The sequence below is a fragment of the Lycium barbarum genome, chromosome 2 (genome assembly GCF_019175385.1).
Source record: "Lycium barbarum isolate Lr01 chromosome 2, ASM1917538v2, whole genome shotgun sequence".
NCBI classification, from domain to species: domain Eukaryota; kingdom Viridiplantae; phylum Streptophyta; class Magnoliopsida; order Solanales; family Solanaceae; genus Lycium; species Lycium barbarum.
In genome coordinates, this window is record NC_083338.1 from 148,166,235 (window position 1) to 148,309,759 (window position 143,525).

General features: G+C 35.6%; 11 protein-coding genes and 1 long non-coding RNA gene across 23 annotated transcripts; 3 read left to right on the forward strand and 9 right to left on the reverse strand.

Annotated features, from left to right (window-relative positions):
• The first annotated feature begins 850 nt into the window (after window positions 1-850).
• On the forward strand, window positions 851-9,626 carry LOC132627978 (lysophospholipid acyltransferase LPEAT1). Of its 2 annotated transcripts, XM_060343632.1 has the most exons (10): window positions 851-1,272; window positions 2,841-3,118; window positions 4,712-4,831; window positions 5,016-5,053; window positions 5,678-5,742; window positions 6,265-6,333; window positions 7,250-7,383; window positions 7,949-8,089; window positions 8,694-8,757; window positions 9,122-9,626. In XM_060343632.1, the coding sequence occupies exons 1-10, from the start codon at window positions 1,035-1,037 to the stop codon at window positions 9,139-9,141; spliced, it is 1,167 nt and encodes a 388-aa protein (XP_060199615.1). In that variant the 5' UTR covers window positions 851-1,034; the 3' UTR covers window positions 9,142-9,626. The 2 variants fall into 2 exon arrangements, with proteins under 2 accessions (XP_060199615.1, XP_060199614.1); XM_060343631.1 differs by lacking the exon at window positions 9,122-9,626 and having other exon boundaries at window positions 8,694-9,114.
• Window positions 9,627-11,131: 1,505 nt separating this feature from the next.
• On the reverse strand, window positions 11,132-16,679 carry LOC132627980 (deSI-like protein At4g17486). 2 transcript variants are annotated; one of them, XM_060343633.1, is made up of 4 exons: window positions 16,283-16,679; window positions 13,452-13,719; window positions 12,063-12,350; window positions 11,132-11,480 (listed from the first exon to the last, which is right to left on the reverse strand). In XM_060343633.1, exons 2-4 carry the CDS (start codon window positions 13,660-13,662, stop codon window positions 11,236-11,238), a joined length of 744 nt encoding a protein of 247 aa, XP_060199616.1. In that variant the 5' UTR covers window positions 13,663-13,719; window positions 16,283-16,679; the 3' UTR covers window positions 11,132-11,235. The 2 variants fall into 2 exon arrangements, with proteins under 2 accessions (XP_060199616.1, XP_060199617.1); XM_060343634.1 differs by lacking the exon at window positions 16,283-16,679 and adding an exon at window positions 15,302-15,552.
• Window positions 16,680-28,502: 11,823 nt separating this feature from the next.
• Window positions 28,503-41,031, reverse strand: LOC132627981 (J domain-containing protein required for chloroplast accumulation response 1). The gene is made up of 9 exons (XM_060343635.1): window positions 40,428-41,031; window positions 31,189-31,895; window positions 30,606-31,105; window positions 30,365-30,476; window positions 29,925-29,992; window positions 29,543-29,608; window positions 29,375-29,452; window positions 29,024-29,200; window positions 28,503-28,818 (listed from the first exon to the last, which is right to left on the reverse strand). The coding sequence occupies exons 1-9, from the start codon at window positions 40,775-40,777 to the stop codon at window positions 28,780-28,782; spliced, it is 2,097 nt and encodes a 698-aa protein (XP_060199618.1). The 5' UTR covers window positions 40,778-41,031; the 3' UTR covers window positions 28,503-28,779.
• A 1,820-nt stretch (window positions 41,032-42,851) lies between these two features.
• On the reverse strand, window positions 42,852-54,844 carry LOC132627982 (uncharacterized). Of its 5 annotated transcripts, none has more exons than XM_060343641.1 (15): window positions 54,596-54,844; window positions 52,374-52,473; window positions 52,155-52,296; window positions 51,922-52,050; window positions 51,476-51,514; window positions 51,293-51,385; window positions 51,089-51,205; window positions 50,405-50,500; window positions 49,786-49,899; window positions 49,082-49,135; window positions 47,590-47,637; window positions 46,616-46,766; window positions 45,704-45,869; window positions 43,810-43,879; window positions 42,852-43,523 (listed from the first exon to the last, which is right to left on the reverse strand). In XM_060343641.1, exons 3-15 carry the CDS (start codon window positions 52,215-52,217, stop codon window positions 43,266-43,268), a joined length of 1,398 nt encoding a protein of 465 aa, XP_060199624.1. In that variant the 5' UTR covers window positions 52,218-52,296; window positions 52,374-52,473; window positions 54,596-54,844; the 3' UTR covers window positions 42,852-43,265. The 5 variants fall into 5 exon arrangements, with proteins under 5 accessions (XP_060199624.1, XP_060199621.1, XP_060199622.1 ...); XM_060343638.1 differs by having other exon boundaries at window positions 51,922-52,055; window positions 54,596-54,843; XM_060343639.1 differs by having other exon boundaries at window positions 51,922-52,055; window positions 52,374-52,519; window positions 54,596-54,843.
• Window positions 54,845-61,373: 6,529 nt separating this feature from the next.
• On the forward strand, window positions 61,374-65,181 carry LOC132627983 (APO protein 4, mitochondrial). Of its 2 annotated transcripts, none has more exons than XM_060343642.1 (2): window positions 61,374-61,733; window positions 63,592-65,181. In XM_060343642.1, exons 1-2 carry the CDS (start codon window positions 61,462-61,464, stop codon window positions 64,304-64,306), a joined length of 987 nt encoding a protein of 328 aa, XP_060199625.1. In that variant the 5' UTR covers window positions 61,374-61,461; the 3' UTR covers window positions 64,307-65,181. The 2 variants fall into 2 exon arrangements, with proteins under 2 accessions (XP_060199625.1, XP_060199626.1); XM_060343643.1 differs by lacking the exon at window positions 61,374-61,733 and adding an exon at window positions 61,760-62,430.
• Window positions 65,182-67,980: 2,799 nt separating this feature from the next.
• Window positions 67,981-70,642, reverse strand: LOC132627984 (arabinosyltransferase RRA3-like). The gene is made up of 2 exons (XM_060343644.1): window positions 70,139-70,642; window positions 67,981-69,268 (listed from the first exon to the last, which is right to left on the reverse strand). The coding sequence occupies exons 1-2, from the start codon at window positions 70,307-70,309 to the stop codon at window positions 68,150-68,152; spliced, it is 1,290 nt and encodes a 429-aa protein (XP_060199627.1). The 5' UTR covers window positions 70,310-70,642; the 3' UTR covers window positions 67,981-68,149.
• Window positions 70,643-74,119: 3,477 nt separating this feature from the next.
• LOC132627985 (probable protein phosphatase 2C 55) lies at window positions 74,120-85,180 on the reverse strand. Of its 4 annotated transcripts, none has more exons than XM_060343646.1 (6): window positions 84,740-85,172; window positions 82,629-83,475; window positions 78,932-79,256; window positions 77,968-78,120; window positions 75,152-75,442; window positions 74,120-74,566 (listed from the first exon to the last, which is right to left on the reverse strand). In XM_060343646.1, the coding sequence occupies exons 2-6, from the start codon at window positions 83,357-83,359 to the stop codon at window positions 74,540-74,542; spliced, it is 1,527 nt and encodes a 508-aa protein (XP_060199629.1). In that variant the 5' UTR covers window positions 83,360-83,475; window positions 84,740-85,172; the 3' UTR covers window positions 74,120-74,539. The 4 variants fall into 4 exon arrangements, with proteins under 4 accessions (XP_060199629.1, XP_060199628.1, XP_060199630.1 ...); XM_060343645.1 differs by having other exon boundaries at window positions 82,629-83,472; window positions 84,740-85,171; XM_060343647.1 differs by lacking the exon at window positions 84,740-85,172 and adding an exon at window positions 84,525-84,697 and having other exon boundaries at window positions 82,629-83,472.
• Window positions 85,181-93,564: 8,384 nt separating this feature from the next.
• LOC132627988 (cytochrome P450 734A1-like) lies at window positions 93,565-100,184 on the reverse strand. The gene is made up of 4 exons (XM_060343651.1): window positions 99,519-100,184; window positions 95,249-95,493; window positions 94,753-95,101; window positions 93,565-94,080 (listed from the first exon to the last, which is right to left on the reverse strand). Exons 1-4 carry the CDS (start codon window positions 99,996-99,998, stop codon window positions 93,667-93,669), a joined length of 1,488 nt encoding a protein of 495 aa, XP_060199634.1. The 5' UTR covers window positions 99,999-100,184; the 3' UTR covers window positions 93,565-93,666.
• On the reverse strand, window positions 97,000-98,605 carry LOC132627989 (pentatricopeptide repeat-containing protein At1g62670, mitochondrial-like). Its single transcript, XM_060343652.1, has one exon. It carries the CDS (start codon window positions 98,603-98,605, stop codon window positions 97,832-97,834), a length of 774 nt encoding a protein of 257 aa, XP_060199635.1. The 3' UTR covers window positions 97,000-97,831.
• A 12,923-nt stretch (window positions 100,185-113,107) lies between the features above and the next one.
• LOC132627990 (zinc finger protein GAI-ASSOCIATED FACTOR 1-like) lies at window positions 113,108-116,687 on the reverse strand. Its single transcript, XM_060343653.1, has 4 exons — window positions 116,207-116,687; window positions 115,577-115,978; window positions 114,861-115,069; window positions 113,108-114,244 (listed from the first exon to the last, which is right to left on the reverse strand). The coding sequence occupies exons 1-4, from the start codon at window positions 116,314-116,316 to the stop codon at window positions 113,439-113,441; spliced, it is 1,527 nt and encodes a 508-aa protein (XP_060199636.1). The 5' UTR covers window positions 116,317-116,687; the 3' UTR covers window positions 113,108-113,438.
• A 6,312-nt stretch (window positions 116,688-122,999) lies between these two features.
• Window positions 123,000-125,958, forward strand: LOC132627991 (uncharacterized). The gene is made up of 3 exons (XR_009578019.1): window positions 123,000-123,639; window positions 124,557-124,607; window positions 125,720-125,958. It is a non-coding gene; the product is annotated as an uncharacterized LOC132627991 (long non-coding RNA).
• Window positions 125,959-130,202: 4,244 nt separating this feature from the next.
• On the reverse strand, window positions 130,203-136,936 carry LOC132627987 (cytochrome P450 734A1-like). 2 transcript variants are annotated; one of them, XM_060343649.1, is made up of 4 exons: window positions 136,219-136,936; window positions 131,901-132,145; window positions 131,405-131,753; window positions 130,203-130,732 (listed from the first exon to the last, which is right to left on the reverse strand). In XM_060343649.1, exons 1-4 carry the CDS (start codon window positions 136,696-136,698, stop codon window positions 130,319-130,321), a joined length of 1,488 nt encoding a protein of 495 aa, XP_060199632.1. In that variant the 5' UTR covers window positions 136,699-136,936; the 3' UTR covers window positions 130,203-130,318. The 2 variants fall into 2 exon arrangements, 1 of the variants encoding a protein (XP_060199632.1); XR_009578018.1 differs by lacking the exons at window positions 130,203-130,732; window positions 131,405-131,753; window positions 136,219-136,936 and adding an exon at window positions 133,311-136,164 and having other exon boundaries at window positions 132,009-132,145.
• Between the last annotated feature and the right edge of the window lie 6,589 nt (window positions 136,937-143,525).

A 143,525-nucleotide genomic window follows, 5' to 3' on the forward strand; every position in this document is an offset into this window, starting at 1 on the left:
GTCACACTCTTTAGTAATATCAATAGGAGGAGAAATGAGTTTATACACCGAAGCAGAAGAGAAGAGGCCATTAGAGGAAGACATATATTAAAGAATGACATAAACTTAAATATTTTTCTTCTCCTTTTTTCGTTGGGAAGAGTAGGTCGGAGAAATAGGTGTAAAAATGAATGAAGATTAAGAGAAGACAGTTGCCAAGATAAAAATTTATATACAAAACATACATGTATTGTTGCAAATGGTTAAAGTCAATCATTAGATTACATTTTCAATTTTATGCATTTTCCTTATCTTTGATTATATATCAACTTTTTATTTATCTATCCATTTGCCTTCACAGATAAAATATGAATTATGAAAGACCTAATCGACGTCCAAATTATATTTTTTTGGCAGCAAAACTGTTCCCCGAGGACCGATTGCCTTCACATTGACTATTTGAAGAAATAATTAGATAATTAATTCAAACATACCAATGAATAGTAATAATTACTAGTCAAACACAAGCTTGAATCGTGTTATTTTTTCAACACGAAGGAGAAATTATCGGAAAGATTAGGAGTGAAATTACGATTTTATTCCCATTCTCTCTCACCTCTATATGAAAATTATGATTTAGATACTTAAAGTATATCCGGTTCTTCTTTTTGAGACGGAGTTTTTGGCTAGAATTATAAAGTAAAAAAAAAAAATATGTCTCTAGGAGAAAAGAAGAAGAAAGAAATGACACAACATGAAAGAAAGGGGAAGTAATTGCAAATACTTTAAAGTTGTGGGACAGGATCTTTCTAACAACAAAGAAAGTGGAGAAGAAGTGCGATTAATTACAAACTTTTAATACTACTTTATTGGATTGCGTTCTCTTTACAGATTACAAAGTTGCCCAGATCTACACGAACAACAACACCTCTTTCCTTTTTCTGCAAACACATTACAACAACAAACAAGGGCTATTATTATTATTATTATCCAATAGATAGAAAAGATAAACACATTTAACTGTTGCTCAAAAATCAATCACCGGGTTTCGAAAGATGGAGTCCGAACTCCAGAAATTACCACCCGAAACTAACCAAACAACACGACCCGAATCCGATGATCGACCTCTTTTGAAACCCGACCCGACTAACCCTCAACTCCAAGTTCTTCAATCCCAGTCTTCTAGCCCTAGTATTGAAGAATTAGAGAAGAAATACGCTCCTTACGTAAGGCATGACGTGTATGGTATAATGGGTCGGGGCGAACTGCCATGGACCGAAAAGGTGCTTTTAGGTATGCGAAATTTACACTTTTAGCCCATGTTTTGAGTTGGGTTTAGCCCATATTTGTGCGTAAACACCTTTTGTATACAATTATATACTTTTATACAAGGTTGATATATTATGGGTAATGCATCACAGACCTTACCCTACCTTTCCGGTAGACACTCGGCACAATACTTATTGTATAAACTGAAAATATGGCTACGTGGCGTAATAATTTATGTTAGACTGTATATTTTTGAAAACTTAAATTACGCTATATGTCTAATGGGAGAAAATATTTACATGCTTTAGCCCATATTTTGAGTTTTTTTAACCCGATTTAGCCCTTATTTGTGTATAAACAACTTTTATACAAGTTTGATACATTATGTATAATGCTTTCCCTAGTTATAATGTTGTATACTTTCTCCGTCCCAAAATAAGTGTCACCTGAGCAAAAAACACGCCTGTTAAGAAATCAATAAATACAATGTGGATTTTACTTAAATACCCCTAATTATTAGATGTTTTTTGAGAATTGAGCAATTTTAAAGACGACAACTTCTTTAATGCTAAGGGCATAATTGGAAACACTTGCCAATTTTTATCTTAAATTGCTAAGGTGACATGATTTTGGACATATACTTTTTACTAAGGTGACTTACTTTGGACGGAGGGAGTAATACTTAGTAGGCGTTTGGCCATAACCCCCCCCCAAAAAAAAAAAAAAAAAAACACACTTTATTTGGAATTTTTGAAGTTGGAGCTGGAGTTGTTTTTGCAAATAATATTTGGTTGTTTGAATGTACTTTTTCTAAAAAACATGAAATATGATTTATACCCTCAATTTCTAAAACCTAGCAAAACCACCCAAAATAATTCATAAACATAACCAGTTGGTTGAGTTAGAACAAGCGATTACACAATTACATCAAAACAACTGGTACATTAGTGGAAACAACTTTTAGTAGAATGAAACTTCAAATTCACATACCACAATTCCTCCCCTGACTCATCAAGTCATCAACACCCCACCCCTCAAAAAAAAAAAAAAAAAAAAAAGAAAAAGAAAAAAAGAACCAAAGCCCCTTTGAAGATGAGGGAAGAAAACAAATTCTTTAATCAACTGATGCTATAAATTACCACTAATATATCGCCATTCATAAGGTTTGAGCACATTTGTTGCATATGCAAAGCTAGAAAGAGTGACACTGTACTATCCCCACCTTGCACTTGTACCCCATACAAAACTCAACGAGAACCTAAACAAATAGTTGTAAACACTACCAATACTAGAATAAACAGTGTTAAATTTAGGGTAAAATTTGAAAAAGGAAAAACAAAAGCAAGGGTAAAAACAGAAACTGAAAATAGTGAAAACAAGGTTTTCGTTGTTTTCCAAATTTCTAATATAACTTCAAGTTGTATTTGGAATTTTCATGGCCAAACACTAGTTTTAAAAAAAGTGAAAAAAAATTCCGGAAAAAAGTGAAAATTCTCATGGCCAAACAGGTCCTTATTGTATAAACTGAAAATATGGCTACGTGGTGTAATAATTTATGTTGGGCTGTTTGTTTTTTGAAATTTTCCCTTTAGGTATTGCACTGGTGACGTTGGTACCTATGAGAGTTGTTGGGGCAACGACTGTATTGGTGGTTTATTACTTGATTTGTAAGGTTTGTACAGCGTTTTCGGCACCGAATCGAGAGGAAGATGCAGAGCAAGAGGATTATGCACATACGGGTGGGTGGAGAAGGGCTGTGATGATGCAAAGTGGGATGTTTCTTTCAAGAGTAATGCTTTTCGTTTTTGGATTCTATTGGATAAATGAGACTTATCAGCCTATTGATCTTAATGGCAACAGAAATAATGAGGTATTAAATATTGCTGTTCAGCACTTTAGCTTTCAGGCTTAATATTCGAAGTAGTTTGTCTTGCCTTTCTGTCTGCACCCTCCGTCCCAAAATAAGTGTCACTTTAGCTCATTTCATGTCTATTAAGAAGTCAACAAATTCATTGCCTAGTTTACTAAATTACCCCTATGTATGTTGAGAATTGAACAATATTGAAAAAGAATATTTCTTTAATGTTTAGGGTATAGTTGGAAGTAGTTGCCAACTTTGGTCTTGACTTCCTATAGCGACATTTAATTTGGAACGATTTTTTTAAGCTAAAACGACACTTATTTACTCATTCATCTTCTTGTACTGGAAGAGGGAAGTCCAGGAGCTTACTTGCTAGTTTGTTTTTTGATTATTTGAATGCTATTTTTTCTTCTTCTGTTGATGATTGACAAAGAAGGGATTTTTACACAGTATAGCCGTCCACCAAAATAATAGCCGGGAAATGAGGAGGGGGTGGGGGTGAGGGTGGGGGCTTCCAAATGGAATGGATATTGATCCTTAAGGCGACCCCTACTAGTTTAAGGTTGGTATGTACTTATGTAGTTGTAGTAGTCTTTGTAGTTATTGAATGTTTATTTTTATTAATTCAATCTTGAGGCACATCACTTGGTAATTTTTTTTAACTACTATTTTAATTAAAAAAGGGGGAGGGAAATCCAAATGGATGGATATTGATTTATAAAGGCTACCCTACTAGTTTAAGGCTGGAATGTACTGATTCTGATTAAAAAAAAAAAAAAAGGAGAAGAAGAGAGGCTGGTATGTACTGATGTAGTTGTAGTAATTGAATGTTGATTGTTCTAATTCAATCTTGAGGCACGTCACTTAACTTGGGAATGCATCAGTTGTAACTACTTATTCCTACTTAAATCTTTCTTTTTCTCCAAACAAATGCAAAATTCTGGTATTTCTTTTGGTTGCCCAGACATTTGGGATGTGGTGTGTTGAGTGGAGGGAGGGTTGGATAGTCCTGCTGGGTAAGAACAGTGGAAGAATTACTAGGAAATCTCTATATTACCGATATGCAATTGGCTGCGATCGAAGAATAATTAGGAAAATAGGTAAACCAATAAACAATGGGATAATCTGACGCTTACTTTTGGTCGGAGTAATATAATTGAATCAATTAAAGAAGGAATACCTAGCAATTTTATATGAATAGGTGCCTTATACTGGTTCATAAAGTAATGATGCGCTGTAACCTAGTTTTCTGCTTTTACACACAAATCTATGGATGATTAGTATGGAAGCTTGGTTCATCTGATCTGTAGATTTGTGAATGAATATTCTTTTTAAATTTTCTTGTAACTAAAAGCAGTTGAACCGGTTAAAGAAGGAACTACTAGCAATTGTACATGATCAAGTACCTTATTCTGGTTCATAATTGAATGTAGTGTTATAATCTCATCTTATGCTTATACACACTTATCTATAGATGATTAATATGGAAGCTTGGTCTGTGGATTTGTGGAAATTTTTTCTTCTTAAATCATCTTTTAACTAATATTCTAGGTTGTTTACTGCTTTGACATGTGACGTGGTACGACTTTTTCTCTTTGCCAGAATGGATCAAAAGAGCAGGCTGAAGAACTTGAAAGACCAGGGGCTGTTGTGTCAAACCACATTTCGTACTTGGATATCCTGTATCACATGTCTTCCTCATTTCCTAGCTTTGTTGCTAAGGTCTGTGACTTCTTTTGCCATTGGATAAAATGTGATTGAGACACAACTATCTTTAGTTCGATAGACCCAGTTCTTTACTCTTGACTTTGCACATTTTTTTGAAACTGGTAACTGTAGTCTTGACCTTGCACACACTTCTTTGTAAATCTCCTAACCTTGGTCCTTTTTGCTTTTATTGCTGAAGAGATCAGTGGCTAAGCTTCCTCTGGTTGGTCTCATCAGGTCAGTTATAGTATTTGTTAATATATGAAATTTATTTATATTTATTAGTGGTTATTATATATTGAAGGGGAGCCTTGGCGTAACTGGTAAAGTTGCTGCCATGTGACCAGGAGGTCACGGGTTCGAGCTGTGGAAACAGCCTCTTGCAGAAATGCAAGGTAAGGGTGCATACAGTAGACCCTTGTGGTCCGGCCCTTCCCCAGATCCTGCGCATAGCGGGAGCTTGGTGCACCGGGCTGCCCTTTTTTATTATATATTCATTTATCCGCTTATATCAAATTGTGGGGAAAAAAGAGAGATTAAAGTAGAGTTGGAAAGAATGCGTGAATCAAATGTCTTACATCTAAGTCTTTCTTATTCACACTATTGAATGTACATCGATACATCTACTTGATGTGGAATACTTTTATACACTATTTACATATTACATCTAAGTATGATCTTTATTTACTTAATTCATAGTTATTTAACGCTCCTGTTAAATAATACATGAGTCTGATATATGAACTTTTCACATAGGCTCACATGAAAGATACATATGCTTGGTTTGAAATAGTTGATAGATCAGCACAAACTCCATATAATTGCTAGTGATTGTTGATTTTTTCTGTTTTGATTTTACAGCAAGTGCCTTGGTTGTGTCTATGTCCAGCGGGAAGCTAAATCACCTGATTTTAAAGGCGTCTCAGGTAATAAAGATATTGAACTAGATTTGGTACAACAATATAGCTCGTTTGTTTGAGGTATTAGAGAAATTTTTGAGGTATTAGAGAAATTGGTCTTGTCTAGAATTCTGCATCATTAATTTGACCTTTCATAAATTTAATAGTTCGTGACCGAATACGCAAATTATTGTCAATGACATATGATAATAAAATCATTGATCAATACTAGGTTAGATGAAAATGGCCATGGTTCAAGGTTATTTATTGTTCATCTACATCGATTTGCTTGAGTTGACTATTCACTTCCTCACTTAATATCTATTCTAGAATCAATGGGTGATGTATCTATGAAATATCCGAAATGTTTGGAGATGACTTTGGTTGAAAGATCTTTTCTTATGCACTATGATATCATGAGTGTTATTTTTAATTCTTGTCTAAGTCATACAGTAAATGCAGACATTTAGAATGATAATGCAGTTTTGCCTTACAATATGGAATGCAGCTTTAATTGACATCCTTAGGATTGAACTTGTAAACTTGCAGGTGTTGTAAATGAAAGGATTCGTGAAGCTCATCAGAGCAAATCGGCACCAATCATGCTGCTTTTTCCAGGTCAATGTTGCTTTTAGTGCGCCAATCCACTGACTTGTGTCTCACATTTTACTGCACATTTCTTCTAGCAATCTTTTGTCTATTTAACTCTGATCGATTCATAAATGAGTGATATTAGATATGGGGTTCTTTTTCATAGTGAAAGAGAGATGGATAACAACCACAACAGCATACCCAGTGTATTCTCACAAGTGGGGAAAGAGAGATGGATAGAGAGAGATAATTTGACTAAAATTTGTAAGTAAAGAAAACTAAAACGGTGCAAAATATTCATATAAAAATTACAAAGATTTATAAAAAAAAAAATTACAAATATTTACTTTTTTGGTTACTAAATTCAAACATTAATATTGTTACCTGCTTCACGAACTCTCCGTTAGTTATCAATTAGGCAGCCTTAATGGCCTTTTCTCTCGTGTGCTGGAATCATTGTCCAAGCCTTTCAAAAGTCAAATGTCTTATTAGATGAAGAAACCATTGTCCAGCATTTCGAGAACTCTCTGTCAGTCTCGAGTGAGGGTTTTTATGCTTCAAAGAATGAAATGAATCAGCGTTCATTATGATTCGGTTTATGGGGTTATAAAAAATGTAAGGGATAATAAAGTAAAACACTTGGTCAAACTTAAAGAGCTTTTACTTAAAAGTGCTTTTACATTGAAAAACCATAAGTTGGACGTGTGCCCAAAGCCCCAACTTATAACTTTTGTTTTGTTTCAGCTTAAAAACACTTGGCTTAAAAATACTTTTGGTATTTACCAAACACCAAAATAAACCAAAAAGTGGTTAAAAGCTTTAGTTTGATGACCATCTTTTAAGCTAAACCTAAACACACTTTAATTCATATCTTCGATTCCCTTGCAAAAATTGACTTTTGATGGTTTACTACAGTGTTGATCTGTTTTCGTTTTCCTTGTAGAGGGCACTACCACAAATGGTGATTTTCTCCTTCCATTCAAGAGTGGTGCATTTCTGTCCGGAGCTCCAGTGCAGCCTGTAATATTAAGTTATCCGTACCAGAGATTAAGTCCTGCTTGGGACTCGATATCTGGGGTAAGTATTTGGAGATCTGAAAATTGTTTGTTATTTTTGGGACACTCTGCGACATGGTAGTATTTCATCTTCAGCAGATGATTCAGTTGCATCATAATTTGCTCTGTAACATGCCCCCTCCTAACACCATGATTGTCTTTTGTGTTCATCTTAAAACATGTTATGTTGCTAGTTCTGGACGTCACAAGTATCATTTTCTTTCATTCAGTCATGTACCAATTGTTTTCTTGCCTTTGTGCAAATGAATCCTGAACTTTGTCGGACCTTGGTTTCGTGACCAAAAAATGGTCAAATGATAGATTCTTAAGATGAACTTTGTGGCACCAAGAAAGTCATTACAGCAAGTAAAATTCAGTATCCAATACCTGTATATTTGTTCTGATATATGAAGATACTGCTGATTGCACAAAAGTTCTTGTTGGGATATGCATATAATTATATGGTCAATTGGTTACAATTATGATGTTTCATAGTCATTAGTGATCAGTGTTATTGTTATATTAAGTCATGAATTTATATAAGACTGCTTCTTACTGTGAGGACAAAAATGCAATTCCTTTTGCAGGTTCGGCATGTGATTCTCCTTCTCTGTCAATTTGTAAATTACATGGAGGCAATCTGGTTACCTGTTTACTATCCCTCTCAGCAAGAAAAGGATGACCCCAGACTTTACGCTGAGAATGTTCGGAGGTTGATGGCTCATGAGGTATGTTTTGCGTGCAATTTTACCTTAATGACAGCTCAATCTTCATATTCGGAGAGTAAGAACATAAAGTAAATCTGGAGACCTGTTAGGAATATGATTTGCTAGTTTTATGCAAACCCCCCACCCCCAACGCGCACACACACACACACACTAACTATACTAACTAGAGGGACACACTTCCTTGAACCATTTTATAAGAATGAAATTTAACTCAATGCTTCCTGCTCATTAGATGTGATTTTGTAGAAACTAGGTTGTGGATAAATATCTCTGCAATCTGGAGATGTCAACCCATGTCCCCCATTGAGCTTATGTTGAACTTATCTTTTGTAGAGTTTAGCAAGTAGGAGTCCACCACAATTTAGGAAGTCACCCATTTTTTCTGAGCACTTATGTTTGTATTCATTTAGAAACTGGAGAGTTTAGTATCATGATTTCTGCACTGCAAACAACATGTGCTTATCTCTAGAAAGTAACAGTCTTTTCACATCCCCTTATGTTCTCCCAAGGCATGTAAAGTAAACAAGTGAAATTATTACAGGGTAATTTCAATCGTCTGTGTACTTATGTGCGGATGGATGATCTCATTCCTCTGTTCTTGCAGGGTAATTTAATACTCTCAGATATTGGTTTGGCAGAGAAGCGAGTATATCATGCTGCTCTCAATGGTAATAATAGCATGCCTACTGTTTTCCATCAGAAAGACGATTGATAATTTCATCGCCTGGGCACTGAAAAGATATCTAGTCCAAGTGCGATACTAGTTGTGTTGTTTCTGAATATAATGACAGTGCGGTTGTCCTCTCTATTTTCTAAAATAAGAAAACTCGGGTGTTTATCATACTTATGTATCTTCATGGTATCAAAAAGCATCTGTCTTTGTTGATATCCTGAGTGGACATTTGTTGTTCGAGTTTCCAGTTCGAGAGATTCTCTGTGTTGTATATCATGTGTTACATGGCAATTAGGCAATGTTTTAACAAGCATCTTGGACATTTGTTTATCTGAAGCATCTCTTTGGTGTTCCTGCAGGTTTGTTTTGTCAACAGTAATTCGGGTTCGCCATCTGTATATTCATTCTGTGATTCTATTATTTGCAAAAGTTATAGAAGATAACTTATCCAGATGAAGCATTCTTTGTGTCTATATCAATGAAAATGGACCTATGGACATCATTGTTTGGCCACAGCCAGTGGTTACATGCTCAAATATCTCTGTTCCTTATTCATTTACCTTCCATTTTGACAGACCCAAAAAGGTGAATTCAGCGTGGCAGCTAGTGCTGCTGGCTGGGTTGAATGTAATCCCCAAGATTAGGTTAGTCTCTCCCCTCCTCTTCTGGTATGTGAATAGATTCCCACTAATTTTCCTTGACGGTTGCTCCTGAGCTAGACGTAAAAGTTGCCTCTTCACCTGCTTCTTGGCTTTCAGGAGTTCTAAAGGTTCTTGTTCATTTTTGTTTTTTACTAATGTATTCAAAGATTAGAAATCAAGTATGTTGGAGGCATCAACGCTGCCTCAAATATCATTCCTCGCATCTTGAAGTGTTCATTTCTCTTTTCGTGTCTCTTTTTTGTATGCCTTTTATGCTACTGAAGATTGTTACTGGAGGGATAGACAGTTGGGCCGGGGGGGGGGGGGGGGGGGGGGTTGTTGCAGATGCCATGCCATTGGTGTTATCATTGCGTTTCCTTTTTGTATGCTGTTGAAGATTGTCATTCGAAAGAGGGGGTTGAGGGGGAGAGGACACAGATGCCATTGATGTTATCATTTTTGTAAATTTAGCCAAGTAATTCTTAGCGTCACATTTTTAATATATTTCTCCTTATGATGTTGAAACTATGACACAAGTGCGGTTCTGTGGGTGAGCAGTGCAAGAGTAACTGGCTGATTTCATTTGGGTTGTATGATTGAAGAGAATGAAAAAGTAACTTGAGATAAAGCACTGAACGTGTCGACAAGCAGTTGAATCGGCAAGTTCTTTTCAAACATAAGTCTCCCAGGAACTGTTTATGTTGTGTTGATTAGCAGAGTTTTTGGACTAATTAGATTTGGTTCATATTGTAATGAATGATAACCAGCATATAACGTTTTAATTTGGTGATTGACAAAGAAATAAGAAAGGCGAATAGTAAAACAAATATATGTAACATAATTACTCAAAAGTCGGTGCAATTTTGTCGCAGTATGTATCCACAGAATAATTCTTAATTACTTTCTTGAAATCGCACATATATTTGCATATAGCGTAAGCTAAAGGGGTCTCCTATTTACGTAAAATTAAGCAAAAGCGCCGCACGACCTCCGCCATCCATGATCAATATTGAAGTAGCATTTAGCCGAGGCTACTAGAAAGTTTGACACGGTAATACATGCTTTTATTGTCTGATTAACAAGTGAGAATTTGTTTTATCTTTGTCCAAAAACTTGTTTGGAGCCAACCTTTTGGGCCGGTCTCACACTTCGAAACACTGGGATGACGATCTTGCCCGATTACAATAAGCAACTTGAGATGCTCACACATATTTTTTGGTATACATTTATAAAGATAACGAAAAAGTCTTTTATGAGGACCAGTCTTGATCTTTTGAACTCACCTTTTCTTCTATTTAATTCTTTAAGAACATATAACGCAAGCCTAACAGCATAAACAATTATTAACAGCTTACAGTTGATATGGTAGTACAATTGCAACATTCCGCAGTAAAAAGTAATAGAAGCCTAAACTGTAAAAGAGCACAACTTCGTGTAACTGGATATCTTCATGTTGCAGAGACAAGGCATTTATAATATATCATCCCAGCATATCACTAGACTTGAATGCAGATATGCAGCTCCAAGGGATTGCTCATTTCTCAACATGTTGCATCTTCTAGTGGAACGCCGTCAAAAGTGGAGACTTTGACCGAATGAATAGGGATCAATTGATAGACGTTTCTCTTGAAGAGAAATCAGTGTTTCACCTCTCTATGGAGGCATGCTCGGATGATCAATCGATGGAGGCAGAAATTACTCAAAAGACAAGGGATCAAACAAGGCAGGGAAATTGCAATGCCATATTACAACTAGTATACCTTCTTAAAGAATGTTAATCTCATCATTTCTTAGTTTTCCAAAAATACATGGGGAGCCTCCATAAATTTTCTTTACTTTTTCTTTGAAGAGCGATTCGTGGATTTTCTCAACTCCAAAGAAGGTAAGCAGCCTTTGAGGGGTGACTGTAGAAATACTGAAGATGTCGATAACTTCTGCTGTCTTGTTGAAATTGAAGAGAGACAACTGAAAGCACTTCTCAGCCTTCTCTTCTCACTGACATATTCTGGGCCATTTGGTTCGTCTTCGACAGCAGCAACTTTTAAAGCATCAGGTAACATGCAGTTGAATGCTGAACCTATGTAGAGAAAATAACATAAGCATATCATACACAATACTCCTGCGTTTTATTTTATATCCCGGTATTCATTTGGGCACAGAGTTTAAGAGAAATAAGGCCTTTTGGCACATATTGAAAGAAGCGTTGGAACTTGTGGTTCATGCTATGATATACTTCTATAGATATAAAAGAATGCCATTAGAACGGAAGGTTGAGGTTAAAGATTTCTCGATAGTATGTTTGGCAAATCAATTTGAAAAACACTTACGCAATATTATAGCAATATTTTCTCCTTTGCCAAAGTTCCAAAAGTGTTTTTGGGGAAAAACTATTTTTTTTTAGCGTCTGAAAAACAGCCTCTGCTATTACTAAAGCACATATTTTTTTCCTAAAAGCTTGGCCAAATACCACCATCTCTAAAATAAGAACTTTTAAAAAAATAAGCACTTCTGACTTCTTAGAAGCTTGGCCAAACAGGCCATAAGAGAGGGGAAATGCGACATAAAATGGAACATAACTAGTTAATAAGCTTTTCTGAAAAAAGAGAACAAAGTTATCTTTCCAAGCTAATTCAGAAGAGGTGGAATGGCAAAGGGATACCTAATTTTGCAAGACGGTTCACCCATTTAGGAATCTTTTTCCCGGTCAGCTTGTAGCATATATCCTTGCAAAAATGGTTGCAGTTCTTCACAATCAAGTGATACGAGTCACCGTTATAGGCAGCAGCTTGATGTTCAATAAACTCTCTAACCTGATTCGGATCCAACTTTGTAGTACCAATAAATATTGACTTCCTAAACATAAATCCAGGACATTGCCGCGGTTCAACTTCAAAGACACCACTGGTTGGGTAATCATGAGCTCCAAATGCGTATTCTACACCATGAACTGGAGAAGTATATGTTACAGTAGTTGAAGTTCAAAAATATGAAGCATAGAAGATAGAGACTAATTATGGCAGCTGATCAACTCATAATTCTCTTTTTTCATGTTGAAGTTTCACTGATTAACTTTGAAAACTTTTTTGAAATAGCAAGTACAAGGCTTCTCCTTGAAATATGAACCATAATAATGTTCAAACTTCATTATTAGAGGCAAATGGGAGAGCTCCACTGAACTTCTAGAAATAAAAGAAGTTTGTTAAGGAAATGTGTAATTTATATCTGTAGAATATATTACTTATCAATCACTTGAAAACATCCCCGCAAAAAATATCACTTGAAAACATCCATTACTCATCACTATGCCTAGAGACAAAATAAAATCTACCCGCGTCCAAAGCCAAAAAAAGTCCTCCATTTAGTCTTATACACCAATTAAACATCCCACCATGAAACACACAAAACAGGAAGGGTCTGTTTGTAAAGCCACCTTGTAATTGGAACTTGGTGTAATTAAACATATTGTAGGTACCAAGAAATACTCTAGATGAAAAGAGGTGATTATTCTATTGACTAGGAAAATACTATAGCACCAAAACTGTAGAACCGAGAGGTGCCAAATTCTATAACACATCAAAAGTAAAAATCTACGAACAAACTTGATGCAAACCAAATATTTGCTAGACATGAAAATACAACGAATAAGCTCCAATGCATGCTCATATATATACCAATCAAATAGAGATTCGAATAGAATAAACAGCTTCTTAGTTCTAGTGAGATCACCAATACTAATTAAGACACTACATGGATATAACCTAAAGGCAAGTTTCAGATCCTGAATTTAAGCATCACAAACCTTTCTAATCTTATTATAGCTAAATGACATATACGACAGACAAACATATGATAATATGGTATATATAATCTTGTAGGTGCAATCCCCTCATTAAACAATCAGTAATATCCACGTATAAGATAGGAAAAGGATCCATATAGAACCATATATTTACAAGAAAAAGGATAATTTCCCTAGGTGCACTCTGACATAATTGACGGTGAATGGCTAAAACGAAGTAAAGAGGAAAAACTAAATAATGCCTCTTACCTTCAACACCAGAATGGAAGATACCAAAGCCAGCCCAGTAGACATAGTTATTCATAGGTGTCAAGTCATACACATTGAGACAAACTGGTGTCTCATCAGGATCAAAACGATCCGACTTCGTTTTGGGAAGCAAACAAAAATGTGCTGATGATTTGTTCTTCAGACGGAGGGGCGTGCACGATTTCCATCCTTCCTTTGAATTTAATGACATTTTCCTTTTACTATTGCAAAATAAGATTCACTCAAAGCCCACCAGCCTCTTGTACATCTGCATGAACAGAAAAGCATAAGTGAAACTTGCACCAGGTAAAGTTCAATAACACCAATGTCTCTATGTATCGACCAATGATATCAGTTAAATATAAGAAGCGCAAAGCAAAAGGGTAAATCACTGGAGCATGTTTTCCATCTAAAAGGACATATCATTCTGCTTCATATTTGAAGCATTATACATCAATTACAATTTGGATGCACTGAAGACAAAGAGAGGTGTCTAGATTTGTTACCCCCCAAGCTCGAGTTGACATACAGAACTTTGGATTATATACAAGTTTGTCCCAACTTTCTCTAGTAAGAACTAGTATATAATAATAATAATAATAATAATAATAATAATAATAATAATAAATACTATAATAGGTGTTTTTTTTTTTATGCTTCTATTGAGCCGAGGGTCTCTCGGAAACAGCCATCCTACCTTGGTAGGAGTAAGGTCTGCGTACATTATACCCTCCCCAGACCCCAAGATGTGGGATTTCACTGGGCTGTTGTTGTTGTTGTACTATAATAGGTGTTTTTCTGCAAAGTTCTGTCATGTGTGCTGCGTCAGTCCAAAACCAAGACCAACCCATTTGGGAAAAACTTTAGCCTTGTGCTTTCGAGAAATTTGCTTCCCTTACTTAAACTACTTTCAGAAAAAAATTCACCTTCAATAGAAAAAAGAGGGAAAGATAACGCTACATAATTGACCACTAAATTTAGCATGGTGAACACTGTATATTAACCTGGAATCTGTCTTCTGATTGATCTAATGCATTATATACGAAGCCAAAGGGTAAAAAAAACATGCTGGTAACGAAACTACAATATGCCAGCTATATCTAACTTCATTTCGTCCATCCAAAAAAACAAGTTGTATCGGCATGCCATTAAAATATGTGCATTATAACCAAGTCCTTTGGCAGCAACTTTTCTCCATCCAACTTCATGTCAGATCATTAAACCATTGCACTCGAGGTAACACATTACAACCTTTGGGCCATGCACGTTTTAATTCCTTAAAGCAGAGACATCACGAAATTGCGGACTCTTTTTGTGTATTAAAGTGGGGAATATATTTAGCTAACAGTCTGCTTTTACTAGTTGTGTTAGCAGGTCTATGATACAGCTTGATCCGTTGAGGATAATATATAAATATAGCTGTTGCCACCTGTCATTTTAACCACCTGCCTCTGTGACAGGGCCCTACTATGACTTCTTAATGGAACCTTGAATTGTTCAATTAACAAATGAATATCTCGCAACACAGGCAACTGAACTTTGAACAGTTGAGGAGGACTCTTTCATTTCCAAGAAAGTCAACTTTGTGGCATTAGTGGGAAGCAACTAATCCAGTATATAATCCTTCTTTTCTCATATTGCAGCTCTTTCTTGAAGGTGCTTTCAATTCAAAGCAGAATTGAAAGTTCAATTTGAATTAAGCTTATTTGTTAGATATTTGCTAATACACTACAGATATAGACAATCCAATTGTATGGTAGTACAAGTTTAATCAGACAACGACCATTCATTAACCATAACTAGCCTCCCTCAAACAAAACAAAAAAAGAAGAATACACATTGATAATTACCTTTAACTACATGATGGCAATTTTTACCAAAGTTGAAAAGCAGTAAATTGAGTTGACTATTCTTCTTCTTTGATGACTTGGTTTACTGGTGACTTTCTAGTCCAAAGCCAAGTGAAAAAAGGGCAAGAAAATAAATGACTGCTCAAAAAGGAAATCAGAAAGTAGTTTGACCAAAGTGTTTTTTACATGATCATTGAAAATATTGATATCATTAAAAAACCCCACATTTGGAAATTCAGATAGAAGAAGGGGTTGAGAGTTCGTAAGCCAAAAGAAAAGTTATGAAGTAAGCAGATCTCATAAAATTATAAATATCCCAAAATAACAAAAAATAAAAAATAAATTTCTGTCCTTTTTGGACAAGTAATCACCACCTAGCAAAGAAATAAACAGTTCACTGTTGAACATTAATTAAACAATTAAACTTCTCCCCCTTTTGACAAGTAATCACCACATAGCAAAGAAAATAAACCGTTCACTGTTCCTTCAAATAAAAAAAGAGCTAGTATTTTTTTACTCCTGAGATTAGATTCAGACATTAACAGTAAGCTTTTTGTCCTCCAAATATTTCATACAAATCCCAGTTCTGAAATGCTGCTTTCTAAAGTAAAGGCTAATAAAATTAAGGTAATAAACCCAACAAGGTGCAAATTTTAAGCACTTAGAAGAAAAAATGAAAAATTATGAGAGATTAACATCTTCAACTTGTAAAAAGACAAGTATATATATCAGATCTCACAGCAAGATTAAAACATTTGCAGTGAACAAAAAGATTCAACCAATTCTTGAACAAGAAAGTGCAGGTTCACAAACTATCAAAGTTGCCCAACAAAAAAAAAAAAAAAACTAAAATGTGGACAGAAAAGTTTGATAAAAATCCAAACTTTGCAGATAACAGGATTCAAAAGTCATTCATATTATTTACAGAAACATTAGAAGAAAAAAGAAGAGAAAGATGAAAATTTTGGATAAAAGACTTACGATTTTCCATTAGAAGAGAGACCAAAGACTCCAGCTTTGAGCTTTTCTTGAGCAATATACACAAGTAATCAACTATAATGCAATTAGTGGAATAGAAAAAGAAAAAAAAAACAGAGCAACCTTAATATGGGGCTAGTATTAGTCTGTCCATGAGTAATTGACACACATACATGTTTTTTTTTCTTTCTGACAATGACCACAGAGATATTACAACTGCAAAAAGCTCTGAAATCACGGGAATAATCTTGTTTGAACACAAGTAAAGTAAATTCTGCTTACTATTTAAGTACTAAAAGAAAGCAGAAAACAAAACAGAAGAGGAATTTTGAAGGGACCCCAGATTTTCAGAAATGAAACAGAAACTGACAAAAGAGAGAAAACACTCAGACACACACACTGTCTTTCTATCTCTCTCTTCTTTATTTTCATTAAGTAATTCTTATGGGATAATAACATTTTTAGTCCTTCAATTATTGATAAATGTTAAATTTGATTCATGTAATATATAATTTAATACATTGAACTCTTAAGTAATTGAAATGTGCGATTTTAGTCCCTCTATATAGGAAAAATATATTATTTCTAGAAGTATTCAACAACAACATACTCAGTGTAATTTTACAAGTGGGGTCTGAGAAGGTTATGGTGTACGCACACCTTACCTCTATTTTTTTGGGACAGAGAGATTGTTTCCGAAAGATTATCGGCTAAAAAAAAAGGAAAAGAAAAGAATTTGAAGCAGGTTGCAAGAAAAAAATATGACAACGAAATAACAAGAAGTATATGACCCTTGTTATATGAAGTATATGACCCTTAAATATGAAGTAACAATACAAGTATTCTTCTTTACGTATTTTTTTTTCTTGTAGTTTCTTGTCCTTTGATTTTTGTTTTTATTTACTCTCTCTCTTGTTCTTCGCTTAGCACACTGTTGTGTTGTAGTCACTGTTTTCTTTTTCCTATTTGACTTGCTTTGTTATTGCTTTATTCTGAGCCGAGAGTCTATCGAAAACAACCTCTCTACTCCCAAAGTAGGGATAAAGTCTGCGTATACTCTACCCTCCTCAGACCCTACTTGTGGAGTTATGCTAGATATGTTGTTGTTGTAATTAAATAGTAGTGAAATGATTAACAATTCAAGAAAGATTTGTACATATTCACTACTAAAGGGATCAATAGTGAATATTTTAAGTAATTAAAGGTTAAATGTGCGTAAACATATACTGTTAGAACTAAAATTGATATTTATTAATAACTGAGGGATCAAATACTATTATCCTTTATTATTGTGATCTTTAAAAGCTCAAATGGCTCCGAGAATAAAGTCTCTGTTTCTATTTTTATTCCTTCGCCGTGTATGTTACAGCTCTTGGAATAAAGTTAAAATCAGACAAGGAAAGTTACAATAGAGTAAATGACAAGCTAAAATTGATCCAAATTTCATGAAAAGACATGGGGAAATTTTTGCAAAGTAAAAGAAAAAGGTTGGCTGTATTTTGGTATACCTGTTTATAGGGTAATTTATCCTACAAATAATAATAATATCCTTCAAATAAGGTTTTCTTTCTAAAGGGTAAAAGTTCAAATTTGCCACTAATCCTAATTTGTTCAAATTTGCCACTAATCCTAATTTTATCATTCGTTAATAGTTGAGATTAAATCCATCATTCGCCTTGCCAAATTAGCTCACATATGCCCTTATACACCGACAAAGCAATAGTTGTTCCTAAATTATTTCTGTAAAATTTTGACCGGTTATACCTTTTTGAGATAATTATTTAATTAAAAACATCGTTTATCTTTCTTATAACTTATGGACCTTTTAGACCATGCTCTAATTTTTTATTTTTTTTTAATCATGAACATCTTATGAGAAGATGTTAGATCACCATTTAAAAATTTATAGACTTAGACGACCGTCTAAATAGTTGAGATTAAATCCATCATTCGCCTTGACAAATTAGCTCACATATGCCCTTATCCACCGACAAAGCAATAGTTGTTCCTAAATTATTTCTGTAAAATTTTGACCGGTTATACCTTTTTGAGATAATTATTTAATTAACGACATCGTTTATCTTTCTTATAACTTATGGACCTTTTAGACCATGCTCTAAAAGTTTTTTTTTTTTTTTTTTGCAACCTGAACATCTTATGAGAAGATGTTAGATCACCAATTCACCATTTAAAAATTTATAGACTTAGACGATAGTCTAGTGATTTGTCAATCTTAAAAACTATATTTACATATTTTGTGCCCTAAAAAGGCATTTGCTTCAATGAACCGTGAAATTCTAATACAATAATTAGCACTTGAGGACTACCACGTGCCAAAAAATTTACTTTACCTTTCGTTTTACCAACTCCTCTCCCTAAAGACGGATATAAGGAGCCGTTTGGACATGCTTTAAAATCAGGATGATTTGAAGTTGAAGTTTTGTTTAGACATGCAATTTGAATTTCTTAAATTGTATTTTTCATAGACGCAAAACCCCACAAGTTGTGAAAACCATCAAAAATTTCTCAATTCTTATGCAATCTTACCAATGAGCAAATCATAGTTCATAACAAAATTAATACGCTACTAGAGTCTAGAAGGCCTTTCTAAAAAATACAACATCAATTGATCCAACTTTAGTTCAATAAAAAGGAAAATTGAACATGAGTTCTAGAGTAACTACTCTATAATATAATCCTTCCACATGGCTGGTAAATGGTTGGTAAGTATGGTAAGTATAAATATACTACCAACTTGCAGATCTTTTTTAATATTTTATATAAATGATTGGTGTACATGGTTGGTAAATATATCTACCAACTACTGATTTTTTGTTACAAGATATAAACTTATGGGTCAGTGTTACATTTTGAAAAAATTGAAATCATGATTTGAAATCCCAGATCATACCATTTTGGAGATTTGAGATTTGATATCATGATATGAAGTTGAAGTTGAAATTTTATGCAAATTCCGTAGACAACCACTGATTTGAAATCATAATTTCATATCGCATGGCCAAACACCTACTAAAATTCTTTGAACATGGATGCACCACTAAAAAAAAAAAAAAAAAAAGAGCATTAAGTGAGAATGGTCTTTGTTCATCTACGTATAACTAAGCTTTCCACCAAGTGCACTAACCAACCTTTTTGGAACAGGGGTGACAATAACTAATATTAGATCAATTTTAGAAAATATGTACATTAAAAACCTAATTCTACGAAGAGACCATGAGTGTTGACACCCAATTTTGTCCCGCCTCTCCTCCGAAATACCTATTTACGCTTCTAATATTTTTGGAAAATAAAAAAAAAATATATATATATTATATTTTACTATAATTACTAGCCTCTTATCAATACCGGCGTTTCATTATTCTATTACAGTTACTAGCCATCATTATCATTATTATTATTATTATTATTATTATTATTATTATTATTAGTATTATTATTATTTATTACTATTATTATAATTCACAATTTTTTATCATTTCGACATTTTACCAGCTTACGCACACGCATCGCATTTATCTTTGCATAATTAAATAATAGTATTTATTTTACTGTGGATTTTCGAAATATTATTACACGGCTATTACAACGCCATTTTTTATCTGAGCATTAATGATTGCATATTTCATATTGAGCAATATTTTAACACAAGTTATTTAAACAGGCCTTTTATTTAAATTTAGAAGCCAAACTATTTCATGCACTCAGTCCGTATTTTTGATTTATCGGATCCCAAATCAACGCCCAATCAACTCATAAATATTTCTTGACCAGCCCATATTTTGATCCCAATTTTTTAGACCAGTCCGTGTTTTAATTCGCTATCCCATTCTTTTAATACCCGGTCCAAAAATTGACCCAGTCCACAAAAGGACTAGGTCCAGCCCATTTTCGTTCAAAATAAGGGAAACCCTAAAACGGTTTCCCTTCATTTCACTCTTCTCCTCCGCCGCGCACCCCTCCCTTTCTCTCCCTTTCCCTTTCTCCCTCTTCTCCGCTCCCCCCACTTGTTCCTGTTCCCCACCACCGCCGCCTACACCCGCTCCCACCTCCCTCTGTTCCCCACTTTCCCCTGTTCCCCGCTCCTCTCTCCTTTTTCTTCGACTCAAACGAGCCAAAACCCTATAAATGGTCGCGGCTTGAAATCGTTTAGAAGAGGTTGTGGAATCGCAGGAAATCCCCTAAGAATCACAGTTCTTGAACCCCAAAAACCCCCTATTTTATAGTTCTTTTTTTCGAATCACAGAATTCCCTGAAAATTAAGGTTCTGAAACAATTTTTTGAATCCCGAAAAGCTCTAAAATATGAGTCTTTTAGTCGCTTATAATTCCTAAAAATACGAGTTCTATTAGCAGTTTCGGTCTTGTTTTATCGTCAAATCAATTTTATTCTCGTTTACCTTGCTGCTGCTGCGAATCCGAGCATCGCAAACTCGGATTTGGCAGTGTTCGAGTGTAGATCGAAGATTCGAAGCCTCGCTTCGCTGCACCCGAAGAAGGTAACTTCTTCTCCTTAAGCCATTTTGCTTACAGTCAGGTCTACATATATGTCTACTCTGTTTGATGTTTTAGAGGAGCTCGTTTTAGTTTTGTTTGGGTACTGATTTTATTTTCTGTTTGTTATGTGTTTGTTAATATTTGTGATCGATGGTTAAAATTAATGGTTAGTTCAGCGTTGTTATGCAGTCTTAACATAACAAGTCTGTTTCCGTTCAGTTTAGTGTAATGTCGTTTGCTTAGCTGCTACTGTGTTATTATTTTAACATAGTCCAGTTTTCAGTTTGGTGTTAGTTTTGTCGTTGTGATTAGTCCTTAAGTATGTTATTGGCTCTTTTGTAAGTTTGGATGCTGTCTAGTATCCTATTTGAATGGTGTTCATGTTTAATTCATCTTAGTCATGTATCCTCACTCAATAAATTTAAATCATGTTTACTGGTCACTTTAACTTACAAAATAGTTTGATTAGTAGTAGCTTGAGTCATTGGCGCCTATATGAAACTCCTTTACTGTTAGCTATCCTCCATATTAGTATGATTCCTCTTTAGTTCAGTAAACCATGAGCCGGTCCAGCTGAATATTGATACCAGTACATTCATCCATTGGCATAGTTAAATAATTTCATGCTAATATAAATTATATATATGGTTGGCTTGCTATTTCTTAGAATGATGTTTGCTTTAGGCCAAGGTCAGTAACTTTTGTTTATCTTCCAGTTCTGGTGCGAGTCTGTTTTCTGTACTTAATCAGCTGTTTAGTTCAACTGTCGTTAGGATGCGCTCAAATGCTTATATGACGTAGTTTGTTGTTTCATCTGGTTGTTTGTTTGTTGTTAGTTTACCTCTGTTCTATTTTAGTTCAGTTTAAGACGTGTCGAATGTTTCTGATTAGTGTTTAATTTGTCTTATACTTCTAGTATGCCTGTTATAGTTTATTCATGCTTCATCCTATTTTCTAGAACTTGTTGTGGTTTCATGTTTGTACAATTGGACGAATGATTTAAGTATGAGACCGATTGGACATTGCTGATTGCTTATAGGTTCAATCATTTCAATTTGGTTTAGGCAGTTTGCTACTTTGACTAACTGTATGATAGTTTAAGTTAAGCATTGGTCTGTCTCTTGTTGCCATTGTTGTAATCCAAATCTAGTCAAGTTGTTAGCATGTGAGGCAACTCTAATGTGATTTAGTCCATGATTTATTGATAAGTCATAAGTTGGTGAAATATGTAGAAAATTTCTAGCCATTACATGCCTGTTGTAACTTTAATTGTATCTTCGGTTCATTATGTGCTTTTTCTTAACTTTTGTTTAAAACCTGAAATGATTCAATTTCGATGCTTGATTGCCTTACATATTCAACCAGTTAGTGTATAACATTTATGAAAACAGCTTTCTGTTCGAATTATGGGGATTTTCCGGTCTTCCTCTTGACTGCTCTCTGGATGGTTCAGCATGCTTTCTTCTATGGTTATTGACTTCATCTAGAATGTTGGTTTTACCTGAGGAAGGATGGAATTACATATATTCATTTTGTTGTGTGTTTCTTGATTTGAAGAAGTAGGAATAAGATAGTTTTCGACACCATATTTCATTCACATCAAATGGACCAATCAGACATCAAATGAATATTTGTGGCTTTATAAATATTGAAATTTTCTTTAAAATCAGTCCTGCTCCTTTAATACTGCGTTGGTGATTCCATTGAGATTAAAATAAGTGTTGAAGCTCTGAATAAGTGAAATATGCTTTAGCTCACTTAAATCCTACTGCTTGTCTTGTTGAGTTTAAAACTAGATACTGAACTACTTAGGACCCCCTTAAGTATTAACAAACAAGCATGAACTTGGTGACCATGCATCTGCCTGTATGCCTTAGTCGATCTTGTCCTATCTTGAACTGTGCAAGGCTGCTCATTTCATCCTGATCATGCTAACAGCGTCATTTTAGGTTAACATGAACACATTTTTTGCTCTTATCTGCGGAGAGTTTGCTGGTGCTTTCCTTCGTGAACTTGCCTATGTTTCCGACATTGGCTGTTTCGGTCTTGTGTGTTAAATACTTGCCATGTTTAAGTCAGGCAATTGTAACCCCGTATGAACATCTAGTCATATATGATTAAAGTTTCTTGAAACATACAACCTGCAGGTTCCATCACATGCGAATACATTTTTATTTCATCTTGGTTTCGAGTAACTATCTGTCAAAGGGATTTAGAATCCTGCCCTGCTCGTTGTGGTTGTATGTTCATGTGTGGTATTAAATGATTCACGAATCATTCATAATTTGCAAATCCCTGTTATTGCTACTGCTATGCAATCTGTACCTTAGCCTATTTTGTAATTAGTTTTAGATGAAGCTCACTGCCATTGTCACGCAGATTCTATGCTTTAACATACATATTTTGTAATTATTTTTTCGATGCTCCTTGCCATTGCTGCACAGTTTATAGGCTCATAATATGCAACATGTTATAATCGTAGAACATGTAGCTTGTCCTGTCCTGAAAATTGAAATTGCCATTTATTTTTAGGCCTACTGGTTCGGGTTTGTTTCCTTATTTCTTTAAGTTTCTCTTTCTTGCACACTATAAATTATATCATTGTTCTAATTCTTTCCTTTTTTCTTTTCTTTTGCATGACATCTGGGGTTGCGAGGAGTCTCAAATGAGACTCGATTCCGCCGCGAGATCAAACGATCTCATTGCTCCATTCCGTGTTCCCGGTCCATAGAATTCGGTTATAAATGATTGAGAAAGGCTGCTGCGTTTTAGCATATCCTATGTGTTTATTTAATTATGTTTGTAGACTATTATTTAGCTACTTTAGAATAATCAATTTAGTGGGGGTTAACTTGGGACGTTAGTTCATACAATAATGGAAATCTTTCTTTTTTAGTTCAGTTCACGAAATGTTTTAGTATATGTATAAAAATGGAAACGGATGGTAGCTTGAGATAATAAAAATGTCTTTTTTTTCTCACGAAGTGTTCTTACTATATTTTTTAATGGACATTATTCTATACAACCATATAAGCCTTTTAATGCATATTTTGAAAGAAAATTAGTGCTCAATGTTTTCGAAGCCTTCATTTTCGCAAAGTGCCTAAATTAATTAAGGAAGGTTTGTTCATAAAGTTGTTTTTTTTTTTTGCATTAGCTGTTTATCTATTTTATATAGCTATTCAACATATTTTTTTAGTTTGTTAAAATTAATACCCCACCTTTGGAGTTATTTCAAATATTTATAAAACATTGCATAAACTCACATTTTCTTTCACTCATATGCAAAATTTATTATATTTTTTCTATAAGTCTTATTTTAAATAGCACATTTTATCCAAAGCCTTAATAATATTTATAAGTATTATTTTTAAATGGCATTATTATATTTTCCTTTAAAACCTTAATAATATCCATAACCAATTTTCTTAAGATTTAAGCAATACATTTAATCTAAATTAATTAACCTAAGTTTGGTCGGATAACCGTAAGTTAACGGATTCTAAAGGATGTCTAACCCCTTCCCTTTAGGATAATATAGAGCCCTTACCTAGAATCACATTGGTTAAGCAGACTATTAAGGGAGGTTTAGTTTTAACTTTACCTTAATTAACATCTTGGTGTCCTAATTCACCGTTAAATTAATTAGGTGGCGACTCCTTAAAACAAAATAAATAGGAATCACCAATATGTTGTACTCCTTAATTTAACCCGATTAAAATGGGGTGTGACAATGAGTTCGCGTGCCCTATAATTAAAGGTATAAATTCGCCTCTGCCTCTCCCCCTCCCCTTCATCAAAACAATTGCTTTCTCGTGTTCAATACATTATTCTGTCTCAAACATTTTTTTTTTTAAAAAAGGTATTCGATGGTATGAAATAACGTCAATATTGTGCCTAAAGACCTCATAAGGGTATTTATGGAGCCAGTAGATTTAATATGAGTGTCATCTTATTATATACATACATTTTACAATAATTTAAAATGTAAAAAGCAGATCCAGTTATGTGTATTTCTAGTGGAAGAATGGAATTTATTATGACATGTACTAATAGATTGAATAAAATCTCAAAGAATTCGTGTTCAATGTGTTATTATATCTTATGGAGGTAATCATAACCATTTTTCCTTATATCATCAATAAAAGAATAGTACTTGTATATAGTTTTAAGGTACAATAACAGGTCTGTGGAACATATACTACATGTCCTAAATTTGTGCATTGCTATTGCCTACGGTATAAGAAATAAATAATAAAGAAACGTGCTACCTCGTAAGTGTATCCTTGGAAGAAGGTAGGTTGGGCATAGAGCAAGGGGCCATTTGTCTCAAGTAAGTGTTGGCCATTTGGCCTCTTCTAACAACCAATCCCTACTTACATTATTATTCACTTACAAAAGGAACTCTATTATGCAACTTGCGAAATAATACTACTTTTCTAAAACGTTTGGAGTTACAAATTTTAGGATAGCAAATGATTAAACCAGTGACAAAGTTGTCAATCACATACGTCATGTTGGTAACACGATGCATAAAGTCTGGTAATTGTCCAGTGCTAAAAGATAGGGAAAAATGCTTTATAAACTTAAAATGGAAGCTCCGTGAACGACTAAATAAAGTTTTACTGAGCATGATAAAATCAGTGACAACAGTTATGGTCGATTTTAGAAATTTAAGATACCTCACAAATGAATTTTACCAATTTGAATAGCAATAAATATCGATAGATATGTATTCAGAACTTACCATTTTTGAATTTTAGATCCATCACTATCCGCCTTTAGAACCTTGTAGACATATATATTTCAGAACTTAATATTTCTAAAAGTTTGTTGAGTCACTTTTAGAATCTTATTGGATAATCCTAAATTGGACATGACATAGACTTTATGACTTAGAATATGATACCTTATCACATTCGTGGGAGGCAACTATGAAGTTGATTTTTAAGGATATGAATTTTCTACTACTAGTTATTTATGCTTATCTTTTTTAGGTCACACCAAGGGTCCCAAATCCTTATTTTATTTTCTTGGAGTAGGAGTCGGGGTAGGGTGGGGGTGGGGGACCATATTATAGCCAATTCCAAAAGGAAATGATCTTTCCCAAGGAAAACTTAAATATTTCTGTATCATTAAGGATTAGTTTATTACAAGTACTAGTTCTTGCTCTACTACAATAATGAAAAGTCAATTTCATGAGTCTGGAGTCAAAATGACATATTTTTGTAGTCATTGACCCAAAATAGGCTGCCTTTTTTTTTTATACCACAATGGATATTTCGTTGGATAACCAACGAAATACCCAACAACACTGATCCTGTGCCTCACTGATAACTTGCATTTCGCTACAAGTGTAGCGAAATGCAACAAATTTTTTTATTTTTTTTTGCATTTCGTGAATCTTAGAACGAAATAGGTTTTTTTTTTTTTTTTTTTAATATTTCGTGAATTTGAACGAAACTGATTTAATTTTTTATTTTTATTTTGTATTTCGTGAATTAATTCACGAAATATAATTGATTTTTTTTTTTTTTTGCATTTCGTGAATCAATTCACGAAATATAACTGACTTTTTTTTTTTTTGTATTTCGTGAATAAAAAAACGAAATATGGAAAATATAATTTTTTTTTATTTCATCTAAAAACGAAATTGGAAAATATATATGATTTTTTTTTTATTTCGTTCATCTAAAAATGAAATTGGAATATATATATATATATATATATATATATATATAAAAAATTTTGCATTTCGTTGGTAGATCGGATAAAATATTTTTTTTATTTCGTTGATATACCAACGAAATAGGAAATTATAATTTTATTTTTTTTTGCATTTCGTGTATTAGAAAACGAAATAGGATAAAAAAAATTTGTATTTCGTTTATATAAAAAAATAGGAAAATAATTTTATTTTCATTTCATTTATATAAAAACGAAATAGGAATACATATATATATATATATATATATATATATATATATATATTTTATTTCATTCATATACCAATGAAATAGGATGAATATATATATATATATATATATATATATATATATATATATATATATATATATATATTGTATTTCATTTATATAAAAACGAAATAGGAAAATAATTTTTTTTTTCGTTTATATACCAACGAAATGTTTTGTTCCACGAAATGGAACAAAACATTTCGTTGGTATATAAACGAAAAAAAAAAATATTTTCCTATTTCGTTTTTATATAAATGAAATACAAAAAATATATATATATATATATTCATCCTATTTCATTGGTATATGAATGAAATAAAATATATATATATATATATATATGTATTCCTATTTCGTTTTTATATAAACGAAATGAAAATAAAATTATTTTCCTATTTTTTTATATAAACGAAATACAAAAATACAAAAAAAAAATTTATCCTATTTCGTTTTCTAATACACGAAATGCAAAAAAAAAAAAAATTATCCGATCTACCAACGAAATGCAAAAAACATTTATATATATATATATTCCAATTTCGTTTTTAGATGAACGAAATAAAAAAAAATCATATATATTTTCCAATTTCGTTTTTAGATGAAATAAAAAAAAATTATATTTTCCATATTTCGTTTTTTTATTCACGAAATACAAAAAAAAAAAAAAACAGTTATATTTCGTGAATTAATTCACGAAATGCAAAAAAAAAAAAAACAATTATATTTCGTGAATTAATTCACGAAATACAAAAAAAAAAAAATTAAATCAGTTTCGTTCAAATTCACGAAATATATAAAAAAAAAAAAAAAATTGTTGCATTTCGCTACACTTGTAGCGAAATGCAAGTTATCAGTGAGGCACAGGAACAGTGTTGTTGGGTATTTCGTTGGTTATCCAACGAAATACCCATTGTGGTATATAAAAAAAAGGCAGCCTATTTTGGGCTAATGGCTGCAAAAATATGTCATTTTGGCTCCGGACTCTCAATTTCATCATGCACATTTTACAAGATTGCCAGCTTTTTCATGAAGAAGTACAGCTGCTTTTGCCTCTTGTTTTAAAACCATCATTAAAATCTGGTATATCAAGTAGACAAAACCCAGCTTTGACATGCTTGTGCCTTATTTTTCAAGTTACTAATTCATTTTATGTGGACGGTTATTTGTATTTATCTTTCAGTTAACATAATTGTGTGAAAACAATGTATAGAAACTTAGAAAGTCCAACTTTTAATCTGAGCATCCCTATGAACCAGAAATTTCCTGCTCGCCTTTAGTTTCACTAACAAAGAAGTTGAGTGAGGATTCAGAGTTGTGTTGATGTTTCAGAAAATGATTTATAAGCCAATTAAATTCACAGTTCCCGATGAGCAACTGTTCCTTTCCCATTGAAATCTTTCTAACTAAGGCAGAAGGAGGGCTTTCCGGAAAGAGCAACTCGAAAATACTTTACTTCAATCCCAATATTGAAAGACGTGACTTCATGAGTGGATTTCGGGAATTACATCCACCCTTCCCCTTTTTGGTGTATGGCTTCAATCACAAGCTAGTCATTTTTTTTCAGTAGGACCCCTGAAAGCACATGCAGGATAAGCATATGTTTCTGGAGACGGTATAAAAGTGGCTCCGGTTCAGATAGATAACTCTCAACAAGAAAAAAGAGTAAGCTAGAACTAATCAAGATCAATTGGAAGCTAGAAGTCTATTGACAAAGTTCATGCCACGACGATCTATATGGAAGGGCAGTTTTGTATAATAAGGCTAGCTTCCTGCTGCCTACAAACAGTTTTGTAACAACTTTCACTAACTCATAACTGTGCTGTAGAAAAAAAGAATATATGGACTTTGATGAAAGTCTGTCTTCTATTTAAAAGTATAGAAAAAACCAGATTTTGGTATGTTGTATGGAGTGGATATATATATGAAATATTTGCCTGGTATGTACACAGATGAATAGAGTATTTTCGTGAACCGCGCCTCCTCGAATACCACATTGCATTTGTGAATGTTAAATAAGACCAACTGAGTTGAATTGATCCCAAGCTTCCTGCATCAAACCGACTTAGCACTTTTATGATTCAATAATATAAGCAAAAGGATTTAGGCTCATGAAACATGGGCTAATTTAATAGCATGGCCAAAGTAATAGTAGCATAATTATGAAGTATGGAACAATCATACACATAAATGTTTAAACTAGCGTGATTTTTTGAAAATTCTTACATGTAATATTCAACAAAATTATAAGGTACCTGCAGAATATCAAAAACTTTTTCTGCGATGTATTTCTGGTGAGCAGCAGCACCCTTTTGTTGGAGCTTATCCGGATGTATATAGAGTAACGCTCTCTGATATGCTCTTTTCACTTGATTTCCTTCAATTAAATCCACTAAGGCCACAGGCTTCCATCCGCTCTCTGGCCATAAAACCTGTTTAAAAATGATTGTGTTTCAAAAATTAGCAATCTCAACGTTAAGAAAGATACAATTCCTTTCCACGAATATAACAACAGAAACAAGATTTCTTAAAACTTCAAATTATCATCATCAACTAAATCTTCAACAGAAGCTGCTGGAATTGAGTAAAAGAGGAAACACTCTTACTAATTGTATGGTTGAGAGCAATGAGCGAATATTTCCTTTCCTCCCTTGTGACCATTGCTTAATTTTAGCATCTGAAGCCTATATTTTAATAGGAAACAATTACAACCACGTTACGGATGCTTGAATTCAACAGGGTTAGAGTGATACTGTCGAAAAGAAATAAATTACTTGGGTGTCCTCAGATTTGCCATTAGTTTGTGAAGCTTTGTCCGGATCTTCAAATAATTCTTCCACCTACGAAAAGGTAAACTACCTCATCAGTAACACAAATTTACAACAGAGGCATTCCACAAGTATGCTACCCTATTTGATCACTTGTAAACTTTAGTCGCAAAGATCTGAAGTCATATGACCTGACCTACTAAGGCATCAAACTGGTAACAAGTTGCAGACTCCAAAATTGGATTATTCTGTTTCCTCTAACATCCTTTTCCCTCTTATAATCCTTGCATTATTATTATTAGTTCTGGTTACCGGATAAAGTTCCAATGCCAGATTACATAAATGCTCGCGAATAGTCAATTAAAGAAACTTAGGAAAGAACTCATACCACATAATTTCCACCAAAGAGATCATCCATGCTTCCAAATGAGGCGTTTCGATCATCTCGTTTTGACTCTACAATACACACAAAAGTGTGAAATTTCTTTATGGTATAGAAATGAGCAAGCGGTGACGCTGTCAGTACCAACGACTCTGTAACATGTATCAGGGACACTGTGGAAATGAACTATTGAAATCGAAAAGAAAAAAAGAAGTAGAAGAATTTAACTACATTGAGAACAATAATAGGATTGGGATTCTCATGTCTCAACCAAGGTAGAAGCAGGTATGATAAGCAAAGGAACTGAATTGAGAACAATAATAGGATTGGGATTCTCAAGTATCAATCAAGGTAGAAGCAGGGATAAGATAAGTAAAGGAACTGAAACAAGGTCCATCATTCACTGAGTCATGATTCTTGTTTTGTACAAAATAAATATAACTAACCATTAGTTGATGGAGCAGCCTTTTGATCTGAATAATCTTTAGTCTGAGGAGTCGGTGTTTTCGTTTGGGAATATTTAGTTGTTTTCTCCTGCTTGTTGAGATTTTGGTCTACCTGCAAAAAGCAAAACTCAGAATCAGAAATTGTACAGATCACTACCAATGGGGCAGCGATGAACCATTGTTCCTGTGCCTTCCATGACTTGGGACCACAAAATGGAAGTCTAAGAGAGAAGTTTCGTACAGTAGGGGTTGCATCTTGCGCCTTGTCAATCGTGTGCGACTGAACTTTCTCATTTGCTTTTGGCATGCTGAAACTCTTTTCACTTTCAACTCCGCTATTGCTGCTAGCTTTCCATCTAAAGCTTGAACTTCGACTTTCACCTTCTTGAGGTGTTGAATGAAGCTCGTGGTTAAACATCTTTACAAAGTCCTGAACCTTTCCTTTAATTCCAGCTTTAGTTGAATTCTCGGTTGGTTTTAACGGTGAAATTTGTGGACTGCCTTTGTCTACTCCAGTATCTACTACAGTTTTTTTATCAAGACCTCTCTTCCCTTTTCTCTTAGCTTGTGGGTCTCTTTTTTGCATGTTATCGCTGACGTCAACATAGCTTTTCTTCAAAATTTTATCAACCTCATCAACAATTTTCTTCACTTCTTCACTGACTTTGAAATTTGATTTTGCTGCTTCCGTAGCTTTGACTGTGTTACTCTTCCTTTCTGTTTCTTGTGCCATAACGCCGCCTGCAAAGCAAAAAAGCATTTTTTGTGTAAGACAAACTACAAGTGTCCGTAGTTTCCAGGTTTCAAATTACTTTAGAAAGTACCTTGTTCCTCCGACTTGTTAACCAAAAATGCACGAAAAGGCTTCAACTCATCCTTTGTAGTTTCTTCCAAGTTACTTGGAATTTCTATCTGGATTCCGTCACCTAAACCTGTCTTCTGTCTGAATTGAGGTTCTTCTACTTCGCTTTTAGTTCTTAAGATAGTGTCATCTTTAACACTTTGAACGGATTTTGACTTTGCAGCGCCGAGAGTTTCCCCAACAATACCATTTGCCCTGTCACTGCTCTCCAGGTTCTTACTTCTCGTACTGAAGGGGTGAAAATTCGCATCCCTGGAGAAGTTGGTATTTTCTCTTAATGGAGAGCTGGCATCCACGTCATCATTATCTGTCCTTCCATTGAAGCTAGAACATCTTTCAAGTTTAATCTTCTCTTTAGACTTGAAATGCATCCCTCCTTTCAGTGGCACGAGTACGGGAACTCCTTTGCCTGCCCACTTGTATATGGAGAAATGAAATCGATATTCATTACTTGAATCTTCCATGCTTTCTATGTTCTTCTTCAGATTCCCTCCTATACCCAACTCATCGGATTCAGACATGTATCTTAAATCATCACCAATAACAGTACCTTCACGTGATAATAGACTTTGTCGATAAAATGTGGGAGCATCGTTTTTTTTGTGTGGACTATGACTTCCCGAAGCAAACGTGGGAAGATCTGTTGCTTTCGTTGACTTGGCAGGAAGGCTGGAGAGGAAACAAACACTTACAACCAATCTATGAAGCAACAATATAACAAATTGCACTAACACTCTATACAAAACACAACTACTACTACAACCAAAGGTAAAGAGAAGTAGAATTGACCGGTTTCCTTCATCAGCAAGAGACAGTAGATCAGTTGATATCATCACATAAAGTTCATCAAAACTGAAATTATTTACTTCGATATAGATCGAAACAAGTGCAGTAGACATGCAATTATATTGCGGTATAATATCTTTATATTATTTGATATTATTTGGTAGCATATTTGTAGGGAGATAATTACCATATATTAGTTAGTTTCCTTGTTTCACTAATTATCATATATTAGTTAGTTTCCTTGTTTCACTAGGATCTTAGTTTCCTTGTTTCACTAGGGTTCAAGATTGTATCCTATATATATTCTCTCTTGGTGAATGAATGGAACAAGTCAAGATTGTATAGTTTCTACATGGTATCAGGCCACACGTTTTTTTTTACTCTTCATCGTAAATTTCCATGGCCAGTGACGCCGTACCTCCTCCACCACCACCCAAAATTGAGTCTAATTTTCCCTATTTTCTCGGTCCTCAAAACCGACCCGGGGACTATATCACGCCTACTCGTTTCAAGGGCGCATCAAATAACGCTGCCGTCGGTCAGCACTTTACTTCCGAACAATGGAAGGCTATTACGGGATTTTTTGGTAATGCTACTGTGAGGACCCACAGCTGGGCGCTAACCATACTGTGAACCCCTGGGTACAGCTGGGCGCTAACCATACTGACCCCATGAACATGCGTACATACATACATACATGACATGCATACTCAGGTATTGTATGGGCAGGTGCCAACAGACAATTCGATATACGCTGCAGCGGCTGGTATCGAACCCGTGACCTCCCCCCTTTTGTTCTCCCAAAGGAGACGACTCTCACCAGTTGAGCTGCAGCGTATATCGAATTGTCTGTTGGCACCTGCCCATACAATACCTGAGTATGCATGTCATGTATGTATGTATGTACGCATGTTCATGGGGTCAGTATGGTTAGCGCCCAGCTGTACCCAGGGGTTCACAGTATGGTTAGCGCCCAGCTGTGGGTCCTCACAAAAAAGGCGACTTGTGTTTGAGGATCCGCAGGTGTAACCCATGCATGCTGCGGGTTGCCCTCCATGACTTGCTCATGTACACTGCATTATTGTAGGCAGGAAATCACACCATTTCGCTGCGTGCTACAGCACTTCGAACCCGTGACCTCAAGCTCTTTGTCTCTACGAGGGAGCGCCTCTTACCAGTTGAGCTGATTGTAACACCTCGTGCATTCGGGTTAAGATTTGTCTTATAAGATGGGGGTATAATGAACCCAATTTTAGTAGTGTATAAATGGTGTTTGAAACCCAATCAAGACATGAGAAGAGTCTTTGGGCAAAACAAAGTTGAAAACCACTCTACGGGGCATGTTTGCAAGTGAGTTTATAGATGGTCTTACTTCCAACGACCTTAACCCCATTATTAATTTGGAATTTGGGAAAACTTCCTTGATGAAAGTTGTATCCCTTTGAAATAGCTTTCCAACGGTATATTATGGGCCTCAAACGAACATCTTTGAAAAGAGTTATGCCCATTATACGACAGACTGTCCGAGCAGAAGAATTTTGACGGACCATTTGACGGTCCGTAAAACATTTTGACGGTCCGTAAAACATTTATACGGTCCGTCAAATGATCACAGAGAATGATATTTCGTTGGTCAGTTTTACGGTTCAATTTTACGGTCCGTAAAACAATTATACGGTCCGTAAAATTGACTCAGACCACCGTAAAATGAGCACAGAATGTCCAAATCACTGGAATGGTTTTACGGTAAGTTATACGGTCCGTAAAACCATTATACGGAACGTAAAACACATCGTAAAATGAGCACAGAATGTCCAAATCACTGGAATGGTTTTACGGTGAGTTATACGGTCCGTAAAACCATTATACGGAACGTAAAAATGGGCGTAGAATTGCCCGATGGGTCAGATTTTAAGATGTTAATAAGAGACCCAAACCCATTTTTTTTCATTCCCATTTCTCCTACACGACTCAAGGGTTCTATAGAGCCATCCAAACACTTCATATGCAAGAATCCAAGTGAAACAAAAGATCCACTTCATCAATCCACAAAACTAAGTGTGAGAAACACATCAAATCCATTCAAGTCAAGAAATTCCATGGAAGGTGGAACTAGGGTTTTGTTCAAGTGAAGCATTTCAACTCAAGGCTTATTCCTACAATAACTAAGGTAAGTTTTATGATGTTTCCTGATGATTAAAGTGTTGATAAGTTCTTGGGAGAATAGTAAATGGGTTTGATAAAGAGAATTATATGAACTATGCTAGGGTTTTTGGATTGTTGACTTGGGATTGTTGTATTCATATGGGTGATGAAGAATGATGTCAATTACATCTAATTGAGATTGTAGAATCAGCTAGAAGTAATAGAATGGGGATTGGGGGAAGAAAACACCATTAATGAAGGTTGTGGAGCTTCATGCCCACCAAGTGTTTGATAAAATGCTTAGATGAACAAAACATGGATATTGTTGCTAATATAGAGTCCCTATGACCTGTATTGCTATAGATTAAAGTTGAAGGGATTGAAGGACATTGTGATACACTCAAAAGCCGGAAGTTAAGGTATGTAGAACTTCCATCCACATGTGGGAATATCTACGTTCTTCCACATGATCCGTTTCTTAAAATCTATGAAGTTCAAATCCTAGGGCATTAAACCCAACATATTGGTAGCCCGTAATTACGTATGTATGTACATAAATTTTGTATCTATGTTCGTTATTGTATTCCTAACCTTCCATTACGGATATTAGGAATCCTAGCTTATTCCATGAATCATGAATTCTTTCTCATGTGTTCTCATTATGTTCATATGAAACGGTATGATTTTATTTTACAAGTTACAAGCATGTTTTCAAGTCAATTACAAATATATGATTATGAACTATTGTATTACTCATAAATCAAGAATATGTTTACAAGCTATTTCATGAAACCATATTTACAAGTTATTTCATGAAACCATGTTTACAAGTTATTTCGTGAAATCATGATTTCAAGACAAGTACAAGTTAATTCACGAAAGTCATGGGCTTCTTAGCCAACTATATTATTTTCATGTTCGGGAGTTGTATTAATACCGAGAAGGCTCAGATAGCCTGAAACTACGTATGCCAACGTAGGATAAGGATCGCTCCGCCCAGTTAGGACGATTCCTTCATATTTTCCCCATTGAGGGAATTTGGATCCATTCATGTCATGTTCATGTCTCGTGCCCCGGCAAGGTACGAGATGGCTTAGCTGATCGGGCAGAGATCAGACTCCACGTTTCTCCCCGTGGTGGTTCATGTCGGTATTACAGATCATTACAGATTATTACAGATCATTACAAATCATTACAGATTATTACAGATCATTACAGATTATTACAGATCATTACAGATTATTACAGATCATTACAGATCATTACAGATTATTACAGATCATTACAGATTATTACAGATTATTACAGATTATCTCATACTTACAGTACTCATGATTATGTTCAGTTCCAGTACTCAGTTTCAGTTTCAATTTCATGTTTATGTACTCATGCTCATGCTCATGTTCATGTCCACGTTTTCAGTTTCAGTTCTTATCATGTTATTCCATGTTCCATGTTGTTTCTTTCGGTTGCTTTACATACCAGTACATTCAATGTGCTGACGTCCCCTTTTATTGCCCGGGGGCCTGCATTTCACGATGCAGGTACTGATATACAGGACGACACAACTGCTCAGTAGGACCACATTTGTATCAGCTTATTGGTGAGCCCCATCTCATTCGGGGTTTAGTCAACTTTTATTTTATGATTAATTATGCATCTAAAGGTATGCTGGGGGCCTTGTCCCAGTAAGTATGTTTTTCAGTCAGACTCATGATAGAGGTTTCATAGACTAGACAAGTCAGTTATGTCATGTCAGACATTTGGAGACGTATAGTCATTTTGGCTCACTCATGTTTAAACAAGTATTTTATTAAGTATTATGACTTAACATGTTTTATAAAGGCTCATCATGCATTCACGTTATATTTCGCATATGTTATGTATCATGATGATTCAGCAAGCCATGTGGTTCGCTCGGTCACATGCAGTCAGGCACCGAGTGCCGTGTTACGTCCAGGCCATGGTTCGGGGCGTGACAGCTACAATTCCCGAAAATCGCTTGAATGGTAAGTTTGATGTTTTTTCTTGGATTATTGACACTGGTGCTACTCATCATGTTACCGGTGAGAAATCTTGGTTGTTTGATGTCCATACTGTTGATTGTCCTATTGGTTTGCCTAATGGTGAAAAGGTGTTTGCTTCTTTGGAAGGTTCTGTTCGACTGTCAGATAAAATCACCTTACATCATGTCCTTTATGTGCCTTATTTACGTTGCAACTTACTCTCCGTCCCCCAACTTACTGATAATTTACATACTATTGTCTCTTTTAATTCTTATATGTGTGCTATTCATGACCCACTGAAGGAGTTGATTGGAATGAGAGTTAGGAGGGACGGACTATACTATTTTAGCAAACCGGACGTGGTGCAACATGTGTCTACTGTCGTGGCAACGTCCGTATTGGAATCGTGGCATCGACGATTGGGCATCCTTCCGAGAGAGCAGTTAAGTTGCTTCCTTATGTCAGTAGTGATAAGAGTAGTTTAGCAAAGGATTGTGAAGTGTGTTTACGTGCTAAGCATCCTAGAGACAAATTTCCTTTAAGTGATAATAATGCATCTAGAATATTTGAGAAAATACATTGTGATTTGTGGGGCCCATATCGCCATGTTTCGTCGTGTGGAGCTCGTTATTTTTTAACAATTGTTGATGATTTTTCCTGAGCTGTTTGGATTTACTTGTTAGTTGATAAAACAGAAGTGTTTCCGATGTTTATGGCTTTTGTTGCTATGGTTGATCGACAATTTAATCAAACAATTAAAGTTGTACAAAGTGATGATGGTACAGAATTTAATTGTTTGATCGATTATTTTTCCGCCACTGGTATTTTGTTTCAAACCTCTTGTGTGGGTACTCCGCAACAGAATGGGAGGGTAGAGAGGAAGCATAAACATGTGTTGAATGTTGCGAGGGCTCTCAGATTTCAGGACAATTTGCCTATTTTTTTTTTTGGGTGAATGTGTTCTTGCTGCATCTCATCTCAAAAATTGTACCCCCACACCCAAATTGGAAAATAAAACACCTTTTGAAATTTTATTCAATAAACCTCCTTCTTTTGATGCTATTCGTACTTTTGGGTGTTTGTGCTTTGCTCATAATCAAAAAACTCAGGGTGAAAAATTTGCTAGTTGGAGCAGAAAGTGTTTGTTTGTGGGATATCCATTTGGTAAGAAGGGGTGGCGGTTGTTTGATCTTGATACGAAGGAATTTTTTGTCTCTCGTGATGTAAAGTTTGTGGAGGATGTGTTTCCTTTTGTTTGTCCGGAAGATGTTAATATTTCGTCTAGTTTTTTTTATGAGGGTGCTGAAATTGATCGTGATTTTATAGTGTACGGGGATGAATTAGGGGGCGAAGTTGATAGTTCGGAGGCTGCCGAGCAGCAACCGCAAACCACTGCCCAACAAGCGCCTGCTGGCAGCCAGGCCGAGCTGCAGCCAGCGGCCACTGTCCAGCCCGCTAGGAACCCAGTGCCAGCTGGCAGCAAGGCTAAGCGGCTGCCAACAGCCACTGCACAGCCCGCTGGGAACCCAACGCCCGCTGGCAGCGAGGGGGGGCAGCAACACCATACCCCAGTCACGAATGTGGAAGGTGGCTTGGGGCGTGGTTTTCGGGAGAAATTTCCCTCTGTTGTGCTTCGTGATTATGTGACACACTCAGTTTTTGCTAATAGTCCGCCCCCTACAACTCCTGTTACCAATCAATCCTCAGGTACTCCCTATCCTTTGGCACACTATATTAATTGTGATAATTTTTCTGTAAATTATCGTAAGTTTCTTGCAGCTATTATTTCGGGTAAGGATCCTAAGACCTTCAAAGAAGCCATGAAACACGAAGGTTGGAGACATTCAATGAAAGAAGAGATACATGCATTGGAAGACAATGGTACATGTACTTTGAAACATCTTCCTCCGGGTAAGAAAGCACTTGGTAATCAGTGGGTGTACAAGACCAAGTTTTTGTCAAATGGAGATGTGGAACGGCTCAAATCGCGCTTGGTTGTGTTGGGAAATCATCAACAAGCGGGGATTGACTACAATGAAACTTTTGCTCCGGTCGCCAAGATGACTACTGTTCGAGCCAGCCATTGCAGCATCCAAAAATTGGGAATTTCACCAAATGGATGTTCATAATGCCTTTTTACATGGTGACCTTGATGAGGAGGTGTATATGAAGCTCCCTCCCGGGTTTGAAAGTCCAGATCCTACGTTGGTGTATCGTTTGCGCAAATCGCTGTATAGGTTGAAACAGGCCCCTAGATGTTGGTTTGCAAAATTGGTAACTGCTTTGAAAGGGTACGGTTTCCTTCAATCTTATTCTGATTATTCTCTTTTTACATTTACTAAAGGGAATATTCAGATTAATAACTTGGTTTATGTTGATGATCTTATTATTTCTGGGAATGATTCCGCTGCACTTACAACTTTCAAAGCCTATTTGAGTGATTGTTTCAAAATGAAAGACCTTGGGTCTCTCAAATATTTTTTGGGTATTGAAGTAGCTCGCAGTTCATCAAGGTTGTTTTTGTGTCAACGCAAGTATACTCTTGATATTATCTCTGAAGCAGGATTGTTAGGTGCAAAGCCAAGTAGGTTCCCTATTGAGCAAAATCATAAACTTGGCCTTGCAAATGGAGATTTGTTGTCGGATCCGGAGGTCTACCGTAGATTAGTCGGGCGTTTGATTTATTTGGGGGTCACTCGACCGGACTTGGCATATTCTGTTCATATTTTGTCTCAATTCATGCAAGAACCCCGGATTGAACATTAGGAAGCGGCCTTACGAGTGGTCCGTTATTTGAAAGGCACACCAGGACAGGGTATTTTGTTACGTGCCGACAGTGAGTTGACTTTGCAGGGATGGTGTGATTCTGATTGGGCGGCTTGTCCGCTTACTCGTCGTTCGTTGACAGGTTGGCTAGTATTTCTAGGTCAATCTCCCATCTCTTGGAAGACAAAGAAGCAGCACACAGTTTCTAGATCTTCTGCAGAGGCTGAATATAGGTCCATGGCTGCGGTCACTTGTGAGTTGAAGTGGCTGAGAGGTTTATTGTTGAGTTTAGGTATACAACATCCCAAGGCGATCAAATTGTTTTGTGATAGTCAGTCCGCTTTGCACATCGCAAAAAATCCGGTTTTCCATGAACGAACAAAAGCACATTGAGGTAGATTGTCACTTTGTTCGTGATGCAATTAATGAAGGTTTGATTTCTCCGTCACACGTTTCAACATCTTCACAATTGGCAGACATTTTTACCAAAGCTCTCGGCAAAACTCAATTTGACTTCTTGCTTTCCAAGTTGGGCATTTTTTATTCCCATGCTCCAATTTGAGGGGGGATATTGCGGTATAATATCTTTATATTATTTGATATTATTTGTAGGGAGATAATTACCATATATTAGTTAGTTTCCTTGTTTCACTAATTACCATATATTAGTTAGTTTCCTTATTTCAGTAGGATCTTAGTTTCCTTGTTTCACTAGGGTTCAAGATTGTATCTTATATATATTCTCTTGGTGAATGAATGGAACAAGTCAAGATTGTATAGTTTCTACAAATTGACATAGACCATTGTTCACCACGGTACCCAAAAAAATGGACCGCTGAAGGAGTACATATTATTTTTATTGATTCAACATCAACTACATATTATCATTCTTTCCTTCTTTCTTTTTTTACAGTGTAAGGGCCAAGAACTGGTACTAAAAGTTCAGCCTTTTTTCCTTCTTTACCGGGACAGGAATTTGGGGATATCAAAATTACTACAAAGTCCAGAAAATAAATACTGCCAGCACATCTAACTGAGAGAACATATTCCATATGGAGATTAAGTTCTAACAGAAAAGAAAAAATATATACAGAAATTAAGTTCAAGTATACTATGTTTTTTACAATATCGGGTTAAGTTGACCTACAACAACATTAACTTTTCATAGCAAACTTGATACGATAACCTCAACTGTATAACCTACTATAACCTGTTGAATTGCATTGATAGTATAAAAGTTCATTACACTCAGTGGCGGAGCCTAAGTTAGAGTTACAAGTTCGGCAGAACCCTGTACCTTTGTCTCAGTCCTGTATCTGTATTAATAATTTCATTTAATATGTGTAAATAATCTATCCAGAACCCAGTAAAAAAACAAGGATTGTGATCCAGATAAACTAAAAATTCTAGCTCCGCCACTGGTTTCACTTTCTGTGTATATAACTTAGTGTATTAACTCACAAAACAAAAAGGCAAAAGAAAAAGGTACATAGAGTACCTGAATTGAGCTGGTAGTGAAGTACCAAAAGCTTCAACTTTTGGTGACAAAGGTCGAACAGGGCTTAAAACTCTGGAACTAGGATTTGAACTATAAGATTCATCAACTTTAAATATATCATCATAGAAATCATCGCCTTGGTTTCGCCTTGATCTGTTAGCATTTTCTCCCCCAAAAACTGGCTTTTCGTCAGACTCCATTGGGTCATTGAAACTGTGGCTCCTTCTTGATTCTTGTACTGAAAATCGCCTCGGGGGACCTCCGAAAACGTCGTTAAAATCCATCTCCATGTCACTGGATGAACTCTCAAATGATCTTTGAGGGCCATAATCAACTAAAACACTCTCCATGGAAAAAACTAATTCTACAATAAGTTCAAATACAAAAATGGCGGGAATTTGTTGTAACTCCAATTCTTTGGGAACCTTGGGTTCAATGCAAGAACATGTGTGGGATCCTAGAGAGAAACTAATGCATGTTCAGAGTGTACTTTTGTTTTTTGAATTCTAAGATTTTCACGAAAATGATGTGTTTTTTGTTAAAATGATTGAAATATTGGAAACTATGGAAATTATGTGGATGGAATATTTATGACCAGAACAAAAAACAGGTGGGGTAGGACGTTATGTGAATAGACTACATACCCAATACTAGTACGGATTAGTTTAAATTGAAGCCACACAGGATATACTGGTGAGATAATGTTATGGCTGTGAATAGTGGATAAGAGAAGACAATATTTGTTAAAAGACAAAAGGAGGAAGAATACTGGCCTCACTGACAATTCTATTTTTTCTTATTACTATATCTCTCTTTAAGAACTTAATATCTGGTGAGACAGAATTTAAGTGTTCTGGTTTTCAACTTTAGAGTGTGTTATTGAGTGATGGATTTTTAGGACCACTTATTAAACATGTGAAGCAAGTTTATGTGTTTTTGTTGTATTTACCGGCTGTCTTAAAACAATCCTACCTACTTTCATCTCTAGACCAGCTTACGAGCACTACAATTATTTCAAAATGCATCTTTCTATGTTCTGTAAATCTCTAATTCCAACATTCCATGTGACATGTTTAAGTTGACATTTTGGTTTAAAAGGCAGTTTCAGGGCTCGTCCCGGGGCGGGACACTGGCAAAACGCCCCGGGGCTCACGTGCGGGGCTTAGTTCTTGTGAGGCTTACTCCTCAAGCGCCCGACTGCACGCCCTAAACACGCCTAACGTCCAACGCTCGGGGCTCGCCTAACAGTTCTTACACAAATTATATGTTAAATTCCTTAATTAGAATCGTTGACCCTTATAATCCTTTAACAAATGAATGATACTTAATAATTTTTTCATCTATAGAAATAAGAACATTAGGTGTAACTCAAATAAGAAGTCGTAGTATTGCATATATTTGAGAACATCGTGACGGTGAATATCACTTTATATTTCTTTTAAAAATACATAACCGAATTGTACATTTTTACTTGTCATTGGTCTTTTGTCCTATGTATCAAAATTATCATATTTCATTATTTCGCTATTTGAAAGTAAATTTATTTTTATTCACGAAGGAGTTACGTTTTAATTATAACACTGAGATAAAATGAATAGTATGATAGCAATATTGTTTTAAGAAATTGTTTGATTTTTTCATTGTTTGAAAGTTAAGATATTATAGTTGATTTGCATTTCATAATAGCTATTATTTCATTGTATTGTTTATACTTGTAAAATTATATTATATATAATTACAAGTTGTAAGTGGCGTATAATGGATTGCTTTGATTAGTTATATATATATATATATATATATATATATCATTTATTTACATTTTTCTTTAATTTTTTTATATAATTTTACCTATTTAAAAGTATTTATTGCAATTATATTATTTTATGAAATACTAAAAATTAAATACCCATGGGGCTTACGCCTCGCTGAAGCATATGTAAAACGCACCGCCTTACGCCCCCGCCTTTTAAAACCCTGACCACACCTTTGGTTTAAGACTACGAGATACAAAAGTCTTCGTTATTTTTTAAAAAATTTCGTGCCTAGACAAACTAAGACAATTAAATTGAAACGAAGGGACTAGTATTTTTATCTCCACTGGGAGGGATCAAGTAAATATTTTAGCTTATAGCGAGTGCTTCAATTGTCGTTTAACTTCTCTCTAGCATTCAACCAATCAATCTATCTGCATCCATTTTGCCACGTAGCTATTGTTCTCCAAATGCTGGAATAGAAGTAGGGACAAATGCTATGTTGATAAGGTAATCAATAATGTATGACAACATAACAAGTTCAGACAGTAAAACCCTACCACTACCAGTATCTGACCCAACAGGACTGAACTAATGTTTAGGATAAACTGAAAGTGTAACTAATAAATATTCCCTTCAGTCCCGCTCTGTCAAAAACTCAGATGGTCCGTCCTTTTCATAGCCAAAGTTATCAATTCAGTACTTGAAACTAGGATCATCAATACTCTGAAGAATTATAAGTTCCAGCATGATTTGCTGATTCGAAAATGTAATAATCTCGAGACACCACAAAGTTTGAAACATCTCCAGGGGGATGTTACCTAAAAAATTGGCGTGAGTATCTTACAGAAAAATGATTAATGGCCCAACAAGAACTAAGAGGGATTCATCTTCCAAAAAAGGAATGGCGGTTGAATCTTGTATATTATCTAATGTCTCTTGACCTTCAATCTCATACTATACTATGGACAAAAACTTCTTATATGCAAAAGAGGAAAAATGGGATCCCATTAAGCCTTTCTGCCTGGTTTAAAGAAGGTTCAGTCAACCTCCTATGATGTTGGTAGGATCTATAACGTTCCATAGTCTATACACTGTGACCATTTGGGTCGAGTAATTTTTGTTCGTCAGTTGGCTTGTCAATCGTGGAGAGTTGAATATTTGGTTTAGAGTTCATTTTATTCCACTCATTCTCTACGCGGAAGAATGCCCACTGGAAACGACGGAAGATCTCAAGCGCGGTTATTGCAAACACAGTGAGATAATTGTGTCGGAGATGGGAAGAAAGCTTGTATGTCCATGTGCATCGCAGGATGAGGTTGGTTCCAATTACCCAAAAGTAGACCTGCAAGTTCCAAACAGTCAGAGAACTACGCCCTCAATACTTAACGATAAAGAAATTTTGTCAGAACTGCCAACTTAGAGACAATATCTATGCAGGATATTAAAATGTTGGTCAAAATAAAGGGACCACCAATAGAATCATCGAGTTCTCCCTTAACTTTTCTCTAGAGAACAAATGGCAATGTCTATAAATTGTATTACACAATAAACTGGTAAATTCACCAGCCAGTACAATGAACTTAGAAAGTTATGGAAGCAGTAGTGATGAGCAAAAGGCATAGGCTTACCCATTTCCGCCCGTATAACAAGTATGATAATGCATGTGGTCTGCTGAACTTGAATATCCGAGTGAAGCAACTAGCAGAAAGAAGAAGTATATTTGAGTAAACAGAAGTAACAAGAGAACAATCTCAGAAAGACTCATCTGATAAAAGACACTCCTGCACATTAACTGGTGGACAAGGGAAGTGGTATTGTGGCAGACAATTATAAAAGTGTGATTAAAGTAAAAAACATGGGAATTGATTCGTGCAATCCACTTCTTACACATCCACTCCAAGTCATTATTTTAACCATGACTGATTCACCCTTCCTCCTTTAACCCTTATATCTATCTCCTATAATATCTTTGTAACTGACAAATCCCCGAGGGCAAACTAGCACCAAGGTTTGAAACTCCGCAAACAATGAGCCTGCCCATTTATCCTTCTCCACTTAAATACCAGGTTTTTTGTTTCATGTGACGTGCGCCTAAACCACACATCGAACTGGGCTCTTACCACTGAACAAAGCCCTTGGGGCCCATCTTCTGTAGTTTCTTCTCCTCACCAATCCCTCACCATTTTCATTTCATGTGGAGTTTATGCTTAAAGGGTGATTCAATTAAGAAACAAAATACAGATCTGATACGAACTTTTTAGTTGTAGCACTCTTTTTCCTTTTGGTGGTGGAGGACTGGTTTTTTTTTTTTTTTTTTTTTGGGGGGGGGGGGGGGGGGGGGGTGTCAAGTGAAGCATTTGTTTTCTTCAAAATTTCTTGTTTGTTGGCAAAAGTAGCACACTTCTTTTTTTTTTTTTTTGATGAAGCAAAAGTAGCACACTTTTACACCTGTCATACTCAATAACATGCTGTAAAGTTCAACTCAACTTCAAAATTGTCATTCTCTCTTTGTTTCTCTTATGTACATATTAGTGGTACTACTTCCCAGATAATCAAACCCACAAATGTTGGAGCAGATGACTCATACCAAGTGTTGTAGCTGGGATTTGCACCTAGGATCTCTAGGTGGTTAGTCCCATGCCTCAACCAATCGGGCATCCCCTTGGAGACAACATTTTCATAGTCTTATAATCTTTATTCCAGTAGCTGTGTCAACTTTTTTTCGATAAGGTAGTATCTTTGTCATTTTTGCTTCAATTTTCTTGTTACAACTCTTGAAAACTGATTAGCCTTGACCCCTTATTTTATTGTCTGAGTTTGTGAATTGTATATGCTCCTAAAATTACTTACTTGAAGAATTCAATGAATAAAACATAGATTTCAAGATTTTATAATTTATTTACTCATTTACTATTTTGGGTTTATATAGTATTTTGTCTAGAATTATGAAAATAGAAAGAAAGGAGGCATCAAGAGAGATAGACTAAAAGTATTACTGTATTAGACACAGTGATAAGAGTAGAAAAGTGGAGTGTACCAATCGATTTCCAAAAGACTATGCAAAATAGTGCAGACTAGAGAAGCTTAAGAGTGATATAGTTTTTAAGAGACTACCCTATCAAATTTGTAGGAGTATGTTTAACACATTAATTTGTTGCTCACAACGTAATAAACATGTAATTTAAAATGTGGAAAGGTAGAGAAGTTTTTTTGAGGTAAAGGTAACTTTGGAAAGGTTGAGAAGTTGGTTGAAAGGATGTCACATCAATAAAAGGTGGTACTTTGTTAAATTAGTTTGACTTGTTAGAGGAAGAATTTTATCATTTAAGAACAATGTCAACATTAGGGCTGCTAAAATATAAAGCATGTCAGTTGAAACAGTTGGAAGACAGCAAAATCAAAGAAAAATATAGGACCAAATCAAAGTGTGACCTGGATGAAGAGTAACTGGGTGCGAAACAACTAAAGCATATTAGTGCCACATGCAGTCCGAAGAATTAGCATGACAAAGATGTCACTGACCTCAAGTCCCAATCTCTTGTCAGATCCCAATAGAATGAGTAGAGAGAGTTCACCACACCGGAAAGAAGCCATAAAGGACGATATATATTAACCCAGTTGTCAGGGAAGACGTGATACTTAAGGGCTGAGAGAAATATCACAGGTACTGCAGTCGAATATTTCAATGCTGAAATGAAATGTTAATGGCAATTAGCACTATTAAGTATTGACCCAATGTTAAGCTGAAACATGGAAAGGTAAAAAGCAAGTTGAAGAGAGAGTGAGAGCTTATGTGTAAAAATCACGCTTAACAAATGAAGAACTTGGAATGTCACTACTTTTCGTAGGGTCAACAATGAAATGGACTAACACTATAAATTATGTGAGACACTTCAGTCTTTTTCCTTTTAGGGAGCAAAAGATGTAAGCATAGAACAAAACCAAGACGATGAAGAACAGGATAAGTACAGCACTAAACTATTCATCATCCTCTCTTACTCCATTCTCCCAACAATGCTGTTCACAATGAATCAGCACAGATTTCTTCCAAGTCTTCAGGCTTTAATCTTCAAATCAGCACTAGAAATCCTACTACTATTTAAACCCTCGAGGCCAACCAGTTTCCAGAAAATGTCAGCCCACCAAATGAGCCTCAAAGCCAACAGGTATTCTTAGTTCCACAGCTAAATGAAGGCATGATCTCCCGACTTTCCTTCATCATCTCTTCGAGTTTTAATCATGGTTAAAAGACGGCTAAAATGCACTATCTATACAGAGAAAGTGTTCCTTTCAAAGTCAAGCGCCAATGAAATAATCTTAACGAGAAAATATAACTGAAAACCAATCGAAAATGAAGATGCTCGCTGCATTTACCAACAAAGCAACTCACGCTTTCTTAGCAACAAAAAGGCAAAAGAGAAGACAGGAATTTACCATTCAACAGGGTAGTCTTCTCTCTAGTATCCTTATATTGCCGAAGACATTGAAACAGACGGAAAAGATAAGGCAATACAAGAACAATGGGTATTGCAACAGCATGACTTCCACAAACAGAATCAGCTTCAAACCATGCAATGGTAGCAACCTGCTTATGTCATTCGTTATCTTTCAGGTAATAGAGCAAGCATTCACAAAAATCTACTAGTATGGGAAATTCTAAAAGATTCTCTATTACAGAGGCAATAGAGTATTAAAGAAAACAAGATCATATTAAGCGGAAATAATAATAATAATAATAATAATAATAATAATAATAATAATAATAATAATAATAATAATAATAATAATAACAACAATGCAGCTAAATCAACAAACTGAGCAAATTCCACTAATTTGACGGAGAAACAGAACAGAAGGATCAGCTTTGCATAGATGTCAATCCAACGATTCTGCTAGATTATTTACGAGCCCTAAAAGAACAATTATTTCTTGACTTGAGTGGAACATAACAAGAAGACAGTTGGTAACTTGGTCCACCAAATATTTCCTCAACTTCAGACTATAAACACTGCACAGATACTGATCTAAAGCTGCATTTTTTGTTGAATATCAAATATTTGTCCACTGATCATAATTTATACATAAATAGACAAGTGATGGGTGGACATAATTTTGCAGCAGGTGATGATGTTAAACGTGCATCATAGCTGGAACGACAGTGATTCAACTAAATGCAACACTTTTTTTTTTCAAAATCATAGATCCCCAACTCACACGGACCAATAGTGGTGTTTCCCCCTCGGTAACTAGAATACCGAACTTCATGTGAGGTGCAGGGTCTCTTCCACTAGACCAACCTCTCTTGTGATACCACTAAATGCAACTTGTATTATCAAAAAAAGAAAAATCTAGCAACGTTATGCAGTTATCTTATTCTCACCAAAAGGATAGGATAGAAAGGTACTAACCTGTCGATGAACCATTCTACAGACGGAACGCTCCAAATCTGAAAATACCTGCACAAAAGTATGAAAATATTGGGCATTGCCACACCAGGTGACAGAAGTTATACTTTAACACTCTCTACGTGAAGCTACAGCAATAGGTATCACACAAGCACGTGAAAATTGTACATCTACAAGGCTTTGATCGCCAAATGTGTAACTCCATAAAAGAATCAATACCAGGCTGTAAAATGGAATAGCTCATCTTTTTGTTTTTTGATAAGGTAAATGGAATAGATCATTTTTAACTCGCCTAAGTTTCATTTGGTGTACTTATGAGGTCCCTATTTGTATAGAGGATTGATCCCTTTTGTTGAGAAACGTTTTTTGGTGTAGGTTCTCTTCTTTTTGGTATACGGCTTGTACACGGGATTTCCCCTATTGTCAATAAAATTATTTACCTTATAAAAAGGAAAACTTGGCTAACCTAGTCAGACAAGTATATATGAGATTGATTTGACTGGACTCACAGCAGACAACTCATAAGAGCTTAAAGTTCAGCATCTAAAGGACAAACTAAATCTGAGAGCAATCACTCTGGGAATGGATCGTCAAACGGGGTTGTAACGGGTAACTTGGTCTAATGCTTTTCTTCTGGCTCAGCTGACGATACAAAGAACAAGGAGGTTCCAGGAGGACCAATTGTTTTGAGAAAGAATTCAGATGAGTATAAACCCATGTTAATGCTATGGGCAGATAATAAAGAATCACTTTAATCTCATAAGAAACTATTGCAAGAAGAGGATGAACTAAGATGACAGAAAGTTAGAGAAGCTGGCAACTTTTGAAAGCGGTAAAGGACCAAGTCTCAGCGCATTGAGATGAGAAAACTTCTTAGTTTCTTTCTTTACTTTTGGGGTTATTGTGGTTTACTCAAGAGTCAATACATTGAACCCAAAACTAGCAGAACCTAAAGTTAGATCAGTTCTCTGCTTCCATGACATGAAATTGACCTGCTCAGGCGGTAACATCTTCTCTAAGCAAAGCCGTCAAGATATTTCATGAGATATCAACCAAGAATTTTGCCCGTCTGCAACAATGATGGTCTAACCTGACCAATGCATTAATATGATGATAAATCTGAAGTCAGAAGTTTATGCAGCTTGGGATATGGTCCTATAGCGCTCCAGTAGGTAAAATCATCATGAAATATGGCTAAATAACAATTTCAGCTACTGAGTACAAATAAGAAAAATGAGGACATGTTTATGATTTCCAAATATATTTCTCCAAGCTAGTAATGAACTAATCCTAAGAGATAGATTGACATACTAGACTGTATCGAAAAGAAATGTGTGATAGAAAACAAAAAGAGATGCATAATCCTACTTATGAAACAAAATGGTTTAGTTGTAAATATGAACTACGCTATGTGTCACATTATATAAATATATACATGCACTAATGAGTTATGTGTCCTCTTTTCTTTTGGGGTCAAGAAGAAGAGGATGCATACCTTGGACATAGAAGTGAATATATCAGCCAGAAAGAAGTCAGCAAATGATATTGCCTGCATCCACAGCAAAAAGAAACAATTCAGGATGTCAGACAAATAATAATGTGAACCCCTCTACCGAAATTAGCATGACGTATTTAATTTTTTACATTAATTTCAGGAGTCCTTGTAAGCATGATCCACATGATGATTAGAATTTTGAATGTAAATGGTTAATAATCTAAAAGCTGCTTCACAATATTACAAAACCAACATGGAAATGCTCTGAGGCAGTAAATATACTTCGAAAAGTCAAAAAAGAACATACTTTAGGGAAGAAGGAATATTTCTTTCTGCCAAACCAACCAGATCTATATGGAATGATGGGCATTTGAGACAATGGAACTCTATTTAAAAGATACCCAGTTCTGCCAATATCAGCTATTACTAAAGTACTCAATTACTTCAAAATCCTAACTAAAATGCCAGCCAAAGTACATGAAAATTTGTAATAACCAAATAATCACCTATGTTGATATTAATGGTTTCAATTGAAAGAAAATGCCATAAATTATAGGAATAAGTAAATTACGTAAGTTTTTCAGGTAAAAATATTAGAGCTTCATATCATATTGATTTTGAAATTGAGTGATCAACAGGGCAATATTTATGTTTAAAAGTCAAAAGTATTTCTCAATGTAACCATTAGATTAAAACAAACTTACCTGGAATGGAAAAACTATCCGCCAAACAGTCCTTAAAAAAAAGTAGCGAGATGATAAATAGAATATATCAAATGGAAATATCAGAGCCATGGCAAAAGCAGCATATAAGAGCACCTGCAATGACATAAGATCCATAAGAATAATAGAAAAGAATTATCACATTTACAGGACTTTTGCGGCACCTGGCCGTTGAATTGAGTGATTACACTAAAGATCGGTGAGACTTTGTTACAACAATTGCCCCTAAAAATCAAAAGCATTTGGCACAGCAATAAAAGTGCAGAAATATAAAATTTCTGATGCCAAATCTTCTGGTTAACCAGAGAATTAGAAGTTTGAATCCTTAACAGGATAATACTTCTGCCTCAATGCAACTGCAAAACTTGAGCATTTTGTATGACAGTATGACCAAGCTGAAGAACTTGATTTTGAACTCTACCAAGCAAACAGAAGTTGGGCAGTCATTTTGAACCAAAAATGGTCCTCTTTCCTTTAGATAATTTGATCAGAAGCTTTTCCAGGAATCAAGAGTTCAAAACAACAGTTCAGATTGAATATGACTTAAATTGGATAAAGAAAAACCGTTAACAATTAAGTGGAAAAGAAGCATCTATTACACTGGTTGAGATGCAGCCAACGAAACTTCTCCATGTGAGTAGAGATAGAGATAGGCTGTCATGCTTGTCGGCACAATGATTGTCATCCAAGTTGCGCACTGCATTATCAAGGGACTTTTAATATATTTCTATCTGTACGAGGAAAACAAAAATCTAACAGACAGTTCAAAGAGAATGAAGGACGCAAATGTCATGCAATAGAGATTAGTTTCTCCTTCTACTTCTTTCCTTCAATCTGATAGGATGGAGGCAAGCATATTGCAGCACTCTCATCAATAATGCTGTCATTTAGACTCACGTACTATGGCTTATCAATATAAGTGACATGATGCATCGCATAAATACAGGAAGCTTTGTTTCATACATGACATGTGATCTGATATTTTAACCTTACTGCACTATTTCGAAAAATCTGTATAAAGTTCACTGAGAAACAGGCTTATATTGCCAAACCTTAATGCTCAAAGTTCCACAGTTAGCATATTGAGACAAAAGTAAGCCCAAATAACTTAGTTAACCATGCTTAAGAATGTAGTGTAAATCCACGTATTGCACTTTAAGTGACAAATGATGTTTTCCTAGAAAGTTTAATGAGCATATTAGACAAAAGCATTTAAGTCAAAAATGAGTTGGTTAATAGATGCATTAAGTTGCGAGACTATGGGCTCACGACAAGTGTAAGTTACCTTCCAGATCTCTCTGTGAGAGAGATGATTCAGATCAAGGTCAAAGATTTTAGCATAGTTGACATTAGCCTGCGCAAAAACCCATAGGTTTATGCCCCAAAACCAAACCATCATGGTCTGCAGCACCAAAACCAAATAAATGCAAATAAGAGGAATGTGGCAGAAACGACTATTGCATAAACTAGTACAATGATCTTCACTAACCACAAGAAGAAGAGGATTGTAATAAAGAAAAGCCTCATATAAGAATAGATCGCGAAGGTTTACGCTCATTCTCATGACTGAATCCCAGCTGATCTGCAAATTAAGAGAAAATACTCATTAAAGATAATACAAATATGTTCACACTGAACGAAGTACATAACCAAAAGAGTTGGTCATACTAACCTTGCAACAACTGACACCCCAAATGAGGAACAGAAGTACCTAAACACAATAACATGCTTACTAGGTTATAAGTTTTCATTATGTTGTATTGCAATTATAAATAATTTGTGTAAAAATTTGTGCTACAAATATATTGCTATTTCCTTTTTTCACTTTCATAGGCTCCAACACGGAGAATAATTTGTCAAACGTTTGTCTTATTCATGTCCAAAATTGCAAATCCAACATATAGACTTTTCGAACTAGGAATGATTGAATCCTATAACTTCAAACTGTCACAAACAAATATCGAACATGTAAAAAAAAAAAAAAAAAAAACTAAATTTAGATCAGTTTCAAACCATATTACAGATCTGAATAACTTAGGCCTGACCCTGGTCTCAAAATCCCAAACATAGCCTAAAGATCAAATGTTCATATACTGAAACTGTCATAAAAGATCACACCTTAAATCTCCATAAAAGAACAGGAGATGGCATTATGGCTGCGGTGCTCAATGGAGTGGTCATACCCTTCATATCATTGACCTCTATACTATGCAAAAGGGCTTCTTCAGGACTCCCTCCAAGCTCAACCTTACCTAGCAGATTACAACTATCAAGAGTCTATTTTGACATAACCACTGAACAAAATGGAGAGCAAACATCAGAAAGCACATTAAAGGAACAACTTTTCTTACCAGTATCAAAAACAACCTGTCGGCTTCCAGACCTCCGTAGATGTGGACTGTTGGCAGGAGCATCCACAAGACTCCCAAACATAGATGGAGGAAGCAGAGAAAATGAGTACGATAATTTAAACAACTAGGATCACCTTGCAACCTGCAAATACAATAAATCTAGCACTTTAAACACGAAAATAAATGGAAGACACATAAGGCCAACCAACAACAACATACCCGGTAGAATCCCACAATATGGGGTCTGGGGAGGGTAGAATGTACGCAGACCTTACCCCCACCTTGAAAGGTAGGGAGGCTGTTTCCGAAAGACCCTCGGCTCAAGAGAGAACAAGACAAGACAAAAAGGTCAGATAAGGACAAGCCTATCAAAAACAAAAGCGAGAAAGTCATGATAAAACAGTCTGGAAAGAAAGGAGCAGTAGCTACCATAGATAAATAAGATAATCGAAGTACAAGACCCAACAAATATAAGCCAAAATCAAAAGGCAATAAACGAATGAGCAAAACTACGACTATAAGGCCAACCAAAATATAAAATTCCAAAAGGCAAGGGGTGAAAAGAGGAAAGTTGGCAAGGGGATAAAAAGGTAAAACTCGTCAATTCGTGAAGAAAATTCACCAGATCATATGAATTGGACTTGAAACCCATCCCCCCTCCCTCCCCCCTCCAAAAAAAAAAGAATGGACTTCTGGAAGTCAATGTTCATTAAGCACTTCTCCTAGGAAAGTAGAAGCACAACTGCATGAAAAGAGAATTGTCTGTCTAAGTCCTGCTGGGTCATATGAGGTGTCTAACACCAACAAAACCAACTATGCTTTCACCAAATGTAGATGGAAAAATGATGCTCGTCCCGTTCACAGTGGATGAGCTACATCTCTCCCAGTGTCCAAATTGTTCCAGTACTTTGTACCCAGATTAGCTGAGTCTAGTCCTTTTTCATCAAAGGGCCATCTCAATGAATCATTTCTGTCCATCTGTGATGCTCTCTTACCCTATATACCCATCAAATGTAGCGAACTGTCTATCTCCCAATCCTCGACATTTCACCTGAGTTTAGTGCTCTAACCAGGGGCGGATCTAGGGGTGCCTGGCAAAAAGTTACATTGTATATGTAAGGAAATTTTTTAATCCTTTATGTAAATATATAGATTTTGAATCCCAGACAAGAGGTTGGTTCAGTGGTTTAAGGGACACCTTGAGGTTTCAAGTTCAAATCTCAGGCACTACATTTTTATTTTTCGAACCCCCTTAGTGACAATCCTGGATCTGCCACTGGCTCCAACTAGCTCCAACTACTATCAGTCCTCATTGAGCAATTGTGACCTCGGGATTTAAAGCTAAATTGAAGATACCGGTAACTCTCCTTCTGAGGTCGTATGTTAAAGTAAGACCAACCAATACTAGCAGGGACTAATTCAACTACTTGCTTACTTTTAGGATTTTTTTTCCTCCACTATGCTTGTAGATCGGACTCCTTTCTATCTATTTCAAATCCTTAGCCTTTCTATTAATTGGTTGGGGTGGAACCTTGCAACATAAGAGTTGACTCTTCCTTTCCTATGCTTTTAGTAGACAAAGACTCAGACTAATGAATATAGTAGCACTGCAAGGGTAGGAATATTCATAGTCCAAAATTGTAATACTAAAAGAAGAGTTTGACTTTATAATATACTTTAAGAGTTTCCGTGATCTTCTATTTGACCATCTCCGAGTTATAAATAGGGGTGTGTTCGGTATGGAGGAAAACACCGGAAAATGTTTTCCAATTTTCCCATGTTGAAATTTTTGAATAACATTTTCTTTAGGAAAACAAGTTCCTTAAAAATAAGGAAAATGACTTCTCCAGTGAAGTAGGGAAAACAAGTAGCATTCCACATTCATTGTGTCCTCCTCCCAACCCTCCAACACACGTCATCTTCACTCTCACCCCCATAGCCCCCATCCACCACCGCACCTACCATAGTTTGTCTAGATTATATACAAATGATTTTAGGATAAAAAAAAATTTACTTACATACCAGACACAAGAAAATAAGTAAGAAACCCACTAATTTTTCTTGGAAAATATTTCCGATGAAAAACATTTTCCTTCGTACCGAACGCACCATAGGAGTGTGCTCGGAATTCTGGCATTGACTTCTTATATTTTACTATAGACATGAGGAATCAGCTATATGAATCCTCTACAGTTCCTTATTACTTTCACTATTCTTAGCTGGCGTCAACATACGACACTCGCCTTCGTTTTCTTTTTATTTGATCAGTAAATAGCAGTTCAATTAATTGCTAGTAATTTGCAAACAATTAATATTCCTCCTTTATCCGGGCATAATAGAAACTAACTCTCCTAGATCCAAGAATGAATAAACAAACTCTTGAATCACACAACAATTAGCACGAAAAAAAAAATTGCTAAGGCACGCGAAAGTAAGCTTACCTTGATGAAAGACAAAAATGTAGGAGTGGATCTGATGAAATCGAGTGCCTATTGAGATTCACATGCAAATGTGAATTGCGTTCGAAGAGGAGAAAGAGAGAGAAAAAAAAAGAGCTGTCGTTAGGACAAGATCCGGATTGTGGGACGAACCAACAGTTGATAGACAAGTAAAGGGGATTTTGATTTTGGGGTGGGGTACGTTGTTAGGAAATTCTACTTCGGCGTTTTGAAACCCGCGCTACAGGCTACAGCCTACAAAATTTAGAATACTATTGAAATGCTTTTTTAGCAAAGCAAATACTATAGCAATTTTTTAACTAACCCAAAAAAAAAAAAAAAAAACAGATGGGTCAAGCCACCCAAAGCCCTCCACATGTCCGCTCCGTCAAACTAAGTGCAAATATAAAAGTTTACCGGCCGCGAGGGGTACGAATGACAAAAAAGTATAACGAGGGATTAAGTTCAACAATGAACCAAAGTAGAGGGGTATATTTGGCCCTTTTCCGCTTTTTAAATAAATGATGTAGAATAAATTAATTAAGATAAGTGTGTTAACCATGATTAAAATAATGAATATTTCTTCCTAAAAATTGACAATCCATCGCAATTATGGCAGCTGAATTAACGGTGCATTAATTAATCTTTTATTCATAAAACATTACTCTCGGTTCATTTTTATTTGTCCACGCCCTTTAAGAATTAAATAAATAAAGTATAGATTTTACCCTAATATCCATATTAATAGACTTGAAAACGAGTAATTAATATTGAGGTTTTTTAATCAATAATTTTTATTTGTTCATGAAAAAAAATATTTGAATGAATTAATCCTTAGAAATAACTTTATAGCTTTGCATCTAAAGAGGTTAAAAGAATGAATTTCGAAAAAGAAAATATATATGAATTTTAGTAAAAGTATTTATGATATTTTGTTAGGTTTTGGCTTTAGGCCACTGATTGTATTGAGTCGTCCTGTTATTTTCTAATTATTTAAGAGTAATTAGTGCTGGAAAACTTCAGACAAAAGTTTGCTCCTGCTCCTCCCTGCCTTCATGATAGAGTTCCATTCATGATTATTGAGCATTCTAATTATGATTTCACAAATTTAAATTGACACACGAAAAAACTAAACAATTACTAATGGAACAAAAAAAATTCTTAACTGGATTATTTCACTCATGATACATTTTTTGAACTCAAAAGTAATGTCTTGGAAGTTGAAACTCTATAATTATGTCATGGAGTTTGAACAAACCTTGCTATAAAAATTGCACTAGGAATTTTTGTTCTAAAAATTGAGCTGGAACTAGCGTTTCACTTGTAGATTTTTTTTTTGAACTTTAGCATATTGTGACGGAGTTTCACTTGTAAAAGATTTGAGCTCCAGCACACTACACTATAGTTTTTTCATATTTAAGGTAAGAATATTATCTAATATATATTTTTTGCGTTGAAAATGATTACATTTAAAATAGTTTTGAAATCGTAGCCAAAGATTAATGGGTCATTTGCACAATTACCCTTCAAAGGCATTGGTCTTTAATTTTTGGCCCTCAAATTAGCGGTCTTTAATTTTTACCCTTCCCCTAATACCATGAGGTTTGGGGTTCGAACCCCGACTCCGTCAAACAAAAAAAAATCGCAAGGTAGAGTTTCGTAGCAAAGTTAGGCCTCATCCAGAGTTTCATGCATGCAAAACTTTGCCTTGCGAATCCAAATCTTTGCCTTGTGAAATTCCTTCTTGTTTATTTTACTAAGCTGGGATTCGAACCTAGAACCTCAGAGTATTAGGCGAAGGATAAAAATGAAAGACCAGTGCCTTTGAAACTTTTCGTTCTATTTTGTGCTGGTTTTTAATTTTTGTCCCTCAAGATAAATAATTTTTTTGTGGAGTATAAGTTTATATTTTTTTATATCATAATATCTCATAAATTATGCTCCGTGCTCTTAAAGAATTTATAACCCGCTAGAAATAAGTTCAACTTTGGAGAACAAAAATTAAAGACCACCGTTTGAAGGCGAAACCGTACATTTCTTCAAAGGTGACTGTTTGCCAATTTCTCCCACTGGGCTCTCGCATACTTGTTAGGCCTACCATCTACAACTGGGCCTCTTTCCTCATACAAGCCCACATACGCTAAAGCTAGCTCGGTAAGCAGCTAAACTCATTCTACTCATTTTTGTTCTTTCGCGAATTGCCCTTTTTTGGGGGTGGTATTTAAATTTTGCCCATCATATTTGTGGTCTTTAAATTTTGCCCTTCGGCTAAAACCCATAGGTTCCGGGTTCGAACCCCCGCTCAGTCAAAAATTTTTAAAAAAATTGCAAAGCAGAGTTTAAATTTCGCTATGCCCCCTCCAGCAGACTTTTAGTCATGTTTAACTAAAAGTCTGCTGGAGGGGGCAGACTTTGCCTTGAAGCATATATACGTATTTTTTTTTTAACTTTTCAAGGTAAACTTTTAGTAATGCCTTAACTAAAAATGTGCCCCATAAAACATAATTAAAAGTATGCCCCATAAGGCGTAAGTTTTCCTTAAGGCATAACTAAAAATTTACCTTATAAGGCAAAGTTTAAATTTTGCTATGCCCCCTCTGGCAGACTTTTAGTTGTGTTTAACTAGAAGTCTGCCGGAGGGGGCAGACTTTTAGTTGTGTTTAACTAGAAGTCTGCCGGAGGGGGCAGACTTTTAGTTGTGTTTAACTAAAAGTATGCCCCCTCCGGCAGACTTTGCCTTGAAGCATATATATATATATATATATATTATTATTTTTTTTTTTACTGTCACACCCCAGTCCTAATAGGACATGATGGACACCCGACCCTTTACTTAGAGCCGAGCGAACCCGCTGGTTCTCATTATATTCATAATCTCACTGGACTCTTAAATCACGATATGAAATGCATAATGAAAGTTTTTCAAAAATATTCTTTTCGTCTTTCTCAAATCAAGTAAAATCTGTAATCATATGAAATTTGTAACATAATGCATAATGATACATCGGCTTGTAGAGCCGCTTGTAAGACTGACATGCTATACACGTGACTCTGTCTGCAAAGTCTCTAGCATAAGTAAATATACCATAACATAGACACTCTGACTCGGCAACACTCCGGAAGGAAATGGAGCTCGCCAATCCAGCTGGAACATCTTCTAGCCATATCCTCTACTCATTTGTATACACCTGCGTGGCATGAAACGCAGCGTCCACAAGAAGGGGCGTCAGTACGAATAATGTACTGAGTATGTAAGGCATGAGTAACAACATAACATAGATATGAAAAGTAACAAGGAATAAGAGAGATAACCTGTACATCTGGATGCCTCGTAAGGCGGATGTCATGCATGCTTAGCCTTTTAAAAAAAACATTTCAATACATATACATAGTAACATGCGGTCATTAAGGCGCGGTGTCATATATATAATATCATGCCCGGCCATTAAGGCTCAATGTTATCATCATTAGCCCGCGTCCGGGGCAATATCATAACATGCCCACTGCAGTGGTGTGCACATCTACGTGCCATGCCCGGCCGACTATAGCGCGGCGCGGTGTGAGAAAATACATACATATATATAAAGCATGTATGACAGCCCAATCAAAAGCCACAACTATATCGGAGTGACGTAAGGTCGGTAGCCTCCGATTGTATTATGGATCAATCATCATCGTTTATCTCACCTTGAAGGAACAAGGGTCATAAGGTGAGATTACCAACAATGAAGGAAACTAAGAAATTTCAAAGTAAGCTCAATCACCTCATAATAATATAAAGCTCATGTACATGAAAATCTTTATGAATAAAAATCATCTCATAATAACATGAAATCCGTATGCCTTGGAGCTTGGATAATTAAATCCCTCATAATCATCGTCATGGTTATCATAAAAAGAATTATTCATCTTTGCTGTCATAAAAACTTTAAGAGTCATGAATCTCTAACCTTCTTGGAAATGAAAATTTTTATGGAATTCATACATGATTTGGTAGGAAAAGAATCATGCCTTAGAGGCTCAATAACGTCATAAGAATCACGAAATTCGTGGACTTCTAGCATTTGTAAAACCAATAATATTATGAGTATGACACAAAGGTTTATAACGAAAGGATCATGCCTTTAGAAAGAAAGGGAGTAGCCTTAACATACCTGGAAGATAATTTCTCGACTTCCAACTTACTTCCTGTCGTGCAATTCACTGAAGATTATTCGTAGCCACGTAATCCACATATACAACCATTCATACTATTATTAGAATCATCATCATACGCTCGTCTCAAAACTTTAATTAAAATCTTTTTAGATTCTGTCGAAATTCGGGCAGCATCTCCCCTGTTTATATGCCTAGCCCAAAATCATAATATCAACAACCAATCAACAACAACAATACCAACATCATCAATACCATTATCCATACCAATATACTTCCTAAAACATCCCACACGATGTCTTCTAAATTTCTCAACTAACCAACTTGTGATACGACTATTTGAATACTTTATTTTCGTAAAGAGGCCGAAATTAATACCAACACATCAATAACAACATACTCTATATACTACAAGATAAATATATGTATTTTCATCCAAATTTCTCTTCAACCCTCAATTCATAAATCAACAACATCAACACAACACACCATAACCTCTATTCTTGAAATTATTCCTTAATTCATATTGATAAAGAAAGATATTCAACAATTCATACCTTATTTTTTATGAAGGTAGCAAACTCTTCACTATTTTCTTATTCCCAAGCCACTCCAACACCAAACGAAATTATATTCTTGACTACGCGTTACCCGGACCTCGATTGATATTCCGTAGCTTGAAATTTTGCTCAAAATCTTCAATTTTATGTGATGTAAGAGACCCTTTTGTGTGCTGAAAATTCTGGAACTTTTTGGATGATGAAAACGGGGGTTTGCCCCTTTTTATAAGGGCTGAGGCGGCGTCACTGTAGCTACAGTACTGTAGCAGTACCGTAGCAGTCATGTTTCTGCGTCGACAGCTCAGTGTGTAACGTCTATAATTCTCTACTTCGATGTCCTATCGACGAGCGGTTTGTTGCATTAGAAACTAGACTCGCCGAACTTCATTTTAGAATTTTGAAACACCTTAAAACTCCAAATATACATGGAAATATACCCCTCCAAAGTTGACTAGAAATCTGTCCAACATTTCTCAAATTTTCGTCGAACTTATTTTCTTCAATTTGCTTAACCTCGAAACCTTCCGAAACTCTTCATACATGATATTTATCATTTATTATACATGATAATGTCCATATTCTTGTGTTTCAAAATAGTCTTTCCTGATTACGACTTACGAGATCGTAATTCGTTCTTTACTTAAACAATATACTTAATAATGCCTCGTTCCTCATACTCCAAAGTTGTTTTACCTAGTCGTAACTCGACATACTTACATTCAAATTTAACCAGTGCTTCTCCGAGGTACGGGGTGTAACATTTACTTTTCAAGATAAACTTTTAGTTATGCCTTAACTAAAAAGTGTGCCCAAAGACATAACTAAAAGTATGCCCATAAGGCGGAACTTTTCCTTAAGGCATAACTTAAACTTTGCTTTATAAGGCAAAGTCTATGCCTTAAGAAAAGTTCTTGCCTTATGGGGCATAATTTTGTTATGCCTTAACTAAAATTTTGCCCCATAAGGCATAACTAAACTATGTCTTAGGAAAAATTCTGCCTTATGGGGCAGACTTTTAGTTACGCCGGATCCGGCGTAACTTTAGCTTTTCCTTAAAGATTGTATGCTGGATCCGGCATACACTCTCCCAGTCCCGCCTTGCGAAATTATTTTTTTATTTTATGCCTGAGCGGGGGTTCGAACCCAGAACTTCATGTATTCGCCCACCTTTCAAAGCAAAGAGCAAAACTTAAAGACCACAAATATGAGGGACAAAATTTAAAGACCACAAATTTGAAGGGCAAAATTTAAAGACCACCCCAAAAGAAGGGCAATCCGCGCAAAAAAATGTTCTTTACCGATGCCAAGAGATCTCAGGGGAAATCGCTGGGGTTATATGGACTTCTGTCCCTATTTTATGCTGGTCTTTAAATTTTGGCCTTAAAGATAAACATTTTTTCACGGACATATTTATATTCTTACATTATAATATTCCACAAGTTACCTATTTTATGCTGGTCTTTAAATTTTGTCCTTCAAGACAAACATTTTTTCGCGGACATATTTATATTTTTACATTATAATATTCCAGAAGTTATGGGATAATCTTTAATTTTTGTCCTTCAAATGGGCTGGTCTTTATTTTTTGCCTTTCAAACTCGAAACTCATACCTAACCAGGTATAAATTTTCATCCAATTTGCAGGATTGTCCTTGGCTGGGGATGGTCTTTAATTTTTGTCCCTCAAATTGGTGGTCTTTAACTTTTTCCCTTCGCTAAAATTCCCTTAGTTTTGGGTTCGAATCCTCACTCAGTCAAATTTTTTTTAAAAAATCGTAAGGTAGAATTTGAATTCGCAAGGCGTTAAGACAAATATTTGCCTTGCTATTTTTTTTTTTTTTACTAAACTGGAGTTCGAAGCCACAACCTCGGGATATTAGACGAAGGGAAAAAATTAAAGTCCACCCCAAATGGAGGTCAATCCGCGGAAAAAAATGTAAATTTTTTAAGAGCACGGGCAAAAGTTATGTAATATTATGATGCGAAAAAATTGTTTGCATTAAGGGACAAAGGACCAGCGCAAAATAGGGTCAAAAGTGCAAATGACTCATACCATCAACGAGTGGGCCTCTTTCCTTATACATACAAGCCCACAGACGCTAAGGCAGCTCAGTTAGCTAAGCTCATTCTCGTTCTCTCAGGTGTCAAATTGTGATGGCGTTGAGAAAAAACAGGCAACTATGGCAGCAAACGAGGATGTTTTTTAACAAAGGTACAATGGACTATTATTACAGGTTCTACAGTTCGAGACCAAAAGTAGATTTGAGGAAACTAAGGCCAATGATTCTTAAGAGAATTGAGAATCGGGCTAAAGATTATCCTGTTAAATCTATGGTTCCTGTTGCTGATGAGGTCCTTAAGGCTCGAACAATTCTTTACCATGGTGTTTCCGCTTTAATTCAACGTTTTCCCACTTGGGCATGCAAGTAATTTCATACCCCTTTTGCTCTGTTTGCTTAATTTAAGCTTATGTCTGGTGTTAAAGTTGTCATCTTTATTGGATCCTGTTGGTCATTTTAGATTTTGATTTTTGATGTGTTACTGTGCAAGCTTACAGGGGTTTTGGAGATGCCTTGGTTGGTGGGGCGGGGTAACTCACATGGGCACACTAATTTAACTATCTTTTTTTTTTTTTTTTTTTTTTGTGATAAGAATAATTGAACTGTCTGCTTATGAATGATATAATATGATATAGCCCGAGTATGTTGTGATGCATTAACGATTATGAAGCTTTATGAGTGTGGAAATTGAGCCAAGTAGTTTAAGAAAGCAACAATTATAGTCAGTTTTACCAAGTGGTTTAAGAAAGAAATAATTACTCATGATAGGTTTCTAGGAAGTTTATGTCGCTGGGGAAAGCAAAATAGTGAAAGAAATAATTACTCATGATAGGTTTCTAGGAAGTTTATGTCGCTGGGGAAAGCAAAATAGTGAAAGAAATGTGGGAACTTTTTCCATAGGAGGACAAGATTTTGCAATTGTCTCGTAAGTTCGACGTTTCCTATTTAATTTAAGAAAGAAATAATCTATGGTTCCTGTTGCCGAAGAATTCCTTAAGGCCCGAACAATATTTTACCATGGCGTTTCCGCTTTAATTCAACGTTTCCCCGCTTGGGCATGCAAGTAATTTCATCCCCTTTTGCTCATTTTTTTAATTTAAGCTTATTTCTGGTGTTAAAGTTGTTATCTTTATTGGATCCGATTGGTGATTTTAAATTTAGGGTAGTTTTTTGATGGGTTATTGTGCAAGCTTACTTACAGGGTTTTGGAGATGCCTTGGGCGGATCCTCACACGGGCTCACTAATTTAACTGTTTTTTTTAAAGGAATAATTGAACTGTTTGCTTATAAATGATACAATATGTATAGCTATGTATGTTTGGGCTGTATTGTAGATTTTGAAGCTTTTTGAGTGTGGAAATTGAGGCAAGTAGTTTAAAAGGCAACAATTGGCCATGATAGGTTTCCAAGAAATTTATGTGGCTGGAGATAGCAAAGTAGTGAAAGAAATGCGGGAACTTTGTCAATAGGAGGCCAATTTTCGCAAGTTTAAAGTTTTCTACTTAATTATAGTTCACTGTAGGCCTGTTTAGTGTAATCTTGTGCTCTTTTGTCATCAAATATACTAGTTATCTGAAGTTTGTATGGTGAAATATGAGTAGGGATGTATGCTAACTCGCTTGAATTGGATATATTGATGTTGAAGCAAAGAGGTGCTTCAAAATATTTTCAGTTTTTTGCCTTTGATAAATAACGAAAAGGGTGTTTCAGCCTTAAATAGGTACAAGATTAAGTGCAAGACACATGAAGATAGTGGAGATAAAGGCAAGAGAACAAGACAGCAAGAATTATAAAAGTAAAAAAGAAAAAAGGATTAAGTCAAAACAGCAAGAAGATGGTGAAGGCACTCAGCAAAGTGTAAAGATTTCTAGAACTGGAGATTTGCTTAAATCTGGGGCATGCCGCAAAATAGAGATGTCCCACTTTTTCTTCAGTATATTTTTCTAACAATATTAGCTTTCGATTGAGGCTTTTTTTTTTTTTGAATATTGCTCAAATAAGGTCAAGAATTAGAATTTATTTACAAGTAAGATCATCTATTGTGTTAATGCTTTTATTAGACTTGACTTGTTTTTTGGCCTGTTTTATGTGCAATTTCTAAGAAGCGATATCATCAGATACAATTGCTTTAGCCACAATATCTTCTTCTCTCAATGGTAATGAAAGAAAGTCGGTACCTGAACGAGACTTTTCTCTAACATCCAAAAGGGTTATTTTGTTGCAGATACTGTCCAGAAGTATATATTGGTGAGAATGGTCATCTAATACGAACTTGTCATGGTTACCGTCGGCGTGCCAAGAATCAGGCTCATGAGTGGATTAGAGGAAGCCTGAATGATATTCTAGTCCCAGTAGAGGCATTTCATTTGCGAACTATGTTTCAGAATGTTATCAATCACCAAGAAAGATTTGATTATGATCGCATTCCAGCAGTTGTTGAGCTGTGCTTGCAGGCAGGAGCTGTTCCAAGTGAAGAAATTGTATGTGGAAGTAGTTTACCCTCAAGTGTTTCTTTTCAAGCTGATTCTTTATCTGAAGATGATTTGATGTTGTTGGGAAGAGAAACCTTGAAGGCATGGGAAGCACTTAGATCTGGAGTGCAGAGGCTATTATTGGTTTATCCAGCAAAAGTCTGTGAACATTGCTCTGAAGTTCATATCGGACCTTCTGGGCATAAGGCTCGTCTTTGTGGCGTATTTAAGTTTGAAAGTTGGCGAGGAAGTCACTTTTGGAAGAAGGCAGAAGTGGATCATTTGGTTCCTCCAAAAATAGTATGGTACCGCCGACCCCAGGACCCTCCATTACTCCTGGATGACGGGCGGAACTATTATGGGCATGCTCCCGCTGTTGTTGATCTGTGTACTAAGGCTGGAGTTGTTGCTCCTTCCAAATACTTTTGCATGATGAAACTTGAAGGTCTATCGGCTCCGTCTCTGTGAAAGGATGATGGGATCTTCTCCTGCTTTTATTGGTGAATTTCACCCAACGACCAGAATGTGTCTAAATTGGGTGATTCTTCTGAAGTCGGACTACTTTTGTTCTTCGGTAACCCTAAAACTTTAATGGATATATACTGAAGATTGTTCTAGCACCAGATTATTTCATGAAGACAGGAATATCTTATAAATATTCACGGGAGGTTTATTCTATTATACTTGAGCAATTCTCATCGGCGGAGCATTATACTTTGGTTGACTAGCCACTTAAATCCGTCACTGGGTTCTTCAATATTCAAATAGGGGAAACCAAAATGTAATACAATGTGCAGATGGAAGAGAAAAAGCAGAAGAAAGTGTGATGTTTTCAGGATTTGAATTTTTATTCCTCATGGTCGCGTCGCCTTTGCTCAGACAATAGTTCTCATAGCGTAGATTCTGCATCTTCGGCACTTCTAGTAATTAAATATAATCTTTTTAAGAGCGAAAGCAGTTTCTAGCTGATTGTCTCACAGCAACTGTTCTTCAAGATAACTATTCTGTCTGCTTTTAGTCTATGGTGTTCTCAGCTATTACTCTTCTGCCTGCTTTAGTGGAATGAAGTGGTAATCTAAAAGTTGCTGGTGCATATGTATCGTGATATGTATAGCAGGTGGATTTGCAGTGAAATGGAAGTGGATTTCCATCTCCGTTTAGAAGTATCATTAGAGGTTTAAGTCGTCAAAGAAGTGTCCAACAAGTTGCGGTTCATAGACTTCATTACTGTAAAGTTTCTATTCATTTTGTAATAGATATTGTCAACCCATTGTTGTGGCATTTGAACTAATGTTTTGATACATATAGTAACTTCTGTGGCTATAATGCAATATCGATTGATATCTGTATCTGTATTTTATTAAGGTTGTTTTTCTCACACAAAGTTGTCTTTGCTCTTGATGACAATTGAAAATTTGGTGTCTTTTTAGTTAAATGAGCAGAGAAAACCTTTAAAGTGCTTCATTCTATTCGGGATCAGTAACTTTTTTGGCTGTCGATGGAATATTTGCCAAAACCACAAGGGTAGTTGGACAAGACCATGAACAAAACAAGATTTATGAAACCCAAACAACAAGATTTAATTATGATTTTTGACTGTAACGACAATTGTTAAAACACTTTTAACAGGTGGACGTGGAGATTAGTGGCTGGTTCCTGAGTTTTTGGACTCTAATATCAACATTTTCCCGATATTTCGTCTTGAAAGGGTCACATTTTGGTTGAACTTTCATAGCATAATTTCATTCACGCACGGTACGGTCATTTTGCAGCCAACTACAACACCATGAGTGTCTGGCAGTCTGGCATAACTCATTTGATATTTGTGATATGATTCTGGCCAACATTCATGCAAAGTTAAAAACGTAGACCAAATATAGTAACCAATTCAACAGTGTAACATGAAGAAGAAGATTAAAAAAATGATCCGCTTTGATTTTCATGACTTGAGTTTCTCACAAGTCACAACTATCCCATTATTTCAGGCAATGCAAATAGTAAGACTCTCAAGAATGTAGTTCCTGTGAAAACCTTCTTTATAATCCATGTAAATCACCCTCAGAAAAAGCACTCGTCACAAAAAGAAAAACAAGAACTCAACACAAACAAGAGGAAAAAATGCAGCTGGTGGTAGAGATTATGACAGGGACGATCTTTCATGTTACAGTAGGCGACAATGCAACAGTGCTAAATTTGAAGATAGCAATACAGGTTCAAGAAAACCTTCCCGGTGATCGCCTCATCCTGCTACTCAACAGAGATGTTGATCATCTCTTGTTGAATGATGATCACATACCCCTTAGCGAATATGGGGTCCAAGATGGCTCTCGTCTCCACGCGTTTTTTGAGCCCCTTGATGAAGCTGAAAAAGACGATGATGACGAACATACTGGTGATGACAAGGTCATGGATGAAGAAAGGACTGAGACTGAAACTGAGGAAGAAAATGATGGTAATAATAATGATGATGACAGTAACAGCTCCTCTCCTAAAAGTCCATCTGAAGAGACTTCTGTTGAATCACCAGAGTATGTTGATGTCTCAGATTAGTTCATATGAATGAACTCTGGCCTGCAGTATCCATTCTGCTTTATGCAGTCTTATGAAGTCTAGCATTACATCTTAACTTTTCTTTTTTCTTGTTATGTTAACTTAGAAACATGTATTGCGTATTCGGAAAACAGGCCTCCTATTGGTATCTCCTTTTTTCTAGTATTGTAATGAAATGATGCTGTTAATACTGCATATTTTGCTTCACTGTCCAGAAAATGTCTATGTGCCAGCCTAAAATGCATATGATAAGAGATCATCTTGGTTTAGTTGGAAAATCATTTTAAGTGAAAATGAATGCATTTTGTCCCTTCATAAATTGGACAACATTTAACAATATAATAGTAAAAATCTTTTGATGTTACAAAACATACTTAACAGAAAACATATATGAATGGGTAAATGAATTACTATTACTTAACACTTTGTCCGTATTTGATTTATAGTCAATTATCACGATACCTGTGGTATACATTAGCAACTATGCACTATATTAACAAGATCAACCAACATTTAAGTACCGATTTACCAAATACTAAACTTATTCAGGTAGAATACAGAATGATATCGCCTCCCTGAACTAAACTAGTAATTGTGTAAAAAACTTTATAATATCAGTATATATATCATAAATCCTCTTTGCCCAAAAAAAAAAAAAAAAGAATCATAAATCCTTATGAAATAAGTAATTGAAATGTTGATGTCACAGTACAGCTTTTGGTTGTCTGGTTGGTTAAACTATAACACGGCATGCACAGAGTCTAGAGCCCGTTTGGCTCAGCTTATAAGCCATTTTGTGCTTAAAATAAGCCAAAAAAAATAAATTGGGGTAGCCAAACATTGGCTTATAAGCTGCTTTTTTTAAGCCCATCCAAACAAGGCTCTAAGACAACATCATGTGTTGTCTATGACTGGATTAGCTTCTTCTATTTCCAACTTTAGCGTCGACTTGAATCGTTCACAAAGTAAACGATAAACTAAGGTCATATGAGAGTTGTTTACATAGTAATAACAACACCATCTTTCTTCTTGTACGGAGTAATACGAAAAGTGATTTATTATTAATACGGCAAATTGTTATCGCAGAATGCCAAAATGAGTAAGAAATGTACAGCTATCCAATAGATATCTAAAATAGTCTATACTAAGTTCTCCAGATGGAGTAACGAGAACGACCAACAAAGACTGTGCTATTAATGGTAATACAGTCATACATAAACACCTAGTTTGTAACTATTGTTCAAACAAATCCATGATGTCTCATGCCAAACATCAAGGGACAATTCCAGTTAGTCATGGCAAAGCGCAGGGTTGAAGCTGCCTCACAAACTCTAATGCTAAAGAAAGTCGAAATGCCTCAATACCTAAAACTAAATAATAGTCGTCGTCTAAAATATGTACATGCATCACAAAAGGAAAAATATCAACTAACAGCAGCTATATGGTTTTAAATGAGGAAGGTAACGAATCCATCTAATGGTCTTACTGTAATGCCCCTGCAACTCCAATCCTGTTGAGCTTCAGTAGCCACTCAAGAGAAAAGATGAACCAAAACACATAATATGAAAGCTACAGATTACCAAGCCACTAAATAAGAAAGGAACAAATCCCGTTCCGGGCAAAACTACTACTGTGGTAAAAAAGATACAAGTTCTGAATGTAGTTGATAAGAGGTCGGTATTACACATTGATCCAAAAGGGGGAATCAACTGAGCCTACCTGTATGAAAAGACAAATAGCAAGACAGAGAATATCGCTGGCCTATACTGAACCATCTGGGAATGCATCGAGAGCATCCTGCTTGCCATTGAGATAGTACTCAACAACTGCTTTCATTCTAGGAAACTTGTCCGGGTGATAGTTTACATGAACTACAACCGGTTTCAGCTTCTTCAGATTAGCGTCTTTTCTCACGGTCTTGAATAGGACCTTGCTATTCATGAACTGATAGATATCCATTGTTCTCCTGGAAGCATAAAGGCCAATATACCCAGGATGTGATGGAAAGGCCAATTCTTCATTGAAAACTGCCTGGTCCCATGAATTTGGCTGTTTAGTAAGCCGATCAGCAACCCGATCTAAGAGCTCAATTGAAGGAATAGTTGGGCGGATATAAAAGAACCCAGAATTATAAACCCATATCCTCATTGTATGTGCATATCGAGCCCAACCCATTGAAGGTTCATCAAAAACATCATTATAACCATAAGCCGTCATATTATTGTGACCATCTGACATTGACTCAACATCTGAATCCCGATATAAATGATCAAACGGATTTTGCAAATACACAATATCGACATCAGAAAGAAGGACACCATAACCAAGTTGCAAAAACTCCCTCAAAATTCGAAACTTCAACCCTGAGACAGCATGGTTGCCTCCACTTTTTCCAATAAAATCAACATTCTCATCAGGGTCTCTTTTATAAAGCGGGACATCATTTTCCTTGCAGAAATCCACTATTTCGTCATCCAAAGCCACAACCAGATAATTGGGAATACCCACTTTTTTAATACTGTTGAACCAAACCTCCAACATGGATTTCACATTTGAATTGGCAACTGCAACTATGACCTCTTTGTTAACTGCAATCTCTGATAAGAGCTTTGCTAATCTAGGGTTTACCGACTCGTCAGGCAAAACAGGAGGGGTAGTTCTTAAACTTTTGACAGTTCCAAAAGGCCCAGCTTTCTGAGGTTGACTCGACACCACCAGTTGTTGCTCCTGCGCACGACCGTTTCCTTGCTCAGCCACATGAAGTTTTTGATTTAGCTCTCTTACCTGCTTTTGCAATTCCGCATTCTTCTCAGACAACCTCCTATTTTCGGATTTCATCATGTTTACCTTCTCTGTGGATTCACAATTGGATGAGTCAACCTACGAATCGAATAAATTAATGAGCGATAAAAATAATTCAACATTGATTAAGCAGCATTCAAGCATTTAATATCAAGTCCAACATAACAACAATAACCATATTCAAGATTTGTCTTTTCATATAGCTATCTGATAAACACATGTACATCTAACAAATGATAAGAGCTGAATTCCTAACAGCACTCTAATCACTTCATATACACCAATCCCAATCATTTAAAGACAGAATAAAGAACTTAAGGAGCTATAAATAATTGTCAACATTGATCAAACAACATTCAAGCATTTAATATCAAGTCCAACATAACAACAATAACCATTATCAAGATTTGTCTTTTTATATATAAATGGGATATAGACATAATACATGCTATCTAACAAAAGATAAGAGCTGAACTGAATTCCTTACAGCATAAACCACTTCAAATAAATTACAACTACTTTAATGCAATTTAAAGACAGAGTTAAGAACTTACAACACTAAGAAACAACTATATTAATTAACTTAGATTACAGCATTTCAAGGGGAAAAAAAAATCACCAAAGCTCTTATTTAGTCTAATCACACAAATTTCTTTCATAACATATACGCCCTCCAACCCAACTTAATTGTCTTACTTTCCTTTTTTGTCTGTCCCAAAAAGATCGCTTCTTTAAGTTTTTTCAACTTCGAACATTCTAGATGGAAAGTTTAAGACCACAAGATTTCAAGAACTACCCACATCTTTAATTTAAGACCACAAGATTCAAAAGTATATATTTATTTCTTAAAACTCTGCGTCCGGTCAAACTAAGACACTTACATTGGAATGGAGGAAGTATAGAGAAGCAAAGCCAAAATAGCATTTATGTGTAAGTTTAAAGACTCACCTGAAGATTAGATTTAGAAAGAGGACGACTTTGAGGCTTTGGATCAGGAGAAAAGAATCCATTTGGATACAAGAAAGCAAACACACATCCCAAAAATACACCAATTGCAATTGCTCCAGCAATTCGAGATCCTCTTATAGATTGACCATATTTCTCCCTACGACCCGCCATTTTCTCTTTACTTTCAACACACAATATACCCTTTTTTTTTTATAGCATGGAGTAAAGATTACTCAAACTTGTTTTTTAAACAATAAAGAAAAAAGGCAACAAAAGAAATGGAGAAAATGGGTATCTTTTTAAAGCCCTAAAATGTAAAGAAAGTTTGGATCTTGGTGATCTATGATTATGGTAAGGAAATAAAAGTCTTTGTATGTATTGCTAGAAGTGAAAGAGTCGTCGGAAGAGGGCATCAGAGGTTGGTGGCACCGAAGTGGTTAGAATATTAATATTACAATGTGGGTTTCTATCCCGTGTTCGGCGGACCAGGGTGTCTGTAAATTGAACATGTTAAAGATGTTTATACAACATGTATATATCTGTGTATGTATAGAAGATTTTAACTGCCTCCTTTCCGTATTAGTTGTCAAAATTACTAAAAATACTTGTCCTAAAACTTATCATTTTACAAAATTAGGATGAATAATTATTTTTATTTCATTTACCCTTAATATTAAATGTTCTTCAAAATAATCAATATTATTAGAGTGCAGTTTATTGAAAACAGATAAATGTAAGCTCGTAACTATATAGTACTTTTTGATGATCTCTCAAGACATGCAAAAGTGAAATGTAAATATGGGACGGAGGGATGAACACTTAACCATAGTTAGTTAAAAGGCGTTCTTACATCGCTAAATCACTAAGTAATTTATATGACTTTGTTTAAATATTCGGGGCGAAAGTATCTATATTGATTTTTTTTTTAACTCAATCTTCCATATTGTTTTGGAGCCTGATTAATTTAAATTGATACCCAAAAACTCTAATCTGAAGTAAAGTATCGGAAACTTTTGATTAATAATGATGAGGTGCTTACCAACACATCACATGACTATTCTGCTTATTTTAGAGATTCTGCTAATTTTCACTAATCGCTACCTAGTTCCGTTGACTCTCTAATAAGTAATTGTAATGGAAAATTATTAAGTGATTAGCTAAATTTGGGGATTTAGTGAGGGATTTTGAATGTTTTAATATATTCTCTTCTTTTGTTGGGTGCAAATTAATTGATTTCCTTTGGCAATAAAATCTGAAACACTTGAGACGCATTAAAATCAGCATTTTCAACTTGAAATAATATTTCGCTCAATGGTCAAATTTTAAACCCTTTCATGGATTTGACTTCTCTTCATTTTCTATTTTTCCATTTTTTCAAATTCTTATTTGAATAGGTGACACATATGTCTCATTTAAAAATAATGACATATATTAAACAACTAAAGCAAAGGTGTTAACCATGATTAAAATAATAAATATTTCCATATGTTTCTCCCAAAAAAAATGGCAATCCCTCACAATTATGGCAGCTGACTTAACGATGCATTAATTAATTCTTTTATTAACAAAAGATCTAGCAATTAATTCCTCCAAATTTAAAGCTTATATTTAAACATTGTCTTTGTCTGCCTTCTTCTTTTTAAATGATTGAACTAGGAAAAATCAATGCTAATCATTCAGGAAACACCTCTAATTATACAAATTGAACAAATTACTTATTAATTTCAATAAATTTGACTTCATCCTGGGGAGTTTGTTCTTGTTTTTGCTCTAAATATGTTCACTTTGTCAACAACTGAATAGAAGTTTTAAATTTGAAGGGGGTGATTGCGGATATTCTGTTATTATTAAGAGACTAATTAATGCATTAACAATTTAGTTACCCAATTATAGGATTGCAATTTTTATGGGAGAAGCATAAGAAAATATTCATGATTTTAATCATGGTTAAGACCCTTATTTTAGTAAATTTAATCTATAACATTCATTTTAAAATGAGATATGTGTCACCCAAGTGAGAACCTGTGAAATGGAGAGGAGCCAAAACGAAATCTCTGCCAATTTTCAACTTGTTAATACTGCCTTAGGAAGTGTTTGCAACACTTTTGAGTTAAAGTTGACTAAAAAAATTATAGTTAACGTTGTTGTTGGACTCATACAGTAATACTTCACTCGGGAAAAACAGTTCGTGAAAATGAAGAATTGTAGAAGTAAACAATTACTACTACTTTACGTAGATTACACCTTCAAACTGATATTAAACTTAAATTTCAAACATTGACACTTTCTTTCAATTTAATATTACAATTCAGTATTTTTCACGATATAAATCTTGAAACTTTAACTAGCTATCCTATATGAAGCTATCAATAGCGGTCCTTTCTAAAATTAGGAAGAGCTATATTTTAGAGCCTGTTTGGATGGGCTTAAAAAAACAACAACTTATAAGCTGGAAACAACTTATAAGCCAAAAAAAATAAAAAAAAATTGGAGTAGTCCAATTTATTTTTTTTGACTTATAAGCTGTTTTCAACCTATAAGCTGCTTTAGATAAGATAAGCCAAACGGGTCCAATTAATTTTTTGAGCTTATTTTAAGCACAAAATGACTTCAAGCTGACCAGCCAAACACTCAAAAAAGCTGAAAACAGCTTATCGGCAACTTATAAGCCAATCCAAACGGGCTCTTAGTCCTCTTGGTAAGCCTAACTTGAAACAATTACATGTTTAACTTATTTGTCAAATCTTTTAGCAAGATATACTATTAATTCAAGGAGACGTGCTGCTCCTACCAAACAATATAATAGAGACCGTTAACCAATTGAGTTTTTTCTTTTTTTTTGCTTTTACATCCCTTGGATTCTAATGTAGTGGAATAAACAAACTTAACTATAGTTGTCTCCTCTTTGGTTGCGTATCCCTTCCAGCCTGATTCACATCATGTCAAACTATTTGATGCTTGAAAAGAAAAGCGTTTAATGCATGCAAAATCCTAGAAATAACTGCATTCAAGGTATAAATTGTAAACAATCTATCCTAACACAAGTGTATGAAAAAAGTATCGGTGAATGATTCCACTCCTCAAACCTTTGACTTACGAGTCACACGAAGACAATTCTAATATATTAGTATTATTTAACTAATTATATTAATTTATTAAAGATAAGTTGTACGTATTATGTCTTAATATTTTATTGACTACTACTTAGTAAGAGTACTTACAGATATCTTAAATACTAGCTTCTTTGACAAATCATAGACTTGCCAGCTGTTTTCAAGTACTGGCTGCTTCTAGACTTGGTTAAGACAGTTAATGGAGCTTTAGCTTTTTCATTTTTCACAAACCTGTACTTTATAACTTTCACTTCTCGAACTCATCACGATTAGTTCACATGAAAACAATTTTACCCTTGCTTGACTAGTTATAATAACTTATTAAAGATAAATTGCTACTTTAACAATGCATTAATATTTTAGCGACTGCTACTTGTAGATACCTGCCTTAAATAGGATCTTTGACAAATCACAGATTTGCCAGCTGCTTTATAGTACTGGCTGCTCTTAGAGTTGGGCAGCCCTTCAAGAGGAAATGCTGGAGATATTTTTGATGTTTCTCAGAGTTCAAACTTCACAAAACTCTAGTTTGCAATCGCCTTCATATCGTAAATATGTATATGCATATCATGACTTAATTCCACTATGTATTGTTCAAACACTGTATCTAGCTATTCATTTAAGTACCCTAGCAATCAGTAGGTAATGATCACCAGAAAGTTGGAGCAGATCAACAAATCTTGGACATTAAAAACTGACTAATCCAGCTCGGAAAAAACTAAAGCATACCAATAGCCATCTTTGCATATACTTCCATCACTTAACCGTGATTAACTAGCAAGGGCGGCCCAATAGAATATGTGGCCTATAAAAAGGCAAGGCATTGACCAGCTCTTTGGGACATGAAGTGCCAAGACACTTGCACAAATTAAAATTCCAACAAGGAATAAAGCTTTATGCTGTAAACTAGATAAGCCTTAATTGCAATTCCAAAATGTACCAAAACATTATCCCAAAAGTCCAAACTTTAATCAACCACACTACAAGAACTCCTCTCTTCTTTATACACCTCATGTCACATAGTTGAACACTCCTAATCTTCTCCTTAGAGGGGCAGAGAGGGATTATAGGGTTTGTATAGGGTGTGGAATAGGGTATGGGGAGGCATGTTGCAAAATTTCCAAAAGATAATATATACAAGTGGAAGAGCACTTCAAAGACATTCAACGATATTAAAGCTAGGTCTGAACTTATCCGTCACACGAAGCATCAAAACTGTCCCTGAAGCCAAGCAATTTGTATTTCACAGACAAACCTGTTAGCCGACGTAGGCACAAAACCTCTTTAACTAAATCTTCAAGCTGTTTGAGTTTTCCTGCATATAACACAAAGTAAAAGCATCAGGTTCCGTTCTGTTTGAAATTTTACAAAGCTGCACACAACTACCATAGAACAAAAGATCAGCTTCTAACATTTTGGAATTCATCAACTATCTGTTCATTTGCGAGTGGATTCAAAAGGAAATCTTTAGAAGTATTAAGTAGATAGCATTTTGTATCTTATGGCCAGTGTAATCAATCAGAAAGTGAGTTTCTCCTATCATAGAACATTTATATCAAGTACAGTGACCAAGAACCTGTGCCATCTATCGGTTGATACCAGAACACGGTAAATTTGACAAAAAACAATATACAAGGAGTCACTTTCAGACTGGAAGTTTCAGTTTTCTGCACAGATAGTGTGCACTATCAAACATCTTTTTCTTTTTAAAATCAACAAATTCTTCCCAGGATTGCACTCAACATCAAAGCTATAGTGATTAGATAGACAGAGATACTCATGTATGTGGCAGGAAAAATGGACAAAGCAAGCAAATAGTGAACTTTAAAGAACTGGAAGCTGTATGGAAAATCATTCTGCAAAAGTTAGAAAAGGGAGAGGACATGTGAGGTGGTCATACATTTTTGTCACTGGTTATGTAAGACACAACCACAGTTATGTCATCCAACTTCCCACCATAGTACCGGAATCCAGCTTCTTGAGCTGCAGAAGAAAAAGGGGTTTGCCTATTTTTGTCCTGTGCCCTTTGCCGAGCCAATGCGGCTATCTTCTGAGCTGCAACCTGAGGCGGTAAGCCAGCTCTAGTAGCATGCACCACTACTGCAGTTATATCGTTGCTATACAAATTGTCAAACAACCCATCGGTTCCGGCAATGATAACATCTCCTGGAGCAACAGGTATTTTAAACACCTGCACCAGAAGCAGGCCATTCAGTTTAACAGAGAATTAGACTACAGATCTGCTAAATGGGAGAGAGAAAAATTTGAGCTATGGTCAACACCATATTTACAGTTGACACAATATTCAACTCGAGGCATAAACACATAACAGTATTAAGTGAGAGGCCTGCAGCGGGTGTTGGAATGTCATTAGATCTTAAATTATTAATTGCAAGAATACTGCCAGTCGGATCATCCAAAAGTTAAGTCATCTAAGAGCATGTGAGAATCCATCCAAGAAACAAGGGACAGAGCGAGAAGGGTATAACATAAATTGATTAAAAAAGAATGAAAATGTTCCCAATCCCCAATTCACAGGTTTTTTTTTTCTACCACTGAAAAGATTTCTTTAATTATATGATTTAGATGTCTCACATTTCTTGAAAATGTGATTTGATTGATGGGATTTGGTTAGATGTCTCACATTTCTTGGAGCACTCTGATAGGCGTCGCGACTTTGGATATTGTAGGAGTATAAAGGTTGAGGAGGTTAAGGGAGTTGTTCGTAGGATGCGCAAGGGAGGAGCGACCGGACCTGACGAGATTCCTGGGGAATTTTGGAAGAATGCAGGCAGGGTAGGCTTGGAGTGGCTGACTGGTTTGTTTAATGTCATTTTCAAGACAGCGAAGATGCCGGAAGAATGGAGGTGGAGTACAATGATTCCCGTGTACAAGAACAAGGGAGACATTCAAAGCTACAACAACTATAGAGGAATCAAGCTGCTAAGTCACACTATGAAAGTGTGGGAAAGGGTGGTGGAAATGAGGGTGAGGAGAGGTGTGTCTATTTCAGAGAACCAGTTTGCATTCATGCCGGGGCGCTCGACTACAGAAGCCATTCATATTGTAAGGAGATTGGTGGAGCAGTATAGGGAGCGGAAGAGGGACTTGCACATGGTATTCATTGACCTAGAAAAGGCCTACGACAAAGTGCCAAGAGAGGTCTTATGGAGATGCTTGGAGGCTAAAGGTGTACCTGTGGTGTACATTAGAGCGATAAAGGACATGTATGATGGAGCTAAGATCAGGGTAAGGACGGTAGGAGGAGACTCGGAGCACTTTCCTGTTCTGATGGGGTTGCATCAGGGATCAGCTCTTAGCCCGTTTCTATTCGCCTTGGTGATGGATGAATTGACGCGACAAATACAAGGTGAGGTGCCTTGGTGTATGTTGTTCGCGGATGACATAGTCCTGATTGACGAGACTCGCAACGGAGTTAACGATAAGCTGGAGGGATGGAGACAGACGTTGGAGTCTAAAGGATTTAAATTGAGTAGGACCAAGACAGAATACTTGGAGTGCAGGTTCAGTGGCCTACCGCGTGAGGCTGACGAGGAAGTGAGGCTTGGTACCCAGGCCATTCAAAAGAAAGGAAGTTTCAAGTATCTTGGGTCCATTATACAGGGAGATGGGGATATCAACGATGATGTTTCACATCGTATTGGTGCAGGGTGGATGAAATGGAGGCTCGCCTCCGGAGTGCTGTGTGATAAGAAAGTGCCACCAAAACTTAAAGGCAAGTTCTACAAAGTGGTGGTTAGACCGACTTTATTGTACGGGGCGGAGTGTTGGCCAGTCAAGAAATTTCACGTTCAGAAGATGAAAGTCGCGGAAATGCGAATGCTGCGGTGGATGTGTGGGCACACTAGGAGGGATAGAATTAGGAATGAAGATATTCGAGACAAGGTGAGAGTGGCATTGGTGGAGGACAAGATGCGGGAAGCGAGGCTGAAATGGTTTGGGCATGTGAAGAGGAGAGACACAGATGCTCCAGTGCGGAGGTTGGCTATGGACGGTTTCAGGAGAGGTAAAGGGAAGCCGAAGAAGTATTGGGGAGAGGTGATTAGACAGGATATGGCACAGTTTCAGCTCACCGAGGACATGACCTTAGATAGGAGGTTGTGGAGGACTCAGATTAGGATAGAAGGCTAGGTGGCTTATCCTTTCACCATAGTAGTTGTAGTTTTGCTCATTTGTTTATTGCCATTTAATTTCTGCATTTGATTGCTGCTTATATTTGTTGGGCCGTTGTACTTTGGTTATCTTATTTTCTATAGTAGTTAATGCTCCTTTCTTTCTGGACTGTTCTACCATGACTTTCTCGCTTTTGTTATTCCTTGTTTTCATATTGTTTTCGATATGTTTAGTCCTATCTGACCTTTTGTCTTGTTTTCCTCTCTTAAGCCGAGGATCTTTCGGAAACAGCCACCCTACCTTTCAAGGTGGGGGTTAGGTCTGCGTACACTCTACCCTCCCCAGACCCCACATGGTGGGATTATACTGGGCTTGTTGTTGTTGTATTGATGGGATTTGGTAAGAGATCAAAATTCGCCAGCTGACTCAGACTAGCAGTGTATAATGGCAAAAACAGCTTAATAAAGGCTTCTCAATTACCATTTGTTTGGGTTGCAACTTATCTACCCAGAGACTTTAAAAAAGCAGAACCTCTATACTAAGTGTTATATAAGATAACAAGACCACCAATTATAAACTGACCTCTCCAGAGCTTGGTGAATCACCGGCATTACCACCACTCTCCAGCTGATATGTAAAATTGAAATCATGCTGCTGCACTGGGGATCTGAAAACTGTACATCCATCTCTAACCACCATAAATCCGCTATCTCCTAGGTTGATGGCATTGAGACCCTGAGAAGAGAGGGAAAATGATAAATTTAACATACGCAAAGATATAAATTTCTAGTAAATAGCTAAAGATCTTTTTAATTTCCTTCTCATTTGAATCACAAAACTACTTCTCTAAACCTGGTTGTAGTTGTATGCGATGGCTAAGAGGTCCAAAGGTCTTTTGTCTGAAAGAAATTTCATTCTTACTGGAGATCTCAGCATCTAACTGAAACAACTAAAAAGCGTTTAATCCTATATCTCAACTCCATCAAGCTACTCGTGTCCCAAAAAGGCAGTGTTACTTCCTTCATTGGTCCAGCAGAAAGTAGTATCCACTTTCCTTATAAGGAAGGCTTAAACAGATGTTATGTAAGTCAAAAGTTATGATGCCACCTTTAAGTTCCCTCAATAAACATTTTCTTCCTTCTATTCAAAAATCCAAACATCCCCTAACAAATCCCCCCTCTATCCCAATTTATGTGACTCTTTCCTTATTAGTCAGTCCCAGAAAAATGACACCTTTCTAATTTAGTAACAAATTAAGTTTAAACTTCCCAATTTACCCTTAATGAGATGATTTATAGCCACACAAAAATCTATGGTTTATTTTAGACCACGAGTTTAAAAAGTCTTCTTTTTCTTAAACTTCGTACCCAGTTAAATACCTTTCCATAAATTTGGAAGGAGGGAGTACTAAATAACTCCACTCTACAACCATTCTCTTGATAACCCTGTCGTGCTGAAGCACAAGTACTAAATTTTAAATTGGGTAATCTTTTTCTCTCCTAATGCATCCAAGGCCCAAAATGGAAGATAGAAACTACATATATACCTGATCTGTAAGGGCAATAATGCAGGCAGTCGAGGAACCTTTGGCTTTTGTGCATGTATATGCTTTCTCCAGGACCCTGGCTGGATCTACTGAACCTTTTGGTTCCTCACGAATTGCATTTACTGAGTTTGACATCAGTTCTCGAGCGTATTTTCCAGCATCAACGCCAACATCAGCCCATCCACCAACACCATCAGCTATGCCAATTGCTTGTTCATCAATGCAAATAAAATGAGCATCCTCACCACCTGTTTCTTCTTTATCAGGATGAGGCAGGTAACATGATCCTGAATAAAGCTTCAGGTTTCTGTCAATATGGATATTCCTGAAATGTGTCAAAAGAAAAATGTGATTGAGAAAAAGAAGAACGTCAGGCTTTTTAACTTAAGAGTAAAGATGGCACTCAAATTGAGCAGTAGGAGTCTTGGAGTACTTTTGTAAATATGGTTTCAGTACAACCTATATACTGTTTTGCTCATATGATATAGAATATAGTTACCAGTTTAAAAATAATAATAATAATAATAATAATAATAATTGAGCAGTAGGACATAGTAGATTACATCTACTTAATTACAAAGTAGAAAATCTTAGAACTCCAAAGCTAAGTTGCGCGGACTCTTCACTTTAGATGCCGCACCCGTGTCGGGTTCTCCAAAAATAGACTACTTTTGGAGAACCCGGCATGCACCCGTTGACATTTTTAAGAGTCCGAGCAACATAGCTCTAAAGTAAACAACACCTCAAAAGCAATATGCTCTCATTTACTAATAGTTCTGTGGCGCTACATATAAATTGGTTATACATCTACACACTCATCAATGGAAGTAATAGAGGTAGAAATAAGACTAAGAAAAGGCGACGAGATGTGAAGGATTCGAGTACCTACCCAGTTCGGAAAAAAAATTCAATTTGAGAAACTTCAGGATGAAACCTTTAATCCCATCTGAACTCAGTTAGTGACTTGCCAATTGAAGTAGTAGATTATGTAGCATTAAATATCAACTTCACTTGTTAAGGTAAATAATTTCATTAATGTTGGGAAAAAAGCTCCTGTATAAATGTGGTAGACCAAAAAGATATGATACTATGAGAAAACACCTGATCTTCTGTGCAAATCGGAACCTCATGGGTGCACCAAAAGGAAATTAGAAATAAGACAACGATAATGACTCTATTTCTTATGTCTGCACGAATGGAAATGGAAAATAGAAAATTTCCTATTACCCCAAATGGTTCTTAAATGCTGTGCATTACCTCACAAGGGTGTTGATATGGGCTGTCCCTAGTAGTAAAGCAGTAAACAAGTAATGCAGTCCTGATATTAGCTGTCCCTCACCTAAGTAATGTGCAATCTTAGAAATCGCAATGAAGTAATTGAATGTGGAACAAAAAGAGGGTAGTTATATATTTCTCCAGATCCTTTGTAGAGAAGGCTGATTTGCAGATAAATAAGTTATTTGCTGGAAAAACTTTCCACAGGAAACTTCAGCTCATGAGCATCCCAGAACTCTCCTAGAGTCCGGCGCCTAAATGGCGCCTTTTTTAACCAAAAATTCCAAAAGGGGTCACGGGCTACACGATAAAGCCGGTTTATCGTGTAGCCCTCCACGAGTTACCAATTTTTAACGGAACCCCGTGTGTCAGTCTCCAATTTTTTTTTTTTTTTGCTGCAAATCGTGTACCCCTACACGATTTGCTATTTCAATTTTATTTTTATTTTTTTAATTTCATCGGCTCCTTTTATATCGTGCCTCTATGCACGTTTTGCCCTGATCAGATATTTAAAACATCATTCCCTCACCATTGATTCTTTTTTCCTAAAACTAATATTTTGTGTGTCTGATCTAAGAATATATCCTTTTTTTTTTTTGAGGGATTGCAGAGGATGAAGCAAGTAGTTCACCATGCAACAAAATTGAAGGAAGCAATTTCAGCAGTGAGAGGAGTTCCAGTTACAAGAGCACACATTAGTGTTGGAGGCTACTATGATTCTCTTTAAAGCAAAGTTCAAGAATATTTATCAGCCTCATGGATCCTTTTCATGTTCCATTAGATTCTAGTACATATATATAGGAATGTTATTATACATATGTTGTACATATATAGATTCCAGGAGATTATAGTAAGGTCATTAATATTATGAAGAAACTGGAGTTTGGTTCAGATAAAAATAGGACTGTTTCATGAATATAACATTTTGTGGAGACTTTTATGTGTTTTTTGTAATTTCTTGGAACTTGGCTTTTGTTGATGTTATGGAAAATACTAACTAGTGTCTGTATCAACAATCCTACCTTCCGAGGTAGGGGTAAGGTCTGCGTACACTTTATCCTCCCCAGACCCGACATTGTGGGATTTCACTGGGTATGTTGTTGTTGTTGTTTGTATCAGCAATGGTTAAGCACTGTAATTTATATATGTATTGTGCCAGATTTAGCAATGGTTAAGTACTGTAATTTACGCATGTATTATAGCAGATTATTAAATTTATCGTTAACTTTAACAAATATAGGTTCACTAATCAGTGCCGACAGTTAACTGTGGGCTAAAAAGGATAGAGAATGCCGTTCCTTGACTAGTTCTCACAAAATTAATAAATTATGATATCTGATCATGAATTTTGATATTTCTTTGGTCAAAGACTAAGGCTTTTAAAAGTAATTTCATTCTAATTTGGAGTATGATATTTCAATTTTAATAAGGATAACCTGCTGAAAAGATAATTTTGAATATTTCTTTGGATTATGCTATAAACTACTCCATAAAGGATAACAAAACGTGCACAGAGGCACGATATAAAAGGAGCCGATGGAATTAAAAAAAAAAAATTGAAATAGCAAATCGTGTAGATTTTTGCAAATCCCTACACGATTTGCAAAAGTTTTTTTTTGTAAATCGTGTACCCCTACACAATTTGCTAGCAGTTGAAAAAAATGCTTTGCAAATCGTGTAGGGCTCCACGATTTACAGCAATAAAATTGGAGACGGAACAGACGGGGTTCCGTTAAAAAATTGGTAACTCGTGGAAGGGTTTATCGTGTCGTTGGAATTTTTGGTTAAAAAAGGTGCCATTTAGGCGCCGGACTCACTCTCTTACTGACTGAAGAGTAGGAAAAGGTGGAAACTTCAAAATTTGTCTCCGTTACCCTGTCAATCAAATGGGCCAGAGGCTATACAAAAAGTGCATAAGTTAATGCAAATCTGGTGAGTCGACAGCTAAAAGAACTTGTATTGTTGTGTCACAAGTGGGACATAGACCAAGTGAATGCTGTTTTCATAACTAATATGGGAAGTAGGGAGGACTTGCAAGGCTACTAGTAATAGAATGGCAAAAAGTACCAGAGAGTGACAGCCAACCACTTTAGGAAAATACTTCTAGTATAGATTATTTCTTGTCCATCAGAAAGGAAATTCTTTCAGAAAAAATCTTAAAAATCTTTGATTCATTCAAGCTTGCATTGCTAATCAAGCTGGTAGACATGTTGGACCACTGAGGAAATTTTCCACTGCGATCAACTAGCAGCAGAACAACATAGTTTCAGAAGGCATCAACAACTTCAAAAGGCTAGCACACTACATCCACATACATATAATATGGCTAATGCTACACAAACTTAACATTTTTTTTCCTGTTGATAAGTACCTACATAAACTTGTCTTAAATGAATAACAGCAGCAAAGTTGAGAAACATACTGTTCAGAAGAAGTTGCTGAGCTTCCAAGATGTACCTCGCGCAGAGAGTTATCAAAGGAAACATCAGGAGCAGTAACAGCAGAGATACATGCCGCTGGAGAACTGTGAAAACCCTTGAATCCAAATCCTTCATAAAGATTTGAATTGCCCTTGCTTTTTGTAACATTGTATGCAAAATATCCATAGACCAAAAAGTTATTGGGCTGATTATTATTTCTCAAACTCATGCTGGCTTTTCGACAATTGCCGAAATTTCTATTGCTATTGAAATTAATAGGACTATTTACTGAAACGCAAGGTTTAAGATGCCATGAAGTAATTTTACTTGAGGAACAGCCAACAGAAGTTCTTGAACAACAAATGGCCATAGGTTCTTTATGAGTCGGTGCAGCTAACAGGTGATCAATGTGATAGCCACAGACTTGAAATGTGGGCCCTGACACAGACGGTATGGAAAATGCACGAGGAATAGCACCAACCACAGAAAGATTCTTTCTTAGATTAACTATATTCGAATTTGCCTGTGCGGCTGCTAACGTTCCAGGCTTTACAAACACATGCAGGTCAGACAATCTTGCGGATGGCACAGAACAGAAGAACTTCCCGAACAACAAGCGCTCTTCTGCAAAAATCGCCACCAAATCTTGGAGCCCCCTTTCTTGCCCAGAAATGGATTTCCGGATTCCCTGCCTTAATGCACCACCTAATCTAAAAAGATAATTACTAGGCATATTGGTCTATCAACCACAGCAAATTTGCTCGCACCCGTTTATAAGAGAAACACAAACTTCCTGTACATCTGTTAACAAGCATCAATTTGGTCTTCAATTGACAACATAGACACCTGCTGAACGAGGAACAAACCATAAAATCATAGTTAAGGATATAGGTGGGACATGGTAAAATCCTCTATATTTCATGTCAAAGAATTGCTGCTCACTATACCAACTAAACAAACAAAAATTTCAAGAATTCTCCATTAAACACTCAGTATGAGCTCATCTATCTCAGCCTTGATAGGTGCGTTTACCAATCACCCATGCTTGTGAGCTTTCCTGGCCGGCTGGCCCGACATTACAGTTTTTAAAAAATTAAGTTTTAAATAAAAAGCTCACGAAGAAACTAGTAAATTATTTGCACCAAAAAGAAAAAGTAGTATATTATTAAGTTATTTCCTAGAAGGCAAGAACCCACAGAAGAGGAAAAATACAATAAATGCCTAAGCTAGTTGCTCAATAGGTTGAGATCTCCATTAAAAAACAAATTCAAACACAATAGCACATCCTTAAGAATCTTAAATATATCATACCGCTATAAGATCAAAGTACAGAATATGAAACCTCAGACGAAAGCTCCAAACAGGCTGAACTAACAAATAATTTTATTCAGAATCTCATAAATCTCCTAATGATCTCCACAATTTTCCGTTACATTCTATTTATAGTTGTAGGAAATCTAATTTGACTAGAAACTGGAAAATCTATTCATATTTGAATTACACTACAAATCCTATTCAGACACTAATAAAATAAAGTATCAAATTTCAAATCCTAAACAATTTAGGTTTCTTACTCGAATTTTGAATTAGAAAACAATAAAGGGGGTTCAAAAATTGCACCTTTTTCCAGATGATAAGAGCAGAAAGGGACTCAAGAGCTTATAGAGAATCACAAGAACTCAGAACTCCAAATATAACCCTTTTAATTAAAAACACTCAAAAAATGGAAAATCTTTTCTTACTAGAACTTGGCTCCAAATTCTATTTATACAATACTTGAATAAAGTAGCAACTTTAAAATCCTAAACAATTTAAGCTTCTTACTGGAACTTTGAATTAGCCTTCTAACAGAGACACCCAAAACTAAAGTAAACAATAAAAGGGTTTCAAAATTGCACCTTTACATCATAAAAACAGAATGGACACAGCTTATCAAGAATCACAAGAACTCAGAACTCAAAATATAACCCTTTTAAACACTCAAAAAAATGGAATATCTCTTCCTATTCAGACACTAATTGAATAAAGTAGCATATTTCAAATTCTAAACAATAACTTTGAATTAGCCTACTAACAAAGGCCACCCAAAATAAAAGGGGTTCCAAAATTGCACCTTTTGAGGTTATCAAGAATCACAAGAACCCAGATTCCAAATGTAACCCTTTAATTAAAGACACGTAGCAAATCCAAAATTCTGGTAGTTTGTATTCGTTAGATTTGCTTTTACAAATTCTTGAGGTTGTTAAAGTAGGAGACAAAACAACACTATCCAACTAAGTTGGCTGTTGGATTAGCTCAAACGTTAAATCCAGAAACTTCCACTTGCTCTTAATCTTTATGCTTTGTCACTATTCACCAACAGACTAAAAACTTCTGACTTTCCTTATTTCTTATCCAATTTGACAAGAATCCTTTTTACGCGTCTCATTAATGGTGACCGTTAAAATTGAGAATAAATAGCCAAGAAAAAAGATAGTGTAATGTGACTAATTTAGTGCTGGAACATTCCAGGAATCTGCCATTTGATGTTCAGACAGTGGTTACATGTGTAGGGGTGTTTTGGTCATTTTAAACTTACAAGTACAAAAACTGAGATCTTACGTTAGTATTTTATTATCCATTTAATAATGGATAATGGATGCCGACTATGGCGTGATCCGTCCCATTATATGGGGAATTACGGACGGGGACAGGATACGGTATCCACCACACTTCATGCCTAGTCATTTGGTACAATTTCTTTTTCATGGGAGTTTATAAGATTAAAAAAAAAAAATTAACAACTTCACTTAAGATAAGGTCAAAAGAGCATATAATAGTGAGAAATCGCACTTCGAACCTTAATTTTACGAGTTTGACTTTTTAATATCATGGAGTTGAGATCAGCTAGCGTGCAATTTGATTAAATTTCGTTTGTTATTTTTCAACCACGCATATGTTGGTTAACTCTGTCTATCAAGACTTAAACAGATGAAAAAAATCACTTGATATTTTTGCCACAACTGATATTTGAACATGAAACATCATAAATGTCAACCTATTTTATGGATCATTAGGCCATATTCGTAGATACAAAATAGTAAAGATATATTGCCGAAAGTAGGATTTTAGTGATTTAATACTTAACCATAGTTAATTAACATGCATCCTCACCTCATTAAATTACTTAACTATAGTACATTTATATAATTTGATATAACCACCAAGTTGGGACAAAAATTTACCGTGATCTAATAAATGAAATCCTGGTCTGTTCATTTTACTGGATTAACGTGAATGTACTTTGTGTTATAAATCTGTATTCGGAAAAATACTTAAACCAGAAATGAAAAATAAACAAAGCAGAATCTGGAACTTAGAAGAACAATATCTTAAAATGTATAAGAAATTAAATCGAGCCCACTGAATGCACAGTGTGTCCTTAAGGAAATTATTCCCCTCAATGTACCCGAGGTGTTGGAATTTATCCTCCAAGGATAGAACGATTTACTCACCGTTGTAGCGGTACAACAAACACCGGTGACAGCAAATTCACTCGACAGCTATCAATCACACGAATATTTTATGAAGTGCAAAAAGAAGAAGAGAAGAGAAGATCAGAAAATTTGTTTTTAACAGGAAAATCTGATGGAAATGAAGTATTTATAGCCAACAAATTAAAGGAATAAAAAGGTGTGAAGCCTTTTCCATGAAAAGGTGCAAAGGACTATTTCCCATTCACACCTATTCATAAAATCCTAACAATTAGGGCTGCTTATCGGGCGGATTGGACGGATAATTACGCTTGACGGTTCGGCTTAACGGTTATCGGCTTTTAAAAGTGCTAATCCGCTAGCCAACCTATAAGATATCGGTTGGTTCGGTATCGGATTAGCAATTATCGGACGGTTATCGGTTAAATCTAAGAGAAAAATGAATGATAAAATCACATGTAGTCAAGGAAATTACCTGCCTTTAAAGTGACTCAAAATGTAATATTTTTACCTTATAGGTTATAAAGAAGATACTGATATCCTCCAAAAAAAAAAGGGATAGGAATATAACCAAGAAGATTGAAATGTTGGATTCAATATTAGTAAAAATACCGTAGCAAGTAGCAACAGTTTTCCAAGAAAATTAGCAAACTACAATATAGGCAAACAAGAAACAGGGAATGAACTATTTGATATAAAACAATCAGGTTTCACAATTAACAGAAATAGAGATACATATTTTAGGTTAAGGCTTTAGCTTTAGGTTTACAAATTACAATCCCAATACATATTTTATTTGTTAGGGATAAGAATATAAATATGACAAATTCTTAACGGATTAACAGTTTACCCGATAAGAAAATTGAGTAATCCGCCCCCGCACCGATAAGCCGATAACTATAAAATTTTAATCCATTCCCCAACCGCTGATCCGATAACGCAATACCATTAAGCCAATAAGCCAATTTTGCGGTTGGGTTATCGGTAGTGGTTCGGTTTTGAACAGCCCTACTAACAATCCCCCACATGAATGGGGAATGGCGCTATGATAAAGAAATGCACGGACAAGTGTGTGATTTACGTGTAAGGATTAATTGCATCTGGATAAGTAGGTTTCCCCTTTGAACTTTCCGTAGTGAACTTATATCGGATGTACTCGGTCAATCGGTAGATGCGATATCTTTGAACCGTCGAGCTTTGTTGTACACCTAGACAACATAAGTCACACAATTAACCCTTAACCGTCTATGGTTCTCAGGGTTGTGTTCGTTTCAGCCATGAACACCGCCTGGTTACATGAGTGCATAGAGAATGGGCCTTTACTATCATTCCCCTTGAAGCGGCTTACACTTCACACTCACATAGGTGATTTCTAAACGTGGAGTCCTATAGATACACTATCTGGTCATATCCTGCCAAACTTAGAAACCATTAAAAACTTTAATGGTTTATTAACTCATTAAAAAGCCTTAACGTTTTATCCTTATTTCTTAACATTGTTTTCATCACGAGAATGAGTTGAGTTATTTGATAATGTTGAACCGTCATTCATAACTTTGTTTGATCTTTTTGAACCTAGCTCTTGGGATCTCCAGTCTACTAGGTAGAGTTACTGCCATGATGACTTGTCCAAGGCCTTAACCTCATTCCCTTTGATGATCTTTCAACTGCCTCTTTAGTTAGGCCTTTGGTAAGTGGATTCGACACATTATCTCTCGACTTTACATAGTCAATAGTGATAACACCACTAGAGAGTAGTTGCCTAACAGTATTGTGTCTCTGTCGTATGTGGCGAGATTTTTCCATTATACATAACGCTCCCTGCCCTACCTATTGCCGCTTGGCTATCACAGTGTATGCAAATAGGTGCCATAGGTTTGGGCCAAAATGGAATATCTTCCAAAAAATTTCGGAGTCATTCAACTTATTCACCGATCATGTGTAAAGCTATGAACTTAGACTACATTGTGGACCGGGCGATACAAGTTTGTTTGGACGATTTTCAAAACACTGCTCCTCAACCTATGGTAACAACATATCCACTTGTGGATTTTATTTCGATTGACCCGGTGATTCAATTTGCATCATTATACCCCTCAATAACCGCGGGATATTTATTATAATGCAAAACAAAACTTATAAAATAAGATATATCGCAGACTGCTGACAACACTTAAATGACATCGTGATACCTGTGGATGGTTACATCAGTTATGGCCACAACCTTTTTAAGAATATATATATATATATATCGTCAACCATTCCACTTCTTGTAAGTCTACTTCTTCAAATATCCAACTAATAGCACATTCACCAATGTGAAAATCCAAGCTATTGTCGATTTTTATCATTATCAACAATTGGTTCTTCGATTTATAAACCAATGAATTTATACATTCAATGAACCGTCATGTCTTTCAAAGAGTTGTCTTTCAACAGACACATTTCATCATGAAAAATCACAACCTTTCAAGTGACATCCGTTCACAAAATTAATGAACACGGCCTATAATGAAAGACATATGATCAACCTCATCAAATTAGTAGTTCGATCAACTAGTCCTTACAAGACGGAACGAGTTATGTGAATATTTCACTAACTACCATATCAATACCGCCAAGGGCATACTATGTCAATACCACCAAGGACATAAATCGTGGGGTTGACATAATAGAATAATGTCAATAAGTCAACATTTTCTGATTCTAGAAATTTGTGAACCAGAAACCAATATGCTTTACTATTGGTGGCATATCCTACGAAAACACAATCAACAGTTTCAGTCCTTTTTTTATCCTATTAGGTTTAGGAACTTGCACTTTAGCCAAACACCACTTACTTTGAAGTAATTCAAGTTGGGCTTTACCTTTCCATTTTCACATGGAATAAATTGTGTTTTTCTATAAGCACTCGATTGAGTATTCTGGTAGTCATAAGGATAGCTTCCCCCCACAAGTTATATGAGAAACAACTTCTTATTAACAAGACATTCATTATTATCTATGATTAATTGAACGTCATATTTAACAAACAATAAAAAACGGGTAGCCTTTCACCAACGTCCATGTCAATACAGATAATTGTATTTTAATAGACACGTATTGTCATGAAAAATCACGACATCCAGATGACACTCTTTTATGAACGAACATAAATCTTCTGAGCAATATTGACCAATTATCAATTTAGTAGTTTCATAAGCTAGTCATCTACTACTTAAAAACCCCCCAACGACTATCATCTCAAAATTCCATTAAAGATTTTGTTGGTTTGGCGTAATATACAAGAATGCCATCATTTTTCATATCTCTTGTTATTCCAAATTAAACACTCAGTCTGTTATTGACTTTATCATAAGTCAGGAAGCCCCCACATTTCAAATATTTTAAGTACACTGCTCTTGGTCAACTCAAAATTAAAGGACATATGAAGAATTTCTCTCCATAACATCAAATCAAAATGCACATTAATGATCCTAAGTCAACATGCACATAAAAAATACCCTCCAATATTTTGATGTTAGAATCTATTAACCAAATTTCATGCTAAGAAGTCATTCTTTACTACTGACAAATATTTTTGCATAAAGCAACACAAAACACCCAACTTTTATTTTCATCAAGCCACTTCAGTTATCTTGCAATGATATGACACAAAGTACGATACAAAACAGTTTTCTTAGTAGCAAATGTGGCTTGTGGTTTGAGCAATTTCTTTGAGGTGTTTTTATCTCATGATTGATTTCATTTGCATGATGATATGCAAGAATGACGTGACAGAATTCTCTAGTATCAAATGTCAAGACAACATCTTGTTAAATTGGGACAATGAGATCAGTTACTAAAGGCATCAGGCCATCATTTTTTTTTTTTATGATTCTGCCAATTAGGACTCAAACTTTCTATTTTATCAAATAGATTTAAGAAAATTCTTGTATTATCCGGATAAAAGTAAGGCATAAACTTGTTAGAAAGTCACCAATTTTTGCTAAAAATTTCGAGATATATTTTCCATTCTACATGGTCAAAGTACCCTTCACACGAGACATATTTTTAACGGATAAAAAAATATTACCCACTATCGGTATACTTAATAGAGATTAAAAATGAATTAGCCTTAACATAAGTATGGAACAAAATGCCTATTCTTCATATCACTTTTAATTGCCGCTGCAATTTGTCAGACAAATTCAACTTCCGTCCATCACTGACCACTCTCTGTAAATGTGATGAAATACTCTATCTATAGACATTTAACCCCAAAGATAGTGACTGTCTAGGAATCAAAGAAGATGTTTCGTTCTTCTTCATCTTAAAAAATAGTTCTGGACAAATTTCACAAATTTGGCATACGCCCAAAAACAAAATAATTTGCTTTACAAAAGCTTTTCAGGAAAATTCATCTAATCTTTAAGCCAAAGTAATATATACATAATACTTTCATTATCTCTACAACAACTTTCAAGTATTAATGTAAGCCTAATTCATGTCTTACTACCTTAAAATAATATTCCACTTATTTCAAGCATGCTACCAAATTGTATACCAACTAATTGATTTTGTGGCACACAAATAGAATACATTTTGAGATCATCAAATAATAAACGTCTACCCTAACATTTACAAAAACTGAATTTCATAAATCATATAGAGTAGAAAATTAAATGATGAGCAGAGCAAAGAAAGTAGAATCCGATTTTTGCAGCTTTCTTCTTGAATTGATTCATCCTTGAAGCAAAGCACATGTTTCTGTGACATATGCTCCATTTGCACGAACTTTAGACTGGAGGGACGATAAATTTTTCAAACTTGATGAAATAATTTGTTTTTAACTACAAATTGATCTGCACTTTTATATTAACACATGTACATGCCTTTTGAAAACAGAAATTTGATCAGACCAAATAACAACTCTCCTTCGCAACAAGTCACTAAGACCCCTTATCAAAATTAATTAATTGTCAATTTTCAAAACCTTGAATTCATGACCGGAGAGTCCACATGACTCTCATTTTCTTTACTTTCCTCTTATGTAAAGAGTAGTACGCTCTCCAAATGTGCAATAAACGCACGAATGGCTTGCAAGAGTACTCTATGTCAATTACCCACTTTAATGGTTAGATTGATCATGGAAAAATGTGATACCCAAACAAAACAAAAGATACACGTGTGACAACTTTTTCTCAAACGACACAATCAGTTGGTGATTAAACCAGTGCCATCAACGTAATTTGTTGGTGTCATAAAACTAATTCGACGATGTGGTTGGCCACACCAACGTCATGTACAATAATTAATACAACAATGAAGGAACTTGTTCCATGGCCGAACAATTTTCTTTGATGTCGTCTATCGAAATTAAATTTTGATTTTTATCTACTTGCTTTCTAATCAAAGAATAAACTGGCGAAGTTTTTATATCTTCAAACCGAATAATCTCTAACTCAAGCAGATTTAATTAAACGGTGAAGGTTTTATCTTCTTCAAACCGAATAAACAACCAGCGAAGATTTTATATCTTTAAGCCAATTAAAAGTTACTAAATCGGTAGTTTTTCTATTCTTTAAACCGAATCGTAACTTGGAGTAGAAAATCACGTAGATTTTTATCTCCAAACAGGGGAGTAGAAAACCACAAAGATTTTAGTCTCCAAAAAGAGTACCTTTTTTATCATATGAAAAGAGTACCTTTTTTATCTCTGAAAAGTATTTTTCTTTCTTCTGAAAAGGGTACTTTTTCCTCTTTTGAAAAGAGTAACTTTCTTCTTTCTGAAACCAGTTTAGTCTCCAAAACTGGAGTAGAAATAACTAAAAAAGTATTTTTATTTCTGAAAGAATACTTTTATAACTCAGAAAAGAGTATTTTTATTTCTAAAAAAAATTACTTTCTTCTTTGTCAAAAGAGTAAGATTCTAGTAGATTAACAGAATATATAAAACTAATAATTTCCTTAAGATTGTTATAAATTTGTATTCGGAAAAATACTTAAACCAGAAACTAGAAAATAAACAAAGCAGAATCTAGAGCTTAGAAGAACAATATCTTAAAATGTATAAGGAATTAAATCAAGCCCACTGAATGCACAGTGTATCCTTAAGGAAATTATTCCCCTCAATGTACCTGAGGTGTTGGAATATATCCTCCCAGGATAGAACGATTTACTCACCGTTGTAGTGGTACAACAAACTCCGGTGACAGCGAACTCACTCGACGGCTGTCAATCACACGAATATTTTATGAAGTGCAAGAAGAAGAAGAAAAGAGAAGATCAGAAAATTCGTTTTTAACAGGAAAATCTGATGGAAATGAAGTATTTATAGCCAACAAAGTAAATGAATAAAAAGGTGTGAAGCCTTTTCCATGAAAAGGTGCAAAAGACTATTTCCCATTCACATCTATTCATAAAATCCTAACACTTTGACAGCTAAGTCAGGTTTAGATCATGTTGAAGTGAGGATTTGTACTCAATTTATACATCGATATGTAATTTTTAAGCGAAATACATAGATAGCTCCTCATACTTATCAGTAACTATCAAGTACATCGTAGTATGGCAATGATCTGATGAACACATCTTCTTTACAAAAGTACATATTGGCTAAAAAAATCCCAATGATCTTCTAGTCATCATTGCAATCTTCTAGTCATTGTTGCGTAGTTATGCCTTCCATGTTCTTTGTTAATCGTGGAAAAAGACGTAAAGTTCGGAAAAGTAACGAATAAACCAACACCTAATTCTGAATCATGCTCCCATGGATGGGGTTTTATATTTGGTATTCCAAACCTAAATATATGTTTGGTAGTCCTAATTTTCAAGTTTGAGCAACTACTGATTAAGCCAAAACATAACGCCACGTTCTTCATATTTGTTATAGTAAAAGGAGTGATAAAGTACAGGCGGTTCAATCAGGAATAGGCTCGTTGATAGGCAGACAAAATAGTGAAAATGCAAAAAACTATATTTAGACATGCAATTTTTTTACTTTTCTTCAAAACATTGTTTGGTTATATATGTGACTTATTTTTTGGTTAGTTTTTGAAGAAGAGTTTTTCAAGTGAAAAAACTTTTTGCTCTGACTGTCACGGAACTTCAAACCATTTGCATGTCCAAAAACACAACTTAAACTTCCAAATACCATTTTTCAACTTCAACTTCAGAAACTCTTTTTCCACATTTCAACCATATATATGTCCAAACACAACTTAATTTTATAGCTTTACTACTAGTGACCTCAACGTTCGTGCTAATGGCACAAAATTTTGAACTATGCTTTTAATATAGCGGTGTCCTCTTGAACTTCATTCCAATGTCTAAAGACCATTAAAATTCAAACTGATAATAATTCCAGCTGAGGCCTATTGGCCACATGAATTCTATCCAGCATGCGATTTGATTTACTGGTTAGAAAAACCTGAATATGTAGAAATAATATTGATTTTTTGGAACAAGAGTAGAGCACAATGAATGATTCATAAATCGATCCAACTCGTTTGAAATTGAAGCTTAGACGATCTAAATATCGTCGATGGACAAACTGATAACACAGTGAAGAGTAGTACATTTTAACTTAAATCTTCCTAAAAAGGATAGGAGCACCATACTGGGGCTGTAAAGTAAGGCGCATAGTTGGAGCATGGACATATGAAGGTGACAATGCAAAAGAGAAATTCTGAACTATCATTGCCAGGATGATTTTAGCTTCAACCATTGCTAAGTTTTGCCCAACACAGATTCGTGGACCTAATGCAAAAGGGAAAAATGAAGCTAAATGCTTACGAGACTCTGCAAATCTCTGAGGGTTGAATTCCAGTGCATCTTTCCCCCATATCTCAGTGTCATGATGCACAGCAGCTAGAGACACGTAAAATTGAGTATTTGCAGGAATTTCAAGGTCTCCCAACTTAATATCTTTAGAAGTTCCTCTTGTCAAGGCGACCACCGGTGGGTAGAGTCTCAGTGTCTCGTTGAGTATCATTGTCACCTATTTGAACAAACAAAGTAAGGGGACAAACACATGGTAAGTAAAACTTGCAATCTGTCAAAATTTAGAGGAGTCAAACAGATGGATTGACTAAATCTGGGCAGGTATTGAATCAATAAATAAGTTGGATCATAACTCGCCAAAGTTCGCTAATCAAGATGAGCAGGTAAATTCAACAATAATCATAACTCAACCTGCTCAACTCAAAGTCATTTTTTCCTTTGTTCTTTTATAATTTATTTAGCTATTAAATCAAACTAACAACAACAACATACCCAGTGAAATCCCGCAATGTGGGGTCTGGGGAGGGTAAAGTGTACGCAGACCTTACCCCTATCTCGGAAGATAGGGATAAATCAAACTAACTAAAGCTTTATATTTTATTTATTTATCATAAGAAAATCTAAACAACAAAACTCGAAATATTATTTTTCTATGTACTTATAAGTTATCTGATGGGTCAATTTGGGCCACATAAGCTGCCCAAATTAGACAAAGCTTCTTAAATAGCCTAACTTGGGTTATGCTCCAATTGACCCGTCAATGAATATATGCCCAAGAAACTCCAGCCAAGTTGGTGAGTTATATTTTCATGGGCTATATTCGACATAAACTGAGAAAAAATAGATAAGAGACATTGAACTCTGAGAAAACAACGAAATTTGAACTTACAAGCTTGAAATCATTCAAATTCTCTGCACTTGGAAGGTTGTTACCCTTGCAAACTCGAAAAACTTCTTCTCGAGCTTTATCTTGCCACTCTTGATGCGATGCTAGAAGAAGAAGTGCCCAAGTTAACAAGATGGAAGTACTTTCCTTTCCAGCAAAGTAAAATGTCTTGCATTCATTTATCACTTCTTCCACCCCAAATCCATGTTCTTCTTCACTTGCCGACATTAACAAACTAAGAAGATTTTTAGAATTTTCTCTTCCTTTACTACTCTCAATCAGCTTCCTTACTGACTCTCGAGTTTCTTTCTCTAGTCTCCGCCTCATCATGTTATTTTTTGTGGGCAAATATCTGTTAATTTATAAAGAGATTTCGAATCCATTAAATTGCTGAATAGAATCCGGTGAAGAATTAAAAAAGAGTAAAAGCGTTCATGCTTAAATACTCATTTCACGATTGACAAATCAGTTCAATAGCAAAGCTTATACGATCACTAACCTAAATCCAGGGAGGTAGATGCTTCGTATTGCCAGCAAAGTAAGAGATATTTGTTGCTCTTGTAACACAAATATGCGCTTCCCCTCTTCAAAGCTACTCCCGAAAGCTGTTCTAGATATAACCTCAGCTGAGAGATCATTCAATTCTTTGAAGACATCTAGTTCAAATTCTTCCTTCTCTTCATTTTCTTTTTCCCATTTCTTCAACGCCTTAACAACACTAGTCACAATGTCCGGTACCCAAGACTGCAATTCATCAAAACTTTATGTAAAAGAAACAACGGATTTGAATATAGGTACAGTTGCTACTTTATAGCATGGTAATGAGACAAACCAGTTATATTTATAAAAAATTGAAATCAATACAAAATGAAAATAGTATGCTCAATGATGAACAGATGACAGAAAGGTATAATGTCATGGAGTGAGCAATGCACGAATTTCATGTAAGACAAGTAGACAACTAAATACACTTTCAGATCTCAACAAGGAAAGAACATAATTGGTAATTGAGAGATAAAGCTAGCCTGTTCTTGAAGGACTCAGTGCACTGACAACAAATTTATAGAATCTTATAGGTTAGAGGGGGAGCAAGAATTGTGTTCTGGATTCTAGAAAACATAGCTTATTGGGTTCGGATAAATTATTTATATATATTAAGTGGATATTTTTAACGCAAATACAGGGTTTAGGCTAAAGATATTAGGTTCTACCAAATCCGTAAATGAAACTGTAGCTCCACCCGTGCTTATGGTTTTATCATTTTTTAAGATAAAGACGGCCAATTGGCTCCAAAAAGTGGTGGGTGTATCAAAGGTTTTAAAGGAGACATATCTGAATTCAAAGAACACTGACATATACTTGTGTCATCTTTTCAGAAGGAAGGACTATCTATTAGGCCCCCAAACTCAACCGGTTTTAACAGAAATCATGAAATGTGACTGGAGCAGACATCACGATGAAATGAATGCGTACAAAATACTTAAAGACTATTGAATATGGGACCGCATTCTATAAATGGTATTGCTGGATATGGTTACTGAAAAACTCCGGATCCCGATAAGAATGGAATATGGTGTTTCCAGCTCTCGCTAGAGTTGTATGGAAGTCTCCCTCGAGGGACTTCCGAATTATTGTACCGAGGAATTGAATTATGTTTTAATGACTTACATCTATTATTATAAACAACAACAACAACATATCTAGTGTAATTCCACAAGTGGGGTCTGGGAAGGATAGGATATATGCAGACCTTACCCCTACCTTTTTGGGGTAGAAAAGTTGTTTCTGATAGACCCTCGGCTCAAAAGACTTACATCTATTTTTATTTTTATTTTTAATTATACAGGAAAATAAACTTTTCCAGATAATGAGATTCCTCCAACATATGAATTTTAAGAAGTCGCATACCTCTACAAACCATAACTGGTAGATAAATAAACTTTGAGTGCTATCATCGTTTGGTTTTCTGATTGTAGTCAAGCTCTCAAGTAGTTCAATACTGAGAGGAGAACGAGCTTCATTTCTTATTTCGTAGACGAAATTCTGGTATCATATTAAGCAAAAAAGGACCTTCCCCTATTAACAAAAGTAATTCTATTAGCAATGACACTGTGTCTTTATCAGCCGGGAAACCCCTCCCAATGATTTCCTTCAAAAGAGCCATTGCTTCATTAGTTTTATTACTCTTGAGAAATCCATGCACAATAAGATTGGAAGTGGCATTGTCCGGCAAACAACCATTTCCCTCCATTTCTCTTAGCAACTCTTTGGCTTCATATACTAAACCTTCAATACAAAGTCCATTTACTGTTACATTGTATGTTATAGCATCAGGATGCAACCCTATGGAATAAAGCTTATCAAAAATAGAACGAGCTTTATCAAGCTTTTGAATTCTAAAAAATCCACCATTGCCTGTATTGTAGATTAAAATATTAGTATCTTCTTTTTGTTTGTCCCACCTATGAAAGAGGGACATAGCTTTTTCTACGTGTCCATTCTTTATATAACCATGAAGCATTATGCCACAAGTGTAAATGTCAGGAGTATGGCCTGCATTTTGCATCTCAGTAAAGAAATGTTCTGAACACTCAACTCTACCAACTTCAAATAGGCCTTGCAAGATAGTAGAATATGTAACAATGTCAGGTTTCAACCCCTTCTGCGAGATTTCACAACACAAATGCATGGCCTCATCTAATTTTTTTTGCTTGCAATACCCATTGACTAATATGTTGTAACTAAAGATGTCAGGCTTGACGCCAGTATCAACCATAGAGTCTAAAATTCTCCTTGCTACATCTACTTCACCGTGCAGACAATATCCTTCCATTATAGCGTTGTAGGTAACCACATCTGGATGTTCACCTCTTTGGATCATTATCGTTAACACCTCCACAGCATCTTCAACCATCCCTTTTTTGCAAAATGCATTTATCAACATGCTAAATGTGTGCACGTTCGGAAAAATATTAAGGTACATCATCTCATCCAAAAGCAGCCTAACCTTTTCCCACTCATCAAACTTACACAAACCATCAACCAGTGAACTATATGTAAGTACATTTGGAGTAATGCCTTTTCATTTCATTTCATTGAAAAGGTTGAAAGCAGCACCTACCATTTTGTCTTTGCAAAGCGCATCTACGACGATACTATACACAATTGTGTTAGGTTTAGGACCCCCTTGCTCCATTATCCTCAACAAACTAAGAGCTGTTTGAGTATGCCCTTGTTTACATAGCCCATTCATGACAGTACCAAACATTACTTCATCAATCTTACAAATTTTCTCTGTCACCAACTTATTAAACAACCACATGGCATCCTTAATCTTATTTTGTTCACAAAGTCCCCTTATAAGAGTGCTGAAAGTAACAACATTAAACTGAACACCACTCTTGAAAAAAATACCCAACACTGAAAACCCATGTTCAGTACAACCCAACAAGCAAAATGAATCAATCACACTAGTCAAGATATAATCATCAAAGGGAACCCCTAGCTTCCTCATCTCTCCAAAAAAAGAAACAACACCACAATAATATTTCTTATTAATCATCACCCTTAACAATTTTGCAAACTCTACAACAGAAGGAATTGGTTTTGTTTGGACCATTTGATTAAAGACACTAACAGCATGGTCTAAATTATTCACATGTCTAAAATCCTTAAAGACAACAACTTTACGCTTTCTTGAAATTGATGGCTTTTCTTGAAATGAAGAATATTTTGAGGGACTAGCAGAGAAAGAATGAAACATAGCTTCATGGTCTTGCAATAAAGCAAACAATTGGATTGAAGGGAAGAAATTACCTCTGTAACACAGAGGTTTTGTCCAAGAAAGAAAGAGCATGGTGGCTGCTCTGTTTCTCTAAGGTTAAAATAGGAACTGAAGAGCTTTCAAATATAAAGGCCACACCGTTTTAGAACAAACTAGTTAATAAAGAGGAGAAAATTACAAAAATGGTCGCTTACGTTTGATTTAGGTTTAAAAAAGTTTCTTAAGTATGCACTTTGGTAAATTTAGTCCTTCAAGTTTACAAAAAGTTGATATTTTTAGTCTCAGTTAAATATTTATCCAACTTTGTATGTTATTTAAAATTAGCGAAAACTCACATTAGAGGTACAACATATGTAATATTTGTTATTTTTAATTTATTTTAAAGTTTGGTGTAACTTTTTGTGGCGTAATTTCTTTCTACCCCAAAGTAAGTGTCCAAAAAAAAAAAAAAAAGTCTCAAAATAAGTATTGCCTTAGGAATTCAAGACAAAAATTGACAAATGTTTTCAACTATGCCCTTATCATTAAAGAAGTAATCGTTTTTAATATTACTACATTCTAAAAAAAAATCTAATTAATAGGGATAGTTTAGTAAACTTCACATTGTATTTATTACTTAATGAGCGTGATTTTTGCTAAGATAACACGTATTTTGGGACGGCTGGAGTATATCTTTTTAGGTCTAGTGCAATTTTTAGGTATTGCATATTTTTACTTTGATGGGATTTTCTTGGTATTCATGGTTAAATCTCTTGTTTCCACCATTTTTGTTAAATATTTAATAGAAACTAAAATATTAACTTTAAACTTAAAGGATCAAAACTTAAGTGCATTATTTACGAACTATTTTGAACCCACCTCAAATATATGAAACCATTTTTGTCATTTTTCAAATAAAGAGCGTCATACAAAAATTAAACAGACAAAGACCGAAAAAAAAAAAACTTAACCAAACGGGCTTTAATCAAAGAAATGGATCAATCACCTTAACAACCTCCATATTGAAACCCTGATTTGCAATCTTCCTATGTAAAGCCCATTGCTCACCTCGTAAACCAACAAGCCCTTCTCCAAACAGCTTCTTAGTTTGTGGATCAAACTCAACCTTATCCACAGCTTTATTCATAAAAAGCCCTTTTATCATATTCGGGTCAGCCAAAGCCAATCGGGGCTTCGACCCGAACCAGAACAAAAAAGTCTTCCCATAAATAGCTGACCAGTTGTAGTAATGTGGAGCAATTCGATGCAACACGTTGTTGTTGAACGGAACAGATTTCGATTCAGCTTCGCTTATCAGCCGTTTGATTTCCTCTGAGTTTCCGTAGATCGGACGGTAGCCAGGGCCTCTGATTCCTTGCTTTCTAAAGTGTTTTTCGAACTTCCTTGGAATGTAAATCACTGAATAAATAAACTTGAAAATAAATATCAGAGGAAATAGCAAAATCGCAATAACTGTGAGATACATAGTGAAGTCGAGCTTAAAATTGCGTTTTTTGGGAAATTATTATTGTAGAAATGCATAAATAGTGGGTGATGAATAAACTAATGTTAAATTGCTGCAGGCGGAAGAGATGAACAAAAAGGCATAAATTTATTCAGCTCAAAATTAGTAAAGGAATCTACATGATTTAGGCATCTTTCTGTCTAAATAAACTGAATTTAATATCTTATTGACAATTTAAATTGGTTTCTCTTAGAGCCCGTTTGGATTGACTTATAAAGTTGCTTATAAGCTATTTTCAGTTTTTTTGAGTGTTTGGCTGGCCAGCTTAAAGTCATTTTGTGCTTAAAATAAGCTTAAAAAAATAATTGGACCCATTTGACTTAGCTTATCTAAAGCAGTTTATAAGCTGAAAACAGCTTATAAGCCAAAAAAAAAAGTTAGACTACCCCAACTTATTTTTTTTAGCTTATAAGTTGTTTGCAGCTTATAGGCATAAGTCCATCCAAGCAGGCTCTTAATTATTGAATTATCCGAGCTGAAGCAATTTATATGTAAGAAACTTATTTTGTACTCCCTCCATAATCACGTCCATTATGAAAGTCAAAAAATACAATACGGAGTTTATTAAACTTCTCTATTTATTGGATCTTTTCAAGAATTGAATAATATTAAATATGATTACTTTTTTAATTTAATGCTAAGGGCATAGTTAAAAATACTTATCAATTTTTATCTTTAATTCATAGGTTAACACTTGTTTTAGGGCAACCATTTTTGCTAAGGTGGCTATTATTTTGGGACGGTTGGAGTACTACATGATCTACATATAATATAAAGTTAGACATAGACAATCCTATGTGACACCTCTTTATGGCCAAGGATCCTAATTATCTTTTTTCTCTTTTTTTTTTTTTTTTGCAATTTTTTCTTCCTTCATCCTATTAGTTTAGCTTATATTAAATTTTCAAAAAATCAAAAAGTCTCTTTCCTTCATAATTATTTTTATTAAATTGAGAAATTAATATGTATTAATGACTATGTTTTTCATCTTCTCCTGTATTCTACGAATTTTGGCCATTTTTACCATTCATGTGTCAACCATTTTAATCTCCAATCAAATTGAATAATTAATACATATTAATGGGTTAGGTCTTTTCCCTAGAAAAAAAAAAGGTTACTTTTTTTTTTGTCTTCTTTCGCTATTTGTATGGGCATAAAGAACAAGGCTACATATTTTCTTTACAATCATCTTGTGGCCGAACAGCAATATGAAAGAGGGTTTTGGTTTTTTCCAGTTTTCTTGGTCATCAAAGAAAAAAGTTTGGTAATTCTCCACAATTGTGGATTTTGTTTAATGAAATCTTAAAGTTGTATCTTTTTTTTTCCTCTCTTTTTTTTTGTTGCTGCTAGGTTTCTTGACCACGCAAAAGGGATATAAAAAAAAAAATACAAAGCACGATCGGAATATGCTGGTGGTACTTCTAGCGAATTTGGAGTTATATTGGCGAAGAAAAGATATTCTACTTATAACATTCTCTCGAGTTTTGGTGTTTTATCTTCTCTTGCAAAGGTGCAGTTAATATAAAATATCGCAGTAGTAAGTATAAACGATTACCATTTATCATTTTTGCTAATTGTTTGTAGCACAGATACAAAATAAAGCTATTAAGTTGTATGCTGATTTGACTAGAATTTCTTTATACCTCTTACACTCCAATACTGAACTATCAACACTACCATTTGCTTCCATCAGAGAAAAATTTCAATTATGTCCCTTCAAATTCATCATTAGGCTACACCAGATAAGTTTTTAAATCTGTATTATGTTTATAAATGTATAATCTATATTTTTGTTGTTTATTTTAGTATTAATTATTCTTATTGCTACCATGTGCGCAGTATGTCCCTTTTGTGGGGTCCAGTCCCCTATCCCATATTTTAAGGAAGGAAGATTTTTATTCATTTGACAAAATCACATTGGTAGCAATTGTGGAATTGGCCAACAAGTCAATTCTTTTGTTCACATTTTCGTGATGTAAGCGCTTACCTCATCATAGTCGTGATGTAAGCGCTTACCTCATCATAGGAAATTCATTCCTATAAATAGGCAGCTTATGGTTCATTTGTAACACACCAAAATCATTTGCTATACACACCAAAAATCTCAAACAATACATCTGAGTGAGAGCAAAGTGAGGTATACCATAGACTATGTAAGAAAATAGTCTATGAAGAAAAATAGAGTGCGAGTGATATTGTAGTGAGGTGGAAAAATCAAAAGAGTGTTATTTCTTTTGAGGGTGTAGTGGTCTTAGGAGTATTTGTACTCGTTACTACACAGTGTAAAATTTCTCGCTATAGTGATATCAGCTGCTCCTCTTGGTCGTGGTTTTTCCCTTATTCAGAAGGGTTTCCATGTAAAATCTTGGTGTCATTATTGCTGCATTTTATTCTTACCGATTTAACCATAAGTTAGTGTTCCGCGTTTATCACTAATACCGTGAATATTATTTTTGCGGGTCTATTTTATTCCCAACAAGTGGTATCAGAGCCAAGGTTCTGTCTGAGTATGCTCTGTGGTTGCAGCACAGTCTGAACTTCCACATCAGAAAAGAATTACTTTGGTCTTCGAATAAAATAGTATTTGTATTTGTGATAAACGATGGAAGCCAACATAGTAGAATGATTACTTTGAGTGGCGTAAATTATGCCATTTGGAAGGGCAAAATGGAAGATTTGCTCTATGTCAAGAATTTTCATCAACCTGTCTTTGGAAATAAAAAGTCTGATAATAAATCAGATGAAGAGTGGAATTTGTTGCATCGGCAGGTTTGCGGCTTTATTAGACAGTGGGTTGACGATAATGTGTTGAACCATATTTCTGGGGAGACACATGCTCGGACCCTATGGGAGCATCTTGAAAGTTTGTATGCTCGGAAAACTGGGGATCATGAACCAGTTATCTGCTATGGGCATTAATTTTGATGAATAAATTCAAGGCCTGTTTCTACTTGGTTCCCTACCAGATTCTTGGGAAATTATTAGAACTTCATTATCAAATTCTGCTCCGGATGGTGTGATCTCTATGGATCTTGCCAAGAGCAGTCTTTTAAATGAAGAGATAAGAAGAAAATCTCAAGGTTCCTCCTCATCAGATGTCTTGGTGACTGACACTAGGGGGAGAGGCAAGAATCGTGGTTCTCAAAATAGAGAACATCATAGAAGAAAATCCAGAAGCAGACTTAAAGATATTGAGTGCTATCATTGCGGGAAAAAAGGGCACACAAAGAAGTTCTGCCGGATTTTGAAAAAGGAGAATAGAGATAAGGAGGAAAAGAAAGAAGATGGAAATCGTGTTGCCGTTGTCACTACAGAAGATCTTGTTACTGTCCTTGATGCGGATCTGATAAATATTGCTTGTGATGAGTCAAGTTGAGTTGTGGACAGTGGTGCCGCATCTCATGTGACATCAAGGAAGGAACTTTTCTCATCCTATACTCCGGGTGACTTTGGAACTTTGAGTATGGGTAATGAGACTGTATCTAGGGTGGCTGGTGTTGGAACGATTTGTTTGAAAACTAGTATTGGAACTAAACTAGTTTTAAACAATGTAAAGCATGCACCTGATGTTCGTTTGCACTTGATCTCTGTTGGTGTTTTGGATGATGAGGGATATGTCAGTACCAATGGTGCTGGAAAGTGGAAGCTTACTAAAGGTTCTATGATTGTGGCTCGTGGCGAAAAGCGTCGTGGTCTATACTGGACTACGGCCTCTACCTGTGTTGATATGGTGAATGCAGTTGAGAGCAATAACTCTTCAACGTTATGGCATAAGAGGTTTAGCCACATTAGCGAGAAAGGACTAAATGTTCTGGCCAAAAAGAAATTATTGTCAACTTTCAAAAGTGCTAAATTAGAAAAGTGTGAGCACTGCTTGGCTGGAAAACAAAATAGAGTTTCTTTCAAGTCTCATCCTCCTTCAAGAAAGACAAAGTTGCTTGAGTTGGTGCATTCAGATTTATGTGGTCCAATGAAGACAAGGACTTTGGGTGGTGCACTTTACTTTGTTACTTTTATTGATGATTGCTCAAGGAAACTTTGGGTCTACGTCTTGAAGACTAAAGACCAAGTGTTGGGTGTCTTTAAGCAATTTCAGGCTTCAGTTGAAAGAGAAACTGGAAAGAAGCTGAAGTGTATTCGTACTGATAACGGTGGTGAATATTGTGGACCGTTTGACGAATATTGCAAGCAACAGGGTATCAGACACCAGAAGACTCCTCCTAAGACTCCTCAGCTTAATGGTTTAGCAAAGAGGATGAATAGGACTTTGATGGAAAGAGTCAAATGTTTGCTTTCTGAAGCAAAGTTGCCGAATTCCTTTTGGGGTGAGGCTTTGTTGACCGCCGCACATGTTATTAATCTATCCCCTGCGGTTGCTTTGCAAAGTGATGTTCCAAACAGAGTTTGGTATGGCAAGGATGTTTCCTATGACCACTTGAAAGTGTTTGGTTGCAAAGCTTTTGTACATGTGCCTAAAGATGAGAGGTCGAAATTAATTGCCAAGACAAGGCAGTGCATCTTCATTGGTTATGGCCTTGATGAATTTGGTTACAGGCTATATGATCCAATTGAGAAGAAGGTCATGAGAAGCCGTGATGTTATCTTCGTGGAGGATCAAACCATTGAAGATATCAACAAAGCAGAGAAGATAAAATCTTCAAGTTCTGAAGGTTTAGTTAATCTTGATCAAGTCCCTCATACAAATGTTGATGACGTTGGTGGGCTCAATGACGATGGTGATGCCCAGAATCATGTTCCAGATCAGCATGTTGATGATGATAACAATGCTGCTATTGACGAGGTAGATGCTTCTACTCATGAAGTCGTGGATGAGCCAGATATTCCACTTAGAAGGTCTATTAGACAGCATGTTCCTTCTTCCCGTTATTCACCTAATGAGTATGTATTACTCACTGATGGGGGAGAACCTGAATGTTATGAGGAGGCCATGGAAGATGAGCACAAGGATCAAATTAGAAGCCAGTGTACCCTCCTTCAGGTGAATGGGACTGGAGGGGGAGATTTGTGGGGTCCAGTCCCCTATCCCATATTTTAAGGAAGGAAGATTTTTCTTCTTTTGACAAATCACATTGGTAGCAATTGTGGAATTGGCCAACAAGCCAATTCTTTTGTTCACATTTCGTGATGTAAGCGCTTACCTCATCATAGTCGTGATGTAAGCGATTACCTCATCATAGTCGTGATGTAAGCGCTTACCTCATCATAGTCGTGATGTAAGCGCTTACCTCATCATAGGAAATTCATTACTATAAATAGACAGCTTATGGTTCATTTGTAACACACCAAAATCATTTGCTATACACACCAAAAATCTCAGACAATACATCTGAGTGAGAGCAAAGTGAGGTATACCATAGACTATGTAAGAAAATAGTCTATGAAGAAAAATAGAGTGTGAGTGATATTGTAGTGAGGTGGAAAAATCAAAAGAGTGTTATTTCTTTTGAGGGTGTAGTGGTCTTAGGAGTATTTGTACTCGTTACTACACAGTGTAAAATTCCTCGCTATAGTGATATCAGCTGCTCCTCTTGGCCGTGGTTTTTCCCTTATTCAGAAGGGTTTCCACGTAAAATCTTGGTGTCATTATTGCTGCATTTTATTCTTACCGATTTAACCATAAGTTAATGTTCCGCATTTATCACTAATACCGTGAATATTATTTTTGCGGGTCTATTTTATTCCCAACACCTTTCAGTAACAAAATTTCAGTTGTTTTACCGTTTGTGTCGCAAGAGCATTAGGAGGTCGTCTTCCAAATAATTTTCGTTGCTAAGTTCGTAATTCATTTGTATGAGAAAATTCATCTTTTCAACATACAATAAATAATAATTTATTATACATTACACATATCTGCTATTACTTGCCAAATTTATAAATTAACCCAACTATATTTTGAAGCCTTTTCTTTTTCCTAAAAAATGAGGAATAGTATCTAAATTATTAACTTGCTGAATTTAGAAAGGTGACGTTACACATTTCTTAAATCAGAAAATGCAATTATCATTTTTTCTCTTCTTATTTTTTAAAACTCAAAAGTCTTTAAATATTTTGCTTCTTTTCCCCTTCTTCCTCAATCAATTTGACTAACGTTTTAAACTTTCTAATAAAAGCAACATATTTTTTCTCTTCCTCTTTTCTCATTTGTTTTCGTATTTCTTACTCAATGTTCTAACTTCCCTTTAATGCTTTTATGTGTTTCAATATCATAAGGAACTTTAACAAAATTTTGATAGGGATCAAAGTAGTGGCTTTACTATTAAGAGTAGGAATGTGCTTATAGCATGCATTTGTTTTCTCCTTTTGTTGTTGTTGATCAAAAGAAACTTTTCATTTTCATTTTTAACTTTGTGCTTATGGGACTGCAATTTTATGTGATTTTAATATCATGTATTTGCTTTAGGTTCATTTGCTCAGAGAGAGGTTCATAGCTAACAAACACGAAAAGTTAACAAACACGAAATTTTTAAAAAAATTTAAGCATGCTTTAAAATAATTGTGTTAATCATTAAAATAATTGTGTTAATCATTATTGAGAGTAGGATTTTCAAAGTTACTTTATTTTCCTTTTAGTTATTTAATCAGCAGGTAATTTTTGTTACTTCTCTTAGGTTTTTCACTTTGTGCTTTTTAGGTTGTAATTTTTTTGAGATTTTGATTTTCCTTATTTTTGTATGAAGCCAATGCTCTCATAGAGAAATTCGAGCTCAACAAGAAATGTATTTTGTTCTTATTTCTTACTTAGTAAATCTACAATTTTTATGCTTATTAGCGCGTTCCTTTTACTTTTTATGCATATGTATTGTAACATTTAATACCTTGGTAGAACAATAACAACAACACACGCAGTGTAATTTCACAAGTGGAGTCTGAGGAGGGTAAAATGTACGCAGACCTTACCTCAACCTTTATGGGGAAAAATAAATTTAGGGATTAATGCCTTTGTCTTTTATTTTACTTTTCTATTTCAATTTTTTTCCCCATTAAATCTATTATTCTTTTTTTGTAAGAGAATATTATTCACGATCGCGCGAAGCGCAGAGAAGTACACTGGTATTAAATGCGAGAAAACTTTTGAAATAGTAATGAAATTGTGTATTAGCTGGAATGTTAAGGATTCCTAATTTGTCATTCTTCATCATCAATATCACTGCACAATCGATGTCACTGCAAGAAGTTACAGTCAAGAGAGTGCATCATTCAATGTCATGCTCACGGCTAAGCCTGTCAACCGGTTCCAACCGGAACCGCCTAACCGGTTCCGGTTAACCGATTTTAAAGTCCAAACCAGAACCGGTCCGGTTTGGATTGGTTAAAATATATATTTTTTTTGTATTATATATATATTATAGTATTTATTTGTATATTGTAGGTATATTTACATATGTTATACAACTTTATAATTAAAGTTTAAATATTTACTGACTAACAGCCTAACAGCAAGTCAGCAATACAGAATAGTGGTTTTCGTACACATATATATGTATAACTTACATATACTTATATCTTATATATATGTACTATATACTATATATATGTATAACTTAATATATATACTAAATATATGTAGTATATATTATATATACATATCTACTATATATACAATATATACTTAATATATATACTATATATATTTATATAATATATATACTTATATACTATATATACTTATATATGTGTATAACTTAATATATATAGTATATATACTATATATACTTATATACTATATATACTTGTATATATGTACTATATACTATATATACTTACTTATATACTATATATACTATATATACTTATATATGTGTATAACTTAATATATATAGTATATATACTTACTATATATACTATATATACTTATATTCCTAACTTAATAAAAGTAAAAATATGAATACAAGTAAATAGAAGAAAGCTCAATGAGCCATATATTTTATTCATTCTTGGATAACATTTATTTGCAAGTTGTATTTTTTTTTAACTTGCAAATAATACATGAGTTATACAAAAATAGTAGAATAATAAAATCACCAATTTTGAACAATTTCGTTAATTTCCCCCACATCATATTCGGTCATGGAAATATCTTCAAAGTCTTCCATTTGGTCCGGTCCACTAGCTATCAAATCTTCAATTTCTTCCTCTTCGCCTTGCTCCGCTTCTGAGTTTTGGTTGCGTCGCTCCGATCTAATCCAATCTCGAATGCACACTAGTACTTGCAAGCTAAAGCCGGATAATGAATGTCTATGGTCTCCAATTTGTTGTCTTCCTTGGCTAAATGCGCTTTCCGAAGCCACGGTTGATACTTAAACCGTAAGGATATCTCGAGTCATTCTTGAAAGTACCGGATAGCTTGCCTTGTACTTCTTCCACCATGCTAAGACGTCCAAGTCATCCTTGATATCCACATTTGGCTGCATCAAATAAAAGTTAAATTCATCAAAGTTTGCAGTAGAAGAAGAAGTTGGTTGTGAATGTAAAACTTTTAAACCCGACAAACCCTTTTTGCTACTCTGAGAAGTAGTAGGGCGTGGAGCAACGGGTGTAGCACGTTCTTCCAAACTAAAATAATGAGTAAAAACTTTTCTAAACTCATCATCAATAGCGAGATCGGCTTCAGCTAAAGATGGTTGAACTCCCTCTTCAATTTCTAAAAATGTATAAATTTGACTAACCAAATTTTTAGTATAAGACACTTTTAAACAAGGATTTAAAAGGGAACCCAATATAAATAAAGTTGGGATGGGAAAAAAATACTTCTTAAATTTGATTATCATTTCAAAAATAGCCACTTGATAATCGGGTTTATATTTATACTCTTGTAAAACTCTAGCTATTTCCGCTGAGTAGGCTAAAATTCCGGTTACCGTGGGATAGAATTGTCTAGAAAAAGCAAGAGTTGCATTATAAAAAATTTCTAAGAGTTCAATACATTCTTTAACATCTTCCCAATGCCTAAAAGTTAACCAATCCTCACTATCAATATTATACTTGTTGTGAACTTGTTGTATGAGAATCCTATACTCATATGCTTGTTGTAGCATAATGTAAGTGTAGTTCCACCTAGTTTCAATTTCTACTTGAATTTTCCTAGGTCTAAGGTTATTTTCCACACAAGCATTCTTAAAATCTCTAATTCTTCCCCTATTAGCATTACAAAAAAGAAACGCAACAGCATTTCTAACTTTTTGAACAGAATCATCAAAATGCATAAGACCATCTTTAACAATTAAATTTAAAATGTGACAACTACATCTTACATGAAAAATATTTCTTAGAGGAGGGTTTATTTCTCTTTTTAAAAGACGAATTGCCTTTGTATTATTAGAAGCATTATCTAAAGCAATACAAAGTGTTTTTCTATAAATGTTAAAAAATCTCATTATAGTAGACATTGAATCGGCTAAAAATTTTCCATCGTGACGACCTTTTCCTTCGTCGTATAAAAAAACTATAATTCTTTTTTGCATAACCCAGTTGTCATCAACCCAATGACATGTAATAGCAAAAAAATCTAAATGGTTAATACTAAGACCCAAATCAGCGGTAAGACAAACATTACAATTTAAAGAATTAAATACATGGCGCAAATAAAATCTATATTTTTTAAACAAATCTATAACATCGGCTCTACAAGTACTTCTAGGAATACCCTCAAATAACGGGTTATAACAACGTTGAATGTAAGTAACAAACCCCAAACCCGAGGGAAAGGAAAATGGTAAACAATCATAAGCTACCATTTTAGCTATTTCTACGCGTTCTTTTTTCTTGTCATACTTAAAATTTCTACCGGTTCGTGGGTCTATCGTCATTTGAATCCCCCCCACATTTGAACCCGTTTGTTCTCCCCAAATATCCATATGTTTGGTTCTCATATGAGCATTTAGTGTACCCGTTCCACCATCCTTACCAGTTCCTTGCTTAAAACTAAATACTTGTCCACATAGGGTACATGTAACTGATTGGTTTTCCCTATCCTTAGTCATAAATTTCCAAACTTTAGCTGTTGGCTTACGAGTTCTAGGCGGTTTGTCTTGTGTATGTGATTGTGCAGGACCTGTATCTCCTATGGGATTTTCGGGGGGTTGTGTTTCATCATCATCATCATCTAAGTCTTCATTAAAAGTGTCGGTAAAATGTTGTTGCATTGCCTCATGACATAAAAGTGGATTATTTCCACCAACATCAATACCTAAATTAGGTGTTTCTTCCACAAATGTTTCCTCATTAAGCGCACCCCTAACAATACGACTACTACTACCGGCACCACGTCTTAATCTCTCTGACATTATTAAATAGAAATAATTTAAATCACAATCAAATAAATCACAAGAAAATAAATTACAACAAATTAAATTTGCTAGAATTAAATTGCGTAAATTAAATTTCGAAAAATAAATTGCTAGAATTAAATTGCGAAAATTAAAGATAGAGTTGAAACGAAGGTACCAAATTGCCGGATTAATTTCCAACAAAGCGAAGGCGGCTAGAATTGCAAATCCACCAAAGCTACTTCGGATTGTTGCAAAATCATCAACTCCACCAACAATATTATAATTGCAAAATTAATAATTGAAAGTTGAAACTATAATAAGACTTTGTGGCTAATTATTGCAAAGTAACTATAATTGAGAGATTGAGATTTGAGAGAAAGATGAAGAAGAGTGAATTGAAATGAAAATGAAGAAGGGTTTATATAGGGGTGGGGGAGGGGTTAAAGTGTTAAAAAAAAAAAATTGAGGGCCAAAAATTAAGAAAATGACCGTTTGGTAACGACCATTTTTGCAAATGGACCGTTGCCAACGGTCCATTACCGAGGCCCAACGGCTCTTTCCTTTTTTTTTTTTTTTTTTTTTTTTTTTTATAATTTTAACCGGTTTAACAGGTTTAACCGGTCCGGTTCCGGTTAAAAAAAATTTGGAACCGGACCGGTAAACTAATATCCGGTTAACCGGAACCGGTTAACCGGAACCGGTTAACCGGTTATACCGATTCCGGTTTCGGTTTAACCGGTCCGGTTACCGGTTAAAACCGGTTACAATGAACCGGTTGACACCTTTACTCACGGCTCACCTAAGCAATCCAGTTTATTATAAAGAAAGGCATAATTGTCCTTTTCCAACTCTCTTTCGAAATATCAGTTAAACACCTGATTTTGGAATTATAGGGTCCGGTTGGAAATTAACTTTTTATAAGTTTTTGAAAATGAGTTTTTCAAGTAAAAAGAAAATTCAATTCACAAAAATTTTAACATTTTTTCCAAAATGCATGTGAAAACACAATATCAACTTTCAACTTCTACTTCAGATACTAGTTTTTTTTTTTTTTTTTTAATATCACTTAATTCATGTCAAAATGATATGATATTACTCCAAATTGTTCGAGGTGAAGTCATTACTCTTTTTCAAATCAGAATTTTCACTATGAAGTTTCAAAATGTAAAGAAATAAAAACACAAAAAAAGCAATAGGATCCAATATATAATATTAGTGCATGTATACATATATACAATATAATTTTTTCCATAAAAAGAAAAGAGTGTCAAATTATCTATTACCTTCTCTTGAACAACGATAGCTCTATCCTTTGAGTGATGACATGACGAAAAAGTTTGATTATTACTTTAGCGTTATGAGTTTTTCGTTCATTAATTGTGGTGTAAAAGTGAATAGGTAGATCTAATTTATTTTAACATGAGTTTCACCACTATCAGGTGAAGTAAAACAAGACCACTGCTTTTGAAGTAGTGCAAGGAGCGATATGATGCAAAGGATAACTGGTAAGGACCAGAGAAGGACGCATCCTGTTCGAAATAAATATGAGTGACCACTCCTTCCTTCGTCAATTTATTTGTCTTAGATTAACTTGACAGTCAGAAATAAATTTCAATATATAAAGGAAGATTTTTTAATTTTATGATATTGAACTACTTCATGTTAATGCATTAAAATCCTTTTAATTTGTGATCTTTAACATGCAATATGAGATGTTAAAATTAGAAAGTTATCAAATTAAAAAAGAAACATTCTTTTTAAATATTAAACAATATAAGACATACATATTGAAATATAAACCATTTTTCTTCTTTAATTTCTTTGATTTTCCGATGTGGCCCAACAGTCAACTACGCCTACAAAGCTTTAAATACATTTAAGTTGAAGATTTGACTGGGGCAGCCCCTACTGACCGGCATGATCGGTCTCTGTTTAGAAGTGTCAGTGTACTTTCATTCAATATAAATGGCACTGTCTGTTGCCTGTTCCACACACTCCCATTTTCTGATTCTCTAGTCTACTACTCCCTCTTAGCTGTCTCAAGCAGGTTGGTTTTTTAAGAGTTGAAGACTAATTGAAAAATATTCTGATATTTGGTTGATGAGTAAAAAAAAGTTAAAAATAATTAAGTACTAATAATATTAGGTGTGAAATTTTGGTAAGTGAAGATGATAAAAGGGGGACGAAATAGACCTAAGATTACGTGAAACGAAGTTGTCTCAAACTAAAAGTAGGTATATATATGTATATATATATATATATGACTTATTGTTCACTTTTATTTTATTCTCCTTGATGAGAATATGAAATACGCTTGAGTAAAGAGTTAAGAATTGAATAGCTGATTCCAACTCATTTGAGATTGAAACGTAATAATTGTTGTTATGATAATATTGATAATTCAAAAAAATATTTGAAGTGAAATGCTTGAGTGGTAAAGATAAATAGATTCTCTAAGTACTAGTTGCAACAAGTGATAGTATAAAGTTAATTTTCTTAAATAACTAGTTAGGATAAGGACGTAAAGATAATTTGCATCCAATTTGTCCTTGAAAGAGTGTTCACATCATCAAATCACACTAGACTTTGCTTACCTCACACATACGCACTGTTTTTTTTTTCCCCTCCCAGAGAATTTATAGTGTTTTCATACTTTCCCTCCAATGTGACTCGAACCCAGGACCTACCAGTCGTGGGTGGAGGTGCTTAACCACTGTGTAACACACTCATGGAGACAATAATATGATGTTCAAAAGACAAAAAGAATGGGCAAAAAGAAGGTAGGTGGAGAACTAAAGAATTTCCCCAAGTGAGAAATATCCCCATTCTGGACTTAATTATTCTCTCACATAATTACTACAAAACGAGTAGAAACCTAGCTAATAGCTACTAGTGCATCTATCATTTGTCCCCTAACTTCTATGTCCTAATTTGAATCCAAAATAAACTAAAATCAAATGAAGTTTGGCCGAGACCAAAAGGGTGCAACATCAAGATTATGAGCATAACTTATCTATGCCTATCAACTATTGGATATGTATAATATAATATCAAACAAAAAACTCTATCCAACTCAAGATTTCATTTTGCATTAATGCAACCAAATTCCAGCCTAGAGCATGGCAGGTTTTCTATCAGAAGGGTCATCCCAAGGCTCTGCAACAACACCAAATCCACCTTCCATTGAGCTTAAAAAAGCTGAAAACCCGTTCGATGGAGTTCCACTTGCACCATTTCCTAAACCAAGAAAATCAAGTGTTGGAGGCCTGCTTCCGAACATCATAGACTGATGAGATATCGACGGACCCATCATCAAGTCCGTCAATCCTGAAGGACCATTAGTAGGAACTTGCACCCCAAGCCCGGTTGGTACCTCTACGATATTGCTCTCTAGCTTCACACGTCCGAGAGAATTACTCCTTCGGGCGAGTGAAATGTCATCCGGTGCAGAGGTACTTGATGACATAGCCAATCCGAGGCCACGAAGAAACGAGTTGTTCGAGGTTGTAGAGCCCATTTGGGCGGCTTTTTGAAGCAATGCAGTTGCAGATAATGCCGGTTGTGTTGCTGTTGAGCCGTAATGCAGGCCGTGGCCTGTGTGTTCTTGGAATAAAGCTGGCCCATTATTGGACAAGTAAAACGAAGACGACAATGAAAGCGACATTGGTTCTACAGTCGTCATTTGCTCGGTCTCAATAACACGTAAAATATCCGAGTAAGACGAGTGGGCTTGCTCAGCTGAAGTCGACGATAATGGAAATACACTAGCAAACACCTTGCTACTACTAGGACCAGGACCAGTACCAGCAGTAGTAGTGGACATTGTGGTGGATGTGGTAATGGTAGAAACGGGTGTTGCGGTGCCTTGTGCTTGTTGTAATTGTACTCCGCCTTGATTTTGATTGTCTGGAGGCAATTCTGTCAACCAGAAAAGAACAAAAGAGGGAAGAAAAAAGAGTTTTATTCATCCAATCAAGAAAAAGATGCAATCTTTTTAAAAAATGGAATAAACTTTTGTAAGTTCGGAATCCCCAATCCAATATGAATCCCACTTTAAACAGAGACCTTTCGCATTAAAAAGCAGAAGCAATCATGAAATCTCTTTCCCTCACTCAGTGTCCCATCTTTTTTAATCCTTTAAGTTTTCGATACTTGAGCACGTACTAGCATTATATTTTTAATTAATTACACCATTTTATTATTCCTCCCTTCCCCCGTGGTCAAAACTATATTAAATGACTAGATAAATTAATGGTGAAAATCACACAAGAAGACGAAGATGCAGAAAAAAACAAGGACACTAATGGACAAATCAGAACCCAAAAAAATATTTTTCTATACATGAAGAAACACACCCCTCAAGAATTAACAATTCAAAGAATCCACGTTTTCATCCAAACGAGAGAAGCGTTTTCATAGACATACTTGTTGGCTTCTACGACGTTGACAAATTGCACATTATGCATGTGCAATACTAATAAGACCACGTAGAATTAGCCTTTATTTTTCGTGTTTTACTCTATTTTTTTTTTACCTGAACTTTGAATTGATAGAACTGGAGAAAGAACTCCAGTTGATGGAGTTAAAGGTTGTGGTGGTGGACTAGAAGAAGACGACGCCACTTTTGTAACAGCTTCATCAACCTTCAAATCTCCTTCAGTATTTGTAACCAACGGTTGAGATCTTGCACTTTCTTGAGCCAATGCATCACAAAATGCTCTATGCGTTATGAAACTATCCCTCCTTCACCATCAAATAGAAAAATATTAGTCGGCGTTCCAACAACTTTGGTTGAAATTGAACTTTTTACATTATAAATCTCGGTGGATCGTGGCAGCAAAATCAGTCTATAACTTACAATACTTCATTCCGTCTACTTAAGTCATCTGCAAAGGTTGAAATTGAACTTGACTAAATCTTTTAGACCATTATTTCACTTGAAATATTTGTCGAGCAAATTTTTGAATAGTTACACTTACGAGGAGAAAAAAGTGCACCAAGATCACTCTGTCACTTACCATGCCATCTACAAAGGTTTAAAATATTTTCACTTACAAGGAGAAAAAAGAGCAACAAGATCACTCTGTCAGTTACAATACCTCGATACGTATTAATTAAGTCGTCTACAAAAGTTGAAATTGAACTTGAATTGACTAAATCTTTTAGAACATTATTTCACTTGAAATATTCGAGCAAATTTTTTAATATTTACACTTACAAAGAGAAAAAAGAAAGAGCTAAAATTAGTGCCTGGAAAATAAAGTTCCACAATCACAACGATACTCTCTAGTACCACAAGTCTTCATATGTGCTTTCCAATCTGACTGCACAGCATACTTTTTGGTGCAACGTTCACACTTAAACTTTTTCTCACCATGTTTTCTACAAAAATGCTTCTTAATTCCTGTAAGATCACCTAAAGCTCTAGAAGGATCATGATGAACACACGTGGCTTCCGGACAAACGTAAACACGTTTTCTCACTTCATTACTCGTACGTTGTCGGAGTTTCCATGGCAAGTTGTGTCCCCTTCGATGTAGCTGTAAATTTTGGTCTCTTTGAAAAACTTTGTTACAAATCTCACACACGAATCTGTTTGTTGTCATTAGAGCTTTTGGTGATAGAGCTATTACTTCTGCTTCTGGATCTACAATCAAACCCTCCATTTTTAAGGGTAAAAAAAAGTAGCAGAAATCCAAAAAAGTTGGATAGCTTTTGGCCATAGATTTTGTGAAATTTGAAAAATACTTTTTAGAACTTGAAGATGTGTTTGGACATGCATTTTACGTGAAAATATTTGAAGTCTCTTGAGTGGAAGAATTTTTTTACCAAACTTGAAAAAGCGTACAAAATCTATGGCCAAACGGCAGCTTAGTGAAATTGCCAGGAAGATTTCTTTTCCTCTTTACTGAAAATTTTTGTTGTGTAATTGTTTCTTGTAATGAAGCACCAGCTACTGTCATTGATGAGGATATTTCCATCTCTGCCATATTTAGCTAAGATAACTTGAACTTTACATGTGTTTTCAGCTCAACGTCAAGTCGTTAACACACTGTGCCTTTTTGCTTAGTTGAAAAAATGGGCAGTCAAAAACTTGATTTTGAAAGTGCTCCACACCATAAATGAATACAAGAAAATTTAATTTTACAACTCCCAAAGCTAGAAATATTTGCTATTTTGTTTGGGGAATTGTTGTGTTCCCGGAAGAAGGAAACTTTTTTTCTTGAAGAAGAGAAAAATGGAAACAAGAGCTGCTTAATATTCACACATGGCGGCGCTTTGCTTTTTAGAACACAGAGTGTGTGAAAATGAAGAGACTATTTTTGAAAGCTGTCATCATAGAGATATGTAAAGTGAAACCATTTTCAACATTTCATTTTCTTAGCGGCGAGACTTGAAGAAATGACAAAAATGGTCCCTTACGCTTTATGTTTGAGGGTAGTTCAAAATAATTCTTTAAGCCCCGTTTGGCAATCCACTCTGGGACCCACCACCTAAGGTATTGTCTCTGTACAGTCGCTCAGGTATCAGCTCATATTCACGCATGCAGCGCTACTTGGGCTCGATCCCGCGTCCCCGTACTCCTTTACATTCCCCAGAGGGAATCGCCTCTTACCATCTGAGCTGCAGCTCAGATGGTAAGAGGCGATTCCCTCTGGGGAATGTAAAGGAGTACGGGGACGCGGGATCGAGCCCAAGTAGCGCTGCATGCGTGAATATGAGCTGATACCTGAGCGACTGTACAGAGACAATACCTTAGGTGGTGGGTCCCAGAGTGGATTGCCTATAAGAATTATTCGCTTTATTCCAAAAAAAAAAAAAAAAAACACTTTTTTCCGAATCACCATTTGGCCATGAGAATTTTAAATATAACTTGAAGTTATATTTTTTAATATCAAAAACTCAAAAAACTTATTTTTTAAAAAAAATTCACTTTTTTCACTTTTTTACAACTACAATTTCAAAAATTATGGCCAAACACAACTCCAACTCCAAAATTTCAGAAAAAAGTGAATTTTTTTTGGTATCTATGGACAAAAGGGTATGTACTTAATAGTTTTGCTTTTAAAAATTTGTCAAAAGTTAATATTTTTATTTTTCATCAATTTTTTATCGAACTCTATTCGCTAGATTCGACGGAAATTATAAATAAAAATAACGGAAACTCACGTTTAGAGATATAAATTTTATAATTTTAATACTTTTGAATTTATATTTAGGCCCCATTTGTCCATAGATACCAAAAAAAATTCACTTTTTTTGAAATTTTGGAGTTGGAGTTGTGTTTGGCCATAATTTTGAAATTGTAGTTTTGGTGAAATGTAGTTGTAAAAAAGTGAAAAAGTAAAAATTAACCCTTAACCGTCTATGGTTCTCAGGGTTGTGTTCGTTTCAGCCATGAATACCGTCTGGTTTCATGAGTGCATAGAGAATGGGCCTTTACTATCATTCACCTTGAAGTGGCTTACACTTCACACTCACATAGGTGATTTCTAAACGTGTAGTCCTATAGATACACTATCTGGTCATATCCTGCCAAACTTAGAAACCATTAAAAACTTTAATGGTTTATTAACTCATTAAAAAGCCTTAACGTTTTATCCTTATTTCTTAACATTGTTTTCATCACGAGAATGAGTTGAGTTATTTGATAATGTTGAACCGTCATTCATAACTTTGTTTGATCTCTTTGAACCTAGCTCTTGGGATCTCCAGTCTACTAGGTAGAGTTACCGCCATGATGACTTGTCCAAGGCCTTAACCTCATTCCCTTTGATGATCTTTCAACTGCCTCTTTAGTTAGGCCTATGGTAAGTGGATCCGACACATTATCTCTCGACTTTACATAGTCAATAGTGATAACACCACTAGAGAGTAGTTGCCTAACGGTATTGTGTCTCTGTCGTATGTGACGAGATTTTTCCGTTATACATAACACTTCCTGCCCTACCTATTGCCGCTTGGCTATCACAGTGTATGCAAATAGGTGCCATAGGTTTGGGCCAAAATGGAATATCTTCCAAAAAAATTCGAAGTCATTCAACTTATTCACCGATCATGTGTAAAGCTATGAACTTAGACTACATTGTGGACCGGGCGATACAAGTTTGTTTGGACGATTTTCAAAACACTGCTCCTCAACCTATGGTAACAACATATCCACTTGTGGATTTTATTTCGGTTGACCCGGTGATTCAATTTGCATCATTATACCCCTCAATAACCGCGGGATATTTATTATAATGCAAAACAAAACTTATAAAATAGGATATATCGCAGACTGCTGACAACACTTAAGTGACATCGTGATACCTGTGGATGGTTACATTAGTTATGGCCACAACCTTTTTAAGAATATATATATTTTTTCAACCATTCCATTTCTTATAAGTCTACTTCTTCAAATATCCAACTAATAGCACATTCACCAATGTGAAAATCCAAGCTATTGTCGATTTTTATCATTATCATCAATTGGTTCTTCGATTTATAAACCAATGAATTTATACATTCAATGAACCGTCTTGTCTTTCAAAGAGTTGTATTTCAACAGACACATTTTATCATGAAAAATCACAACCTTTCAAGTGACATCTGTTCACGAAATTAATGAACACGACCTATAATGAAAGACATATGATCAACCTCATCAAATTAGTAGTTCGATCAACTAGTCCTTACCAAGACGGAACGAGTTATCTGAATATTTCACTAACTACCATATCAATACCGCCAAGGGCATACTATGTCAATACCACCAAGGACATAAATCGTGGGGTTGACATAATAGAATAATGTCAATAAGTCAACATTTTCTGATTCTAGAAATTTGTGAACCAGAACCCAATATCCTTTACTATTGGTGGCATATCCTACGAAAACACAATCAACAGTTTCGATCCTATTTTTATCCTATTAGGTTTAGGAAGTTGCACTTTAGCCAAACACACCATACTTTGAAGTAATTCAAGTTGGGCTTTTTTCCTTTCCATTTTCACATGGAATAAATTGTGTTTTTCTATAAGCACTCGATTGAGTATTCTGGTAGTCATAAGGATAGCTTCCCCCATAAGTTCTACGGGAAACAACAACTTATTAACAAGGCATTCATTATTATCAATGATTAATTGAACGTCATATTTAACAAACAATAAAAAACGGGTAGCCTTTTACCAACGTCCATGTCAATACAGATAATTGTATTTTAATAGATACGTATTGTCATGAAAAATCATGACATTCAGATGACACTCTTTTATGAACGAATATAAATCTTCTGAGTAATATTGACCAATTAATTTAGTAGTTTCATAAGCTAGTCATCTACTACTTAAAATCCCCCAACGACTATCATCTCAAAATTCCATTAAAGATTTTGTTGGTTTGGCGTAATATACAAGAATGCCATCATTTTTCAAATCTCTTGTTATTCCAAATTAAACACTCAGTCTGTTATTGACTTTATCATAAGTCAGGAAGCCCCCACATTTCAAATATTTTAAGTACACTTGTCACACCCTCATCTTGATAGGGCATGATGGGCACCCGACTCTCATCAGAGTCGAGCAAACCCTTAGACATTCGCTCTATTAAAACCTGTCATTTCAAAAACTTTGAAAAACATAAAATTTTCCAAATAGAAATCATTATGTCTATAACGGTTATGAAAAATTTCAATCAATAAGTACTTTAGACCAATCTAAATCATCGAAAATACATACTCTTTTAAAATCCATAAATGACTCAACTGATATCACTTTGTCGACATCTCGACAAACATACCACAGGACACTGTCTGCAGAAGTCTCTAAGGAGTAAACTGAACACTATGAGTCAGGACAGGGTCTGACATACCCGTAATCATACGTATCTATACATGACTCAGCACAGCTCCAGAATGAGGTGGAACTTGCCAATCCCAGCTGACGTCCAAGCATCCTAGCTATATACTTAACCTGCCAAACAATCTGGGGCTGCGGGCATGAACGCAGCGTCCCCAGGCAAAAGGACGTCAGCACGGACAATGTACTGAGTATGTAAGGTGGTAACAAATCATAATCATAATTTGATTTAGGAGAGAAGAAATCACAATCTAACTCAATACCTGCAGCCTTCGCTGGAAGAAACATAAACATATACACGAAGTCTCCAAAACAATCTTTAAGTAAATAATGCAATCTAACACACATTCTTTAAGTAATTAATGCAATCTAACACACATGCCGCTTCCGACATATTAACAAATTGGTCCCTTCGGACAGCCGTTTCCAGCTAGTATCACAATAGTCCCTTCGGACGGCTGCTTCCGGCATAGTAATGATAGCCCCTTCGGGCAGCCGCTTCCGGCTTAATAATAATGATGGCCCCTTCGGGCAGCCGCTTCCGACTCAATAATAATAATGGCCCCTTCGGGCAGCCGCTTCCGGCTCAATAATAATAATGGCCCCTTCGGGCAGCCGCTTCCGGCTCAATAATAATAATGGCGTGGAATGTAAACATAAGTCGTAAATGAAATGAAATAGTAAAATCTCGCACCCCCTTTGGAGTGATTTTGAAAATCTAAATAGTAAAATCTCGCACCCCCTTCGGAGTGGTTTTGAAAATCTAACTTTATGTTTCCTTTAAGATAAAACTAATTTCCTCGAAATCATTAGTAAAACCTTATACACATCTCAACTGGCACCTTATGGGTGTTCCCTTCGGAACAGAATAGGAGTACAATATCAATAAACCACAACAAGAAACATTTAGACCTTACTCGTCTAAGAATGGAATCATATGGAGTACTTATAGAATGAATAACAACAAGGATCATGCCAAAATGAAAGAAGGAATAGCCTTAACATACCTTTAGCGCTTATTCGCGAATCCTTTTCGCCTCGTCGCTCTTTTAGCCTATTTATATAAAGTAACGTTGTCGTTAGTAACTACATTTTCTGGTTCACAATTCCATAGCCCATTCCTTATAGAACTTATCCGTTAGTTCACATATTTTCGTTTTAAGGCTTTCTATTATCTAAAGACTTGACGAAAATCGGGCAGCACCTCCCCTATATATTCGCCTATCCCGAATTTCCAATTACTCTCCTGTTGACACAGAAATACCAACAACAATATATATGCACAACCATATCTTCAATTCTTTTTAATTCAACAAGAACAACAACATATCAAAACAGCCCCCAACTATAACATAAAGATGCCCGAAATTCTACCGAACACCTACAATACACCAAGCAGCCCACATACACTACTTATACATTATTTCATGCAATCTTTTCAGCAAATTTAATGAAATACTACAGCAGCTACACCACAACTACATCATCTATCCATATGCAAGTAAACCACATTATTATCATTATAATCCCTACAACAACCCACAACAAATTTAACTCCAACTCTAACCATTAAATTCCTTCATTCTCATCACATAATCCATGATAACAACAACAATAATCATATGAACATAATCATACCCTCAATCCTTTCAATTCAGCAAGGATAACAACATGTCCATAAAACAACACAACTTTAAATTTAACCATTTAATTCCTCCATAATGCTACTAAAATCAATTCATCATTCTTACTCAAAACACTCCCCTTACACGGCTCAATTTATAATTCAACATCAACATACATAACCTTTTACTTTTAACACATAATTCACAACAATAATAACAACAACCACAATCAAAATAATTTCTAACTTAAATAACTTCAATTCTGTCCATTTCAACACCAACACTTAATCATGCAATTTTCTTACTTCCAATTCCACTTCATACAATTTTAATCTTTCCATTACCACACCATTAATCCAACTATACCATAAAGTGAGAAGATCTTACCTTAATTTAATCGGAGCAAATTCTACACTCGCTCGCACCAATTGCACCGCCTCTTCTTTCTTCAATTTAAATCCTAACTTGCCGCTTCCTTTGGGACATTTAAATCACCTTGGAGATTTAATCAATTTTCTTTAACAAGGCTGGCCGTGAACAGTGGCGGCCGTGAATAGTGCGCCGCAGTGAATAGTGGCGCTGCCGTGAACAGTGCGCCGTGAACTTCTCTCTCTCGTTAAGCTTGAGAGCTCCTCTCTCTATCTCTAGGGTTTAATGTTGTGGAGAAGATGAAATGGATTATGACTATGTAATTAGTCATCCATTGTACTTATATATGTTGCCTTATAGAGTGACACATGTCTCACTTATAACATGGGCCAATCAAATTTGGCCATGCCATGGGTGGGGCCCACGACCACTAACACTTAATTCATGACTAATTAAACTTTTAATCCCATTTAATAATCTAATCATGGTATATTAATCCCAACTTTCCATTAATATTTTTACACTAAGTAAAATTTATAAACAATTCATGTTCTCATAAAAATCGAAAATTAAAGATTTCTACTTCGTGCCCGAAAATGATCCCGTCTTTAACTTGAGTCGATTCTTTTGCGAATACCTCGAAGTATAAAATTACGGGATATAACAACACTGCTCTTGGTCAACTCAAAATTGAAGGACATATGAAGAATTTTGTTATATCCCGTATTTTTGAACGTCGGATTATTTGTAAGCTGAGGTGGGGCCACACGACAAGATTTTTTTTTTGAACATGTGACAAGTTATATGAATCACATATGTAAAGATAAACACAACTCATGAAGGACCCTTGGGCCAAATCAAAGTGGAAGCCCTCCAAACGAATATTTTTAAGAAAACGTTTTCGGGTGACCTGACTTTGAGGGGCAAAAAAGGTATTATAAGTTTGGAATTTGGAAAAATACCAAGAAATAGAAGTTGTAGATAATTGAATTAGCTTTCCAACCATAGGTCATGGGTTCCCAGATGACGTCGGTACAAAGAGATATGGACGTTTTAAGGTCGAAAGGTCAGTGGGCTAGGCCCAACTCGGGACCAACCGGGTTAGGCCCAAAAAAAAAGAGAAAATTGAGGCCCAAGTGAGGAGGTGGCCGGCCATGGTCCTTAATAAAGGACCCAAGCCCATTTAAATTAGTCATGTGATAAATGTATAAAAGACCATTTAGTCAACATTTATCACTTAGAAGCTTCAAGACAAATTGACAAAGGAGAAAACAAAAGAAACAAGAGCAAAGGAGAAGGCCATTCGGCCATAGCTCCAAATTTTTGCTCCTTTGAAATATTGTTCCAAAAATTATTTTTTTGTGGTATTCCTACTAATTCAAGGGTCCTCTACAACTTGGTGTAGTTATTTTGGAAGGAAGGGCACTTGTTTCATCAATTTAGCACCTTGGACAAGTGAAGCAGATAGGAGGAAAAGGTAAGAATTAATTCCTTTTTCTTATGTTATGAAGGTTTGTTTATGTTGTAGTATGTAGAAATGAGTAGAATTTATGAAAATATGGAAGTTTGCAAAGTGGGTGTGTATATGGGTATATGGCCGTGTATATGTATTGATGCATAGGCAATATGAGTTGAATTTTATGTAGTATATTTCTAGTTGTGTTGTTGAAACTTTGTGATGGAAATGGAAGAAAATGGTTTATGATGGCATGAAAAATGGTTGAAAATGATTATAGGAACTTATGTGATTTCAATGTAGTTTCTATGTAATTATGGAAGTGGAGTTCTAAATGAAAATTATTATGTTAGTTGGTGAATTTGGAGGGATGCAAGTCCATATTGGCATGAAAGATTGGTTGGTAAGTTGTTATGGGGAATTTTGTGATTTTATGAAAGATTTATGTAATGATGAAAATGAAATTGTTAAGGTGTGAATTATGATTATTGTTAATAAAGTTGGAGGATAAAAATGTGTTATGGATATTTATGCCGAAGATTAGAGATTTCGGATGAATTATGATTTTGGTGAAAATTTTGTATGTTTTGTAAATATTTTGTAGAATGATATGAAATGCTTCCGAATTGTATTTGAATGATCTTTAATTAAAATATAAACATGGAAATATTGATATTGATTTGAAGGTGCAAAGTTGGATTGGAAGTTGTTGCATTATTTGGAAAAGAAGACTATTTATGTTAGAATGCGTTTCTAGTCGATTGTTGATGTTGTTGGTATTGTTGTTGGTATGGTTGCTGCTAATTTGAGCCGAGTTAAATCTCGGGGATGTTGTATATATAGGGGAGATGCTGCCCAAATTTCTGTAGACAAGTATTGGTTAAGGTTGAATTCTTAAAACCTTATGATTAATATTTGGTAAATGTGACCAATTATAGATTTTGGGCGAAACGGGATTTGAATTTGGACAAGCGTAAAAGGCGAATAAGGTATGTAAAGCTATCCCTTTCCTTCTCTTGGCATGTCCTAGGTGTACTAGGCTTTGATTCGAGCGTCGGGGATGATTCTACTCTTCGGAATCTACGTCCAAATTTACCCCTTTTTCATTCAGTAGAATTGAATTGAGTATGTTATGAATAGTTAGAAATAGTGCCTAAATGTCTAGAACTTGCACAAATAGGACCCGACTACCTTATAACTCTCACGAGTGATGTTATGAAGTGTAACATACGTAAATTATGTACGCCACCTCATTTGACCCGAGGTGGGCCCGCTACTCCCGAATTTTTCTGATTTGTTCCGTTTGACTTATTTTGAAGTAGAATTCAAAGGAAACTCTTGGCTACTCGTCTAACTACTATATGACATTTGTTTGAATTATTTTGATAAGTCCCATAATGTATTTTGAAACATGAAAATGATTTCAGAAAGCTTATTTTGACATATACTATTGTGATATCCGAAAGGCATACACTATGATTACTGCTCCGTTTCTGTTATATGGTTTGTCATCTAAGTTATACTATTAAGTCTCCGTAAATGTGTTATATTTTATATTGCATTAGTTTCTCACTACTCCATTCGTGGATGCCTCAATGTTTCCTTCACTGAGCCCGGGCCAGGATATGTTATCACGCGTATTCCACTGCATTGTTCGCCGTGCCTCGATGTGAGGGGGCAGGTATGACATGTACATGGGTTCTGGAGTTATGTTGTGCCATGTACATATATTCTGACATTTGATGATATGATATGATGTGTGCACACTCTAATATCTGATATGATATGGCCATCTGATATGTTATGATATGTTACGGAGATATTCCCTACTCTGAAGTTATGCTATGTTGTGGCGCCAGTGACGGGATGGCGACCACGTTCTGTTCACCGTGTCCCATAATGGGGCCGGATATGGCATATGTTTTGACATGCACTATCTATGTTATATGAGTAAGCATTTCCGATATTCTGATTATTGCACTCATTTTCTGTACTTCCTGTTCCGGTATGATTTTGTTTATTATGCTTCATGCTTTACATACTCAGTACACATTCCGTACTGACCCCCTTTCTTTGGGGGGCTGCGTTTCATGCCGCGCAGGTACACCCAGATGATACGAAGTTATTATAGAAGATGTTCCGGCAGAGTTGGCAAGCTCCATTTGCTCCTGGAGTGCTGCCGAGTCAGAGTTTATACGTATGTTTTTCTAGATTGATGTTAGAGGCTTTTCAGACAGAGTCGTGGGTATAGTATGCCAGTTGTGTATGCGGCTTCATCAGCCGATATGTCATTCTGTATTATGTGTTAAATTCTGTATGATCACAGATTCTGTTTGATTTGGAAAGCATCGAACAATCATATTTTGAGAGTTTATTATATATTTTATTTTTATCTAATTTAAAAAGTCTACTAAAATTATGTGTGTCCCAAAGGTCTGTGGGTTCGCTCGGCTTCGGATGTGGGGCCGGGTGCCCATCACACCCTAGCGGAATTAGGGTGTGACAAATTTCTCTCCATAACATCAAATCAAAATGCACATTAATGATCCTAAGTCAACATGCACATAAAAAATACCCTCCAATATTTTGATGTTAGAATCTATTAACCAAATTTCATGCTAAGAAGTCATTCTTTACTACTGACAAATATTTTTGCACAAAGCAACACAAAACACCCAACTTTTATTTTCATCAAGCCACTTCAGTTATCTTGCAATGATATGACACAAAGTACGATACAAAACAGTTTTCTTAGTAGCAAATGTGGCTTGTGGTTTGAGCAATTTCTTTGAGGTGTTTTTATCTCATGATTGATTTCATTTGCATGATGATATGCAAGAATGACGTGACAGAATTCTCCAATATCAAATGTCAAGACAACATCTTGTTAAATTGGGACAATGAGATCAGTTACTAAAGGCATCAGGCCATCATTTTTTTTTTTTTATGATTCTGCCAATTAGGACTCAAACTTTCTATTTTATCAAATAGATTCAAGAAAATTCTTGTATTACCCGGATAAAAGTAAGGCATAAATTTGTTAGAAAGTCACCAATTTTTGCTAAAAATTTCGAGATATATTTTCCATTCTACATGGTCAAAGTACCCTTCACACGAGACATATTTTTAATGGATAAAAAAATATTACCCACTATCGGTATACTTAATAGAGATTAAAAATGAATTAGCCTTAACATAAGTATGAAACAAAATGCCTATTCTTCATTTCACTTTTAATTGCCGCTGCAATTTGTCAGACAAATTCAACTTCCATCCATCACTGACCACTCTCTGTAAATGTGCTGAAATACTCTATCTATAGACATTTAACCCCAAAGATAGTGACTGTCTAGGAATCAAAGAAGATGTTTCGTTCTTCTTCATCTTCAAAAATAGTTCTGGACAGATTTCAAAAATTTGGCATACGCCCAAAAACAAAATAATTTGCTTTACAAAAGCTTTTCAGGGAAATTCATCTAATCTTTCAGTCAAAGTAATAGATACATAATACTTTCATTATCTCTAGAACAACTTTCAAGTATTAATGTAAGCCTAATTCATGTCTTACTACCTTGAAATAATATTCCACTTATTTCAAACATGCTACCAAATTGTATACCAACTAATTGATTTTGTGGCACACAAATAGAATACATTTTGAGATCATCAAATAATAAACGTCTACCCTAACATTTACAAAAACTGAATTTCATAAATCATATAGAGTAGAAAATTAAAAGATGAGCAGAGCAAAGAAAGTAGAACCCGACTTTTGCAGCTTTTTTCTTGAATTGATTCATCCTTGAAGCAAAGCACATGTTTATGTGACATATGCTCCATTTGCACGAACTTTAGACTGGAGGGACGATAAATTTCAAACTTGATGAAATAATTTGTTTTTCACCACAAATTGATATGCACTTTTATATTAAACACATGTACATGCCTTTTGAAAACAGAAATTTGATTAGACCAAATAACAACTCTCCTTCGCAACAAATCATTAAGACCCCTTATCAAAATTAATTAATTCTCAATTTTTAAAACCTTGAATTCATGACCGGAGAGTCCACTGGACTGTCATTTTCTTTACTTTCCTCTAATGTAAAGAGTAGTAGTCTCTCCAAATGTGCAGTAAACGCACGAATGGCTTGCAAGAGTACTCTATGTCAATTACCCACTTTAATGGTTAGATTGATCATGGAAAAATGTGATACCCAAACAAAACAAAAGATACACGTCTAACACCTTTTTCTCAAACGACACAATCAGTTGGTGATTAAACCAGTGCCATCAACGTAATTTGCCGGTGTCATAAAACTAATTCAATGATGTGGCTGGCCACACCAACGTCATGGACAATAATTAATACAACAATGAAGAGACTTGTTCCATGACCGAACAATTTTCTTTGATGTTGTCTATCGAAATTAAATTTTGATTTTTATCTACTTGTTTTCTTAATCAGAGAATAAACTGGCGAAGTTTTTATATCTTCAAACCGAATAATCTCTAACTCAAACAGATTTAATTAAACGGTGAAGGTTTTATCTTCTTCAAACCAAATAAACAACCAGCGAAGATTTTATATCTTCAAGCCAATTAAAAGTTACTAAATCGGTAGTTTTTATATTCTTTAAACCGAATCGTAACTTGGAGTAGAAAATCACGCAGATTTTAATCTCCAATCAAGAGAGTAGAAAACCACAAAAGTTTTAGTCTCCAAAAAGAGTACCCTTTTTATCTTATGAAAATAGTACTTTTTTATCTTTGAAAAGTATTTTTCTTTCTTCCGAAAATGGTACTTTTTCCTCTTTTAAAAAGAGTAACTTTCTTCTTTCTGAAACCAGTTTAGTCTCCAAAACCGGGGTAGAAATAATTGAAAAAGTACTTTTATTTCTGAAAGAATACTTTTATAACTCAGAAAAGAGTATTTTTATTTCTAAAAAAAATTACTTTCTTCTTTGTCAAAAGAGTAAGATTCTAGTAGATTAACAGAATATATAAAACTAATAATTTCCTTAAGATTGTTATAAATCTGTATTTGAAAAAATACTTAAACCACTAATAATTTCCTTAAGATTGTTATAAATCTGTATTTGGAAAAATACTTAAACCAGAGACTAAAAAATAAACAAAGCAGAATCTAGAACTTAGAAGAACAATATCTTAAAATGTATAAGGAATTAAATCGAGCCCACTGAATGCACAGTGTATCCTTAAGGAAATTATTCCCCTCAATGTACCTGAGGTGTTGGAATATATCCTCCCAGGATAGAACGATTTACTCACCGTTGTAGTGGTACAACAAACTCCGGTGACAGCGAACTCACTCGACGGCTGTCAATCACACGAATATTTTATGAAGTGCAAGAAGAAGAAGAAAAGAGAAGATCAGAAAATTTGTTTTTAACAGGAAAATTTGATGGAAATGAAGTATTTATAGCCAACAAAGTAAATGAATAAAAAGGTGTGAAGCCTTTTCCATGAAAAGGTGCAAAAGACTATTTCCCATTCACACCTATTCATAAAATCCTAACACTTTGACAGCTAAGTCGGGTTTAGATCATGTTGAAGTGAGGATTTGTACTCAATTTATACATCGATATGTAATTTTTAAGCGAAATACATAGATAGCTCCTCATACTTATCAGTAACTATCAGGTACATCGTAGTATGGCAATGATCTGATGAACACATCTTCTTTACAAAAGTATATCTTGGCTAAAAAAATCCCAATGATCTTCTAGTCATCATTGCAATCTTCTAGCCATTGTTGCGTAGTTATGTCTTCCATGTTCTTTGTCAATCGTGGAAAAAGACGTAAAGTTCGGAAAAGTAACGAATAAACCAACACCTAATTCTGAATCATGCTCCCATGGATGGGGTTTTATGTTTGGTATTCCAAACCTAAATATATGTTTGGTAGTCCTAATTTTCAAGTTCGAGCAACTACTGATTAAGCTAAAACATAACGCCACGTTCTTCATATTTGTTATAGTAAAAGGAGTGATAAAGTACAGGCGGTTCAATCAGGAATAGGCTCGTTGATAGGCAGACAAAATAGTGAAAATGCCAAAAACTATATTTAGACATGCAATTTTTTTACTTTTCTGCAAAACATTGTTTGGTTATATATGTGACTTATTTTTTGGTTAGTTTTTAAAGATGAGTTTTTCAAGTGAAAAATCTTTTTGCTCTGAAAGTCACGGAACTTCAACCTTTTTACAAGTGATTTGCATGTCCAAAAACACAACTTCCAAATACCATTTTTCAACTTCAACTTCAGAAACTCCTTTTTCCACATTTCAACCATATATATGTCCAAACACAACTTACTTTTATAGCTTTACTACTAGTGACTTCAACGTTCGTGCTAATGGCACAAAATTTTGAACTATGCTTTTAATATAGCGGTGTCCTCTTGAACTTCATTCCAATGTCTAAAGACCATTAAAATTCAAACTGATAATAATTCCAGCTGAGGCCTATTGGCCACATGAATTCTATCCAGCATGTGATTTGATTTACTGGTTAGAAAAACCTGAATATGTAGAAATAATATTGATTTTTTGGAACAAAAGTAGAGCACAATGAATGATTCATAAATCGATCCAACTCGTTTGAAATTGAAGCTTAGACGATCTAAATATCGTCGATGGACAAACTGATAACACAGTGAAGAGTAGTACATTTTAACTTAAATCTTCCTAAAAAGGATAGGAGCACCATACTGGGGCTGTAAAGTAAGGCGCATAGTTGGAGCATGGACATATGAAGGTGACAATGCAAACGAGAAATTCTGAACTATCATTGCCAGGATGATTTTAGCTTCAACCATTGCTAAGTTTTGCCCAACACAGATTCGTGGACCTAATGCAAAAGGGAAAAATGAAGCTAAATGCTTACGAGACTCTGCAAATCTCTGAGGGTTGAATTCCAGTGCATCTTTCCCCCATATCTCAGTGTCATGATGCACAGCAGCTAGAGACACGTAAAATTGAGTATTTGCAGGAATTTCAAGGTCTCCCAACTTAATATCTTTAGAAGTTCCTCTTGTCAAGGCGACCACCGGTGGGTAGAGTCTCAGTGTCTCGTTGAGTATCATTGTCACCTATTTGAACAAACAAAGTAAGGGGACAAACACATGGTAAGTAAAACTTGCAATCTGTCAAAATTTAGGGGAGTCAAACAGATGGATTGACTAAATCTGGGCAGGTATTGAATCAATAAATAAGTTGGATCATAACTCGCCAAAGTTCGCTAATCAAGATGAGCAGGTAAATTCAACAATAATCATAACTCAACCTGCTCAACTCAAAGTCATTTTTTCCTTTGTTCTTTTATAATTTATTTAGCTATTAAATCAAACTAACAACAACAACATACCCAGTGAAATCCCGCAATGTGGGGTCTGGGGAGGGTAAAGTGTACGCAGACCTTACCCCTATCTCGGAAGATAGGGATAAATCAAACTAACTAAAGCTTTATATTTTATTTATTTATCATAAGAAAATCTAAACAACAAAACTCGAAATATTATTTTTCTATGTACTTATAAGTTATCTGATGGGTCAATTTGGGCCACATAAGCTGCCCAAATTAGACAAAGATTCTTAAATAGCCTAACTTGGGTTATGCTCCAATTGACCCGTCAATGAATATATGCCCAAGAAACTCCAGCCAAGTTGGTGAGTCATATTTTCATGGGCTATATTCGACATAAACTGAGAAAAAATAGATAAGAGACATTGAACTCTGAGAAAACAATGAAATTTGAACTTACAAGCTTGAAATCATTCAAATTCTCTGCACTTGGAAGGTTGTTACCCTTGCAAACTCGAAAAACTTCTTCTCGAGCTTTATCTTGCCACTCTTGATGCGATGCTAGAAGAAGAAGTGCCCAAGTTAACAAGATGGAAGTAGTTTCCTTTCCAGCAAAGTAAAATGTCTTGCATTCATTTATCACTTCTTCCACCCCAAATCCATGTTCTTCTTCACTTGCCGACATTAGCAAACTAAGAAGATTTTTAGAATTTTCTCTTCCTTTACTACTCTCAATCAGCTTCCTTACTGACTCTCGAGTTTCTTTCTCTAGTCTCCGCCTCATCATGTTATTTTTTGTGGGCAAATACCTGTTAATTTATAAAGAGATTTCGTATCCATTAAATTGCTGAATAGAATCCGGTGAAGAACTAAAAAAGAGTAAAAGCGTTCATGCTTAAATACTCATTTCACGATTGACAAATCAGTTCAATAGCAAAGCTTATACGATCACTAACCTAAATCCAGGGAGGTAGATGCTTCGTATTGCCTGCAAAGTAAGAGATATTTGTTGCTCTTGTAACACAAATATGCGCTTCCCCTCTTCAAAGCTACTCCCGAAAGCTGTTCTAGATATAACCTCAGCTGAGAGATCATTCAATTCTTTGAAGACATCTAGTTCAAATTCTTCCTTCTCTTCATTTTCTTTTTCCCATTTCTTCAACGCCTTAACAACACTAGTCACAATGTCCGGTACCCAAGACTGCAATTCATCAAAACTTTATGTAAAAGAAACAACGGATTTGAATATAGGTACAGTTGCTACTTTATAGCATGGTAATGAGACAAACCAGTTATATTTATAAAAAAATTGAAATCAATACAAAATGAAAATAGTATGCTTAATGATGAACAGATGACAGAAAGGTATAATGTCATGGAGTGAGCAATGCACGAATTTCATGTAAGACAAGTAGACAACTAAATACACTTTCAGATCTCAACAAGGAAAGAACATAATTGGTAATTGAGAGATAAAGCTAGCCTGTTCTTGAAGGACTCAGTGCACTGACAACAAATTTATAGAATCTTATAGGTTAGAGGGGGAGCAAGAATTGTGTTCTGGATTCTAGAAAACATAGCTTATTGGGTTCGGATAAATTATTTATATATATTAAGTGGATATTTTTAACACAAATACAGGGTTTAGGCTAAAGATATTAGGTTCTACCAAATCCGTAAATGAAACTGTAGCTCCACCCGTGCTTATGGTTTTATCATTTTTTAAGATAAAGACGGCCAATTGGCTCCAAAAAGTGGTGGGTGTATCAAAGGTTTTAAAGGAGACATATCTGAATTCAAAGAACACTGACATATACTTGTGTCATCTTTTCTGAAGGAAGGACTATCTATTAGGCCCCCAAACGCAACCGGTTTTAACAGAAATCATGAAATGTGACTGGAGCAGACATCACGATGAAATGAATGCGTACAAAATACTTAAAGACTATTGAATATGGGACCGCATTCTATAAATGGTATTGCTGGATATGGTTACTGAAAAACTCCGGATCCCGATAAGAATGGAATATGGTGTTTCCAGCTCTCGCTAGAGTTGTATGGAAGTCTCCCTCGAGGGACTTCCGAATTATTGTACCGAGGAATTGAATTATGTTTTAATGACTTACATCTATTATTATAAACAACAACAACAACATATCTAGTGTAATTCCACAAGTGGGGTCTGGAAAGGATAGGATATATGCAGACCTTACCCCTACCTTTTTGGGGTAGAAAAGTTGTTTCTGATAGACCCTCGGCTCAAAAGACTTACATCTATTTTTTTTTAATTTTTTAATTATACAGGAAAATAAACTTTTCCAGATAATGAGATTCCTCCAACATATGAATTTTAAGAAGTCACATACCTCTACAAACCATAACTGGTAGATAAATAAACTTTGAGTGCTATCATCGTTTGGTTTTCTGATTGTAGTCAAGCTCTCAAGTAGTTCAATACTGAGAGGAGAACGAGTTTCATTTCTTATTTCGTAGACGAAATTCTGGTATCATATTAAGCAAAAAAGGACCTTCCCCTATTAACAAAAGTAATTCTATTAGCAATGACACTGTGTCTTTATCAGCCGGGAAACCCCTCCCAATGATTTCCTTCAAAAGAGCCATTGCTTCATTAGTTTTATTACTCTTGAGAAATCCATGCACAATAAGATTGGAAGTGGCATTGTCCGGCAAACAACCATTTCCCTCCATTTCTCTTAGCAACTCTTTGGCTTCATATACTAAACCTTCAATACAAAGTCCATTTACTGTTACATTGTATGTTATAGCATCAGGATGCAACCCTATGGAATAAAGCTTATCAAAAATAGAACGAGCTTTATCAAGCTTTTGAATTCTAAAAAATCCACCATTGCCTGTATTGTAGATTAAAATATTAGTATCTTCTTTTTGTTTGTCCCACCTATGAAAGAGGGACATAGCTTTTTCTACGTGTCCATTCTTTATATAACCATGAAGCATTATGCCACAAGTGTAAATGTCAGGAGTATGGCCTGCATTTTGCATCTCAGTAAAGAAATGTTCTGAACACTCAACTCTACCAACTTCAAATAGGCCTTGCAAGATAGTAGAATATGTAACAATGTCAGGTTTCAACCCCTTCTGCGAGATTTCACAACACAAATGCATGGCCTCATCTAATTTCTTTTGCTTGCAATACCCATTGACTAATATGTTGTAACTAAAGATGTCAGGCTTGACGCCAGTATCAACCATAGAGTCTAAAATTCTCCTTGCTACATCTACTTCACCGTGCAGACAATATCCTTCCATTATAGCGTTGTAGGTAACCACATCTGGATGTTCACCTCTTTGGATCATTATCGTTAACACCTCCACAGCATCTTCAACCATCCCTTTTTTGCAAAATGCATCTATCAACATGCTAAATGTGTGCACGTTCGGAAAAATATTAAGGTACATCATCTCATCCAAAAGCAGCCTAACCTTTTCCCACTCATCAAACTTACACAAACCATCAACCAGTGAACTATATGTAAGTACATTCGGAGTAATGCCTTTTCGTTTCATTTCATTGAAAAGGTTGAAAGCAGCACCTACCATTTTGTCTTTGCAAAGCGCATCTACGACGATACTATACACAATTGTGTTAGGTTTAGGATCCCCTTGCTCCATTATCCTCAACAAACTAAGAGCTGTTTGAGTATGCCCTTGTTTACATAGCCCATTCATGACAGTACCAAACATTACTTCATCAATCTTACAAATTTTCTCTGTCACCAACTTATTAAACAACCACATGGCATCCTTAATCTTATTTTGTTCACAAAGTCCCCTTATAAGAGTGCTGAAAGTAACAACATTAAACTGAACACCACTCTTGAAAAAAATACCCAACACTGAAAACCCATGTTCAGTACAACCCAACAAGCAAAATGAATCAATCACAATAGTCAAGATATAATCATCAAAGGGAACCCCTAGCTTCCTCATCTCTCCAAAAAAAGAAACAACACCACAATAATGTTTCTTATTAATCATCACCCTTAACAATTTTGCAAACTCTACAACAGAAGGAATTGGTTTTGTTTGGACCATTTGATTAAAGACACTAACAGCATGGTCTAAATTATTCACATGTCTAAAATCCTTAAAGACAACAACTTTACGCTTTCTTGAAATTGATGGCTTTTCTTGAAATGAAGAATATTTTGAGGGACTAGCAGAGAAAGAATGAAACATAGCTTCATGGTCTTGCAATAAAGCAAACAATTGGATTGAGGGGAAGAAATTACCTCTGTAACACAGAGGTTTTGTCCAAGAAAGAAAGAGCATGGTGGCTGCTCTGTTTCTCTAAGGTTAAAATAGGAACTGAAGAGCTTTCAAATATAAAGGCCACACCGTTTTAGAACAAACTAGTTAATAAAGAGGAGAAAATTTACAAAAATGGTCGCTTACGTTTGATTTAGGTTTAAAAAAGTTTCTTAAGTATGCACTTTGGTAAATTTAGTCCTTCAAGTTTACAAAAAGTTGATATTTTTAGTCTCAATTAAATATTTATCCAACTTTGTCTATTAATTAAAATTAGCGGAATCTCACATTAGAGGTACAACATCTGTAATATTTGTTATTTTTAATTTATTTTAAAGTTTGGTGCAATTTTTTGTGGCGTAATTTCTGCTATGATTATTCTTTCTACCCCAAAGTAAGTGTCAGCTTAGCAAAAAAAAAAAAACTGTCTCAAAATAAATATCACCTTAGGAATTCAAGACAAAAATTGACAAATGTTTTCAACTATGCCCTTAGCATTAAAGAGATAATCCTTTTTAATATTACTACATTCTAAAAAAAATCTAATTAATAGGGATAGTTTAGTAAACTCCACATTGTATTTATTACTTAATGAGCGTGATTTTTGCTAAGATAACACGTATTTTGGGACGGCTGGAGTATATCTTTTTAGGTCTAGTGCAATTTTTAGGTGTCTGCATATTTTTACTTTGACGGGATTTTCTTGGTATTCATGGTTAAATCTCTTGTTTCCACCATTTTTATCAAATCTAACGAACATAAATTGTTAAATATTTAATAGAAACTAAAATATTAACTTTAAACTTAAAGGATCAAAACTATTAAGTCCATTATTTACGAACTATTTTGAACCCACCTCATATATATGAAACCATTTTTGTCATTTTTCAAATAAAAAGCGTCATACAAAAATTAAACAGACAAAGACCGAAAAAAAAAAAAACACAACCAAACGGGGTTTAATCAAAGAAATGGATCAATCACCTTAACAACCTCCATATTGAAAGCCTGATTTGCAATCTTCCTATGTAAAGCCCATTGTTCACCTCGTAAACCAATAAGCCCTTCTCCAAACAGCTTCTTAGTTTGTGGATCAAACTCAACCTTATCCACAGCTTTATTCATAAAAAGCCCTTTTATCATATTCGGGTCAGCCAAAGCCAATCGGGGCTTCGACCCGAACCAGAACAAAAAAGTCTTCCCATAAATAGCTGACCAGTTGTAGTAATGTGGAGCAATTCGATGCAACACGTTGTTGTTGAACGGAACAGATTTCGATTCAACTTCGCTTATCAGCCGTTTGATTTCCTCTGAGTTTCCGTAGATCGGACGGTAGCCAGGGCCTCTGATTCCTTGCTTTCTAAAGTGTTTTTCGAACTTCCTTGGAATGTAAATCACTGAATAAATAAACTTGAAAATAAATATCACAGGAAATAGCAAAATCGCAATAACTGTGAGAGACATAGTGAAGTCGAGCTTAAAATTGCGTTTTTTGAGAAATTATTATTGTGGAAATGCATAAATAGTGGGTGATGAATAAACTAATGTTAAATTGCTGCAGGCGGAAGAGATGGAACAAAAAGGCATAAATTTATTCAGCTCAAAATTAGTAAAGGAATCTACATGATTTAGGCATCTTTCTGTCTAAATAAACTGAATTTAATATCCTATTGACAATTTAAATTGGTTTCTCTTAATTATTGAATTATCCGAGCAGAAGCAATTTATATGTAAGAAACTTATTTTGTACTCCCTCCATAATCACGTCCATTATGAAATTCAAAAAATACAATATGGAGTTTATTAAACTTCTCTATTTATTGGATCTTTTCGAGAATTGAATAATATTAAATATGATTACTTTTTTAATTTAATGCTAAAGGCATAGTTAAAAATACTTATCAATTTTTATCTTTAATTCATAGGTTAACACTTGTTTTGGGGCAACCATTTTTGCTAAGGTGGCTATTATTTTGGGACGGTTGGAGTACTACATAATCTATATATAATATAAAACTAGACATAGACATTCCTACGTGGCACCTCTCTATGGCTAAGGATCCTAATTATCTTTTTTCTCCTTTTTTTTGCAATTTTTTCCTCCTTCATCCTGTTAGTTTAGCTTATATTAAATTTTCAAAAAACCAAAAAGTCTCTTTCCTTCATAATTATTTTTATTAAATTGAGAAATTAATATGTATTAATGACTATGTTTTTCATCTTCTCCTGTATTCTACGAATTTTGGCCATTTTTACCATTCATGTGTCAACCATTTTAATCTCCAATCAAATTGAATAATTAATACATATTAATGGGTTAGGTCTTTTCCCTAGAAAAAAAAAAGGTTACTTTTTTTTTTGTCTTCTTTCGCTATTTGTATGGGCATAAAGAACAAGGCTACATATATTCTTCACAATCATCTTGTGGCCGAACAACAATATGAAAGAGGGTTTTGGTTTTTTTTCAGTTTTCTTGGTCATCAAAGAAAAAAGTTTGGTAATTCTTCATAATTGTGGATTTTGTTTAATGAAATTTTAAAGTTGTATCTTCTTTTTTTTCTCTCTCTTTTTTTGTTGCTGCTAGGTTTCTTGACCACGCAACAGGGATATAAAAAAAAATGCAAAGCACGATCGGAATATGCTAGTGGTACTTCTAGCGAATTTGGAGTTATATTGGCGAAGAAAAGATATTCTACTTATAACATTCTCTCGAGTTTTGGTTGTTTTATCTTCTCTTGCAGAGTTGCAGTTAATAGAAAAGATCGCAATAGTAAGTATAAACGATTACCATTTATCATTTTTGCTAATTGTTTGTAGCACAGATACAAAATAAAGCTATTAAGTTGTATGCTGATTTGACTAGAATTTCTTTATACCTCTTACACTCCAATACTGAACTATCAACACTACCATTTGCTTCCATCAGAGATAAATTTCAATTATGTCCCTTCAAATTCATCATTAGGCTACACCAGATAAGTTTTTAAATCTGTATTATATGTTTATAAATGTATAATCTATATTTTTGATGTTTATTTTAGTATTAATTATTCTTATTGCTACCATGTGCGCAGTATGTCCCTTTCAGTAACAAAATTTCAGTTGTTTTACCGTTTGTGTCGCAAGAGCATTAGGAGGTCGTCTTCCAAATAATTTTCGTTGCTAAGTTCGTAATTCATTTGTATGAGAAAATTCATCTTTTCAACATACAATAAATAATAATTTATTATACATTACACATATCCGCTATTACTTGCCAAATTTATAAATTAACCCAACTATATTTTGAAGCCTTTTCTTTTTCCTAAAAAATGAGGAATAGTATCTAAATTATTAACTTGCTGAATTTAGAAAGGTGACGTGACAATTTCTTAAATCAGAAAATGCAATTACCATTTTTTTCTCTTCTTATTTTTTAAAACTCAAAAGTCTTTAAATATTTTGCTTCTTTTCCCCTTCTTCCTCAATCAATTTGACTAACGTTTTTTTACTTTCTAATAAAAGCAACATATTTTTTCTCTTCCTCTTTTCTCATTTGTTTTCGTATTTTTACTCAATGTTCTAACTTCCCTTTAATGCTTTTACGTGTTTCAATATCATAAGGAATTTTAACAAAATTTTGATAGGGATCAAAGTAGTGGCTTTACTATTAAGAGTAGGAATGTGCTTATAGCATGCATTTGTTTTCTTCCTTTGTTGTTGTTGATCAAAAGAAACTTTTCATTTCCATTTTTAACTTTGTGCTTATGGGAATGTAATTTTATGTGATTTTAATATCATTTATTTTTGCTTTAGGTTCATTTGCTCAGAGAGAGAGGTTCATAGCTAAAACACGAAAAGCTAACAAACACGAAAAATTTTAAAAAATTTAGGCATGCTTTAAAATAATTGTGTTAATCATTATTGAGAGTAGGATTTTCAAAGTTACTTTATTTTCCTTTTAGTTATTTAATCAGCAAGTAATTTTTGTTACTTCTCTTAGGTTTTTCACTTTGTGCTTTTTAGGTTGTAATTTTTTTGGGATTTTGATTTTCCTTATTTTTGTATGAAGCCAATTGTACCGACCAGCCCTTTTCCGCGCCTGTCGGCCTGCAATTAGCACCAGGCGCCAGTCAAAGTCAGCCTACCGAAGGGCCCGCACGAGTGGGACGCCCACTCACAAAGCAAAGGTGGGGAACCAGCCGCCCACTCAGGATAATGGGACGCCCACTCAACATAATGGGACGCCCACTTACAGGACAAGCATGGCAGACCAACCAACTAAAGCAAGCACTCAACTTGAGTGCCCGGGGCCCATGACAGCAAGCTGTTCAGCACAGCCACACTTTTAGAGGCCCACTGTATAGCATAGGGCAGATTTTCCCCCTATAAAACGTGTAAGCCATTAGGGCAGAGTCATTCACTCAATTCCTCTTTGTATACTTGTAAAGACAGATTTATTGCATAAATCAGAAAAGGGCACTTGCCTCCCAAAACCTGTGTCTTTCTTCTTTAGCTTCTTGTGTGTGTTTGGCCTGAGAGTTATTCACTGCCTTCCGCCAGTGACATAGAGAGTTGGGCTGAAGCTTTGAGCGGTAGTTAAGACCTTCAACGCTGCCCCACGACGCCTTAGATTTTAGGCCCGTGACACAATGCTCTCAGAGCGAGTTACTATCATGGCAAACATTAACGAAGAAGCTGTCTACGACGAACAACACGGCGGAGACAAGTCCCCTACCAAGAGGGCGACCAAGACGAAGAAGCGGGACAAAAGCCAAAATAGAGGGCTACCCGCTATTGTGTCCGAAGGGCTGACCTCTCAGCCCCTTACCTTGGGTGAAGCAAGTGAAAGTTCTGTGTCAAACACACTTGTGGAGAAGATCATCCACACAGAGGCTGGTCTATTTGCCTTACACCAGCAGTTTGACACCTTGCAAGGGAATTTAAATTCTCTTGAGACAGTAGCTCTTGACGGACTAGAACAAGTCCAACACGAGCAGAAATTGACGAGCGACGAGCACAAGGAGGCGCTGACCGGCCTTGAGCTCAGGCTCATGGAGGCGCTGGCCAGTTTGCAAGCAAGGGTGGAGACCCTGGAAACGCAACTGGGAGCGGCCCAGCTCATAAACGGTGCTGGTCCAGTCCACATCCGAGAAACCCGCATAGAGGTCCCTAAACCCAAATATTTCAAAGGGGATAGGAACGCTCAAGAGGTGGAAGACTTCATTTGGCAAATGGAGGCATACTTTGAGCACGTCAATATTAATGACGAAACTATTCGGATCCGGACAGCAGCCATGTACTTGAGCAACACCGCCGCACTGTGGTGGCGTAGAAAGAAGGCGGATATGGAGAAAGAGTTGTGTTCCATTGAAAATTGGGAACAGTTCAAGACGGAGTTAAAACAGCAGTTTTACCCCCTCAATGTTGTGCACGAGGCCCGTCGAAAGTTGAGGGAGCTCAAGCAGACATCAACCATCCGCGAGTACGTGAAGGAATTCACAAAACTCTCCCTTCAAATTCCAAGCTTGAACAACGACGATCTGTTGTTCTACTTCTTGGACGGCCTTCAAAACTGGGCCAAACAAGAATTACAAAGGCGTCAAGTTGATAATCTTGACCATGCCATTGTGGTGGCGGAGTCGTTGAATGATTTTCGCACCGACAATACAAAGGCAAAGGACAACCGAGGGAAGCAGGTCGCTGCCAAAGTTGATCAAGGCAACGGGGACAGAAACAAATCTGTCCCCCACAAGGGTCGTGATCCCAGAGGGGACAAAGATCGCAACCGGGGTTCCAATTCTAATTTTCGTAAGAACTACGAAGAGAAGAAGAAGAACTCCACCCCAAACGATGGCTGTTATTTGTGTGGACAATCAGGCCATCTGTACAGAAATTGCCCAGCATTAAGCAAGCTAGGCGCAATGTTTGCTGCTGAAAAACAAGCATGGGCTCAAACCGGTGAACAAGATCCAGAGGCGGAGGCTGCAGAACCAGCAAAGGCTAAGGTGGCAGGCTTATTCAATCATATGACACTTGCTGCCATCACGGCTAAGCCACCTCAAGTCAGGCCAAGGGAGTCACTGTTCGTAGAGGCAACGTTAAAAGGCAAACCAGTCCGCATCATGGTGGACACAGGTGCAACGCACAACTTCATCACAGAAGAAAAGGCAAAAGAACTGAGCCTTTCTTACGTTTCCAGTGACTCACTGCTGAAGACAGTCAACTGCCTCCCCACCGACGTAAATGGATTTGCCCCTAAAGTCCATCTCGTCTTAGGCACTTGGCAAGGGTCCACCGATTTCACTGTAGCTCCGATGGATGTTTTTGACATCGTGTTGGGTCTGGATTTCTGGTATGAGATCAACGCGTTTATTTCACCGCGCCTCAACCAACTGCTGATCAGAGACCCAAGCTGTACTTGCGACGTGCCGCTAGTTCGTGTGCATCAGGCGGGTGTGCGCCTATCCGCAATGCAACTGATAAAAGGGTTCAAGAAGGGAGAACCAACCTTTCTAGCGACTCTTGTGGCAGTTGCGGATGAAGCCAGTTCTGAGAGGGAAGTCTTACCCCCATGTGTGCGGCGAGTCCTTGAGGCAAACAAGGACGTGATGCCCGATGAGCTGCCCAAGAAGTTACCTCCAAGTAGGGAGGTGGACCACCAGATTGAATTGGTCCCAGGAGCCAAGCCGCCAGCCATGTCCCCTTATCGCATGGCACCACCCGAGCTCAAGGAGCTACGGGAGCAACTTAAGGAGTTGCTTAAAGCAGGGCACATCCGCCCATCCAAAGCACCATTTGGAGCACCTGTCTTGTTCCAGAAAAAGAAGGAGGGAACGTTGAGGCTATGCATTGACTATAGTGCCCTTAACAAGGTCACGGTGAAAAACAAATATCCCATTCCCTTAATAGCTGATTTGTTTGATCGCTTGGGACAAGCCAAGGTATTCACCAAAATGGATCTGCGGAAAGGATATTATCAAGTCCGCATTGCCGAGGGCGACGAGTCTAAAACAACCTGTGTGACTCGATATGGAGCATTCGAATGGTTGGTCATGCCATTCGGCTTGACTAATGCACCCGCTACCTTTTGTACTCTCATGAACAAACTCTTCCACCCATTTCTTGATCAGTTTGTTGTGATTTACCTCGACGACATCGTGGTATATAGCAACAGTTTGGAAGAACATATGGAGCACCTCCGCAAGGTTTTTCAAGTATTAAGGGAGAACGACCTGTGCGTCAAGCGGGAGAAATGCACCTTTGCCCAGCCACAAGTGCAATTCCTTGGGCATACAATCAGCCAAGGAGAAATCAGAATGGACGGCGACAAGATCAGTGCCATTCAAGATTGGGAGATCCCAACAAAAGTAACTGAACTTCGGTCCTTTCTTGGCCTTGCCAACTATTACCGACGGTTCATTTTGGGATATTCAGGCATTGCAGCACCACTTACCGACTTGTTGAAAAAGAGTCGCGAGTGGAAATGGACTCCTTTGTGTCAAGAGGCGTTTGAGGGCCTCAAAGGAGCAATTGTGAAGGAGCCTGTCTTGGCTCTACCTGACTTCACCAAGGTGTTTGAAGTCCACACTGATGCCTCAGATTTTGCTATTGGTGGCGTTCTTATGCAAGAAGGCCACCCCATAGCCTTTGAAAGCCGAAAGTTGAACGATGCGGAGCGAAGATATACTGTCCAAGAGAAGGAGATGACGGCCGTAGTCCATTGTCTAAGGACCTGGCGTCATTACTTGCTAGGGGCACATTTCATTGTCAAAACAGATAATGTGGCGACAAGTTATTTCCAGTCTCAGAAGAAACTGTCACCCAATCAAGCTCGGTGGCAAGATTTTCTGGCGGAGTTCGACTACACCTTGGAATATAAACCAGGGAAGGCTAATGTCGTGGCCGACGCGTTGAGTCGCAAAGCGGTGCTGGCAGCTATGGTAAGCACGGCCAGCAGTGATATCATTGATGCCATCAAGCAGGGCATGCAGCATGATCCGGTGGCACAACAACTTCTTGCCTTGGCCAGTCAAGGCAAAACAAAGAAATTTTGGGTAGATGACGGGGTCCTCTACACAACAGGCAGGCGCATTTATGTGCCAAGATGGGGTAATCTCAGGCGTACCCTGATCAAGGAGGGGCATGACACGGCCTGGGCAGGCCATCCAGGACAGAAGAGAACCATGGCGTTGCTAGAGTCATCATACTACTGGCCGCGCATGAGAGATGACATTGAAGTCTATGTCCGTACATGTCTTGTGTGCCAACAAGACAAAGTGGAGAACAAGGCACCTGGAGGTCTACTCGAG

Excerpts from the sequence above, each read along its gene's own strand:
- LOC132627978 (XM_060343631.1), top strand. The coding sequence starts at position 1,035 with ATGGAGTCCGAACTCCAGAAATTACCACCCGAAACTAACCAAACAACA. Across the intron at positions 7,384-7,948 it reads CTTGGGACTCGATATCTGGG|GTTCGGCATGTGATTCTCCT; the intron begins GTAAGTATTTGG and ends TTCCTTTTGCAG. Across the intron at positions 8,090-8,693 it reads GGAGGTTGATGGCTCATGAG|GGTAATTTAATACTCTCAGA; the intron begins GTATGTTTTGCG and ends CTGTTCTTGCAG.
- LOC132627980 (XM_060343633.1), bottom strand. The coding sequence starts at position 13,662 with ATGTCATTAAATTCAAAGGAAGGATGGAAATCGTGCACGCCCCTCCGT. Across the intron at positions 12,351-13,451 it reads CTTCCATTCTGGTGTTGAAG|TTCATGGTGTAGAATACGCA; the intron begins GTAAGAGGCATT and ends ATACTTCTCCAG. Across the intron at positions 11,481-12,062 it reads GAACCGTCTTGCAAAATTAG|GTTCAGCATTCAACTGCATG; the intron begins GTATCCCTTTGC and ends TTCTCTACATAG.
- LOC132627981 (XM_060343635.1), bottom strand. The coding sequence starts at position 40,777 with ATGGAGAGTGTTTTAGTTGATTATGGCCCTCAAAGATCATTTGAGAGT. Across the intron at positions 31,896-40,427 it reads TCACTACCAGCTCAATTCAG|CCTTCCTGCCAAGTCAACGA; the intron begins GTACTCTATGTA and ends TTTCCTCTCCAG. Across the intron at positions 29,609-29,924 it reads TCTTTGGTGGAAATTATGTG|GTGGAAGAATTATTTGAAGA; the intron begins GTATGAGTTCTT and ends ACCTTTTCGTAG.
- LOC132627982 (XM_060343638.1), bottom strand. The coding sequence starts at position 52,236 with ATGTTTGGGAGTCTTGTGGATGCTCCTGCCAACAGTCCACATCTACGG. Across the intron at positions 52,056-52,154 it reads ACAGGTTGTTTTTGATACTG|GTAAGGTTGAGCTTGGAGGG; the intron begins GTAAGAAAAGTT and ends GTAATCTGCTAG. Across the intron at positions 47,638-49,081 it reads TATTCACTTCTATGTCCAAG|GTATTTTCAGATTTGGAGCG; the intron begins GTATGCATCCTC and ends ACTTTTGTGCAG.
- LOC132627983 (XM_060343642.1), top strand. The coding sequence starts at position 61,462 with ATGGCGTTGAGAAAAAACAGGCAACTATGGCAGCAAACGAGGATGTTT. Across the intron at positions 61,734-63,591 it reads TTTCCCACTTGGGCATGCAA|ATACTGTCCAGAAGTATATA; the intron begins GTAATTTCATAC and ends ATTTTGTTGCAG.
- LOC132627984 (XM_060343644.1), bottom strand. The coding sequence starts at position 70,309 with ATGGCGGGTCGTAGGGAGAAATATGGTCAATCTATAAGAGGATCTCGA. Across the intron at positions 69,269-70,138 it reads TTTCTAAATCTAATCTTCAG|GTTGACTCATCCAATTGTGA; the intron begins GTGAGTCTTTAA and ends TTCGATTCGTAG.
- LOC132627985 (XM_060343646.1), bottom strand. The coding sequence starts at position 83,359 with ATGCCTAGTAATTATCTTTTTAGATTAGGTGGTGCATTAAGGCAGGGA. Across the intron at positions 79,257-82,628 it reads TCAGCAACTTCTTCTGAACA|GAATATCCATATTGACAGAA; the intron begins GTATGTTTCTCA and ends GACACATTTCAG. Across the intron at positions 74,567-75,151 it reads ACATAACCAGTGACAAAAAT|GAAAACTCAAACAGCTTGAA; the intron begins GTATGACCACCT and ends TGTTATATGCAG.
- LOC132627989 (XM_060343652.1), bottom strand. The coding sequence starts at position 98,605 with ATGCTCTTTCTTTCTTGGACAAAACCTCTGTGTTACAGAGGTAATTTC.
- LOC132627988 (XM_060343651.1), bottom strand. The coding sequence starts at position 99,998 with ATGTATCTCACAGTTATTGCGATTTTGCTATTTCCTCTGATATTTATT. Across the intron at positions 95,102-95,248 it reads ATCTACCTCCCTGGATTTAG|ATATTTGCCCACAAAAAATA; the intron begins GTTAGTGATCGT and ends ATAAATTAACAG. Across the intron at positions 94,081-94,752 it reads ATTTGAATGATTTCAAGCTT|GTGACAATGATACTCAACGA; the intron begins GTAAGTTCAAAT and ends TTGTTCAAATAG.
- LOC132627990 (XM_060343653.1), bottom strand. The coding sequence starts at position 116,316 with ATGGCAGAGATGGAAATATCCTCATCAATGACAGTAGCTGGTGCTTCA. Across the intron at positions 115,979-116,206 it reads AAAAGAAATCTTCCTGGCAA|TGTAGATCCAGAAGCAGAAG; the intron begins TTTCACTAAGCT and ends GGAGGGTTTGAT. Across the intron at positions 115,070-115,576 it reads TGTGGAACTTTATTTTCCAG|GAGGGATAGTTTCATAACGC; the intron begins GCACTAATTTTA and ends TTGATGGTGAAG.
- LOC132627987 (XM_060343649.1), bottom strand. The coding sequence starts at position 136,698 with ATGTCTCTCACAGTTATTGCGATTTTGCTATTTCCTGTGATATTTATT. Across the intron at positions 132,146-136,218 it reads TCAATATGGAGGTTGTTAAG|TCTTGGGTACCGGACATTGT; the intron begins GTGATTGATCCA and ends GATGAATTGCAG. Across the intron at positions 130,733-131,404 it reads ATTTGAATGATTTCAAGCTT|GTGACAATGATACTCAACGA; the intron begins GTAAGTTCAAAT and ends TTGTTCAAATAG.